This window comes from Mugil cephalus, chromosome 18, assembly GCF_022458985.1.
Source record: "Mugil cephalus isolate CIBA_MC_2020 chromosome 18, CIBA_Mcephalus_1.1, whole genome shotgun sequence".
Taxonomy (NCBI): domain Eukaryota; kingdom Metazoa; phylum Chordata; class Actinopteri; order Mugiliformes; family Mugilidae; genus Mugil; species Mugil cephalus.
The window spans coordinates 16,852,194-16,971,676 of NC_061787.1; the positions used below are offsets into that span (position 1 = coordinate 16,852,194).

The following is a 119,483-nucleotide window of genomic DNA, read 5'->3' on the forward strand; positions in this document are numbered from 1 at the left end:
GCACCGCTTAAACAGCATGGGACACCAAGCCATCTCCTAATTGATGAATTAATCATCCTTTCAAGCTTCTCAACCTTTGTCAGAGGGACCTCATACACTGTCAGTGGCCACATTAGTCGGGGCAATAACCCAAATTGCATGCACCATAATCTCAGCTTTCCTGGGAGCCCTGACCGGTCTATGCTTGAAATGCCTTGGATCATATCTCGTCTCAATCCCTCAAACTGTGCTACATCGCTGAGACTTGCATCATACCACCTTCCCAGACTCTTCACTGGCTTCTCTATCACTGTGGGAATCACCTCCTCATTGAAAACAAAATCCTTATCTCCTACCTTTCCTTTCTTTTCCTATCTGCAAAGTATGCTTTGACTAGGCCTTTGATACTGCCTGGAACTCTAAAAAAAATCAAAAGCTTCCCATAACAAACTGAACCAAACGCATCACCCAGGTCTAGAAATACCGCATGCATCTCTCTTCTCTCGCTTTGCTAACTGGATTTGGTGCCAAATCATACTGGTGTGCTCTAAGCACCCGAAAAGTCGTAGAGTGGGATGGAATGAATAGGTCAAGTGGATGGGATGAAAACTGTCAAAGGGAAGACATGAAGGGGCAGAATTGGTAGATGGACGATGGTAGAGGAACCCACAGAGAGAGACTCAGGGTGGGGACACATCTCAGGAAGCAGGATTAGGATGCACCTCTATTGGTAAGTATCAGAAATAAAAAGATATGGGGCAAGGTCTAATTCACGGACCTCAGTTATAATAACTATAACTAAATAATTAAATAACTTAATTATCTACACACAGCGTTTTGATTAAACTGAGGAGTGATAGTCTTTCCTAATTACTTTACTAATTTTAGTAGGAAAGTGGTGATGCTTAATCTCTCCTCTGCAGAGCTGTCAGTAGTCAGCAGCGTTAGTGATAATGTTGGGGGGCTCTAACTTTTACCTAAACTCCTGTTTAGTATACATGAGTTACATCTCTTCTTTGTAAACTGTTTTGTTGCTGATGAACCAAACTGTTGTTGTGTGTGTCATGTTGTAACAGTTATTATGAAGTGCACCTTTACAGCATGTGTTGCCTGGATACGCCAGCAGATGGCGCCATGTTTTATTATTTTAGTTGAGCAGCACTCTTGCCATAGATAGATTCATGTTATGGAACTCTTGTTTCTTGTCTCCCCAAATTACTGGTTTCCCTCCAAAGTCTTGAGTTAGAGACCTCTAAGTTTTTTGTTTGTTTGTTTTTTGTTTTTTGTTTTTTATCTCAGGGAGGCGAACCTCTGACCCTTTGGCTTCCAAGCTGCGCCTCTCAACACCACTCCAGTGTCTGTTTGTGTTGCTGTATGTATTACATGTGACTTGTCCTCATGCTGAAAATGATATCTGACGTCACTCCCTGTGACACAAGAAGAAAGCAAAACTCTAAATGGGAAAAACTGGAGCGCACAGTAACCTGGATAAGTAACTTTAATCTGATACTGGTTTGGAAATAGTAATGCATTAGATTATTCATTACTGGAAAAAAGTGGCCAGATTTCAGTGAAGTGTGATGCACCAGCTTCACTGATGAGCAGCTACTATAAACAATGCTTCCTCAATCAAGGCGACTTCAAGCCACTGCAGGATGTGTAGTGCACCTACCATATAACACAAACCAATCTAACATGACAATGACCATGAATACATGACATATATAAAACTAATTGACTACAAGTTAACGCTGAATGCTTTCTCTGTATTCTGTATATCTGACATATTAGGAAAGCTATTAATGGGTTAAAATGTTTTGAGATCACCTGATGGTAGACTATATATGACCAGTGGTTGATTAAATTAAAAGACCTAGTCAAACAAGAAGGTCAGAAACTGGGAAAAGGGAAGTGTCTGCAGTAAAGAGGTAAAAACTGAACAATAAATGTCTCTTAAAATCCTCCTCATCATGTTTAGAATAGGGTCAGCTTTAAAGCATACCTTCACAGGGAACTCCTGAGTGTCACCTGTGTCTATGAGCTTGTCAAGGCTCTATGTCTGTCTTTTATTTTGTGATCAAGTTTCTTAGTTTCCTGTTTTATTTTGCCAAGTTTCTTAGTTTCCTGCCTGTAGTGTGTCTTTGTGTTTTATCATGTCTGCCCGTGTCATGTTTTGTGTTTTCCTGTTTTATTTTGTTAAGTTGTGGATTTACTGCCTTGTGCCTCCTTGTCTCTTGATTGGTTATTGGTCTCACCTGTGTTGATTGTCCTCATAAGTCTCATCTGTGTCTTGTCAGTCCTGAGCCCTCTTGTGTATATATAGCCCTGCCTTTCCCTTTGTTCCTGGTTGCGTCGTTTAATGTCTCCACACCATGTTCCATTTCTCCATGTCTTGTTACACGTTCCCATTCCATGTTGATGATTTCTTTTGATTTTTGGATTTTGTATTTTCTTCGTGCAGTGCTTTTTTTTATCAATTATTAAATACCTTTTTTGTTTGAAACCTGGCTTCATCTGTAGTCCTACCTCTGGGTCCTCAACTCAACACCTCCTTGCTACCTGACAAAGCTCTTAGTAACACAACAGTGAGAGGGAGACTGTGATGGTGGCATCATGAGGCTGAAACGCTGCCTATCAAAAGAGGAAGTTCAAAAAGAACTTGTAGAAAATGTCTGTGTGTGAGTCGACACTGACTGAAGGGAAGATGAACTTGATGTATTTTTAGGTTTAATGGTAAGTCCAGTTTATATCTCCACATACAGCTGCACTCAGTCAGCACCTGTTAATATGACCCACTGAGGTCTTATAAGAGTTTATTAACATGTTTAACACAGATGAATTTAAACAACACAAACAGGTAAAGACATTGTTCTTCAAACGATAGTCAGTAAAACAGAGGAAGACGTCCGTTATGAAGACGTCCACTTCTCTGGGCTCATACAAGATGTTACTTCATGTTAAAAGGACAAGAATATGTTGTGTTTACTGCTCTGATCTTCTTATCAGTTGTGGTGTGTTTCATAATGTGCACATCTCCATATGTAGAGCTGGTACAAAGATCCCACAGCTGTAAATGAGGAACTACAGTGTGATGACAGAAATGTGCACCAACCATTAGCTGCATCATACTACATTGTAATGAAATGTGATTTTTTTTTTCAACTCTTTTTAGTATCAAATACGTTTTACTTATGAAACATATTCATTGATTATTTTGATTCTGTGGTGAAGTGACATCATCATGTTCACCAGAACAGATAGTATTGTCTGTGTCTCATCTGTTTATTCTCTCATGTGAAATTTTTTTGCATCTGCTGCCTGAAACTTATTGAGACATGAAAATAATCACCAATAATCAGCTCTAAAGGACTCTATGCAGCTGATTTCCATCCAGCTGGTTTGTGAACAACCTCCTCTACCTACTGAGCCTCATGTGCCTATGGGTGTTGGTGACTATGTGGCAGATTCTATCATCAGTACACAATTGGTGACAACTTATAACCTCAGGCACTGAAGGTACAGGTGTTTTTTGTTGTGTTTTAACAAAGCAAATGACAGTGAGTGATGACATAAATATCATCTTTTAAAATAAATGAATCATTCACACCCTGATGAGCTCAAGATGTCCCTAAAAGGTGACTTCCTCATTCACAGAACTCAAGCAGGAAGGATAAAGACTTCTTGTATTTTTGTCTCGTTTCAGTCATGTGACATCTGCAGTAGAACAAAACCAAGAGAGGTTTGGACATAAGCTTTTACATCACAACACTTAAACAGAGAAGGGAAGTTTGTCTTAGAGCTGCAGATTCATTTGGTATTTGGTAACCTGATATATTTTAATTTCTGTCTTAGACCAATGTGGAGTTATTAAGATTTTAATGTTTTCTGTAGACATTATTTATTTAAATTCATCACAGTGAATTCTGTAAAGACAAAGATGTTAAAAAAAACACAGGTTTTATTCAAATCTGTGAATGTAACTTTGTCTTTATCTTTGTTTCCAGTCTAGGAGATGAGTGTCATGGCAGCCCTGTGTGTGAACGTGGTGACAGTCAACATGTTACTGAGTGTCTTCTTTCTTTCAGGTGAGCTGTTTGTTCAGGCTCTTTTATTTTATACACATCTAGGGTCACTAATCACACACACAGACACGCAATTAACTAATAATTCATTGATGTCATACTATGTTACTTGACATTTGGCTTGTGATAAATTTCATAGTGAGCTTAAAGTTTTCGACATCATTCCTGGAGCAAATGATCTGCTAACTTCAGGCTAAAGTTAGCTTGGTGGCGCTAACGTCAATTTATTACTTTATATGTGTGTTATTGTTATGTGTAGAACATGCAGGTATGTTTGTCTGGGCAGCAAGTGTAATGTGTTGTCATATTGACCCATGTTAGAGTTAGAGTGACTGGAACATTGAGGAAAATGTAGCATTTCAGACCTGTGGCTGTTGAAATTAGTACACAATTTTTCAAATTTAGGTCCAAAATACTAAGAAAAAAAAAAAAAAAAAAGAGGTGTGAATTTTTCAAAAGTCATTTTTTAATATTTACATTCAGATTTAAATGGAAAAAAAAAGTGACTTTGAAAAATTCACACCTTATTTTTTTAGTATTTTGGAGCTTTCCAATATTTCTTTACAATATTTATTTTCACTAAAACTGACTAAAAGTATCACATATAGACATGACAAAAATGTGACAAAAACTAAAAAGCATTTTCGGCCAAAAGACTAAAACTAAATCTAACCCGGCTGCCAAAGACAACACTGTTTTCTCCTGACATTGTTCAAAGAGTCTACATGTAACATGCTGCAGATGAACTGGAGTTTGTGTCTCATCAACTTTCTCTTCAGACAGACTTTGATCCACATGATGTTCATCATTAGTCTGGTTTTACAGGTGTTTGGGCTCAATGTGGTGAGAATACAGCCCTCTTCATTACTGCACCAAAGAAGATGGAAGCACTGAGTGGATCTTGTTTGAAAATCCCATGTAATTATAGAGAGACACCAGGAAATAAGTTTGACAGCAGCAGAGAAATCTTTGGAGTGTGGATTAAAAATGACTTAGATTTTAGAAATCATCCAGAAAATGTAGTCTTCAACAGTAGTGGGTCAGTTAACATCTATCCAATGAATATTACTGGAGACCTGAGTCAGAAAAACTGCACCACAGTGTTTTCTGGTTTAAACACAAGTCATTCAGACACATACTACTTCAGAATTGAGAACGAACCGTTCAAGGCAACAGCTTCTTGTGATCATCTTCAAATAACAGTTAAAGGTAAGACAAGTTTATTTGTTACATATATGACATGTGTTTCGTCTTCAGTCAACAAACTGTGACATTTCTACACATGTTATCAACAGTACAAATAAGTGGACTGATTGAATAAAATAATGCACAATACGGGTACAACTGTAATTGTGGGGCTCAGAAGGTGAGTGAATGTGTAGATGAGTCTGTGACTGTGAAACGTTTTGAGAACCAACAGGTAGAAAGGCTCTATATGAAAACAAGACTATTTATCATTTAATTCATTAATTAATAGTTCAGTAAAATAATGTGTGTTTGATGTGAAACCAGATTCTCCTTGGAGACCCACAATTAACATCTCAGGTGATGTGAAGGACAAGGAGTCTGTCACTATCACCTGCTCAGCTTTCACTCCCTGTCCACACTCCCCTCCTCAACTCACCTGGAATCTACAACAAGACCCTCACAACAAAATAGAGGAAAACACAGATGGGACCTTTACAACTAAAATCCAGGAGACCATCACTCTGTCAGACACACATGATGGAAACAACATCATCTGTTCTGTCAGATATCCTGTGAATGAAGGAAAAGATGTCAAGACAGCAGAGACACAAGAGACTCTCAGTGTTTCATGTAAGACAACCAGAGTTTGTTGTTGGATCCTGTCAGCACATGATGATTGATGGGATGTCAGCTGTTTGGGATGAATAAAGTCAATCTTTGTCACATTTTCCTCAGATGCTCCTAAAGACACCTCAGCATCCATCAGTCCATCAGGTTTGGTGTCAGCAGGTAGCTGGGTGAATCTGACCTGCTCCAGCAGAGCCAAGCCTCCCATCAGACACTTCACCTGGTTCAAGAACAGCAAAGATGGACCCATGAACGTATCTGAAGGACACTTCTACAGCTTCAATGTGACTGATGGAGGAGTTTATTACTGTGTGGCCTCAAATCAACTTGGTAACCAGAGGTCACCATGGATTTATCTGAATGATGGAGGTAAATATCGTTGATGAAAACATTTCAACTGAGTCAGTTTGACTCTAAATGTTCATTTCATTTTGGTTCATAAAGATGTCTTTGATGATCCAGGGTTTAGGGTTGATGTCCATGTTACACTGAAGATCCTGGGAATTGTAATTCTCTGCAGTACAATCATCATCTTTGAGTGGTGAGACAAACTCTTCTCTGATATGATACTTTGCAGCTGGAGATCATTTGGTCTCTTTTAGACGTCAGTGTTTAACATCTGTTAATATTTATTCATCATCTCTTTTTCTTTCAGGTGGTTTAGATCAAGATTCTCCAACAAACCAGAGAAGGTAAGATAGCTGAGTCAGTTGTCTTCATGCCTGTGAAAGACTAATGTTTCAGTCTCAGCTTCCCATCTGTCAGTTTCTTCCATATTTTTGGGCCATCAGGACCAGGAAATCCTTCTCTGCTGTCCTGAACTTCATCAAAATCACTGACTTACATTTTAATATTTTCCCATTAATCTTATTAAATTATTCCCAGTTGCCTATTCTTTTCATTGTATTCCTTTTCTGTCTCTCAGCTGTGATGCCTCTGGCAGTGCAACTTTATATCAGAGCTTTTATCCAGTCATATTTCAGCCATCATGTGTTGCCGGAGTCAGAGAAAGCTGCTTGGGCCTTCACAGTTAAAACTGTAGGTGGCTGAAGCTTGAAATACATTATGATGATGCTGTTACTTTAACCAGTCACATTTAAAGTTCACATTGTTATAAGTTTGTAAGTTTGTATTCTTCACAATAGCATCTATAACTACAATCAATAAATATCGTTTTATTTTATAGCATTAAATTATTGCCATGTCTCACTCAAAGTTTTATAAAGACTGAAACAGTAAATTAGACGAAGCTTCACTGTGGACATCTGCACTTGTTCTCTCACTGCGGTTTGAATGTAAACCACCACCACCAGAGGGCGACATAACTCCTTCAGATTCCATCTTGAATCCACCTGCAGTTCAGACAAGAGTTACTCATGTTTCATGTCTGCTTTCCTTCAGTGTTTCACCTTTATTTCACCTCTCTCACACACATTGCTCGGCTCATTTTCCCTCACCTATTTCAAATGAAATATAAAGAACCACTGCTGGTTTGTATGTGTTTTCATATTTACATGAATAATTATTCATGATGAATGGACGGACCATGGGATTTTAATTCACTGACTGGTTGCTATGAGGACATTTCATTCTACTCTATCTACCGGTGTGACTGAACTCATTCATTCAACCCCTCTTAGAGGAGTCTTCAATTAATCCACTGCAGAACACTAACACCCCTCTGTGTGTCTTGTTTCTTTTCCACAGGAAGACAACATCGACAGAGTGATTGAGACTCAAGCTTCATGAGCCTCAAGGAGAGGAGGAAGATCCATTGTCAGTGGAATTTTTTTTTTCTAAATCCTTGGTTTTTGCTGCACGCGAGTTATTTCTGTCATGAAAGTGATATTTTTGTGCACCACAGCATCACCCACACCTGAACATATGAAATATTATTCTCTTGCAGAAGATTAAGTTTTATATGTAAAATATTTTTATGTAAAATTGAGTTTCTTTTAAAAGTGAAAAGTATCGAGACACTGTGCCCTGCTTCCCTTCATTTAATGTACTCACCATGTGGCGTGGTGAACGTCCTGCACGCAGTTACTATATGTGTTGATGTGTTTCTTGCTGTTCTGGTGGATGTGGTTTTGTGTGCGGTGTTAGAAAGAGGAATAAACTGAGAGATTAGCAACCTCTACTCTGTTTCGGTTTGTTGAGGTTCAAGCACTGAGATTCACTCAGATTTATTGTTATTATTTTCTTTACAATTAATTTAAACAGTTCACATTTCAGTATTAATGCACTACTGAAAAGGCAGCACATGACTGGAAGTCTGTTAAAAATGGTCTTTGAGTTAACATATTATCACACCTTTGAGGTGTGAACTTGAGTTTAAAATACAACAAACTGAGACTTCCTCTTTTAAGTCAAAGCACAAACGATGAAGACTTCTTGAAAGAGAAACTGAACAGAGACGTTCGTCGTTGGACCTGCTGCTGATCAACGTAAATTCACAAATTACTGGATTTTAAACCTCTATTGTTTCTCTGTTTAAGCTACAGGTTAATTTGGTAAGAACAATGTTACTGGTTTTATATTTAAACTTTTAAATCTGACAGCAAACGTATGACATAGTTTTTAGTTGAATGAAATAAGTCACTAAAAGTGAGGTTGTTTCAGCAACATTTTAAACAGTATTTTCATTAAGTCGTGTTCGATTATTTAGATTTTATTTTACTCAAAGTGGTTCCCTGCAGATGTTATTAATGACAGTTTTTTTTTGATTGTTTGTTTATTTATCCAGTAAAATATAATGTATTGCCACAAACAGACGCTATTCAAGTATCCGTTAGTTACTGTCATGGGAGGTGTGGACCCCAAAGGCAGGACAATGGGAAAAGCCGAAGTCGGGGTTCAAACCAAAAGGGGAATTAATTAAACACAAAACTCAAAAGTGCTGCAGAGAAGGCAGGAAATCCAAAACAGAAGGAAAAACAACACACAAAAACACAGAAACATGGCAAAGGGACGAAAAACAGACATGACCACGAAGACGATGAGAGAGAGAGAAAAAAACAACGTGACAGGGAGCAAAGGGAAAGGTAGGGCTGTACACACACACAGAGGGGCAGAGGGATGACGAGACAGATGAAACTAATGAGGGTGGAGCACATAAGGAGAAACTAATCAGCATTAAAATTAAATATAAGGGGAGTAACACAAAACAGGAAACTAAGAAACCTAACAAAATAAAACAGGAAACTCAAAATATATTCACAAATAAAAGACAAGGACACAGAACATGACAGCTTACGGCAAGTATCTGGCTTTAATATATGGATGTGAGGTTTCTCTAAATACTATGTCCAAAATCTGACTTTATTCAAATATGTAAAAGGAACATGTGTCTTTGTTTTCCTGTCTAGGAGATGAGTGTCATGGCAGCCCTGTGTGTGAACGTGGTGACAGTCAACATGTTACTGAGTGTCTTCTTTCTTTCGGGTGAGCTGTTTGTTCAGTCTCTTTTATTTGGAGACATTACTTGAATCATTCTAGTTGGAAATGTTTTCTCCTGACATTGTTCAAAGGGTCTACATGTAACATGCTGCAGATGAACTGGACTTTGTGTCTCATCAACTTTCTCTTCAGACAGATTTTGATCCACATGATGTTCATCATTAGTCTTGTTTTACAGGTGTTTGGGCTGAATGTGATGAGAAAACAGCCCTCATCATTACTGCACCAAAGAAGATGGAAGCACTGAGTGGATCTTGTTTGAAAATCCCCTGTAACTATACAGAGACACCAGGACAAGAGTTTAACAGCAGCAGAAAAACCTTTGGAGTGTGGATTAAAAATGACTCAAGGATTAGACTTTTTCAAAATAATATAGTCTTCAACAGTAGTGGGTCAGTTAACATCTATTCAATGAATATTACTGGAGACCTGAGTCAGAAAAACTGCACCACTCTGTTTTCTTATTTAAACACAAGTCATTCAGACACATACTACTTCAGAATTGAGAACGGACCGTTCATGGCAACAGCTGATTGTGATCATCTTCAAATAACAGTTAAAGGTAAGACAGGTTTATTCGTATTATTCTCTAATATTACCCTCAATTATTATTGTTGAGAATAAAAAGTGAATCAGTTGTAGTTTTGGTCTCAAATAGCAAACTCCTATCCTTCAGTATGAAATGAAATATCTACTGTAGGATTATCATTGCCCCATCTCATCCCCAGTAACAAAGAGGGATTCAGTAGAAGCATATTTAAGAATGCATTAGCATAGCCTCTCAGAAATACGATGGTAAAAAGAAATTAATCTCTCACTGATCTGTTCCCCAGGGGACACATGCAACCAAAGCATCAACAGCATCGTCCAAAACTCAAAAGTTCCATGCAATGCACAACTAATGTGCACTCCATCATTCTTATCTGCTTGACAGGTCATGGTTCTCGGTTTGTTTTTCTTTTTTTGTAAAAGAGCAGTCAGTCCCAAGATTTTCAACTCCCACTGACAACCACAGGCCTCCTATACATTCTCCATCTTCTTGACAATTTCCTCATCGTCACTTCTCTATTCTTGCATCAGCACCTTTCCTACCCAGCTAACTGGAACTGTTCCCATCTGCAGATATACTTTTCCGTCTTGTCCATCTGCAGCTTCATATGCATTTACATTCACCTCCAAAAATGTGGATATCTTTGACCTGACATTTTGCATCCTCTCAAGCCCATGGTCATCAACGACTTGTGAAAACAAGGGCTTGCTGTTTTCTGCTAAATGTCGGCCACTTAAATCTGACCTACTCAGCTTTTGCGACTCCTTCCTCAGGTTACACATTTCCCTCAGATGACTAAACCCCAGAATCTATGTTACTACAGGTCTGCTTTGCCTTGTTGAGGTGTTCCAACTTCACTCCAGCCTTGCTTGAAACAAGGAAAATGGCCACTAGATTCTGTCAGCATTACTCCAGAACACGTTTCCATCTTTCCACGTCAACGCAGCCTCAACAGCTCAAAGATTAAGCATTTCGGAGCAGACAATTCAAGTCCTAGGTCATCGTCTCAGGCATAGCAGTCCGAAATAATAATCCAAACAACCTTCGTCAGGCCCGCGATCATCTCAGCGTTGTCCAATCCTGAAATTTGAGATTCCATAGTTCTATCTCGGGCCACTATTGGCAAGAAGGTCAAACTAGCCTGATAAGAAAACCAACACATCCATCCTTTCACTCATTCCTCTACTGAATTATTTTACTTGTGAACTGTCACTGCTGTGGTCCGTACAAGTAAAGCAGTTTGTGAACACAAGGTGGTCGTTTTAAAAGTGATGACAGTTGAATACTGACAATAAGCATGAAACTGTCTTTATTATCTTTTAGAAAGTATAATAATGTGTGTTTGATGTGAAACCACAGATTCCCCTTGGAGACCCACAATTAACATCTCAGGTGATGTGAAGGAGAAGGAGTCTGTCACTATCACCTGCTCAGCTTTCACTCCCTGTCCACACTCCCCTCCTCAACTCACCTGGAATCTACAACAAGACCCTCACAACAAAATAGAGGAAAACACAGATGGGACCTTTACAACTAAAATCCAGGAGACCATCACTCTGTCAGACACACATGATGGAAACAACATCATCTGTTCTGTCACATATCCTGTGAATGAAGGAGAAGACGTCAAGACAGCAGAGACACAAGAGACTCTCAATGTTTCATGTAAGACAACCAGAGTTTGTTGTTGGATCCTGTCAGCACATGATGATTGATGGGATGTCAGCTGTTTGGGATGAATAAAGTCAATCTCTGTCACATTTTCCTCAGATGCTCCTAAAGACACCTCAGCATCCATCAGTCCATCAGGTTTGGTGTTAGCAGGTAGCTGGGTGAATCTGACCTGCTCCAGCAGAGCCAAGCCTCCCATCAGACACTTCACCTGGTTCAAGAACAGCAAAGATGGACCCATGAACGTATCTGAAGGACACTTCTACAGCTTCAATGTGACTGATGGAGGAGTTTATTACTGTGTGGCCTCAAATCAACTTGGTAACCAGACGTCACCGTGGATTCATCTGAACGATGGAGGTAAATGTAGAACTGAACTGAGTCTGCTCTCGTCTTGCTTCACCTGTTTTCTGGATGTTCTCTGTCTACTTTAGTTTCACTTGGGTTTGTTTTCTATGAACAGACACTTCTCAACTTTGGACTTCCGTTACCATTGTCATCATTGTCATCTGCCTCGTTACCTCTGTTATGCAAGTATCATAAAGCTCTTCATAATGATTACTTTAACCTGAAACATGTATATATACATGTGTATATATTCTAACAGCACTCTACTATCTTTCAGATGGCTTAAGACGAAACATCAAACTACACGACGTACAGAGGTAAGGAAACATTGTTTAATCTGTGTGTGGGCTTATGTGTGTCTCTTTTTAACAACAGGCTTGTTAGAGGTACACTGTGGCAAAGAGCACGCAAGCCATAAACCACACAAAACAAGTGGCCTCTTTTTGACACATTTTTCAGTTCAAATCTGACGTGGCTGAACTTGAAGAGCCACTATCTTCCTGTCAGGCAGGATCGGGGTACAGCATAGCTAACGGATACTCTACTAATGTAGAAGAAACACGTTTTAGGCTTTTACCTGGTTTACAATCTAACAGAAGTTCTTTCAATCTGCACGCAGCAGCGGTTAATCACCATGGTAACTAGCTGAGAATCGTCAGTTATATGTCTCATACATTTGTCCACAGAGTCAAACCGGCATCCATTATGAAGAAGTTCACTTCTCCCAGCAGAGACCTGGACCGTCCTCTGTCTTAGTGCAGGACAGCAGACAGCAGCAGGACATAATGTACGCACAGGTCAAAGTGTCTCAGCCAGAAAACCACTTCACACCGACTGCTGACGCTCCAGAGGATTTCTACGCTCAAGTAAAGCAAAAATGAGTTCACACCTTCACAGTAAACTCACAAGACGTTAGCTGATGTAAAAAGACACAGAGACCTGGACATGAATATGTTCCAGCTCAAGACAGGAAACTGTAAACGTCAGTCACTGGCAGCTTATACGGTTTATCATAGTTCCTCTTCGTGTGCCCTTTGTGGTGTCAAAAACAGACTACCGGTCACACACTGCTAATAAATAATAAACAAAGCTGTAAAGAGGAAATTAGAAATGCACAACTGTGAGTGATTTTCACCTCATTTGCTTCTGAGGTGAAAATTCCATTTTCTACTGTTCTGCTATTTTATTTTAACTGTCTGCACGCATTAAAGCATCATTGTTTGTGGACTTCAAGATGTTCATTAATTGCACTGTAATAAAAATCTTTGGCGTACAACTTAAAAATACTTTGTAATCTCAGTTGCTTTTATTAGTCCATAATTTCACATATTGTGTGTCAATGTCCAAAACAGAAGCCAAAGCAAGTAGAGTTCCCCCTGGTGACTGGCTGCAGTATAGGTAAAAGCTCTAGTATTTGTCATTTTGGATAGTTAATACACTGCCTGGCCAAAATAAAAGGTCACATGCTGTAATACTTCGTCTGACCGCCTATAGTTTTGATAACAGAAGCATTCACTGTGGCATTGTTTTGATAAGAAGCTTCTGCAATGTCACAAGTTTCATTTCCATCCAGTGCTGCATTCATTTTTCACCACAATCTTGTATTAATGATGGGAGAGTCTGACCAATGATCAAAGTCAGCACATCCTAAAGATTCTCAATAGGGTTAAGGTCTGGACTCTGTGGTGGCCAATCCAAGTGTGAAAAGGATGTCTCATGCTCCCTGAAACACTCTTAAACAATTTCTCTATTTCAATATCCCCACACGATCAGGGAAGAAACAATCCACTGGCGGAATAACCCAGTCATTCAGTATATTCAGGTAATCAGCTGACCTCATTCTTTGGGCATAACTTTGCTGAACCTGGACCTGAGCAACACCACGCAAAACATCTCTAGTTTTACTTCCTCAGTCTGACAAGATGGAACTTCCTCAATCTGACGAGATGGATTTAAATAACCTATTGCCAGCTGAAAGGTCAACAGGAATCTCGTATCTATTTGCTTAGTTAAATGCAGGTGGGGACTTTTCTTTTGGCCAGGTAGCGTATGCTGCTCATGCATGTTCATGAGTCATCTGTTTTCTGATAAGTTTCGTTTTACCTAGTTATTTGATGCCATAGAAACAGGATGGGGGCGGAACCACTCGGTGGTTAGCTCTGAAGAGTTTGCATGTGCTCCCTGTGTCTGCGTGGGTTTTCTTCGGGTACTCCGGTTTCCCCCTACCTTCCAAACATGCTCGTTAGGCTAATTGGTGACCCTAAATTGACCCTGGGTATGAGTGTGAGTGTGAATGGTTGTTTGTCTCCGTGTTAACCCTGCGATAGACCGGAGACGTGTCCAGGTGACCAGGTGCACCCCGCCTCTCCCTGATAACAGTTGGGTCTGGGTTAGGCTCCAGCAGCTAGTAATGCGCGGATCAATGCGGAAATATCGATACTTCCGATACCAGGTCTTTATGCTCTAAAATCGATTACAGAAACACCTTCTTTATCGGTGTAATTGAAAAACTAGAAATAAAATAATACTAGAATTAAAATTCCTCACATTATTTTTTTTAACCTTTTTTTCCCGTCTCTCCTGCTTGAAGTGAGACCTGGGATCGGCACAAGGTGTGGAGCTTCCTCTGTGCACCACTTGTTCTAAATTCAGTTTTCTGTCACAGTAATTTGGGACTATACCAGATTTCATAGTCTCTCAACTCATTTTTAAATATAATATTACTTTGATCCACCACTGGATGGTGCTGCGGGCACTGTGAATGTTTGTCTTTACAACACTTTGTTTAAATTCAGATGACCTCCTCAGTTCATCATTTAAGTGCAGACCTTAAATGTTGAGTATCTGTCTTATCTCTTTTTATCTAGACAGATCAGATTTTCATTAAATAAACATTTTAACATTTTTTTTAGCTTTAGCCATATCCTAACATTTTACCTAAAATATAATCCAATAGTCTAGTCCTTTGTTTTACAGAAAATATAATTGTAGTTATTTATGATAAAATGTACTGATCACAATCTACAATGGTAGAAAAGTACTGTATGTAATTCTTGTCTGTATTTATAGACAAACTAATTAGATTTACGTAGAGAAATATCACAAATCTGCCTTAGATGACTTTGAAATTGAACAAATGTTGTTATTACTCACTTTTTGTAAAAAAAAAAAAAAAAAAAAAAGCCCATATCCTTCATTTATTTATCCACTTTTATTTGACATGAAATCAGGCTATAGAGTTAACTGCATCACACTCATCATTGAACAGATCGTCAGTGTTGTCAGACATAATATTACTCAAGTCAAGTTAATCGTATCGTAGTAACAATAATTATCAGTGTATAAGTGTTGAGTGCAAACGAAACAACAACCCCTTCCTCCTGGTCTCTCAAGCGCACTCATACGCACAGGGTTTGAAGCACTGAAACTGAAACATGCTGCGGGAGTTCTCGTTTCCAAAAAAAAAACAAAAAAAAAAAAAAACAAAGGCTCTGAAAAATAAAAATGTGTCAGGAGTCAGGGGTTGATCTGGAGACGGGGTCCTCTTCAGCTCCCTTTCAAACCTCACGGAGCACAATCATCGGACCCCCCGCCCTCTTTTTTTTTGATAAACATTCAGCTAATGTAAGACACAGTCTCCGTGTTTAAGTCCTGACAAAAAAAAACAAAACAAACAAACACCAACAAAGACGTTAATTAGCTTGTTAATTCAAGTCACATCTCGTACCTGTCTATATTCTCTTACAGCTGAGACTGGTCTTCTACAGAGGTAATGATAAGCGTCTGAGGAAATAGAGAAAGATGAGCCCTTCAGTGCTTCCAAACATGCAGATAGGAATGTTGTGACAATAATTAACAGCTTCCCTGTTGTTTGATCAATGACACCAGAAAATTTTAAGATTATTCCACGTTATCTCAGCCCAGTTTAGCTTAATACTTCAAAATGCCCGGCCATAGACTTCCTGAATAAGATAAATGACAACATAAATATGATATAAATATTGCTGGCTCCAGGCCAGTTAAACACTTCTCTGGTTAAAGGCCTTTTCCTTTTTAACCTTTGCTCTAAATGTTGATAACAGTCGGCTCAAAGAAATATCCCTCAACTTAACCAACATTATCTTAACATAAAATAAAAAAAAAAGAGGGTTCAAAAGTGCTTTACACCGCTTCCCAACTGCATAGCATACTGTACTGTTAAGATTTCAGCCACAACGTCTTAACAAAACTCAGATGCCCCAAGAATTTAAAGAAACTAAGTCTAATATAAGTATTTACAAAGAATTTAACGCCAGCCATCCTCTCAAACACCGTCTGGTGGAGTTTTACGACAAATGTCACAGAAAATTATACAAAGCTGACTTTGTTCTGATTTCTTTCTTTTTTTTCTTTTCTTTTTTTTGTTACACTTATTGTGTCGTCATACACAGCAAACATGACAGAAAATGCAGGTTAAGACAAAATGCTAAGAATAGCTAGCCACATCCGGTGTCAGCAGCGAGCAGCGAGCATCTCTACAACAGACACACTGAAGACGGAGGACGGCGTGCAGCAGTGTTTGCTGGTGTGTCTCGTGTGTTCAGGAGGAGATGGTACAACTTTTCGAAATGTGTGTTCAGAGGCACGTTAACACACATCTAAATGGCAGGAAACAGAAAAAAAAAAAGGTGGAGTCAGTGGAATGACTAGAGGATGATATGTTAGGAAGCTTAGATTCTTCTCTACGCTCTTTCCATCATTATCTGTTGCAGCCCTTTCTCTTCCAAGGGTTCTGTATTGCTTTGTCTTTCTTCTCCGCATGAACATGATAATGTGAATGTTCAGGCTGCAGTGGTTTGAGCTCAATCACAGTCCCACTGTTGCAGTTGTGTGTTTTTTTTTTTTTTTTTTTAGGTCTCGGGGTTAGGCGTCGCCAGCAGTGGCACATTGTCCCGCCTCCTCCTGCCCAGCGGGGGGCGCCTGTACTGCTCCCCGTCAGTCAGCGTCTGAGGCAGCGGCTTCCTCTTGCTCTCGGGCAGCAGCAGGATGGACAGCACGGCCAGCAGGGCCAGAGACGAGTAGACCACGTGGTGCAGGAAGTAGCCGTAGTGGTTCCGCAGGTCCATGAGCGGGGAGCTGAGACGGCCCACGCAGCCCAGGGCGAGCACAGCACCTACGCCGCTGCCCCTGTAAATACACAACCCCACACGGTCAGCTCATGTGGACAGAGTCGTTTCAAATATTTTCTTTAAAAGAGACGCATTCGTCGGTTATTGATACGCCAGTCAGGCACAACATTATGACCACCTTCCTAATATTGTGTAGGTCTCCCTTGTGCTAAAGTGTTCTGAGGGTGTCCTGTGGTAACAGGATGTTGTTAGTGGGGGCCTTTGGGTCCTATGGGTTGAGGGGAGGGGCCTCTGTGGATCATCCCACAGACCTGTGATCAGTTTGGGATCTAGTGAATTTGAAGGCCAGGTGAACACCTTGTGCTGTTCTTCACGAATGCCAGGTCCAAAAGTTTCCCAGCAGCACATTGAGTGGTCAATGTTATTTACTTCTCCTGTCAGTGGTCATAATGTTGTGGCTCTTAGGTGTATATTGTTTAATTGGTTACTCTATAGTCTTTCCTGTAAAGCTATAAATTACCTGAAACCTTTTCAACCTCCTCTCTGCTAGAGTAAGTCAGAGTAAGTTCTTACATACTTTTAAGAGGGATCCTCATTAATCAGGATTTTCTTCCATGTCCAACTTCTCCTCATTATTAATAGATACTGATGGAAATGTCCTCGCTCTTGCATTTTTCATGGCGATTTACTCTGGCAGCACTTGGATTCCGTGCAGACTCCTACAAATAGCGTCTGGATCTAAATTTACCACGTTAACTTTTAAATGCGGTTACCTGATGATGGTGGGCATGATCTCGGCGGTGAAGAGGATGCAGAGGGAGGCGGTGGCTTGGGAGGAGAAGAGACCCAGCACGGAGAAAACTGTGATGGCCGTCTCACTGAGATCTAACGGGCAGAAGGAGGAGGAGAAGGAGGAGGAAGGACAAGCATCACTAGTGATGTATCACACTGGTGAGGTGCAGCGTTTCCACCTTTCAGATGATGGATCACCATGTTGGTTCATGTCATTTCAGGAGGTCACATGAAGCATTACCAGTGGCCAGTGCCCCCTCCCCTCCCCCCACGCACCCACCCACCCCAACAACCTTTGATGCATGATTAAAGCCCACAGAGATTTGACTTTGCTGTCACTGCAGTGTCCTACAAAAACTGAGTCATACCACTTTCCAACCACTAGGGGGAGATATACACTCAGGAAACCACATGTGATGTGAGTTTCTAGTCTATACACACTGTTGTGTGAAAACAAAGGCTTCTCAGTTGGATTTTTCCATCAACAGACCAGACCAGTTTGCTTTTAATCTACTCCATGATGCATGAAACAACTTCAACATAACGTATTTGCTGAATGGATCTAACAGGCTCTCAGACTTAAGGTCAGCATCAAATTAAATAGCACTTGCCTTCATTCAAGTTAGGATTTAAGGGAACGAAGGACTTTGATTCTAACAATATCCACGCATAATAACTCTCTAACAACAGGAGGTGATTCCTAGGCTGTAATTAAAAGGCTTTCCACATCTCACTCCTTAGAGAAATTGTTTTTTTTTTTTTGTGCCAACTAAAGCCTGCTTACACTCCATGAGTCCCAGGAGGATCAAAGAGGCCAGCCCCGTCATCGTCATGGAGAGGAGTAGGATGCCACGGCGGCCGCACCTGTCCACGGTCGCCCAGAGCAACAGCCAGGCTCCGCCCCCCGCACACACAGACAGCAGGTATGTCCAATAGAAGCTGGGGGCGGTGCCTCTGACGTCACCCCGGAAAGAGCTGTAACAGTGACTAATGCCGTGAGAGATGAATCTGAGGGAGGAAGGGCAGAGGAGACAAAGAGTGAACAGTCACACATTTTCAAAACAGGTCTGAAATGGGGAATACAACAACCCGTGAGCAGAGGTGAGCGTCAAAACACTTTAAGGATGACACATGAGGCCGCAGCAGCAACAAGGCCGTAAATAAAGTGCAGTGCAAACAGAAAGGGCCGAGTCTGGAAAAAGCATCGCTGCTTTATTAAAAGAGTGTCAGGAGCGCGTGGGATGACTTACGAGGTGAAGCCCAGCACACACATGTTCTTCCAGATGTTCCTGCTGTGGATGAGCTCGGGAAAGGACAGGTGAGGGCGTGAGGACGGAGCCGGCTCTGCATCCAGCTCTGAGAGAAAAAAAAAACACACGTTCTCATTTTAATCCAGTTACAGTTACTGACCTGATTTCTCATTAATCAATAGTTTCGCTGTCAGCTCATTATTAGTGTGGACATGTGCAGGAAGGCACAGTGCAACTAAAAAGAGGTCAATCAATAGACACTAAAACTTTAGCATTTAATAGCAGAATAAAAATAAAAAGAGCATGTTACACACTACAATTCATTTGTAAGACTATTTTAACATTAATTAACTTGTAATTTCTCCTCTTGTGAGATAAAAACAGTAATTGATGGTGTAATATGATGCAGATGTATGCATATCAAATAAAATGACAATTTTCTTTTACTTGCATTTATAAATTAAGTCTTATTTATAAAGGTTTTCCAACAAAAGTCTTTTCGAAAAATGTAAAAAAAACAGACCTTGACTAAATGAATTATTGTTTCAAACTATTATTAATGAGGCTCTTCTTTATTTTTCAGCACATTTATAAAACATTTAGTTGATAAATATTTTTTTATACCAAAATTCGTACATAGTATTACTCCTCAACTAATAACTGCCTGCCTTTGCAGAGATTTCAAGAATCACTGGCGTGATTGTGAATTTGTGTTTGAAGAGTCGACTACAGAGACGTATCATATGTTATTCGGTGCTGACAGTACTGTCATCACTGTGTGTCTCTTTCCGAGTCACAAATCAGTTCCAGATACTTTGGATTTAATTCAGATGGAAATTTAAAAAAAAATAAAAGTTTCAAGAAGAATAAAAAAACAAAAATCAACAAATAAAGCAAATGTCAGCACCTATAACATGGATGGTTACATGATCACATATTAACTGTTGCAGAGCTCAGTTCATCTTGTACCAGCCACTTCCATTATGATTCCATCTAGATGCAGAAACATTGTGCCTTTAAATAAATCATGATCATAAATGAGCATCATTACCTGCTCTTGGTGCTAGTGGTGTCTTATAGTCATACCATAAAGGCACTGCAATATGTAACCCATAAATATTGCAGGCTTCATGAATGGTCATTCAAACCCACAAAATATGCGAAATACGAGGAGACAATCTGAACTGTTCTCTCCAGACGCACCTGTGAAGCTCTCGTCGTCCCTCACGTCTCGGTTGGAGTTTCTTCTTTCGCTGAACGCGTTCATATCTGCAGATCGCTCCGACAGAAGGAGCCAGCGAGGAGACTCCGGAAAAACCCCAGGAACGCTGCAGGAGACGAAACCACAAGTCCACCCTTCATTAACAACCAATATTCTTTAGAAGCTTTAAGATTTTCACGGTCAAATTTCTCTCCTTCAGCGTCGAAAATATTAAGTGTCGCCGCAAAGCAGCACGGCGCTGTGGTAATCCTCTCTGATTAAAACCTGTAAGCTTCCTGTAATCTCTGTTAATTTGAGTGTTTGAAATTGCAGCGAAGGCTTATCGTGTCACAGACATCTTTGTGAGGCCTTAAAAGAAAGTAGATCTAACGTGTTCCGACGTGAGCTGAAAGGCCCGGTGCGACGAGGGGACTGAAATCAATACGATCTCACAAAGCTTTCACTCAGTTTGGCATCGAGACACTTTATCGAACCACAATCGGGTTCCTCCGTTCTCGTGACGTTTTTATTAACTGTAGAGATATTTAGAAGAAAGTAAATACCTAAATAAAATCTTCTTAAAACATTTAATAATTCAAACTCCTACCCGTAGCTGAGGAACAGCGTTAGAGGGGCGGCTCCGGCTCCCAGCAGGCCCCTCCAGGACTGGCAGCCGAGGGCTACGGCCAGCAGCAGCAGCTCCCCGGCCACAGTCATCAGTCCGGCCAGCATGGTCACCACCAGCCGCAGAGACGGCTCGCACAGCTCCAGACCTGACACAACGACACAACGTCAAACGCTTATTTTTACCCCTCTCTTCTGCCCCATTTATCTATTTCTGCTGCAACTCCGGAGGGTTTGACAGCCTGTAACGTATTGTTTTATTTCGGTATGTGCTGCTGTTCGAGGGTTTGAGCCTCTGATTCTCGCGTTTGTTCGATAACTTGCTTTGACAGGGAAAGTATATTTTGTGCGGGGTGTTACAAAAGCACCTGCAGAGAGTTTGTGGATGTTCTTGCGCTTCTTGAATCGTTGCCAAGAACTAGATGCAACGCCGCGTTCGGCGCTGTGTGAACGGGGCCGAGAGCCAAAGGTTTATTTGTTCTACTGACCAGTGAAACGGCTCCACAAACTAAAACATGCACCTGTTCAGTAGCTCAGCGCGCTAAACCCAGTGCTTTAAAGAACAGCCCGACTCTCTGAAGGCCAGAGTGCACACAAATTGCCTGTTTCGTACAGATCACTTGGACAAATTCCTGCAGCGTAACAACTACAACTTTTTAGTTGCCCTCTGGTTTTAGTATTCTACATGCGTTGGGTCATTAGGCCTAATTAGTGGGATAGGGAAGCAAAGAAGAATGAATACATCCAGAGTTAATTCAGCCCTTTGAGATTTTAAAGTCGCTGCAAAAAAAAAAACTCGAATGAAGGTTGGGAGAAGAACAATGATTCATGCAGAAGCTACAACTGTGCATTAAATATTGGGAGCGTGTCTAAGTGCGTCTTCCAAATGCTCAAGTACTCACGGGTGATATACAGAGTCAGATAGACTCCTGCACTAGCAGCTGCCAGACAGAAACGCATCACGATGAAGATAGAGGGGTAAGGAGAGACACACACCAGGACCCCAAACACCACAGACAGAGTCAGAGAGGTCAGGAGGGTCTTCGACCGGCCCAGTCTGGAGGGAAACATTTGGATAAAAACATGAGTTTCAGATTAAATTGAAATTAAAACACATGTACAAGAATGGTTAGTATCAGAGGTCAAACATCAACGACATCAACAGAGAGAGAGATTAGAACAGAAAATAGGACGAGGATTCATTTCATAAAACATATTCCAGTTTCACGCAATTTATACCAAGACCAACAAATGAAGCACATGCTGCAAAATCAAAATCAATCAAAACATTTTAGCTGAAACTTCGGCCACGAGTCGAGAGCATAACTGAGCGCTAATGAATCAATGGGACGATTAGCTCGTTTTCAGCTGCGTGCAGCAGTTTTCCAACCAGCAGATTAGCACGGTTCTCGTTTATTCCCCGTGTGTCGTCCCCAGGAGGCAGCATTAATTCACTGGTCTTTACAAACGAGACACTATGCTCAATTGGTCAGCAAATTAATGGGGCTGTTAGCTGATTAAACTGGCATCTACCTCACGATCCATCCCTACAACCTACAGCATCCCTCTTCCAGCGAATAAATAAAAGCTATTAATTGCTTGCGTTGGATCATAATATTACGCAAAGTGATTAAAAAGAAAATTATGTAATGGCATTTGAGATGTGACAATAAATGCGCTCTTGTTTTTATATTTATTTTATCTGAAGAAAATACAGTCAGAAGAAACTACAGGCAGGAATATGAAGTCCAAAATAAGAAAAATTGAGTTAAACTATGAACTAAACGATTAAACAGCAACAACTTGTGAACACTGAGCAACTTATTAACAGAACCTCCGGGTTGGTAGTGTTTAACTGGTTGTGTGTTACCTGTCGGCTGCGTAGCCCAGGCCCAGACAGCCAGTCAGGACGCCCAGGATGAAACACACCTCCTCCACCGGGACCAGCCAGTACTGGCCACACACCAGATCCCACTGGACAGAACACACACAGGAGGGAGAGCGGCACAGGGTCAGGTGCTGTCTGTTAAAGCTAGTAGGACATTATATGATCCAGGCTTATGAGCATCGAGCACATGTGAAAAGCAAAACTGGTCAGTAAACAGAGAGATGCAGTTTCCAGAACAGACGTTATCTGCTGTTACTTATCAACACCACTATACGCTGATCAGACATAACATTATGACCACCTTCCTAATATTGTGTAGGTTTCCCTTGTGCCTCCAAAACAGTTGGGACTCATCAGAGAATGGACATGGGTCTTCTGAGGGTGTCCTGTGGTGTTTGGTAACAGGATGTTGTTAGTGGGGGCCTTTGGGTCCTATGGGTTGAGGGGAGGGGCCTCTGTGGATCATCCCACAGATTCTTGATCAGTTTGGGATGGAGTGAATTTGGAGGCCAGGTCAACACCTTGTGCTGTTTTTGAGTTGTTTTTTTAGTTGTTTCTAAACCATTTTTATCGTGTCTGGTCTGTCTAAATAGCATCCACAGTAATGTCACGTCCAAAAGTTTCCCAGCAGGACACTGAATTCTCACAAAGTCTCACTTCTCTTGTCAGTGGTTTTAATGTTGTGGCTGACTGGTGTATAATAGCAGTGTGTGTAACAGTTGCAGTATAATGTGACGTGTAATAGTTAGCTTGCATTAAAATGAATAAATAAATATGAATAAATATGATCCACCTGTGCTGATAAGTAATTACTGTGCACACTCCCAGGTTAAACGGGAGAATTAAATTCATAATGTAAACACAGGAAGACGTAACCGCAGGTTATAATTGTACGTGTGGTCGGGATAGTTGGAGGATAGTGGCTGTTACCAGTACACTGTTAGCAGACTCAAGTAAGAGTTTGCTTAATGCTTAAACATTTATTAATGCATAACTAAACTAATGCCTGTTGGACTGCATCAAGCAGAGAAGCTACAAAGAAAGTCTGTGCATGAGTTATAAAAACATATCTCCCCTCAGACCTGAGTATTATTTACTTTAGGCCCAACCACTGATTTGCATTTACAGCTGAGCTCTGCTAATGTTGCCACTGAAAGCAAACTGTTTTTAATGATCCAGAGGGAGAGAGAGCAGAGGGCCGGGGAAATAAACCCTGCACAATTGGAACCTGTGCACAGAAACACAAAAGCCTGCCACGTAATATCAGGTCTCCTACGGCTGTGACGCAGAGTCACAACAATGCACTCTGGCTGGGCAAAGGGCAGCATGACGACGCCGAGGGCTCATGCAGGTGGAATGAGTTGGAAAATGCTCACAAACCCGTTCTTGAACCGCCCCGGCTGGTTTTTATGAAAGAGGCTCGAGCGCCATCAGACTTCCTCTAGGAAGGATTTGCTGGAATTTGTGTTCAGTTATGAAAGTCAAGTCCAGGACCAGTCAAGTTTTAGATCTCAGTAAAAACACAGGTTTTTAAAATTAAAATAATAAACCATGAGGATTTTATATCCCAACAAGTCTGGAGTGTAGTGTGGATACACTTTGAGAGCCACGGAATAGAAGTGTCAAGTGGAGTTTGCCTCAAGAGAAGTGAAGTATTTATTGATCAGTGGATCAGAGGTGAAGCTGATCAGAGATCTTCCTGCTTCCTGCCAGCTCAGCAAAACAACGCAACGCAGCACTGCAAAAGGAACACACCACCCCGACAGTAAATAATAAGCTCTCGCTCTAAACCGGACTCCAGAGCTGAGTCAAGTCTCCACACGGATGCATCCGCGAACTTGCTAAATGTATTCCATGCATGCAGCTGCATTTATGTATCCACCCCAGCTCCACTGCGGTGGTGGTGGTGGTGGTGGTGGTGGTGGTGGGTGGATTAACAGCAAACTGGCCGAACACTGTGTACTGGAGGGCTGGGTGTGGTTCCCCGCCCCAGTATGATTTCACAGAAATGAGAACAGGCATTCAAGTCCAAAGAGCAAAGAACCAGCCAGACTGTGTTAAAGTCAAACTATCTATTCAATCCTTTCTGCACTACGAGAAAAGAAAACGTGAACCTGTTCAAACAGCGTTCAGGGGACGTGATTATATTTAAAGACAAGGTGCATAATCTGTTCCCTCTTCAAGATGCCCGCAGCCTGCTGTTTAAACACGCTGTGATTAAAGAGTAAGTTAGAGTTTAAAAGTCGTGCCCTTGAGCAAATGATTAATGTTACCCAGACCCTGCTTAGTAAATAGAGACAAGTGAGGGGCCCCCAAGGGAGTTTTTTTTTTTTTTAAAGGAACATTTGTGTGCGTTTTTATCCAGTTAGGTTTAAATACTATAATTGAAATATGTTTTCTGTGGTTGCTGACATTCCAGACGTGTTTCTGTTTCTGTCCTTTCATGTGGACACGGTGACGTAGGCAGGTCACATATTTCTTACTGAAGTCACAAGGCATTAACCAAACCGGCTTCACAACCACGAAGTCGAGTCAAATCGACAACAACGCTGTGTGTCGAGCTGTTCTACTTATCAGGGCTGAATAACTTCATCAAACCCACAGTCGGGCCACAGGTGAGCGTCTGTGGTCCTGGTCTTTACAGTGCGTCCTGCACAGTCGACTCTAGTCAAACGCCGCTCTAATAATCTGAAATGTTTTCATGATGAGTGGTAACAGATTTGTGTGAGAGTCTGTGTATCCGAGGTCGTTGGCTGAAGTCTTTGTGACGTGTTCAGGCCCCCGGACACAGTCGACTTCTGTCTCAGCTGGTTGACGTCCTCTGATCTTTTAAAGGACTTGAGATAGAAAGTATTAAAATGCATAAGAATGTCAGATACTGTGGCATTTCTCGGTTCCCTCTGATGTGTGAAACCTGCTCTTTAGGGAAGGTCTGACCTCTCACAGCTCCAGACAGGTCACGTACAACACATCCCTGAAATCACTATCTCCTATCCCCCAGCGCGCATTAATCTTCCTGCCATCACAATCCTCCACGCAGCCACAGCTGAATGAAGGTCTGACGACAACCAATATCTGACCAAAGATACAAACAGAGACAAATATAGACCCAAGGACTGAACCACTAATCATATGAGAGACACTTTAGCTAAACAGCACCTTTTAAGTTGTTCTGGGCTTTGGGAGTAATGTGTATGGAACAACAGCAGACTGGGATTAACCTCCAGTCACTCAGGCTCATGTGACCACCTGTTAACATCAGCACTCGGACGTTTGTGTAGGAAAATGGTATTAAGGCTCTACTAAATCTTTCCTGAAACAGGAGTTTCCACAACAACTTCTCATCCAACAGGACTTCAGCTAAAAACATGGCTGACTAAAATGTTTTGACGGGTTAGCAAACTGACAGGACAAGTAAATGACACTGAACCATCTTGACCATCAGTAGCTGCGTTTCTATCGCAGCTTTTCGCAAAATCAATGTTCGCAAGCAATGTTTCTGAGATTTCGATAAAGTGCAATTGTGCTGGATGGACTTCGAATGAACTGGTCACATGACCCCGTGCATCATCCCCAGTGATGGGAAAATGCGGGGGAGGGGGTGTTTCCATCACAGTTTTTTTTTGCGTAAAAACCTCCTTATGAGAGCGTAAAAGTGTCTCAGTGATATTTAAGAGTTTTTTTCAAGATGTGGGTGTTTCCATCACCAGTTTTTTATTGCGATATTTGTGTTCCGCGCATTTCAAGGGGGAATGAAAACACAGCAAGTGCTCTGCTGGTATTAGTGTGGATACTACTTAGACATGTAGCACCCACCTAGACCAGACCAGACCCCCCTCCCACCCCATAGCAACAACACTCCTTGATAACAGCAGACATCCCCAGCAGGATGCAGCCTCATACAGACACACACACAAAAACTGTTTGGGAATCAAAAAACATGAAGAACCTCTCTGATGAGTCACAAGAGAGACCTGCACGATATTAGGAAGGTGGTCATAATGTTATGCCTCATCGTGTATAAAAAAAAAACACTTGGTTTGTTTGTGTAAAGCTTCAGGGGAGCAGCTCAGTGGCCACCAGGAGTCTATTAGTCAAACCCATGAGTTTAAATATATGCAGCTGTATGAGAGTTTAGCAGGACATTGCAAAAAGTGAAGCTGCGTGCTCAGCGAGACTCGGATGAACACAGGATAAAAAAAGAAATAAAGTTTTCAGCATCTTAAGGCAACTAATCCACATGAAGCTTCGACTATCAGCTAGGCCAGGATCATAATTCTCTACAGCTCGACGGGATTGCAGGCCGGAGTTTTACCTCGGTGACGATGTTATTTTTCAACCCTTCCGTGACGTTGTAGTCCCACCCGTCCTCGCAGTCCACCACAGCTGACTGGCTGCTGTTGACGTACTGCTTACACTGAGACGGGCCCCCGCTGTACCCGGGCCTCAGCCCCTTCTCCCAGGGCAAGGATGCGTTAAGCACCTCGGGCGAAGGCAAGGGGCCCGGGAGGTGGCAGTGGTGGTGTGGAGAGAGGGTGATGAGGGGGTCGGAAGAGAGCAGGAAGGCCAGGAAGAGGTTGGGCAGGATGGAGAGAGCAATCAGCACCCTCTGCTTCTTCCTGCCGAGGGCCAGCACCATCACCTCCCCCGTGGGAGGCAGACAGGGCGGGGCGGGGAGGGAGGAGGAGGACGGGGCTGGCGAGGACGGCACAGGGGAGGAGGGGAGGGACGGAGGGGGAGCGGGGCAAGGGGAAGGGGAGACGAGGGGAGGGGAGTCCGGGGACGTCATCGCTGAGGAGCTGAAGGTGGATGGAGGTGGTTGGTCGCCACAGAGACGGTTCTAGGTGTAGGAGCGCTCTGTGAAATAAAAAGAATAAACCACGTTATTATCCTGCTACTATATATTATATATTTAATAACTCATGATAGTACATTATGATATTACATTTAAACAGTATCTATCTATTACATTTCTGTTATAGCTCAGTGGCCTTGAAATAGAATAGAAAAAATAAGCATAAAGTACGTCTGTTCTGACAGATGCACGCTAATGTCAGGTGTAAATAAGACTTTTCTACCTTTACTGTGGTTTAAATGTCACTACATCCTGCATTTCCCATAATGCACCTGCACAGCAGCTTTCGTCAGCCTTTTCCTGACTATTTCTTTTACTTTTTTTTGTGTTGTTGAGGTCACAATAACAACCTCATCACAGATAAACTGAATTTTATGTGTGAAATCAGGTTAAATGATCAAAATGTTAATTACGTAGTGAAACGTGTGTGGCTGCAGAATTCACACAACACGTGTATTAAACTTTAAAACGTCCAGTTGGCTGATGCTGCTCATCTTGTTCACAGAGCAGCGCTGTACTTCTGCATACCACACGTTGTATGTTATTTGCTAAATTTAACACTGGAGTGAAAGTTCACAGCTGAGAGAGAATTTTCTTTTCCAACCACTCCACACACACACACACACACACACACACACACACACACTGCAGGATAATAGAAGAGAGGGGCTAAAGTATTCACTCTTAACTAAAAATAAAAGTGCCACAGAGCAGATTATTTACACGATCTGACTGAACTGAACTGGACAGTTGTGTTTCAATAAGGCGACTTATAATGTGAGCGATGGCGAAGCAGAAGACTAATTGAACTACAGAAAAATCACGCCACGTTTTCTACATTTTAGCTTTCTCAGTTTGGAGCTGTCAGTAATTAATCAAAAGTGGGGGCCTTAGGTGATGTTTTACTTCAAATCCACGGTTCTCTACTTAGTGTTTATAAAACATTAGCTCTTAGTTATAAGCATGACACATTTTATCCGCTCCCAGTTTACATTATGAGAGAATAAACTCGGTGACTCCTGTCGGAAGAAGGTAGGAAACCTCAAACCTCAAACCGCTATGAGAAAAAAAAAAAAAAAAAAAAAAAAAACATGGAGGCTGAAGATTATTTAAACTACATGAAAACACCACGTTTTCTACAGTTTAGATTGAAAAACTGAGATTTTAGAAATTGTTCAGACATCATCTTGTATGTTTTTTTTGCTATTAATTAATCAATAACATATTAGTACTACTTCAAATCTATTAATATTTGGGCATTAATTCTTAGTTACAGCCCTGACACACTTAGTTTACATTATGAGAGAATATATTTAGTGACTCCAGTCAGAAGAGGGTAAAAAAAAAAAACAAAAACTCAAGAATGTAAATCTTTTCAGACCAGAAGCTCTTAAAATGTCATTACATACATGTGTACATACATATATTACATTATATATTTTCCACTATTAAATTAATCTGTATTGTACGTATCACTTCGAAACATTTAGACTCTAGCTCTTAGTTACAGGCCTGACACCTGGCTCACACTAGGAGAGAATAAACAGTCAGAACAAAAGAAGGCAGGAAAACCTTGAGCCGTGCCCATGTCTGTGCCTGTGTCTGTGTGAACCACAGCCGGCTCTGTGCGTGTGTTCTCGGCTGAGTACTTCCATGTGAACAGCCTCCTCTGTCGGTGCAACACGGGGCCCCCTCCAAGCAGCCAGTGTTTTCCTAACACGGGGCCAGGAAGTCCCACAGGGTTACATAAGAGCTTTTTTTTTTTTTACACGAGGGGAGGTGAATAAAAAGAAAGAAAAGAACAGAAGGAGACGTGGAGGGAATGAAACACGCACGCACGCACGCACACGCGCGCGCGCACACACACGCACACACATACATACACACGGGGGCTGGAGGAGCGGTGATGGAGCTCGGGGGGGCTATGTGGTGGTGGTGGGGGTGGGGGGGCCGGACCGACCAGACACCTGCCTCCCGGGGCAGACTAAACTGAACACCCAGCTGCTTGTTGCCACGTAAAAAACAAACAAACAGGGGAAAAAAAGAAAAGAAAAGAAAAAAAAACAGGCTCTTACTCACCTCTTCAAATGTTGCTAAACGTGAGCTAGGTCCAAGTAGCCCTCTCAAACATCCCAAACATCACCGGGGAGAGTTTCACCGCAGTATCTCCTCTGCGGCTCGATGCCAGGCTGCTTTGTCTGGAGCACGAAGAGACATTTTCCACCCCACAGAAGTGTCTTGTGTTTTTATCCTCTGGTTCAACGCCGCCGCTTCCCCGCGACACAACTAGCAAGGACACCGTACTCCTGTCCTGCTAGCAGCGAGCACGGCTAACCCTCCCTCCGCCACTGGGACATGTGATGATGCCCGCCGGGATGATGATGATGATGATGATGATGGACTCCTCTCCCTCTTCTTCTTCTCCTCCTCCTCCTCTTACCTCCTTTATTGCTTGGTCCCTGGTTTTCCTGCCCTCCGACAAGCCAGTGAATTATTTAATAGCGCACAGCTGCGTCCAACATCACCTTAAAGGGGAGACACGTTGTGAGGGGAGCGAGTCTCGGACAAAGAGCGGCTTGAAGCTGCGGTTTAAAGGGAGAGCAGCTCGGCAGCGGCAGCGGCGAACTTCGACAAACTTCGGCTGACTCCGTCAAAGCGACGTCCCCTCTCGGCTCGCTCGCTACCACAGATCGTTTATATTGAGTTAGACGGACACTTCACAACAAATTCAACAACATTTTTGGAAAAAAAAAAAAAGGCGGGGCTGATGTTATACTACAAACAAGACTTTAAAGTCTTGTAAATTGAATATTACATTATTACATTTTATTACAGTCGGTGAGTGGTTATTTATGATTTCATATTTAATAGAAAGGAGTGTGTAGAGACTACTTGTGTTTTCAGGCTACACATTAGGCTACAGCATTTAATTATTAATAAAGTGTAGCGGTAAAGTATTTTGATAACCAAAGAATGATTTATTTTAAAAACAAAACAAACAAAAAATATTTGGGTGTAGTTTCTAATCATGCTGAATAAATGGGTATCTTTAGAAGATATTATTTCTTGACATTTTGTAAGACATGCGAATGCCTGCCTCAACCAGGAAGTAAATGGCTGTTTGGTTATTGATGTAAATAAATAAATAAATAATATGTGTTTGAGTGAGGCATCTGCTCATTGTGTACTCTGTGCTGCTGAAGACCCACATGCAGATGTCTGCCGCATGGTGGAGCCATAACTCAGAGCGACGCAAGAGGGGTGTTACACCAACTTGATTCCCCCTTAAAAAGTGGGTCATACAATGCTTCTATCCTTCTTATTATGGAGGCAGTTTCCTGTCTGTTATGACAAATTATTATACAAGGGACACGATAACAAAGATAAGATCACAGGTTTCAGTTTGACATTTTGTAAATGACTGTAACCTGTGTAAGTGGGTGACCCTGTGTGACTGAGAGTCACTCGCTCGTATCATTCATTTTAACAGAAATAGGTAATAGCTATACCATTCGGCTTCATTTTCTTTTTGAGTCACAGGCCGAGACGACAATGACTTCCACTTCCTCTCGAAATACTATGACTATGTGCACATATGTATTAAAGATAGTGGACATTACATTAGCAGAAGAATTGAGAAAGAGCAGATAAATCAACCTCTCCTATGCCATCGCTTCACTCTTTCTTTTTGATTATATTTCCATCTACATAGCCATCACGGGACAATGTTTAAAAAGCTTGGTGGGAACATGAAGTTGAGAGAACACACCTCTGACAGTAGAGTTGTTATGGGCGGCCCCCTTGATATTCATTTGTGTAAATGTATGAAACCAAAGTACTAGAGCAAGGCTGAAAATGTTATGCTTCACATGTTTGGACTATAAAAAGAAACAAAAGTCCAAGTGGACGCACAATTTCTGCCATAATAACGGCGTTGGATGAATAGATGAATATAAGCGTGGGCTCATATGGTCTGCTACTGTTGAGTAACTTGCAAGGGATTGGGTGAAATACGCTCTTTCTTCACTCTGTGTAGTTGTTGCAGTCCTGGGACCACAGATTGCCCCACACAACACTGCGGGACATTTCAACAGACACAGTCTCACAAGAAATCTTTATTCTCCTCTGAAGACATGATAGGCTTTCACTCTCCTAAATGTGAAGTTTAATAAGTATCACGAAACGTAAACATCTTATTAATGCTACACTTTCAGTTCAGCATTGCTCATTATAGGAGAGTTTCCGTTACGTGGGTTGTAAAATTGCATATTAACAGAATTTTATGGATAAAACATCGTATTGATATCATTTCCAACTGCTTTTATGTTTCCAAGAGAGTCATCAAGAGCTTCCAGTAAATATCATAATGTTATTGGTGCATGTTTTACTGTGAGTGAGATATTTCAGTTTCCAGTCAGATAATAAAAAACAGGTGGAAATGGAACGGAGTGCGTCTGAGTATCACACAAATGTAAAAGAAATTTAAATTAAGAAAACTCCTGGCTCGTTGCCCCCACCCCCCTCCTCTCTGTCCCCTATCTCTATGTCCCTTCACTACCATCACAGCCACAGGAAGGCCCTGGCAGCTCAAAAACACTGATACTATCTCTGAGCTCCTCATCTCCGTCCTCCGCTGTGTCGAAATCTTGCCCATCCCACAAAGGGAAACCGCTGGTGCACAACGGTCCACGGCATGACGTCCGTTTCTGTGGGTTGACGACTTATGGTAAATAACGTGGTAGGCGTACGCCATGTTCCCTGCCGGAGGACGCAGTGGAGAATCACTGAGAATACACTGTTATCAAAGCTTGGCATTTCCGCAGTTATTTCAGGATCCTATATCTCATGAATGCTCTGAAATTAAAACATTTTTGTATGATACATATATATCTCACAGCAACAAGCACTTTTTATTTAAGAAAATATTCGCCAAACTTTAAAATTCTGAATCACATTTGACGAGCATAACAGCAGCATCTTTACATATTTAAAAATAACCTCCGCGCTTTGGCTAATGACAATTAACTGGTATCAGTATTTGGTATTTGGAGAAGCAGAGACATTTAGATTTCATTGAATCCCCAACAAACCACAGGTTGTTGTGCAACTCTGTTAGGCAACAACACTTAAAATCGGCACATACGAACACAACAAGTGTCAGGTAGATGATAAGACAGTGTTTATTAAACCAAATCTTTAGGCAAATCAGCCGAGGCCACAGCGGACCTCTATCTGAAGTTCTTCTCAGAACTCAGCAGCTGAGATTTTTCAACTGTCCCTCACATAATAGTTGTATTTTTTAATTTCTGCATACACTTTTTACTCATTTTAAGTTTACACACACATTTAAGGACTTACAGTTAGAACAAATACATTCAGACTTACCAGTCACTTTTCTATTGTGACAGCCTTTTAAGCTGCTCCAGTCTGCAGCGGTATGGCCACTATTTCAGAGAACCCTGCCGTCATTTCACCCAGGATGCACATTTTCATTTATTTTTGCACTTTCTTATATGAGCCAACTGTGGAGATGTTAATGTTAATTCTCAGACTTAAAATGCCTCAGCATCCAATTGGTTAAATGGGAGTACTTGACACATTTGAAGTGGCGAGCCCAGAAATATGCATTTAAATGAAGTTAAATCCCTATGAGGTATCAAAATGGCCCGCTGAAGAAATGACAGTGAATGCGTTTACAGGATTCATAGCCGAGCATCTGTGGAGATGTTTCTGCTAAAAAATACGACGCCACAAATGTGACCTTTGTGAGTAAAGTTCCAAAAACACACCTTCAATGGCCTCTTTTGTGCTACTTAGGACTGAGCTGACCAGTCGTTAACCTGGAGGGAAACTCCAAATGACAAATAAACCTGAATCTGAAACTGAATCTAAAAGAAGGGTTTGTATTTGATTTTCAAAAATGGTCTTTTCTGTAGATTTCACAAAACTGAACACAAGAGAAAAAGTGCAAGAAATTATATTTTACTATGAATAACAAGCTTAACCAAAAAAAAAAAAAAAAAAAAAAAAACACTTGTTCAGGACTAGAACATCCACTTATAATAAAAGCTGAAAACTTTTAAAAGTCACCAAGACATTAAATTTAACTAGGTTAATTAGGCTAGCTAGGCTAACTGTTGCATTAGCTTAAACTAAGCTGGTTAGCTACCAGCTCTGAAGATCAATTGTATGAAATTTTGTATGAAGCAGAGTCAAAAACGTTCAGGAAATCGTTAATTACATCATTGCCAATTAAAACCTAAAGCTGGACAGTCACTGTAAAAGTATGTGAAAGAAGGGCTCGTGCAGTATAATCAGGTGTAACTCCCCAGTGCTAACTCTTAAGCTCCTAGAGAAGATGTGGAGGACATGACCTCAGTGTCCTGAATAGTGGCTATGACAATGCCAGCGTGTTATTTTGTCTCCTCACAATTCTAAACATGGCAACACACAATTAACCACACACACACACTGTATGCTGCAATCAAATCAAATCTAATGAGACAAAGTACAGCAGTTTGGTTCTGGGCCGTGTTCAGATGCTGGACTCCCTCGCTGCTCCCTCTTCGCTTCCCTGCAGGTGTCGCTGTGACAGGATGTGTTTCAGAGTGTCCAGCTCCTGTGTCAGCTGTCCTATCCTGAGCTGCAGCTTCTGGTTCTCCTCCTGCAGCTGCATGGCCCTCTGCTGGGTCAGCAGGATCCTCCTGCGGGCCTTGTCCCTGCTCTTCCTCACCGCGATGTTGTTCCTCTCGCGCCTCATGCGGTACTCCACACTGTCCTTGCTGATGCTTCTCTTGGTCACCGGGGCCCTCAGAGTGGGCAGCAGGAAGGAGGAGAAGTCCTGAAGTAGATAGATGTGGTTAATTTACAGGGGAAGATGGATGGTTTAGATTCAAGACAATTTCAGTTAAGACTCGTCTCTCACCTGCTGAGTGTTGCCATGGCTCTGGTGGTGGTGGGTGCTCGCGACGCTGGAGGCGTTGCTGTGGCAGGACGACGTGTACGGCAAGTACGACAGCCCCATCATCTGCTCGGCCACTCTGTCGTCGCCGCCCCCCCTGATCATCCCCTGAGACTGGCTGTACGAGATCATGTCCATCTGGGACATGTGGTTGCTCGGCGCCGCCTGGTTGGACGGGACAGGGTTCAGGGCCTGAGGCGGGTATGAGCTCACCCACTCCTGGATGACGGAGGACACCCTGGAATCAGACATCTTAGGGGACAAGAAGAGGACAAGAAGTTACTAGTTGATTATTAGATACACATTTAACTAAAAAAAAAAAAAAAAAAATGCTGCTTGTTAATGAACTCTTCTTCTACTTCATTATATAAAGGTGTAAGTCGACACCCTGAAGAGGCTTCTGAGGAACTGAATTTGAAGTGAGACGTGACTCTTAAAAAAGTAAGCCTTGATATTTCTTATTCCACTACGCAATAGAAATTTCCTCACTGTGACTAAATATATCGAGGCACATATAAGAGCAGACTTTCCACAATATGCTTTAATTTAATTAAACAAGGTTAAAAAAAATGCTGTTAGAGGTACATTTCCTATTGATATTCTTTCAGTGTAAAGTATGATTAATGGCTTGATCAATTAGCCATATCATTTTGAAACTATTTTGATTTTGAATAGAACACAACAGGAACTAGTAAAAATCTGTAATCAATAAAATGTAAAGACAGATAAGATAACATAACATAATATACAACCATGTATACGCAATTAAAATGAATTAGACAAAATCCAACATTAAGACAGAAAAAGACAAATAAGAAATAAGAATGAATACGTCTTTAAAGACAAAAATATATACATTTATTTATAAAATAAATTAGAAATTACATTGAGGAAAATGTAAATGTCACAACATCGCCTCTTCCCTGAACAACTCCTGTGACTGGATCCGTTATTTTAAACAATTGGCGCATGAACTTTTGCTTTTAAGTCTAGACTTTTAAATCTTCGTGAGTTTTTCTTTATTCTAAAGTGTCGGTGACAGTCGTTACAGCTGTTTAACATCTGCAGGGTTCACTCCACACACTCTAAGAAAGCTACGATGTGACTTACCATGACTTTTCTTTAGTATCCACAGACTGAGAATAATCTTCAGGTTCTCCCCTGACTGAAGGAAAGACAGGAGACAGACAGGTACCCCTCTGATTGTCACACCATCACTTCCTCTCTCTTTCTCTCTCTCTCTCTCTCTCTCTCTCCCTCTCTCTCTCTCTCTCTGTCTTTAACACATAAACCTTTGTTTCTGTCTTTGTGAGGAACCTGGCGGTGACACAATGCAGTCCTAAGTCCCTTAACCTTATAGTAACCTTTACCCTAAAACCCAGTCTTCATGGGTCGAAAATTGTTGGGCCCATGAAATATATAGTATTCAAATATTACATAGAAAATGGGCCCCAACAGCTTAATGCACAAAGAAAGAGGAAAACACAAAAAGGGGCAATTTTTATTTAGTAATTTAAGCAATTATTTATAATTTGACAACCGGAACAACGTGATACCATAAAATCACGTGGTTATTTTTTTATTTATTTATTTTAATATATATGTATATATTATTTTAACGACGCAAATCCTAAACGTATTTATTTGCCTGGGTAAACAAAGGTTACATAAAAATAAAATAAAATATTTTTTTTTCTCGTTCAGCACATCAAATGATACAAAATAATAAATAGTGCACCAATGGATTATAGATGGTATCTTTACGTTATTTATTGCTACTACAAGTAACGTTTGATATTTTAGAGCGCTAAATTCAATGTCCTCCTGCGGCTTCCGTAGACCACTCTGGAATTAAAATGGCCGCTCCTGTAGACAACGTGAGTAGCTAGCTGCTAATTAATACGAAATTTGTTTTATCCTTTCACAGCCTGTACTAACATTTATGTTAATGTTTTACCTTCGTAATCCCTTCGATACTGATAAAACGGAGCGAGAATGGGTTTAAACGCTTCGCTTTAAAACTTCTTATTCACTTTGCAGCGAACTGGAAACCGCAATGTGGACTATTATTTTATCATTGTATTTTTTATTACTTGTATGTTGACATATAATTGTCTTACAGGATTTAATACAAAGTGATTTACCCAAAGCTGTACAACTGCTGAATGATCTCACAGAGCAGGTATTAAAAGTTAATTATATTTGTGTTGATAATCTCATATGTTTCTGTTATGTTTACCAGTGGAGATCTTTTTTTTTTTTTTTTTTTAAAAAAAAGATTTGTTAAGAAGTCATTGCTGTTGCTGTCTTTTTAAAACACATTCAGTACAAACATATGGTTTCAGGTTTTGGACTTTTAGTCTGATCAATGTGAGCACTTTTAACTGTTTAACTGCAAATGTTTCGTTTTTTTGTACCTAAACTTAACAAACGAATGTAGTGGACCACAAAGTACAACATTTACCATTTGGATCTAATGGACGTTTAAGTCACTTGAGCTAGTTTGAACTATGTCAGAGGCCAAATGTTTAGAAATCACCAATAAAATCTTTATGTATTTAGTATCCAAAGTCAAAAGTCAAATTTTTGCTTTAAAATGTAATGGACTGGAAGCATAAAATAAAAGTACAAGTCAAAGTCAGTAACTATTTGTGTTAATATTGCATGTATTTAATCACTTTCTCCCTGTGGAAACATTTTAATAATACCTTTTTAACATGATCTGTTGCATTTACACAGGATCTCCCTTTTTTTTTTTTTTTTTTTTAATAGGTAGCCTCAGTCACTAGTCATGTTCGTGAACTGCTGACGAAAGTCAAAGATGGGGCGTTTAAGACATCCAAGGTAATGCGTTCAACAGGTTTGCCTTTTTGGTAATTATATTGTGGTTATGTGAGAGAAACTGAACCTTTTCATGATCGACTTAGTCAGATCTTGTCTTGGAGAAGGCTCTGTCACAATTTTCCTTCACCTGATTTTTTTTATTTTTATTTTTTACGACGTGCTAACATTATGTGTTTTCTAAAATGACCCAAAGAAAAAACTGAACTGGGCGGTGATGTAGCTTCCTGTGGGTCTCTCTGCTGAGTAGGACAGAGGACTCGATGGAAACGTGACGTTGTGAAAAGAAAACCGAACGGTCCAAATCAGAGTTTGACCCAGGTCTGCTCTCTTCTCTCGCTGCAGGGTTTGTCTTTCTTGGACCTTCGCTACCACCTGCTGCTCTTCTATCTCCAGGACCTCACTCACCTGATCAGCATCAAAACGGATGGAGGCAAAATTAAAGACAGTGAAGCCTTGAACAGAGTGGTCACCATCAGGACGGTAAGAGGTGCTTCAGATAAAGTCATTACTATCTGTACTGTTGACACGTAATTGTGTATTTCTTGTTCTTTTGTTAAGGTCCTGGAGAAAATGCGCCCCCTAGACCACAAACTGAAGTACCAGATTGATAAACTGGTGCGAACAGCTGTTACTGGCAGTTTAGGTGAGACGGGCGTCACTTAACCCTCTGTTGTCTGTGGCACAGAAACAGAGTCTGGTTTTGGTGTATAAACGTGTCTTGTCTTGATTTCAGCTGAAAATGATCCGCTGCAGCTACGACCTAATCCCGAGAATCTCATCAGCAAAGTAAGGCCAGAGTTACGTGATCAAACACTGTGTCAGGCTCTAATACTTAAATATATTTTTCTTTTATGTGATCGTTAGGAAAGGTAAAAAGTGTAACTACTGTTTTATTTGGTGTGCTTCGTTACCAGCTGGATGAATCGGAGGAATCTGAAGACGAAGCAGAGAACAAGGCAGCCTCAGAGAAGAAAGCAGCTCACTCTAGTGGCAGGAAATATGTACCGCCAAAGATTGCCCCAATGCACTATGGTAATGCTCTGTTTGCTTATCACAATAAATACACATACTTCTTAGTATTTGTTTCTTTTCTGCTGCTGCCGTAAAAAAAAAAAAAAAAATCCCCTTTGACTCTTTTGTTCAAGTAATGATGGGAAATCTCGCCTTTTGTCCTGCAGAGGGTGACATGACCGAGGCAGACAGGAAGAAGGCGCAGGTGGAGCGTCAGCGGCGAGCGGCTCTCAGGAGCTCCGTGATCCAGGAGCTGAGGCAGCAGTACAGCGACGCCCCCGATGAGATCCGGGAGCGGCGAGACTTCCAGAGCGAGCGGGACAGCCGCGAGGAGCTGCACAGGTTTCTGCGAATTTCTGAGAAGCGGTGGCGGCGGCGAATCCCAATGTCTGTAGCTTTAAGTGTTGTTTTTTGTTTCCCCCCGCGTCCAGGAAGAATTACGAGGAGTCCATGATGGTGCGTCTGAACATGCCGAAGCATCAGAAGAACAGCAAGAAGAGAGGCATGATGGCCATGTCCGGCCAGCTCAGCGGCATCACACACTTCAGCGACATCACGGCTCTGACTGGCGGCGAGGGCGGCCAGGTCCGTACTCACTGTAACATCATATTGTTTGGGTTCGGCTAGAAATCATTGTGAGATACAATGGATTCTCAACAGGAACAATTTATATTGACTCTAATTCAGCTTGGGCTGCAACTAGAACCTACTTACTATCAGATAGAACACGACACACAGGTCTAGCATGTTTAACTTGAGATATTTAGGTATTTAAGTGGCCCAGTTATGAGGGGGAAGTGTTGGCAGCAGCTACAGGTTTGGCATACCACCCCCCCAGCCCCTTTCAATTCACTGTGAGCCGTCATAAAAGCACTAATGAGTGGGGAGTAGTGACTGCTGCTTGCAGATGTGGAAAAACCCTTCAGTGAAGTGTATTTAATAGGACTTGGAAAATCCAATGCGCTATGTTTAGATTTAGTCCTGGACACAATGAGAAGCCATAAATAGATAGTCGCTAACTGTGTCAGTGCGGTATGAATGGCACCATTGTGGACCGTGATTGAGACGCCTTTCTTTATTGGCGCAGGATGGAGATAACCCGCGACCCAAGAAAAAGAAGAAAGTGATGAAGAAGAAAACCAAAAGGAGAGGTGAGGACTTTCCACTTAGATAAAAATAGAGTCGATTTACTTTCATGCATGTGTTGTGAAAAGCTGCTGTAGCATTTCGGTAGAGCTTCCTGCACCAGAGCCGCACAGCTGGATCACATTTGTCTTTTTTTAAAAACAAAAACTAATTACAACCAGTTTTATATTTTAAATCATGATTCAGGTGAAATGCAGCGATGTCTGTTAATAACACACACCTTTCTCCTCTCTGCAGCTTTCAAGAAGCACAGATAACCCGGAAACACCAAACACCAAGAGGATTTCGTACAAACAGTCATCAGTGTTTGTTGAATTTATCATCTTTGTACCGAGTTGTTTAATCCCTCACAGCCTTTAAACAAGACTTTTTCATTGACTTTTGTGGAATAAACATTTTACTGTTGACCTTCGGTTGTGTGGCATATTTCCTCTTCACATCAAATGGCAGCCACTTTGCCTCGGAGCATCAGATAGGACAAAAATATCAGACAATTTAAGAGGTTTAAATTCTCTTATACGTCTAGTTAACAGCCTGCCAGGAGGGCTGTGATAACGTGGAGGATGAAATGTGAATTTTAGTCGCACCTCCCAGACAAGCAGCCTGATGTTGATCATGTGAGGCCTTCATCAAAAACTGGCACGTGTCAAATTATCCTAGATAATTAAAATACTGATGCTAAATTATTCAGCCGGTTAACGGCCCCTTGCTGATTACACTAGTCAGGACATTTTATGACACATGGTTGCATCAGCAGCCGTCCACGCTGTGGTGCGGTGGAATCAACAATCAGGGACTGGGCTGATAAAAAGGAGGCCGGCTCCATCCTGGGATGTCCTCGGCGGAGCAGGTGGGGGAGAGGAGGATGTTGGCCAAACTGTCAGACATCCTGATCCCGGTCGACCCCTCTCACCCTGCCTTATGAGACTGTTGGGACATTGGGGAGTTCCTCCACTACACCCACAGAGGAAGGAGGAGGCTTTCAGAGGTCGTTTGTCCCGGTAGTAGTCAGGACTCTTCAACCACAGCGAGTTTCTACAACCAAAGGGCAGTTAATTCTTTCCTGGAATACCCATATCTCTGCTACTTTCATTCTTAAGTATATAATTTCTTTACTTCTTTTTCCAACATCAGTCCTATTACAGTTATTCAAGATACCCACAGATGTCAATATCTATATTCAGCCTTTTATATAACAATTTTTTCACCAAACTTACTAGTTATTTACTTGATACAAACTTGTCTGCAAATATTTTTAGTACTGCGTTTCCCTTCAGATGTAAGACCTGAATTTCTCCACATTCACAATGAAGTCTGGTCCCTCATCTCATAAATGGTATTGAAACAGTTTCATCACAGATTTGTTTGTACAAAATAGAAAAAGAAAAAAAAAAAATCAGACAGACTCGGTCTCATTTTTACACAATGTCTTTATTTTTTTTTTCCTAATTACAGACTCATGGGTTAAAAATAAAATTAAAAAAAGCAAAACATTTGTTCAAACCCACTCCCCCTTTTCAAAAAGAACCAAAAAAAAAGAAAAGAAAAAAAGAAGGAAAAAAAAAAAGTCTTCACACAAAACCCACCCCTGACTTTGCCCTGGCCTAAAATGACAGCTCCGGCCCACTCCTTTCATTTAATTAATGATCAATGCGGTGGTTAGCTCGTCAACCTTCCTCAGACCAGCCGTGACTGCACTGCGCGTCGTCAGAGAAAGGGGGGGGGGGGGGGGGGCACCTCGAGGTCGGCACTGTACACCCCCCCCCAAAAAAACACCCTCGTCTCTGGCCCTGCCTTCCTCGCTCTCACACAAACTTGCCTGCCTGCCACTCCGCTAAGTTGGCTTCAGCTCTCTGTATATAAATCATGTGTGTGTTGGGTTGGCTGCCTGTGAAGTGCCATCTGTACTGCAGTGTGCTGTGTGTGTGTGTGTGTGTGTGTGTGTGTGTGTGTGCGTGTTGAACATGTGTGTTTCTCGATGATGTGTGTGTGTGTGTTTGTATGATTTGCAGTGTGAAAAGGAATAAAAGCGTCATCAGCGTTTGCTGTTGTAGTAAATGCCCCCCGCGGCGGGCCTGTGGTCGCCCTGCCCCCCTCCCCCGCCCCCCCACACCGACAGGATGGGGTGAGTGTGCATAGCGGGAGCAGAGAGAGAGAGAGATGCTGCGGAGACAGTGGGGGGGGCCGGCGCCACCTGGGGAGGGGTTGTCAGCCTCCACTGGTCCTGAAACCTGAAACGACAAGAAGTGGTCTAATATACAGAGAGAGGAGGGGGGGAGGGAAAGGGAGGGAGAGACAGGAGACAAGGTGCACAGAGGGAGGGGAGGGAAGTGGGGAGGGGGCGGGGGCGGGGGCTGGGGCGGGGGGACAGGCGGAGGAAGGGAGATGGAGGGCTTGCACGAAAAAATAAAAACATCGGATGCCTGCTGAAATAATAATAATAATAATAATAAAAATAAAGGGGGAGCTGCGGCCATGCCTCGACGGTGACGAGCAGTTGGGGGCGGGGGGCAAACCAATAACCCCCCAACCACAAAAAAAAAAAAAGAAAACAAAACTAGACATTATGCATGTACAATAGTGACGGCCCACCACTGTCCAGAGGTCAGTGGACAGCAAAGACACCCATGGTGTGTGATGAGCCAAAGAGGAGGAGGAGGGGGGAGACAAAAGCACGAGATGTAAAAAATGCAGGGAGGGTTAGAGGGGGGGGAGGAGGGAAGAGCAGCGGACACAAAAGGGGGTGGAGAGGGTGGGGAAGGTAATGATATACTCCAAAGCACAAACTTGACACAACAAATACTTCAATAGCTAGTGGAAGTCTCACACACACGTATGTTACATTAAACAAAATTAATGAACAGTATTTCTCGTTTCCCCCGTTTTTCTTGCTTTTGTTTTTTTTTTTTTTCCTTTCTTTTTGGTGGAGGTGGTGGTGGTGGTGGTGGTGGTGGTGGAGGGTGAGTGGGTGGGCTGTGTTGGTGATGGTGTGAAAGCAGGAGGTCACAGCCAGACCCAAAGGAGACACATCTGCAGCCTGAGATACCATCATCTTCTTTTTTTTTTTTTCTCCCTCCCCCTCAAAACCAAAAAAAATAAAAAAAAAAATAAAAAAATAAAAAAATTATAATAGGAAAATAGGAAACAAAACAAAGGAAAAACTGCCACCGCACCCCCCCCCCTCCCCACCCCGCCCCCGCACAGTGGTCAACGTATACCTTACCAGGTGTGACCGCATCAACCTCTGCACACGCACGCTCACACACAACCTCACACCGCAGGCCAGCCAGTCTCTCTGTCCAGGAGAGGGTTTTTTTTTTTCATTTTTTGTCTTTTTTCTCTCTCTTCTGGGTTACTCCTTCTTTATTGTTGGGAAAGGGGAGGACTTTCTTTCAACGTGTATGTGTGCGTGTGTGTTTTTCTTTTCTTTTTTTTTATATATATATGGGAACAGAGAAGGGGGGGAGAGGGTTGATAGTAAGGGAGTATATTGGGGAGGGGGTGGAGGGTGTTTAGTAAGGGGAATACCACGATGTTGTTCGCCCTCGGCCCCTGGAAAAGAGAGAGAAAAAGAGGGTGAGTTTTTTTCTGTTTGGCTTAAGAAGACGGACACCAATTTCCTGGTGTGATATCAAAAAATGGTGTGTGTGTGTGATTGTGGGCGGAGAAAGGGTCTGAATTTCAGTCCTGGAAGTGAACAAAATGGAAAAAAAAATAAATAAAACAATGGGTTCATGAATCATTAAGTAGACATACCGTCTTAAAGGTATAGTGCCTTTGAGTTTACATGTGGAAGAATAGTCTACAGTGGTGAAAGAAGCTGAAAGCAGCTTCGTCAGGAGAGGAAAAAAGTGTTTAATTTGCAGATATCAGGACAAAATGATCGGTGTGTGGGTGTGAGGGGACGGCAAAGGCACTCCCTCTCCCTCTTTCTCTCTCTCTGTCTCTCTCTGTGTGTTTGAGAGCTGCCTCTGGGGTGGATGGGGAGGGTCACTGTTGGGGAAAGACCTTGGAGGACAAACGGCACCACACATATACCCCCAGCAAGACGCAGTGCGCACACAGAAACACACACGCACACACACACACACACACGTTTTCAGGGGAGAGAGGGGAACGTGACTCCCAACCCCGGACGCACTCACGAAAGCCAGGTAGCATTCAGCCTCTCGCACGCCATTCACCGTTTCTCACGCGACACAAATCAGTGGCAACGAACACAAAAAAAGGTCGCGCTGGGGCTGAACGCCCAGCGGCCGACAGGCTAGATGCTGAGGTCAGGCTGCAGTAATGAACCCTCGTTTCTGGGAGTGAACGCTGTAAAGCTGAAACTGAAGGTGTGCGTGTGTGAGTGGGTTGGGGTGGGGGTCATGTACATGCAGGGACACAAGCACAAAGAACACGTCGTAGATACAGTGTGTCTGTCTTCTGGTCGCGTCAAAATCTTTTTTTTTTCTCGCCACCGTGGCGACTTGAGAAGATACCAGACGGGTTTATTAGACGCGCATTAACGTGAACGGCGTTAATGTTCTGTTAAGGTCCGAGGGGCGAGACAAAAGCCATCGCCCGGCCTCTGCCGTTCACTCCTGCCAGATATGGACACTCGCCACATCCTTGTTAAATCTTAACTTCACATAAAACAGAGCCAATAAAAAAAAAAAAGCTAAAAAAACTAGACAGAACACGAGCGTATCACTTGGACTGCGATTCGACGATCGGAGCCAAGCACTCTGAAATCTTCCCAAGCTCACAATAGGTCAACAGCAAAGATTTTGAACTCATGGATATTTACCCACGGGCAAGACAAGGCACCGCAGAGACGCGTTAATCGGTTCAGACCCGAGCCCGACTCCGTTCCGCTGCAGCACGGCTCAGACTACTGATGAACCCCCCCTGATTTAGCAACCAGACGGCTCTCCCCTGCAAGACGCACTCGAGGCCAGTTCAAGTGGAACAACTCTCTGCAGATCATTACATATTAACCAATCACGTCCGATAATGTGAGGAGACTTTATGCAGTTATCAGGAAATCCAAAGAGGGTGTTTTCTAGAAATACAATCATTGCACACAAGTTGGTAATGGCCACAAGAGTCACGAGGCAGACTGCCTCCGTTTTTTTTTTTGTTTTTTTTTATATAAATGGGACATCTTGCCCACATCACATTGCTCTACTTTAAAATGCGATGTAGCACACATATCCACAAAAACCACTAAGCCTAACTAAAGCCTGTAAAGTCGCATGCAAATAATGCAGATTCGTTTCCCCCCAAATTCCAATACACATTTTGGTACTTTCATTTTCTGTAGAGCTTAAAACCCCCCTCGGCTTCCTCCGCGGTCTTTGTGTGCCTTGTCCTGCAGCAGGGGCCAAATCCCAGTGAGTAAACTGGCAGGGTTAGGGTTTCTTGGTATGTGTGGGAGTGGCTCCATTAAGTACACAGACTGATAAGAAGAGATTCTGACCTTGAGCTTCAGACACTTTCTCCCACAAAGCAACGGACAGAGATGCAACCTTGTCTTACGGGTCTTTAAAGGAAGCTTTGTCGAAATGAGGATTCATTGTACAAATGCGAGTCGACACCAAGGCCAAATACGAAACAGACACATGATAAGATGGATTAAGTATGGGCTTGGCAAACTGATTCATTGTTGCAGCATCTTTTTTTTTTTTTTTCTTCTGGAATATGTTCTCGGTTAAACGTTCAACATTAAGCGAGAGCCAAGGCTCGGAGGCTCCAGATGCTTTGCAGGGGCAATCAAATCAGAATCTCTCAGTCTTAAATCTCTGTGCATGCGTGAGGAAGCTGGCATGCTGATCAACTTGCTTGGCACACAACACACCTCCTTTCTCAGTCTCAACAGACCAAGAAAACAAGATGGATCCTGAGACAGAGCTCCACCATGGGGCCTTTTTCTTTTTTTGAGTGTCTTTATAGGAAATGAGAAAGCAAGGCTACAAAAGACTGGCTGTAACCAGCTTGTTTGTTAAAGTAACGAGCTGCATTTCCAGTTTAAAATGTGTCTCAATCACATGCTCTAGGGGTGTTGCTGTGACAAACTCTTTGTGACCTTGCAATACAAACGGCAACTAAAACCCACAATGCCCCGGTGCAGCTCCCTGCATTGAAGCCTATCAATATTATGAGACCGGCTCCGGTTACACAAACACTGTGTGATTCCCAGTGCACAACACTCTGATCAACACCAGGCTTTTGTTGCTCTTCTACATGGATCCATATGATGGCAGCACACAGAGGATTTAACTGGTCTACCAAAAACACCTCAACCATCAGGGTTTCAACTGTGCCACTGGTAAAATGCAGCAACAAACACAACCCCAACACACTCTGCAGTAAAGTGAAGCAGCCGACTATTCTTATCAGCACACAGCACAAACCCTTCAGCTCTGCATAATGGTTTGCATTCTTAATATGCCATTATAGACCCAAAAGAAATCAAATCCATCCAGCGCAGGTGCTCCAGCTTTGCACCAGCAACTCCAGCTTACACAGAGGGCATGCTCAGCCTGGGGAGAACAGGCTGGTGTGCGCCGAGTCTTGTTTGCCCCCCCCCCCGCCACTGAAATGTAATGTGTGATGTGGCATGCAATGAGGCCCTCAGTCCCAAAACAAACGTGGTATGATTTCTGAAGGCTGATTCATAGTCAACGTAAAAGGCAAGCGTCACAAAACGTGTAGTCAGATTTTTTTGGTGCATGTAATACCATCGGCCACCATGGGTGGCGGTAAGGCACTTACTATTTACCACTTTGATATACAACAGAAGAAGACTGAACCATTACAGGTGAAGAGGAGAAACTATTGTGTGGAAAAATGTGGGGCACATAAAAGTGGGAGATGGCCACCACCTCATCTTATTGCATACTGCGTTTCTGCGTTTTTATCAGCCAGTTGAGCAGAAAACAAAATAATGCACTCCTCTTCCTCAGTGGATATTTTTGCAATGGCTCCGGTGACTCCTGCACCTCGTGGTCAGTGCGTTACTTTGCGCCCATGTGGCTCGCATCCACTGTGTACACAGTATGTCTACTTAATAATTAAATGAAGTGCGTCGCTTGCTTGCGTCAACCATGAACCAGCCCTGACCCGGCTACATGTCATGTTTGTGTACCCCTATTCCTATTCTAACCTGCCAGTGGGGGAAATCAACAAGGAGACCAAATGATTGATTCCACCGAGTTTACGACTATTGATAAACACTTTCATTATTCTGACATATATTGATTGTGTTGGCTATAAACTACGCACAAATGTCTGATGTACAAATGAGTGTTTGTAGCCCTTCGGAAAATCCCTCCATTAAGATGTGTTTCTTGTCCTTCTTGACACTATCAAATTATAAAAAGAGTAATAAAAATGTTCCTTATGTTCGCTCTGAGTTTTCTCATATGACTATTTAGAAAACGCTTTCCCCACGGTACCATCAGAAAGGCAAAACCGTTCTAAACTATTTAAATTAATTTCCAATAATTTGACCAATGTGACCCACTGGATCCCAGCCCAGTGTCATTATTATTTCCATTCCATTAATGAGTCAAAGTCTTGAGTATACTTGTATATTGTGATTGTCCTGTGCTCCCTCTCCATCCAGTGCCAACAGTGAGAGGAATGTACTGCATGCAGGTGGCGTGTTGCCCCCCTGGTGTCACAAGTGAAATGTCGCGGCGTCAGCTCACCTGAAGGCCCGTCCTCTGCCTCTGGGGGGTGTGTAGCCACTGTAGTAGCGTGCACGCGACGAAAAGTTTCCTCCCCGTGATCGGAACCGAGCCCGTGGAAAGCCGCGGTCTGTGGTGCTGATGCCCGGTCTGTTTGTTCTCTTAGCGCCAACCTGACGAGGGACGAGGGACACTCACATCAACAACACAAGCCGAACCGTCCGCACTTTCAGGTTTGTTAACAGACTTGTTCTTTTTACCTTTAGCAGGAATAAAACTTTCCTTTCAGTTTGTATCTGTTCTCGTTTCTAAGGTTGATTTATTTGTGATTGGTTCCTATCATGTGTCACAGGGACAAAACATTCCAGTGTCAATATTAGGAAAACTAAACTTACTAAAGCAAGATACAACAGACCTTATCAGGAATGTGACCAAATATTAAGCCGATCATTAAGTAAGTATGTCAGGCACTCTAACCAGACTGAGCTAAAGTATGCATGTACCCACCCAGACAACCAGGGCGACAAAAACTAAACAACTAGGACAACAAAAAATAATGTGGTTTTAGTGGCGTTAGCTAAACTGAATCAAACGTGCTTCCTCTTTAACTGTTGTATTGTAGTAGGAGCTCAGTGTTTTTATAAATTCTGGCTAATTATGTGTTCTGAGTTAGACAATTCCCACCGATGTGTGAAGCGTGTCACTTTCTGTGCCACGCTGACCCACAACCTCTCATATCTTAACGTAAAAACCAATCAATACATTTATATAGGTTTAATTTGAAAACCGCTTACCTTTATCTGCCTTCCTCTGAAGAGGGACTCGTCCAAAGCCATGGCCGTCCTAACAGACTCTTTGTCTGCAAACTCAATATAGGCAAACCTAAAGAGACAAATAAAATGTGTCATGCACACATAGAGGCACACAGCCCTGACCTCACTGAGCTCATGTGTAGTTTATTTTTGTCGTCGCTTTATCTACTAGTTTTGTCACCGTGTTCTTGTATAGCGGTTATTCTGTTTGTTGTCTCTGTCCTATTTAATGTCTTTTTGGCAGTAGTTTTCTTGACTTGTGCTGCTGTAGCATTTGAATTTCCCCAATTGGGATCAATAAAGTTAGAAATATTCAAATGCAAAAAGAAAACCACACACAGCTATAAATAACAACTTGAAAATATTTAGCTGTACAGATCATTACAGTTAGTTTACAGGTGAAGTCTTTAGTTTCCTTAACAGAAGACTCTCAGCTGGCATGTGTTTGCCAAGACTCACAAAATGAACTGCGGTTTGTACCTGGCACCAACTTCTATAGAGCATTATTTCAACAAATGACATCACAGTGCAGCCAGCTCTAGTAAATCTGTTCATATATCATTTTTATTATATATTTGATAATCACACGCCATCCACCCCACACACCCACTCACACACAGCTTAGAGAAATAGTAAAACGTAACATGTGTTATTACCCCTTGGGATGCCCTGTGTATTTGTCACATAGGATGGTGACTCTGTTTACTGAACCGCAGCCATGAAAGTGAGCCTCGAGCTCTTCTGCCGTGGCACCGTAGTCCACCTGAAGATGTAAGGCACAGGGGTTAAACATCACGAGAGCAGCCTCAGGAATACTTGAAAACCCTAAACAGATGGTAAATGGCTACTGAAAACGATTTCATCCTTAGAGCTTATTTATTTATCTGAGACAGAACATGGTTAAAAGGCTGAACAAAAAATCCTTCTGCAAACTGATTCTAATCCACATATAAACGGAAGGTAGAAACTGGATGAGGAAGGTCAAACCGCTGGTCAGCTTTCACTAAAACTAGAACAAGGGACAACATTTATTCCTACTATAACAGGACAACCTGCAAAAGAGGCAATTGCTGATACCAGAGACAGGGAGTATAAAACGAGCATTGTCTGAATGCTCGACTAACTCGCAGAATTATGGAGTAGAAAAAAGAAAAGCACTGGACCATGGGGTAAACATAATAAGGGTACAGAGTAATTAAATTAGTCATGCAAAGATAGAATATCCCATAACAAAATATATTAAAAGTCCCACAGCAATCAAGACCTTAATCCAAGACACATGTCAAAGCTGGTCCTACTCCAACCTTTTTAACACACACAATATATTATGATTTTCACAATGTTTTCGTCATTTTTCTTTGTCATCCTAAACACTAATAATAACCAAGAAACACTGTGGCTGAAATAGCGCCCGTATGAGACAAAGAGACTTCGAGGTACTCACATTTCCAACATAAATAGATCTGCCATCTGCTTCCATCTTTTCCTCAATGGACATGATGACGGGGCCAACTGCACAGAGGACAGAGGAAATATACATGAGCAACCAAATATATATATATTTTTTTTAGTAAAACAGTGTGTCCACTTCCACATGTAGTTTAATACACCCTGTATCCATGCTTCAAGATCTAAAGGCAATATTACATTTCATTATGCGTTTTGTTAAGCTAGGAATTACACCTGGTGTTTTAGATAACGCTCCTTGTATATTTACAGTATTGTTGTTCAGTTAATAAATGCCTTTATGTTTAAGTTCTCATTTCTAACCCATTGTGACCTTTAAATTCATTGGTCAGTCTGAAACTGTCTTCACACACAAAAAAAAAAAAAATAGTCCCTTGTACTCCCTTTTTATACAAGAGAAAACATATCTGTTCAACATCCACAACATATAGCTAGTGCAAGATTATTCTACTGAAAGCTTTCTGATTTCCATTTGGAATCTGTGTGATATTGATCAGTCATATTTGAGCAGGCTTTGCCCTTTAAAAAGTAGAGCGCTAAAGAGGCCAAACACCTCTATATATCCCTCTGGACATCATGTTGTGTTTGTGAAGCAAATCTATTGGACCAAGCTGTTGTAGTGTTTTCAAACTGCTTGAAAGACAATAATTTACACACAACTCCATTGTTGTATCTGAAATTGCTAACCAACAGTTGTCTATTATATAGATGTCCTCCGACTAAACTAGAAACACCAAAATACAGCTGTCATCACTGCCAGAAAACTGATGGGACTTGTTTCTTTTCTTTAAAAACCTCCCATACCTGGACCAATAATAAGTATCAAAAGAATATTGTTTAAACTATTCTAATGATTAGACTGTTCATTTTCAGTAGCGTTTAAAATGTGATTGTGGCGTTTTTCTTTCACAAGATAATTGGAGTGATTGGGGGATGTGAAGGCGGGGCACTGGTGTACCAAAGGGGAGAAAAAAAGACAAACGCACCTGGTGGGGGGCTGAGATTCATCTGTTTCTCCACCTCGTTCTGTAGCTCCTTCAGCTTCTCTGCCTCTTCCTCCATCTCTCTCACTCTGGCTTTGATTGCCTCCAGCTCCTGCAAGACAGACACGCTTTTCATCAGCAGCCGTCAGCACATCACGTTCACGGAAAGACGCGTTAATCACCAGTGACGTAATCGTACAATGTGAACCGAGATCTAACACCAGGTCCAAGAAAAGCCGTCTAATAATAATAATAATAATAATCATCAACCCCGCGGGTGTCTGGTATGGTAGCACGGATAAGGAGAACATGTCATAATCACACTCAGTCCAAAATATCATAAAACATAATGATGCAAATATAATTTTTGTATTTTAAAATAAATTCAAACATGCGACATCTAAAAATGTACTGACTGATCATGCAGCTTATCTGTAGTAATACACCCCCCTACTCCCCCCCCCCAAATATTTTTACAGCTTCATAAAATCCAGCCTGCGACTTGAAAGCTGACCTTAAAGCCTTTAAAAGGACATTTCTCATTATATATATATATATTTAACATACTTAGCATACATAGCATTAGCATACTTATATTTAGCATTGGTGAGCACAAAGCCAAGGCTACTGCTGAGAGGCCCGCAGTGTCTGAAACCAGATAACCAATTAGCTCAAATATCAAGCAAAGGCAGATATGCGTCTTATTCTTTAAGTCAAAAACTGTTTTTTTTTTAAAGGTCAATCAATTTTGAACTCTATCTTGCAAGCCTGATAACAAACATATTAATATGTGGATGATAGATTAATCACTAAAAAAAATGAATTTGATGCCACATTGAAAGAACTGTAATTCAAGAGCGTTCTTGGAGGCTTTTTAGGTGGCGATTAGTATCGGATCTGACGGATCTAACCCACTAAGCATCCACTGCCTGCAAATTAAAAAGGCACACACACACACACACACACACACACACACACACACACACACCGGGTAGCTGCTGTGCCCTCACGTGAGAACAGACCCTCCTGTCTGACAGTGGTGCACTGCAGCACAGTGGGAGTCACTCCAGCTCCATCCAGGGCCATCGCCTATTCTGACAGGATTTGTGGTATAAAAGCTCTTTGTACGTCTGGGTGCAGTAACACAGATGGACCACATTAAATTCACATCTCCTTGCCACAACGGAATGAACCGACACCGACACACTGCAGGTGATGAAAACCGAACCACAATTTTCAGCATCCTCGCATCCATGTGCTTGATAATCGGTGCACATACCAGCAAGCTTGAGAAATACAGAGATAACAGATCGGAAGGGAGCAATTCACTCGAGTAATTCAGATTCGCCCATCTACGTTTGTGCCTCTTATTTTCCTTTGTCGCATATTCAGTGCAACCTCTTTCAATCCCCTCCTCCCATCTCTCATCCCCATTGCTCCGGCTAAACGGCGAAGGATGCAAACCCAGCCCCTCAAATACCGCAGCCCCCTCTTCTTCTGCGCCGCATGCCGCGCTCTCACTGGCCGACAACCTTAAAAGCCCACCTGGTCTGGACACGCTGCGTGGAGACCATTACCAGGGAATATGTGCAATGCGACGGGGAACGACGTTTGGGCCGACGAACGCACACCGTGCATCTTCATCCGCGATACAGAAGACAGCGAACGTTGTGTCCCACCGATGCACATTACTGCCCGCCGTCGTCCAAAATAGCCGCAAAGATGGACATGATGGACACGTCTGCCACATCCACCATAGCTTTGTTAAAACCTGACAGTCGGTTAGCCTTTCAAGGTCCTGTTATAACACAATAAATATGAACGAATGCGCCAATAATAGCCACTCCCAGCATCTTATGGTGCAAATGCCGCATTTTACCCACTTGCTGGTGATCACAAATAACGGATCCGCTGGTTATTTTAGCTGCAAAGAGCTAACATTAACACTAGCTTGCTGCTGCTGCTGCTGCTATCCTCGCTCATTTACATGTGCACCCACCGGCAAAGAAAAGGCAGCCGCAGCCAGCCTAACCGTGAAGCTGAAGGGAATAAAATATGTCGTTACCGTTAGCAGGTCGCCTTCTCGAGGAGGTAGACTCGCACAGCGGCGGCTAATGGCGGCGGCCTGTCCTACCCTCGCCCCTGACGGTCTCCTGCATCTCCGTCTCGCATTTTTTTGCGACAAGGATTTCCCCCCACCCCAACGGCTCGAGCCGTTCCCTGGCGCAGAGAAACTGGCGTCGCTGTTGCGCCAAGATGGCTGCCGACACCACGCATGTCACCACCCATTTCTACTGCACTGCGTGAACCACAATGGCGGTTCATATCGACCTGGCGATAGCAGTAACGCACACGGCATGTGACCCATGATCTATGGGTAAAAAAAAAAAATTCTACAAATGGGTTACGTGCTTTCACCAACTGATCCGGTTCGGCGATAACGCGTCCCATTATGAATGTGGGTCTAACTGTTGAAACAATGCCCTTCACTTACCGGGTCTTCAATTGCGGCCTCTCCTTCTTCTAACCCCGGTTCTTCGTCAGCGACTCCCGGGTCTTCCAGCTCGGGATGTCCGGGGTCTGAATCTAGTAAGGATTCCTCCGTCAGTCCATTACCGAACTCCGCCATCGCTCTGATCCAACTGTACCGACGCGCCTCGTGGCCAAACCAACGTTGCAGGCCCCTACTCACACACAAGGGGGTAGAGTGAGCGGGGCGGCGGAAAGAAAAAAAACGGCGGAAAACGCCGCTTACTAAAGTTAAAATGGGGAATAAAACGCTAGCTTAAGATCTAGCCACTACTCAGACGGCATACCACGAAGGACAGGGACGACTGTTTCACTCGCTACCTTTAAACAATGGTGCTAATTTACGACAGAAAGCCTAGTTTATTTACTTGAATGTGTATATAAGAAGAGGCGAGGACTCTAGCAGCGGCGTCCCTTCAGTTCAGAAATGGAAGCCAGGGGCGGAGTCATGGATCACTGCGGGCGTAAAACCGCCACTCCCATTGGTCAGTAGAATACTAGAGCCCGCCCCCTTCGCTGTCTACCGCGTTCCTATTGGATACATCAACAGGACTTTCCGGTTACTAAATCGGATGCACGTTTTTGATTGGTTCACCTTCCTGTCAATCATATCTTTATCAGTCTTAAGTAAACTGGAAAAGCCAATTGTTCAGCAAATTAATTCCAAGCACATTTGAGTGTCTTAGAAATTGTCTTTCCCCAGTGTGTTATTTGTTTAAATATGCCACTGATGTTAAATCCCAGCTTACTAGTCAGACATTTAAAGATTAGGGACAAACTAAATAAACAAATGCCCCATTTGAGCTGCAATCAGACACTCGCTTAGTTGTTCAACTGATTTTATTTCTTTTCTGTATATCAAAGAAAGCATAATGGAGACCAAACACAAAAAAGGCAGGTACAAGTGAGGAAGAAAAAAATAAGCTTAATCAAAAATCTAACAATTCATAACCACACTGCCACTATTATTGTTCAATATTCATAGGAATACCATACTCTTGTTTTTTTTTTTTTTTGTTTTGTTTTTTATAGCAGAGGTGGCATTTAAAACCATTATGGAGCAATAATAATTAAAAACAGTGATGAGTAGTAATAATAAATCGTATAAGTAGTAGTACAGTTATAACAATAGTGATAATCAAAGTGACAATGGAACATAAGAATAAAAAGCAGATCTCCATAAAAATGTATCTAGTTTGGACAGTGCAACACCGTGTCTGTGTGTGTGCGCATGTGTGTGTAATCCCAGTCTTGAGCTTCGAGCACTCCAGTCCTTGCTTTACACACAAGATACAGTTTCCAACAGGAGTACAAATTATTACTCGTCAAAGGACATCGTTACCCTCCTTGTTTCAAAACCACACCAAGTGACTTGTTGTAATGGCTGTGTTCGTCCGAAATGTCTGTAGCTTGTGCAAAAAATTGTGGACTAGTGCAAGTGTCAAGCCGTGGGACGTCCTTTACAGTTTGCATTTACGAACACCTCTCCTGCTCTCTGTCGACCTAAAGATTGCTTTTTGGTTTTTGAATGACAGAAAGCAACGGGAGGATTACTTTGGAATATCAGTTATTTTTTTTTAATATATTTCTTTACAAAAGTTTATGTTTTAGTTTTGCATTTTGTTAAAACTATCAATAGCAACATTAATATACAACTTAAATTGAAGGAAAACATCTTTAGTATGTTATGTGTCCTTCAACACAGCACCATCTTATTAGCTCTCAGTCAATACATTTTTGTTTCCTAATTTGCTTCCTAGAATCGAGTATCCACTAGTGCCTTGAAAGCACTAGTAATACCCGACTGTCTCCCTTGTTGTGGTTTCCACGTATTGGATCTCATTTCACAGCACATACACTACCAGAATCACATATTCTGATCCAAAAGAGAGGACAGGAAACCCAATTCAAACCCTGTTCTCTCATCTCTACAGGTTTGAATTTTGACCTAAACATAAATGCCAGTTTGAACAGCTTCTATTGTCCTTTGTATAAATACTGACGCAAATATAACAAGTACTTAAGTTTCCCGACTTGTACATAGTATTTATGGAAAAGAAACTGTAAGTAAATTTAGGAAATCAGTCTGACCCTTTGTGCCAGATGGGGGGTGAATTTAACTCACCAACATTAATCGAGGTTCACCTGGATTTAAATTTATATACCTGGTGGTGTTTCCTCTTAAGGCTGTCATATTTCTAACACATCTACAGTAGGTGTAAAACATTTATCTTCCCCAACAGGTCTGAAGAGCTACCTTCCAAAATGAGACACATTTGGGTGGAAACCGAAATTTACAGAATCAATAAAACTTGATGTAAAAAGCACAACAGTTGGTAGTTATAGTCCTTGGCCAAGAGAATGCAGACGATTTAACAGGCAGGATTTGCTATGTTCTAGATACAGAATAGAGGAAACGGAAACACCCCCCTAAAAAGTTAATGTATTAGCATTTTGGAACGAAGCTCTTCTTCATTTATATACCCAGGTCAGATTTGCACATTATGGTCACTCCTAAAGCAGGTTTCATTTGATTAGCAAAAAAAATCAAATTTATTTCATGTGATTTTATATTAAGGCATCCAACATGCATTAATGTATCTTTCCATAAAAAGACACCTGCATCAGAATGCTTAAAAACATTTCAAACAATGTAAAATGTGTCAAAGTGCGGTATGCCAAAGATTCTGCTTTCCCCAGCCTCTCTTTTTGCGCCGTCTTTTTGGATTGTCGTGAAACTATGAACATGTAAATGGGGGAATATTCAACAGCCCTATGCACTCTAAAGTACCTCTTTTATATCCCAAATGAGAAGACAACACTCTTCAGATCACACTCCTGTAGCAATTAAAAAGGTGTCAGTCAAAGCAAGTTCTTCCTCTCCCAATGGTTCAGTCCAGTCATTTCCAAGCAATCTTTGCCCTTAGTGAAAGTAGACATGAGGACAAAAAAATCCACAGGAGCAAACTGGGAGTTATAAATGTATTTCATGTTATTATCCCAAAAAGCGTTTCCGGGCCCATCGCGGCCACTGCCAAAAAGGAAACTCTTGCATCAGTCTTTAGGGCAGAACAGCTCAAAGCATGGCAAGTTGAGTGCCTTTACAAATTATAGGAAGGTCATAGAAGTATAGCAATACATAACCACAGGGTTAGGACCAAAAATGTATGGATAAAGTGTGTGAAGACTGAGGGGAAACTTGAGAACGTTCATCACTTATCAGAGAGCAACTGATGAAGTGACAAGCAGCATGGAAAGAGTCTGCTATTGTATCCGATTCCAAGGGGAACTCTATAGATTAACGGATATCGAGTCAGTGAAGGTTGAGCGAAGGACAGCGGGTGCAGGGGAAGCCAACGTCAAAAACTAAAGAATATTAGTTTTTGAGGATTAGTGCTCAAATTTGTTTATTAAAATCTGAGGAGCCCAAATGGGTCCAACAATAGTCAGTGTGCAGACCAATCCTGATCTGAGTCTTTAACTGTTGCTGGTGGCCGTCGTTGGAGGCAACTCGATTACAATCTCCTCCCCAGAACCGTCAGCGGAGCTGGTTACAGTAGTGGAAAGAGACACCTGTGAGCCCGGCACGACACTGCCGGGCCCGCCGTTACCGGTTCCGTTCTTGTTCACGAGCGCCGTCGGCTGGCCAAAGTTAGTGGTTCTGAGGGTCGCCAGGTGACGAGGGGAGAAAACGTGGGCCCTCGCCGCAGCCCAGGACTCGAAGGAGACGTTGCAGGCGTCGCAGCGGCCCGTCAGGGTCTCCTTCGGCGCTGGCTGGCCAGCCACCGGGGAAGCTGGGGGTTCAGTAACTGTCAGCTGGACAGGCTTGGGCAGGATGGGTCGATTGGCTTTGAGAGCGTTGTACTGCAGGTAGCTCCCTGAGCTCATGTCCACCTTCCCGCCAGACAGAGGAGACTGAGAATTGGAAAAGAGAGGCAGAACCAGAGTAGAAGATGAAAAGTGAGTGTGTTTTTGACTGAACAAGCCAGCATTCAAACGATCGATAATTGTAATAGGTACATTTTCAAAAGTTGTAGTTTTGATAATGCATTCATTAAGCGTACATTGTACTAATCTAATTCTGTACTGTCAAATATCTTCAGTGGATTACAAAAAAAAAAAAAACATTTCGCTTTATCCATTTTCCAGCTTCTCAGACAATTTTGTAGGTTGTACAAAACATAATTTGAATGATTTGTTCAGCTAAAAAAAAAGTGGCTATTCTCAGTGACCCAACTTGCTGTGCATTTCACTATGTCTTCCTATTTTTATTTATTCATTTATTTTACAGGAAAGACTTGTGCGGTGGCCATCTTACCAGTTTCTCCTGCTGCAGCCTCCAGCGCTTCTCCTTTGCCCTCGTGTTTTGGAACCAGATCTGAACCACCTTAAGCGGCAAGTTGAGCTCGGTGCCGATCGCCTCGCACTCCATGGCGTTGGGGTGGGCGCAGGTCTCGTAACACGACTGCAGAATGGACAGCTGGAGACAGGACAGGTGAGTGCGCGGCCTGCGGCTGGACGAGTGGGACAGAAAGCCGCTTTCCGTTGGGCTCGATTTGATTCCGACCGGGGTGGAGGGGCTGGCCACTTTGGCGGACGCGGGGGTATTCGGGCTGACCGGTGCAATGCTGGGTGTGGGGGGAGGGGGAATGGTGCGGGGGGATGTGTGCGATGGAAGAGCCAGTTGTTCTCTTGATAGGGTGTTGATCTTAATGGGGGCTTTCTGTGTCCAGTAGTTCAGCCCATTCAGTTTTTGTGTCACCACTGTAGTAGCTGAAGGCCTGTTGCTGATGATAGGAGTTGTAGGCAGCTTCGGCACCATGCGGTTAGTGGTCCTTGGTACAGGGCCCATTTCGTTTTCATCGTCTTTCTCCTCGTCAGTCTTTTCTTCCTCACTCTCGTCTTCCAGCTTTCGTTTCTGGGCCGGTCGCGGGGCAATTGGAACTAGATCCTTGGGAGGTGCCAAGAGGACAGGGGTATTGACTTTGGGCGCAACTTTAACCATAGTGACGTTGCTGGTGGTTTCGAGCTTGGTCTTTGGCACTGCCGAAGCACTGCTGCTCACAGGAGATATTGTGATCGAGGAAACTACCTCCTTGGGCTTGATGGGAACGGGGGTTATTTTTTTCACCACCGCAGGTTTGCCCAGCTCCTTCACAGGTTCCCTCTCTGTCTTTATAAGGGTGCGCACAATTGGAGTAGTTGTAATGCACCCAGCATTGTTTGGAGCAGGCTTGTTGGAGAATATGGGTTTAGAAAGAGGCCAAGTAAATTTGATGAGGGGTTTGCCAACTGCTGCCAAAGTCCCATCACTGATGAACCGGACCTCACCTTTCCGTTCCCTCGCCCTCATGTTCTGGAACCAAATCTGAACAACCTTCTTTGGAAGGTGGACCCATTCGGAAATCTGTTCAAACTCGTGTTTACCAGGATTCGGGTCTTTGAAATAGCAGCCATACAGAATGTCAAGTTGTTCAGCTTGAATGATAGTTCTTGAACGTCTCATGTCCCTGTACCTTTTTCCTTTGGATTTCCTCTGCTGCAACTCCTGCTCCCTCTCCTTTTCCTTCTCCCCCTGCTTTTCTCGCTCCCTCTCCAACAGTGTGGCATTCATTTTATCCGTCGCCCTCATGTAAAGGTTAGCCTTTGTCATATTACTGCAGTTGACCAGATTTAAACTACTGTTGGAAGAGGTCACGGCAGTAACGGATTCAGGTTTAACCTGCACAACAACCAGACCTTTGGACGTGGGGCGTAGGCCGAGCCCGTCCAGCAACTGTCCCTTCTGTGCTGCAATTCTGTCAGCCAGTGATGAGGAGGAAGAAGATGATTTTGAGCTGTTTTTCCCCATACTGAGATCCAGAGCAGACTCGCAGTCGTCCCCGTTGGACAGGTAGTGAGAGGTTTGGTTGTGGGAGGAGAGGGGATGTGAGAGAAGAGAGCTGGGAAAGCGTGTGATGGTTGGTGGGTTGGAAAAGATGGGTACTTTGCTCCCATCTCCAACAACTGAAGGAGTAAGAGAGAGAACATACGGGCTAAGGAACTGAGTGGAAAAGGAAGCGAGGGACAAGGGAAGTGAGTGGAGAGCACTGGTTAGAATCTCAGGGTGGTCCATAAAGTGGGCCTGTGAACTCGGAGGATCCCCTTGGGCCTCCAACTGTAGATCCACATCTGGGTCCTGTCTCTCCTGCTTCACCTCCACTTCATCACGCTCAAACTCCCTCTTCTGTTTTTTCCTCTTCGCTCTCTGACTCCCTCCACCTTCCTCATCTTCATACTCATCCTCTGCGTCAGAGAGGAAAACTGTTGTCGAGCGCAAAACCTTCCCTCCAACTGACGCCTTATCACCATGGGCCTCACGCTGCGATTCCACTTTAACGGGGCTTTCAGGACCCTCCCTAAAAGAACCATTCTGACTTTCTTCATCAGAAACAATGACAGAGGTATACACCTCGTTTTCTGAGTCAGATGTGAGACAGGAATCCACCTGACCGTCCCTTCCCGAATCTCTCTGCTTTCGTTTCCCCCTTGTACTCGACAAATCCATTGCCTGGCTTCCTGAAGCTTCAGCGTCATCCTCTCCTTCAGCTATGATCAGTGAGTTTTCCTCATCATCAAAGTCGTTATCAGAACTGTGGCTATGTCTTGTAAAGCCTCCCAGGTGTTCCAGCTCTGTTGCTCTCTTTCTCTGCTTGGCATGCCGTGCTTGGGTCAACCACCTACGAACCTCCCCTTCAGAAAGACCGACTTCTCTGCCCAGCGCCTCACAGTCCTCACGGGGAGGACTTGCAGCATCGGCCTCACTACGTGACTCAAAGAACGCCCAGAGAACCTCTGACTGGAACTCTGACAGCACTGGAAGGTCTGGATAAATGGATTCCATTGTACTGCAATGGAGTCGAGTTTGGTTGTTAGTTAAGGCATTTGTACTTGGGCTGGATTTTGGGGTGCCAAGGGAGCCACAGGGGCTGGTGCCGATTGTGATTTCTGAGGAGTAGAATCAGGGCTAAGTGTAAGGTTTAAATGTACAGGACTGAGGCTGGAGTTGCTGGGCACAGATGCAGAAGGCGAGAGGTTGTTATTGCGGAGGCTCTTCTCTGTGCCCGCTGGGGAGAGATTCAGGCTAGCTGCTTTATCACCTTCCAGGTCCACCTGATTAGTTGAGCAATCTCCATCTGTTGTGCTATCGCCACGTGCCTTCTCAGTGTCCTCGCTATTCTCAACCTTCCCTTTGCTTTCTATAGCAGGACATTGTAAAAAATCTTTACTGTTCTCTTCTTCAGGTTTTTCTGCCCCAATGTTCTCTGTACTCCAGTTATGTTTGTCCTTGATCTGATCTACGATGTTCTCAGCTGTCTCCCCACTGTCTTGCCTTTCTTGCTGTCCTTCACACTTTGCAGGGTGCTTTTGCTCTTCTGGACAGTGCTGTATGTTTGTTGGAACTCCTGCAGAGGGCCACTGGTTTTGTAAGCTGTTAAGTCTTTGGGTTAGGAGGGCTTGCTGGGCTGTGCTGAGACCCACGAATGGCACACACTGGGTAAGGAGCTGGCCTTGCTGGTTCTCTTGATGCTGCTGAGTTTGGGCTTGGAGCCCATTTAAGATCAAGGGCATGACCATTTGAGGCTGAGGCACGAGCTGAGGTGCAGCGGCACCAGAAGCGGCACCGGTTGCAAACAAGGAGGGAAGAAGGGAGTGTGGCAGGGTGTTGGGACTTGAAGTGAGAAGGGTGAGGAAGGCTGAGACCGCCTGAGCTGATGCCACAGGGGAGGTGAGGAGGGAGGGAGCCACCTGTGAAGCTGGGACCTGCTCTCCTTCTTTTGCAGTAGTTACCATCAACGTCCCAGGAGCAGCACAGTTGGTGCCAGATGTGGTCACTACAGTGTTTGAAGAGCTGGTGGTGCTACCTCTCAAACTACCAGAAGCCGCTGCACTGTTTGCAGCAATTCCCGCATTTCTACTGCGCGTCTGGTGCAAGACAGACTTCATATGGCTCTCAAGGGTGATGGCGTGATTGTAAGAGACTCGACACACTGCACACTGGTAAGGTTTGTTTGATATATATGGCCGAGTCAGGACTGGAACTGAGGAGACCTGGGGATTACTTTCCACACCTTGCTTTGCAGTACCTGTTGTCATTCTCTGAATGTGGGATGCAGAATTGTAATGAACACTCAAGGCAGTTCTGCTGGAAAAACTTTCCAGGCAGGCATTGCATCTGAACGACCGGGTGTTACTTTCAGCTGGCGCACCGTTTTTACCAACTGACTTTTCACTAGCGTCTGGGATTTCTGTGTTTTCAGTTGCATTTTGCTGTTTGGCTGCTGTGAGTGGATTTCCCTCTTCTTCTGGCTCGGGCTCTGCTTCACCTCCCTCCTGTTCCATTATTTTCTCTTCCTCCATCTCTCTCTCACCAAGCGTCTGGGTAGTGTCTGCACTCTCACTAGATTGGCAGGGGTCTGAACTGACGTCTTCAGTGGGCCTCAGTTGTGACGATTCAGCTTCTGATGAAATAAACACACCTTCAACATTCGCATACTAACTGATAACAGAAGCACACGTATTGAATATAATTTGTTGGCTGTGTGAATGTTTTTACCAACCAGCAGGGCACATCATCAAGGACAATTGATAGAGTCAATAAAATACACTTCATTGAGTCCACATCATAAAGTATTCAACAAAATAACAAAAAGGCAAAAATTGAGTTAAAACACGTGCCACAGAGGCGCATTATAATTCCTATTGTTAATCCATCAAAAAAGTCACAGACTATGTTCATGTTCAAGATTTAATTACTTTGAAAAGAAATATTCAACCCTCCTACCTGATGGCGTTTGTGCACCTTTGTCCTCTCCTCCGCAGGCAGCCTGTTTCAGAACAGCCTGTTAAAAGGAAGAAAAAAAAAAAAAAAGTTTAATCAGCAACAGTCCCACAGCAAACTAAACTCAGTGATGGCTCCTTTCAGATGAGCTGAATGCTCTAATGTTGCTTTGAAGCGTGTACAACATTTGGGCGTGACTCAATCATGTGCGGTTATATTACACATAGCAAGCTTGGTTAGCCTTTCATTTGTAAATTACCCTAAAGGCATAAATTAAGGCGTCTTTGAAAATTCCCTCTACTTTTTAACACTATACATTCCTAACTGTGATGGTTTGGGTTCTCCATTTCACTAATACTTAGTAACTGGCTACTCCAAACTATTACATGTTCAAACTGTTAAAATAACAGAGTACAGACTGCAAAAAAAAAAGAAAAAAAAAGGGAATTTGCACAAACTGAAAACGACACCCTCAACATTCATAGTCCAAACTTCATATTTTATTAGCAGTTTATGCTCAGAATACTAGTTTTCCCTCTTGACAAATAATTAACTAATTAATACCTCGTTACAGTTCTGTTGATGCGACTTAAGAAAAGAATTATAGGTTTTCGTTCAGACAAATAAACGGCCTGAAACATTCATCTGAAAGGCAACATTCCCATGTACAGAGAATGCAGGAGCTAGTGGTAAAAGATTCATATTTATTGTTCACAGATGAACGAACTAGGGGATAAATAAAAGGTATCTAGCTTTTGGATCCTTTGTTATACACCATCATATCTACTACAGTGAGTAGACAAAGTACCAGCATCAAATTACAGTACAGTAACCTCAGCAGAGAACACTGATTTGGTCAAGCGTGTGTGTGTGTTTACTAGTCTTTGTGAGTGTAGTTCCCTCACTCAAACGTTGGATACCTTGTCACATAATTAAGCAGCTTCCCTTAAACTGAATAAACATCCCAAAAAAGTCTCAAGAAAAACAAATAATTCCAGCAGCAACTGAAATGAATCTATTTTGTGTATTAAACAAGTGTGCTCATTAAACAACATGCAAATATTTGACATGTGAACGGAGCCGAAACCCATGTGAATCCAGACGTAATTTACAGGCACTCGGCATATGGGAGCCATGCTGCAGCGTCACACTTACAATGTCCAGCAGCCGGTCGACACACGATGGAAGTACGCTGTGTTGCTCAGTGAGATGCAGAGACAGGGAAGGTCTGTCCGGTTGCCCTTTTTGACACAGGGGGCACAGCCACTCTGCCACCCCATTCCTTTCACTGCACCCTGTCTCTCCAGACTCCTCCTGAAAAAAATACGAATGCACGTTAGAAAATATACCTGCTACGGGTAACAGAAAAAGCTGAGATGCAAGTAGATTTCATGTGAACAAGATGAGGACATACGCCTGTTGTTATTTAGGTGACCAATCAGAAGCCAGTCCTTACATCAACGCTGCATCAGCATCTCACTCTTATGTGTCTGTGGAGTTTCACATTTGGCTTGTTTTTAGCATTAGCCATGCAATTTAAGTGAGGCTCCCTTTATTTTGTCTGCAATGGCTGTATCAAATTACACAATAATGTAATATAAAAGTTTTTTTTTTTTACATTGCGTGCTATTAGATAAAATGTGTCTTTGATCAAGCTGATCTGTGCACATCACATGTGGACACAAACTGTGCTGAATGCAGACACTGCCATAACAATACGGTACACTGACAGATAACAGGGGGACATGTGGCTAATATACACACACATCCCGAGCCAACACCGCATCAGCTCAACAAGCCCGATCAAAAACAAATAAATAAATAAATAAAAAATAGCCGCCTAAGGAACTCAAGTGAACCACTGGGAATTTTACCGCGCAGCTTTGAGGTATTTTTCTTCTAGCTTTCACAACCCAACATGCGGGCGAGACAACAATCCATGGCCGTGAGGAGAAATACCAACACAGCGACCATCCTCACTTCCTCGTCACGCCAATTAGCAAGCTAGCAGGGTTATATGGGCAGATAATATTTAGACGAGTCTACATCTGCGGCATGTGTCATGTTTAAGGGCTCCTCGTCACGTCTCTTTCGTTAAACATAATTAAAAGCCAATACGGAACTACACAGACGTCTTCTTGTCCGTAGTTGGCTAATTAATGAGCGGTCTAATTAGCTATGCCGAACAGAGACGAATCAATTAGCTAGCAGGCTAGGTCGTGAAGTCCCCCCCCCCACCCCCCACCCCATGTAACGTCGCATTACTGTGGTGTTTCTGAAAATGCTGGTAAGCTGTTCGTTTGCTAAAAATATCAATAATAATAACACTAATAACCCTGCAGTGATAACCTCACTTCTCCGAAAAATGCACACACACACACACTCACGCGCACGCACACACACACAGAGAAAAAGACAAAAAAGGACAAGACAGGCGTCCGCATAATCTCCCTTCTGGCTCTCAGCTAGGGCTGGGCGATCACATTAAATTAATAAACAAAAGGGGGGGTGAGCTATTAACAGTCGTGTCACTTTGCTAGCTAGCCTGTTAGCAGGCAGCAGAGATAATTAACTGTCTCCCCACTGGCTAGTCCCCGCTCCCTTTCCCAAAACTCTGCCCGGGCCAGGTAGGGGACGGCAGCGGCGGAGTTGAGCCCGTGTTCAAAATACACTCACTCGGCTGGTAGAGCAAGAGACCTCGGCCTCGAGTTATTTCCTTACCCCTCTGATTGTGGGTTGCCAATCGGGCATCTAGTGTTGCACCGCCCGCCGCCTGCTGCTCAACAGCTCAAATTGAGGCCTAGCCGGACTAAAGCCATTTAATTAATGAACGTGGGCTCCGCTTACAGATGTGTTAGAAACACTCGCACCCCCTCCTTCCCTCGCCGCCCAGCAAGCAAGACCCCCTTTTTGACGCGTCCTAGGCGCTCGGATCCATACCTTAAACACTCGCGGTGCAACACATGGCCATTTAAACTATCGTTTTAAACAGCTCCGAGCCGTAATTGGCGAAAGAATTAGACGCTAAAACTAGCTACTTGAAGCGGAGTACGTGCGCCGCGGTCTGCCTCGACGATGGGGGGTGGTGTAGGGAGAGCAGACGAGAGGCGAGAGGCAGGGGAGGAAAAAAAGTTTGGGATTTAATGTTAGATTTCTATGAGGCATCGGATTAGTACGGGGCACGATCCGTCGTTTGCTCGATGCCCTGTCAGTCGCAGGCCACTCTCCCCGCTCGAATCGGCACAATTAACCGATCGCGAACGGCGTTTAATTAAGTTCGGAGCAATTAGCTAATGCGTTTTTTTACCTGCATGGTCGCCGCTCCAGCACGCACACACACACACGCTTCCTCTGTGGCTCCTCAGAAGTGAAAAGTTTTCTTGCCTGCCCTCCCTCTCTCTCGCTCTCTCGCTCTCTCTCCTGTTCTCCCCCTCCCTTCATTCGCCCTATCCCTCTCTCCTTCCCCTCTTCCCTCTAGTAAACAGACCACAGCTCCCCCCAAGGCTGATTGCTGACATTCAGGAGGGGACAGACACGGCTATCAAATCCCTTATGTAACCCCGCAGATATTAGACATGATTAATACATGTTGAAACACCGATCATTATTTTATTTTTATTTTTTTATAAAAAATGAAAGAAGCGCCTCTTGGATGAATTTCCTAAAAAAATAAAGCGTATCAATGCTTAGATTACACGGAACCCTTAACGTGAAAGCCTTTCCTCATTTTTACATTAAAGGTGAATAATAAATGAGTCCCCATTCTGCCAACTTAGATTGTCACAAAAGAGTGTGACGAGTTAATTAAAGCTGAATAATGGAGATAATATGGCCGGCTATGTTCGGCGCCTTCCGCGCGGATTCTGACATGTTTTCAATCAAATGTTAGGTGTGGCGCACATCAACAGTCGAGTATGTGGAATAAATATTTATGAAGCGGAGAGGATTAAAACTGCACCATCTGCATGGCCCATGCGTTACTGGGACAGGAAGTGGTGTTCCTGAATACCCTCTGAGGTGCCCCGAGTCGCGCCTGTGCAAAAACACACTTTGCTGACGTGTAGGGAGCTAAACGGATTTATCTGTGGTTCTGTCTTTGATGCCGATTTATTTGGATTTAAGGACTCGACCGGTAAACGTGCGCGAGAGTGCAGTTACGCTGCGTAAATAGCGATTTTTATGCACTCCGTGGTTCAGTCTGTTGATTTCGACGTGTAGTTCATGCACAGATGCATACCTGAAGGACTCGAGTCTGATTTTAAGACAGGTGCGATGGATTATAGGAGTGACTGCCGAGTTGTTTCGTGGAAATAAGGCTGGAACAAAGATACCAGTTCAATTTTAAACATTTGCATATCGTTTAGAATTAAGGAACTGAAACCCTAATGTCAAAATGAATACAGAAGCTAAAAATCTGAGTGTCTTGATTTTATAAATAGTGCTGTGGTGGAAGTAAGCAGATTTTTTACTTAAATAAAATGAGTTATGAAACAAACAAAAATGCATTTATGGCTACTAACAAAGATTAAAAAAAATTGACATATTGTGTATTCATTTTATGTAGCATTATTATAATTGATGCACTAGTGTGTGAGCTGCATTTTAGATAGATAGATAGATAGATAGATAGATAGATAGATAGATAGATAGATAGATAGATGCTTTATTAATCCCAAACTGGGAAATTTCACCGCTGCAGCCGCAATGTACAGGCACTCAACACCATACATACTATATATATATATAACAGAAAAAATACAATCTACTATATACACATTATTTACAGAATTATAAAAATAAGTGAATTGAAAAAAGGAAAAAGAAATAATGTCCAGAGTGTTATCTGTCACATACAGATGATGAATTAAACACGCGTATGGCTTGAGGCAGGAAAGATTTCCTGTAGCATTCCTTGAGACAACGGAGTTGTCTGAGTCTCTTGGGGAACGAGCTCCGTTGTCTCTGTAATATTTGGTGGAGAAGGTGGTCAGGGTTATCCATGATTGATAACAGTTTGTTAAGTGTCCTCCGCTCCACCACCACCTCAAAAGTTTCCCCCAGCAGACCAGAGCAGAGAAAAGGGTGCTGGCCACGACAGACTGGTAGAAGATCTCCAGCATCTTACTGCACACGTGGAAGGTTCTCAGCTTCCTCAGGAAGTAGAGTCTGCTGCAGCCCTTCTTGTACACAGCTGTACTGCTGCTCCTCCAGTTCAGTCTGTTGTCGATGGTCACTCCCAGGCATCTGTACTCCTCCACCACTCCTACATCCTTGCCAAGGATGCCGAGTGGCTGAGAATCTGTTCCCTTCCTCCTGAAGTCAATCACCATCTCTTTGGTCTTGTCCACATTAAGCAGCAGGTGAATCCTTCCAGCCCACCCCACAAATCTGTCCACCACCAGTCTTTTATACTCCTCCTCGCCCCGTCCACCTCTTATACACCCCTCAACTGCAGAGTCGTCAGAAAATTTCTGGATACGACATGACTCAGAGTTGTGCTGTAATTCAGTGGTGTATAAGTGGAGCAAAGCAAGTACAGTCCCCTGTGGGGCTCCCACACCACTCACCACCACATCAGACAGGACGCTCCCCAAACGCACAAACTGTGGCCTGCCTGTCAGGTAGTCAGTGATCCAGGAGACCGCGTATCTGGACAAACTGAAAGTTATTTCAACACTTTAATACCTTTTCATAGTTTAATCTTTAAATGAAAGAACCACTCAAGTGATGTACTGCAAAAAGTATATTTTAGCACAATGTTTCAGCAGCAGAACTTGTTTTTCCACTACTGATCAACACATCAATACAAAAAGTCAATGCTTACATACACACATCAAGAAAGTATTATTTTCATGGTTTTCCCCACTGGAAATTGTCAGTTGACTGAATACACCATTATACTTACACCATCTTGCCGGTTTATTAGGCTAGAAATAAATGCAATCTAATCAGAATAGTGCACTAAATCTTGAGGTGAGGAGCTCAGACGTCCAGAGGGAGTTGGGAAAAGCACCTTTCTGTCAAAGGGGCGTAGTTAAGGTGGTTTAGGCATCTGATGCAGGTGCCTCCTGAGCGGCCCCCAAGGTTTACCGGGCACAGCCAGCTATGAGGCAACCTCAGGGTAGTTCCACAATTCACTGGAGGTATTATATACTCCATCTGGCCTGGGAATGCCTCGAGATCCCCTAGGACGAGTCGGAATGTGTTACCGGGGAGAGGGACGTCTGGAATTCCTTCTGCCAACATGACCAGACCTCAGATGAATGGAGGGAGGATGGATGGATAATTTTAACTGTACATTTTTTTTTTTTTAATAGACATATATTATGTATTACAACAGCTCAATCCCCATTATCTGTGTGCACAAATACTTTTCTGACATCTGTTACATCAGATGAAGCTGGTCATTTTCAGTGTCGGTGATATTGTTTGAGAAGTTTTATTATATTAACCCTTGGGCTTCCCACAACAGGGCCACATCCATGTCATCTCCACCTCATCGTGCTAGAACTCCCTCTTTCGTTTTTTCCTCTTGGCTCTCTGACTCCCTTCACCTTCCTTGTCTTCACACTTGACCTCTGCGTCAGAGAGGAAATCTGTTGTTGAGCGCAAAACCTTTCCTCCAGCCGACACCTTATTATGGGCCTCACGCTGTGATTGGACTTTAACGAGGCTTTCAGGACCCATTCTGACTTCCTTCATCACAAACAATGACAGAGGTATACATCTCGTTTTCTGAGTCAGATGTGAGACAGGAATCCACCTGACCGTCCCTTCCCGAATCTCTCTGCTTTCGCTTCCCTCTTGTACTCGACAAATCCATTGCCTGGCTTCCTGAAGCTTCAGCGTCATCCTCTCCTTCAGCTATGATCAGTGAGTTTTCCTCATCATCAAAGTCATTATCAGAACTGTGGCTATGTCTTGTAAAGCCTCCCAGGTGTTCCAGCTCTGTCGCTCTCTTTCTCTGCTTGGCATGCCGTGCATGGGTCAACCACCTACGAACCTCCCCTTCAGAAAGACCGACTTCTCTGCCCAGCGCCTCACAGTCCTCACAGGGAGGACTTGCAGCATCGGCCTCGCTACGTGACTCAAAGAACGCCCAGAGAACCTCTGACTGGAACTCTGACAGCACTGGAAGGTCTGGATAAACGGATTCCATTGTACTGCAATGGAGTCGAGTTTGGTTGTTAGTTAAGGCATTTGTACTTGGGCTGGATTTTGGGGTGCCAAGGGAGCCACAGGGGCTGGTGCCTGATTGTGATTTCTGAGGAGTAGAATCAGGGCTAAGTGTAAGGTTTAAATGTACAGGACTGAGGCTGGAGTTGCTGGGCACAGATGCAGAAGGCGAGAGGTTGTTATTGCGGAGGCTCTTCTCTGTGCCCGCTGGGGATAGATTCAGGCTAGCTGCTTTATCACCTTCCAGGTCCACCTGATTAGTTGAGCAATCTCCGTAGCCGTAGTCTTCGCTATTCTCAGTCTTTATTTTTCGATCCAACTGATGAGTTGAGCGTCCTCCATCTGTTGTGTTATCGCCATAATCCTCACTATTCTCAACCTTTATTTTGCTTTCTATATCAGGACATTGTACAAATTCTTTCCTGTCCTCGTCCTCGTGTTTTCCTGCACAAATGTTGTTTGTACTCCATTTATATATGTGATCTGAGACATTCTCAGCTGTTTCACCACTGTCTTGACTTCCTTGCTGTCCCTCACATTTTATAACAGGCTTTTGCTCTTCTGGACAGTGCTGTATGTTTGTTGGAACTTCTGCAGAGGGCCACTGGTTTTGTAAGCTGTTAAGTCTTTGGGTTAGGAGGGCTTGCTGGGCTGTGCTGGAGCCCACGAATGGCACACACTGGGCAAGGAACTGGCTTTCCTGTTTCTGTTGATGCTGCTGAGTTTGGGCTTGGAGCCCATTTAAAATCAAGGGCATGACCATTTGAGGCTGAGGCACGAGCTGAGGTGCAGCAGTACTGGTAACAAACAAGGAGGGAAGCAAAGACTGGGACATTGTGATGGGACTTGAAGTGAGAAGGGTGAGGAAGGCTGAGACCGCCTGAGCTGATGCCACAGGGGAGGTGAGGAGGGAGGGAGCCACCTGTGAAGCTGGGATCTGCTCTCCTTCTTTTGCAGTAGTTACCATCAACGTCCCAGGAGCAGCACAGTTGGTGCCAGATGTGGTCACTACAGTGTTTGAAGAGCTGGTGGTGCTACCTCTCAAACTACCAGAAGCCGCTGCACTGTTTGCAGCAATTCCCGCATTTCTACTGCGCGTCTGGTGCAAGACAGACTTCATATGGCTCTCAAGGGTGATGGCGCTACTGTAAAAGACTTGACACAGAACACACTTGTAGGGTCTTTTTCGAACTGAGGAGACCTGGGGATTACCTTCCACACCTTGCTTTGCAGCTCCTAATGTCATTCTCTGAATGTGGGATGCAGAATTGTAATGAACACTCAAGGCAGTTCTGCTGGAAAAACTTTCCAGGCAGGCATTGCATCTGAACGACCGGGTGTTACTTTCAGCAACTGACTTTTCACTACGATCTGGGATTTCTGTGTTTTCAGTTTCATTTTGCTGTTTGGCTGCTGTGAGTGGATTTCCCTCTTCTTCTGGCTCGGGCTCTGCTTCACCTCCCTCCTTTTCCATTATTTTTTCTTCCTCCATCTCTCTCTCACCAAGCGTCTGGGTAGTGTCTGCACTCTCACTAGATTGGCAGGGGTCTGAACGGACGTCTTCAGTGGGCCTCAGTTGTGACGATTCAGCTTCTGATGAAAAAAAAAAACCACCTTCAACATTGCTGAATATAATTTGTTAATGTGGCTGTGTGAATGTTTTTACCAATCAGCAGGGCACATCAAGGACAATTATCCACTGCAAAAGCATTTCATTGAGTCCTTGTTAAAAGGTACTCAACAAATGAATTCACTGTGTTTTAAAATATGTGGAACCATCTGCACGGCCCATGTGTTACTGGGAGAGGAAGTGGTGTCGCAGAGTCGCTAACTATTTTCATGTGCTATTATTGTTTTTGAATTTTTATTTTTCTTCTTTTTGATTTAAATATTTATCAAAGAAATATTCGTCCCTCTCACCCAAAGGCGCCTGAGCATCTTTGTCCTCTTCTCCTCCGCTGGCAGCAGGTTTCAGAACAGCCTGTTAAAAGGAAAGTACATCTCAACTCAAATCAACTTTCCCATCAGAAACTAAACCCAGTCGCTGGCTCCTGTAATGTCGCTTTGGAGCATGAACAACATTTGGGCGTGACTCAATCATGTGCAGTTATATTGCACATAGCAAGCTTGGTTAGCCTTTCATTTGTAAATTATCCTAAAGTCATAAATTAAAGCGTCTTTAAAAATTCCCTCTATTTCTTAACACTATACATTCCTAACTGTGATGGTTTTGATTCTCTTCTTCACTAATACTTATGTCCATGTTATTATAAAAGGAATTGTGACAAAGTAGGTTAATATTAGGAGATTTAAACTTTTGATGACTAAAACTGGATACACCTTCTCTGGCTTTTCATTTTTCCTGAAAGACCAGTCCAGGAGATTAATAAAAGGACACGATTCAGTCAAGCTTGTATGATTAATACTCTACTCTTTACATTAAAATACGTCCAGGGGACTGCGATCACAATTGACCAGTGTAAAGTCCATGGGTGAACACAACCAGGACACACTGAGGGAGCATTTTGAGAGATCTGATGTATGTCCATATTTGGAGGTGGTCGGTGTTACAGTTGATCTGATTCCTTTCATAGTGTGAACACACAATGTCCCGAGTCACAAAGACTGTCTATCCAACCGGGGTGCTCCTGCATCGTTCAAAGGGACGTAACGATGCATCGCGACAAAATCGATACAAACGTGTGACGCTTTAAATCAGCCGAGATGATAAAAATATTCTTTTCAAACAGCAGAGGGCGTCATCTAGTTTTGAGTTCACTTTATACGTCACGACAAAAACGGCAAATCCCAAGCAAGGAACCCATGCAAGCCGCAGTTGGTTTATTTGAAGAGAGTTTGTTTATTTCATTATTCATTTCGTTATTTTGAAGTGGGATTTGTTTTAAAGATCCATTTTTTTAAATTATTTTTTTGTTGTTGTTGTTAAGATGATATATAATTTCAGCCACACTTTTAAGAAGAGGACACATGCGTTATATTGCACAGTTTACGCTACGTCAGAGAAACAAAAAGAGAAAACATAATGCATTCATTGCACAGTTTATGTGTTGAAGTTACATCCTACCTTTTATTACCATTTTATCATTAACCCAGTATCGGAAATTATATCAAATTGTGAGTTGAGCGTATCGTTACAGCCCTTCAGAAAAAAATACACAATCGCTATATAAATGATCACCAGAAAGGGACATTGTCATTGTAGCTGTTAACTAACTAAATAATAAAAATCTAATCTAAGTATTCAATATGACAGTGCACTGGGTGATTTATTAAATAACATATCAGCATGTGGTTAATTATTGATGTGATCATGTTAGTATAATTATATTGTTTCAAAGTCTGAACAGGCCCTTTGTGAATGTCACTTTCTTGTATTTGGCCTTCCACACCCAGACTTTTGATACCTTGTCACACAATTTAGGCAGCATGTCAATGCTCAGCTTTTACCTCTGAGAGTGTGTAACAAGTGGAGACAAATTCCTGTGGATTTACAGTCACTTGACATGTTTGAGTCACACTTACAATGTCCAGCAGCCGCTCGGCAGAAGATGGAAGTACGCTGTGTTGCTCAATGAGATGTCGGGAAAGGGAAGATCTGTCTGACTGCACTTTTTGACACAAAGGGCACAGCCACTCTGCCACCCCATTCCTTTCACTGCACCCCGTCTCTCCAGACTCCCCCTACCAAAGAAAAACTAATGTTAGAATACAGTAGAAACATCCATTTACTCAATGGTCAGGCGACCAAGGGGATTACATTCCATATCTCGCCATTCATGAGCAAATGAGTGATCGTGTAACATAAACAACCATCATTGTAGTACTGAAAGGTTTCCGTGGGAGTGATGTTGGCCATGAAACACATGCAGCTGCGGGCTGTTAACACCCTCGCCATTCCCAATACAAAACCTTTTCACAATAGTAAGTAATCTTATGGACAAAAGAACAATTTCACAGAACTGGCAAGTCACACGTTGCAGAGTATTATATACTAAAATATGTTAACAGGGATTTTTACACAAAGACAAAATACCACAGCAGACAGTGGGTTAAATCAGCTATTTTTTGGTCCATGATAGAACACACACAGCAAACATAAACGTTCTAAAAATAAATATGACAACACAACTGCTTCTAAACACCAGCTGGTTGATATACTAACATGAAGTGGCTTTTAAAAGCTGTTGGAATTTTCTACATTTCTGCAAAATACTTCCAATTTTCACACAGAGACAGAGGACCAAACGAAGTAGAAATATAACGCTTGTTCGTTTGTTTAATCAAGAATATTTTGTGCAAAATTTATGCAAACCTGTTTCTTTGTCTGGTGTGTCTCTCATGTGTAGCTATAACATCATAAACATCATAAACATCTCTGGTAGCATCGGATCAGTCATCTACAGTCATTTGGAGGAATTTTATCTCATTCCTCAATACAAAACCTCTTCAGTTCTGAGATGTTGGTGGGTTTCCTCACACAAACTGTTTGCTTCAGGGTTTCCATAACATTTTTTATTGGATTATAGTCAGGACCAGTCCATCTTTAACTCGTATTTTGTATGCGACTCCCTTCCATTGACTGCATACTAGTTCCCGTCCCTCCTGAGAATGGCCTCGGGTAACCTTGGCCCTGTTTTCCGGGGTTACATGCTTACCCCTGAGACATGAGGAAGTGTTGCCTTGGTAACCGTTCACTGTGTCGGAAAATACAAAATATGGCAGCACGACCTTTTGCATCGTTAGCCTAATAGTCATATTTGAACATTTTCGGAGAACAAGAAAAAATACATTGTGAGCAAGAACATTCGTATTTTTTATTGATATTATAAGAGCTAGTCAAAAAAAAAAAGATGTATACAGTCTATGAGCATGAGGGTGCATCACCTATTTGATTTAAAGTTCAGAAGTTTAAACCATTAAAAAAAAAGTTGTATTTTAGATAATACTTACACCTGCCTGGTGGACTGATGGCTCAGCTCCATCTTTTAAGCACAACTTGGACGCGAGTCCAGCATCGTACTGGCCCCTGTTGGTGAAACAGTCCTGGGGGAAGTGTTTTGAACACACCCGCAAGTTTTTGCTAACTTTCGGCGGGACATTGCCCTGGAAAATAAAATCCAGCCATTTTGCTGTCATTTCTCCCGAGGCTGGGACTCGGTGTAAAGACGCTTTTGAGCCTTTGCAGCCAGGCACAGAGCAGCTAATATGCCAGTTCCGCTTCATAGTAGATGTGTCTACAATGCTTGCTGAGATCAATGCGTCATCGCCAGACAGTGTTGCTTGTTGCTGTGTACATAGGAGGGAGGGGGCGGTCCGAAGCGGCCTATGCACATGGCTCAGGGGCGGTCTTATGCTCAGAACAAATGATTCACGTCACAAATGGTTCACGCACAGCCACAAACCTGGCAACACGTTTGAAGTGTCTTGACTTGAAAGTTCTTCACAACGAGCAGCGAGTGCAGCCGTGAGCCCCTCCCCCGCCCCAAAGCACTCACAGACGGTACAGTACGGTCCTTTCACAGCCGTCCCTCCAGGCTGCGCTCTAAAGAGCAGATGTTTATCCTTCCGCATCCAGACTGCAAATGAAGCGCACATGCGCGAAGCTGTCGCTGATCCCGCCCCTGCAGTCAGGGTTGGAAGTAAATGTTAACTTTTATTTATCGGAAAAAAAAATCACTGCACAAATAAATAATTTAAATAACTTCGATTGTTAATATAGAATTGATTCAAATCTTAAGTGGGCCATGGGGTAACTTACAAAAAAGTAAACTAAAAAGACACACATACATACACATACTATTTTTTTTTGTCTCTCCCACAACATTATTCTCATCTCCTATATCATCCATTACAGTTACATGCACATGGTCAATCAAGCAAATTAGGAGATAATAATTTAGCGACTTCTAGGACAGTCAAAAACTTCTTGCTGACTTGCAGCACTTGTTGAATGACCCATTTCTCAGGCCACTCTTAAAAGACTGACACCTCTTCTGAGCTTGCAGATATGCCACAGTAGAGAGAACTGCATGGCATGTCCTCTTTAAAACAAAACAACTGAATGACAACTCAGTCTCATTACAGTGACTGGAAACTCTTCTGAACAAATGGACTCTAATTTGCCCTTGAATTAACTGTGCAGTAAATCCACAGGTATGATATTTCATTGTCTTTAGTATGGCTTAGTTATCTATATCTGCTTTCAGGACATCAGCTGATGTTTTGAGTAGTTCTTATGCAGAAATGTGGAAAATTCTGTGGGACACTTTTACTTTTTAGCTAAACTGTTGATAGAGACACACTGTTACCTACAAAATTCATGACTCTAAACTATTCACAAGGATTAGCATTAGCCACTCCGGTTATAATCTAACACCTGAGCTGTTGGTGTTTGCTTGATTTAACCAAAATAAATACAAAATTGGAGTTATTTTAAATATCTGTGAGACAGATTAATGGCACTGCTCCATACTTTAAGAGCAACTCTGACGCCAGGCCAGCGTCGAGGTCAAGGTTCTTTATTGTCATTTATTTGTTTGTAGTTTGACAGAGTAGTCATATGTGAGCAGGGGGTAGAGCAGGGCGCTGAGGACGCAGACCTGGGGAGAACTGGTGTTGAGGATGATGCTGGAAGATCATGCTTTATGCCAGTTCTCCAGTTACAGAGGGACAGTGATAATCCAAGCTGCAGCAGTTTGTTGAGTAAAGTCCGTGGCTCAATTGGCACCAGTTTGTAAAGCTGTCCAAGGGAAATAGTTTGGAACACACAAGAAAGTATTTTACTCTTTTCAAGACATTTCCACTGCTTTAAAAATCTGCTGGACATGTTCAACCAGACTGTTCTATGCTGTGGTGTGTTGGGGAGGCAGCGCTAAAAAGGCGAGAACCTTGAGGCTGAATAAACTGCTACAGAAGGCGGACTCTTTGGCAGAGCTGGAGTCCCTGACGGTCCCCGACATCAGCGGAGATGCAAGGACCTTGAACAAAATCTGGTCCATCATGAAAAATGTCCACCACCTTCTACACGACCCCATAGTCAGGCAGGGAAGCTTGTTCAGGGACAAGCTGCTGTCCCTGTCCTGCTCCATGGACAGGTTGAGGAAATAGATTGTCCCTCAGACCATAAGACTCTACAGCACCTCCCTGGGAGGAATCAATTGGACTGAGGTCATATTTTTTACACAGTATAATATCTGTATATAATATCTCTTTCTATGTGATAAAGCTATTGGACAGTGAATTTGCCTTGAGATAAATAAAGTATCACTCTATTTATCTCATTTTTTCCAAGGCTGGGAGTTGGTGTAACAATTTCGTTGAACCTTTACAGCCAGACCCAGAGCAGCTTGAATGACCAATTAATTGGTGTACATCTAACGATTGCTATAATGAAATGTAGCCACGTTCTGTACATGCCTCCTAGGCGATTTTATGCAACAAATATGTAAAAGCCGGCGGCAAATTAAATCGACTGGTTGAATGACAATTTCACTCTCAGATGACCTATAACAAACTTTTTGCATGGATTTTCCCCCCAGCTTTTCTGGGCTGGCACAAACCCAACTGAATGCAAAATAAATATCAATCAAATATCATGCGTGGCACACATAAAACGTCCAGGATGTGAAATAAACAACTATAAAACTGAGAGGATTAAAACTGCACCCGCTGCATGGCCCATGCGTTACTGGGACAGGAAGTGGTGTTCCTGAATATCCTCTGAGGTGCCCCGAGTCGCGCCTGCGCAAAAACACACTTTGCTGACGTGCAGAGAGCTAAACGGATTTATCTGTGATTCCGTCTTTGATGCCGATTTATTTGGATTTAAGGACTTGACTTGTGAAGGTGTGTGAGAGTGCAGTTACGTTACGTTAATCGTGTTATTTAAACACTCCGTTGTTCACTTTTGTAATTTCGATGTGTACTTCATGCATGCATGTTGAATGACTGGAGTCTGAGTAGTTAGGCTATACGGCAGGTGCGATAGTTTACAGAAGCGACTGCTGGTATTTTATAATAATAATTTAAAAAAAAGATAGAAAAATGCTGGAACAACAATAACAGTTCGGTTTTAAACATTCACACACTTTACAATGAAGGAGCTGGGACTCAAATGATACACGAAAGCAAAACCAAACACAGGCATCGAGGAAGTGAAAACATACATAACATAATTATTGTATTGTAATTATTTTGTGTTACTGGATTATTTGTAAAGATGCATTACGGTGTATGTTGCATTAAATGGTCTGGTATGTCAAACTGAAGGTTATTTAAAAACTAAATTTTAGTTTTTGGTAGTTTAAGCTATAAATGGTTAGAGGACTCACACAATGCACAAATAGTACATACGTTTTTTTTTCAGCAGCAGAACGTTTTTTTTTCTTTCATCTAAAAGAGTTTGTATAAGTGAACCACATCAGGAATGAACTGGGTTGTAAACTGGTGCAGGGAGTGAACTGTGAGTTTCTAAAGATTCACTCTTAAAAATAGTGATATGTAAAATGGCAAGAAAGTGTCAGCTTCTTATTTTCCCCACTGAAAATACCGTTTGATTGTATATATATTATATATATTTATATTTACATTCACTTACCAGTTCATTTGGCACTGAAAATAAATGAGTCCTAATACAACAGTTCTACACTAAATCTTCTACGTCATCATCACGGCTATGGTATTCAACATTTGTGGTTTGTGGTACTTTTGAAATGTACTGTGTTCTACCAACACATGTTTCTGTTATTTTGACAACCCCATTGTTTGCACTAATGCACCTAATGTTTTGGCAAGTGAGTCTGAATCACCCTTCCATTTGACTGAAGTGAACTCAGGTGTATTAGTAATCAGAGCACGCTGTGACCATTGATCTTGTGTCATTCCAGATGAGTGTGGAAGTGGAGAGAAAATTCTTGTGCAGTGCTGACACCTTGAAAACACTGGAGGAGATCGGAGGTACGTGTTTAATTTGTCTTCCACGCATTCCGAACGGAGGCATTTAGCCGATACTGTGATCAACAACAACGCATAAGCAGTCACTTAAAAAGGCTTTTTCAACATTTAATGACACTAATTGCTGTGGTTGTTGTGTAACGGCAGTGACACTGACCATCTGTCTCTTGTTAATAATTAAGTTTAATTATCCGTATCAGCCTTGTTAGTGTTTTATTTATTTATATATATATATTTTTTAATTGATCTATCTTCATCCCACCGCTTTTCTTTTGCAGTTTGTGTCGGCCAGCGTGAGTTTCAGGACCAGTATTACGACACCCCCAAGTTTGACCTGACTCTGAGAGACATGTGGCTGCGTAAACGCAAAGGGTGCTGGGAGCTCAAGTGTCCGACATCCTCTGTCAGTGTGACAGAAGAACTGAGCGGAGAACAGTCTCAAGCAGCAGCGCTGTGTACTCGTTACAAGGAGATAACCAAGCTGCCAGAAATTCACCTTAGAGTGGAAGAGGTCATAAAAGACGCTTGTGAGCACGTAGAGAGAAAGAGCGACTCCTCACAGGAAGATGAGTCTTGGCTCAGCAAACTGAATCTGGTGTGCTTTGCAGAGTATACAACAGTGCGGCGGTCATTCACTTTAGAGGAGGAGGGGGTGCAGATAGATCTGGACCAAGCTGACTTTGGCTACCACGTGGGAGAGATAGAGGTCCTCATACCAGAGGAAGGAGATGTACAGTCTGCACTGGAAAAGATCACAAAAGCAGCTCAAAAGCTGGGTGAGTGCATAGCTTTCAAGCTGCCCAACCACTTAACACTTTCACTACCGTGTCCACCAGTATCATTTTGTTTATCTGTGACATAATATTATCTACTAAAGATTCTTTTTTCTTTTTCTTCACAGGCCTTGCTGGAGATCAGCGGGTTGAAGGAAAAATGAATGTTTACCTTAAACGATATCACCCAGATCACTATGCAATACTACTGAGTGCACACATTTTATAGCAGATGATATTTTCTGGGTGCTAACTTTATCTGTACATAGTCATATATGTAATATTAAGATATTATTTATCATACAAGCTTAATGTACGTTATTGAAGACGTGGCTCTGGATTACATGACACACGTCATGTCACATTAAGTGTAATTTGGCAACTTATGTCTTTTTCAAAGCAAAGTTGGCATTTTTAGAGTTGTGGTAAAGGATTATCTTATCATATGTCAAGAGTATCACTTGTTAAAATTATACCACTTTAGTTGAAGTCTAGCCAAATATGCACATTTAATGATCTATCAATGTCAAAAGCGACCACATATGAGAGCTTAACGTATTGTAACACATGAAGCTTGGTTTATTTAAGTTTGATAATAAACATGATGGATTCATTTCAACGATGTCAACACATTAAAAATTGCAATAGTCAATCCTTAATGTTATGAAGGTTATAACAGTGTCATGTCAGTCTTATGCAGACCCCTTCCAGTAAAGTGCTGAGAAGCTAAATACATTTTAATTGAAGCAGAGTTGTGCCAGCAACCACAAATATAAACCTGAAGAACCTGTTATCCTGACCCTCTTGAAATATTAAAACCTGACCTCGTTGCCCCTTGAATTTTTTTGTATATATTTTTTATCTGACTGGAATATGAACAGTACAGTGTATGAAGAAAATAAATGGGATGTCACTTTGTCAGTTAACCACTAATAGTTATTGTTTCTTACAGAAACACTGAATAAATGCATGTAGTCACAAAGACACACAAAGATAAAGTGGTGGTTTCAATGAGCAAATGTGATGACCCACATGGTCATTTTTTTTTAGTGGTTTCTCATTTCCATTAAACACATATATTCATCAAGGTTTTTAAATCTGAAATTCGTAATAATTAATAAGTTATTTCTATTGACTTGAACAAAAGGCTTCTATTTTACACTTCCCATGGTTTCTCAATACACGTCATCGTATTTTGCAGACACGTGCTCACCACTGTTACATGGCATCCTGCTTCACAAATACCACCTCAGTCAATTAGTTATTGGAGGTGTAATGTTAGTAGTATTTATTAGCTAATTCGTTTATACTGAGTACAAGTATTTCATGTTTTTACTGCAAATGTCAAACAGAAACAGACAAGCATAGGCATTCAATATACTTAATATAACAATATAATGTACATAATACCATAATTATTATGTAGACACTGTAGCTAGTTTCAGTCGTCTCTGCAGCTGTGTAACAGTGTAAATTCAGTGTAAACAAAACAGTAATTATAAGGAAAATAACATCAATTTAAAAATAATAAAATAATAAAAATCTACATTGAAATATGTGTATTTATTTTATTTTGCCCAGCCTACTGACGAAAGCGCTGGCGATCACGTGACAGCGAAAGGGCAGGAGGGGCACGCGCAGGGTTTTTTCACACTTTTGTAAACAACATGGCGACCCACGGACTGGCCCCGAGAGCCGTCTGATTAAAACACTACGCTGCGGACAGAAACTCACTGTTTGACGCGTCGCCAGCGTTGCGGGCTCGGAGTTGTTGGTTTGGGAAACTGCCAAGTTCGCAGCGAGAGGACAAAGAGCTGGAGGGACGAGCTGTCAAGAACACTGTTACACGGTAGCTAATGTTGTCGCCCGCTCGTTAGCATCATTAGCTCAACATAAACCAGCGTTTATATCTGAATTGCGCTGTGCTAACGTGCAGTAACTGTGTGTCTGCTTCGTTGGTAGCTTACATTGTGTATGTCTGCGAAGTTGTAGCACAGAGGCTAGTGAAACAACTTGAACTGATGTCAGTTTAGCGTTATGTCCTGCAGACTGTATTACCTAACCTGTCTCATTTCCTCCACCACACACTTCACATGTGTTGACCTGACTCCCCCCCACAGGTAAATCTTAAAACAGTTTGTTGTTGCTCGTCCCTGCCAGGCGCTCCTCAGTCTATGGGCTCTCAGTCCAGTTCTGGGATGTCTGGTGGAAGGGGATCTTCCAGTGGCAACCCAGCAGATCAGTCTGAAACAACAGAACCAAACCAGAGCAGCAGCAGCAGCAGCAGCAGCCGAGGCCGCAGGACGGCTGACAGGCAGCAGGGAGACAGGCAGTCAGCATCAGAGGAGGACGTCGACTTGGCAGAAGTGCTGGCTTACCTACTGAGGAGGTACCCTGGCACAATAACACTACGAACAAACACACTCTGCGCAACGGAGCTCAGCTTGTGTTGTTTTGGGCGTATTGTCTTTCGCCCACAATGCCACACTGATACAACTTTCAACACGGTGCAGATGTCGGGAGAAAAATAAATGTATCAGTGTCGCTGTCAGTCCCCTGCACAGACGGCTGAGACGCTGCGCTTGTTTTGGTGAGCGGGTGTAAATCGCTAACAGAGGCAAAACTGTACAGAGTGGTCGGAGAAATGGAAACACCCGTGTGATGTGATGTGATGTGATGTGATGTGGTGTGGTGCAGTGCAGCACAAACAGGCCTGCAATGTGCCCTGTATTATCTTACATAAGGGCATTTTTTTTCCTGCTTACTTAGCATATATAAGCAGCTTCAGTCAGGGTGTCAGTGCACCGAAAAAACACACAACATCAGTTCACCATTGCGCTCTCTAGAGATCAGTTGATTATATTCTACGGTGACTGGTCTGTTTCATTAGACACTCTTCAAATGTCTGAAAACACAGGAAAAGCTCCTACATCACTGCCAATTTAAGCATCCATTATAGTGCTGCTAAAGCGGGGGATTAGAGATGTTCTAGTTTGACTTAGTTGGAGGCTGATACATTTAAATATTTCTCTTAGTGTCTGTGCTGTAATAACGCAGCAGAGGCACCAGTATCTGAAAGAGTCGAAATGAAGAAGAGGCACTCACAATTTTCACTTATGTTAGCATTCAGCTGTCCTCAGACGAGCTAGAAACTCCCCACATCTGTTACAGTGGAATGAGGCTTGTTGTACAGAAGCATCCGTCGTGCAGGCTGGTTTTGGTTTTAGTTTTGTTTTCGTGTGGTTGTGGGTTTGCAGAAATGAAATAAATGTTTAGGTACACCTGTGCAGTAGATGCATAGATGCCATGTGCTGTGGCTTTTATTTGAGCTGTTGTTGAAGGGTTTGGTGTTTACATGTGCAGGGGCCAGGTCAGACTGGTCCATGGCAGTGGAGCCACGGGGCTGCAGCTGGTCCAGTCATACTCTGACTCTGATGAGGACAGCGATGGAGCCTGGGAGGGACGGCTGGGTGACCGCTACAATCCACCAGGTATCGTTCAAGTGTGTCGATATCGGTGCAGATCCAGGCATTTTTAGAATGATAGAATCGGGATCACCAGGTCTTCTGTAGCTACTTAACAGTTAGTAAATAGTTTAATGTGGTTGTTTGGTGAGGTGGTGGGAGATTGTTAATCAATACTACAAACTTGATTCACTACCAAAAAAATCCCAAAACAGAATAATAAGTCCACTCAGGCAAAGGCTGCACTGAAACAACAACAAACACTGAACACTGCATTTATAAGAAGAGAAAAGTTTCCCCAAGCTCAGGACAATACAAAAAAAGAAGAAAAAAAAAAGAGAGAGGGTTACAGATTTATTTTGTGTGGAGGACCCACCCATTACTGGAGAAGAGATTTGGGGATCCAAGGTGTGATCTGCCTTCTTCTCGCTAAACCAGTTTGATAGCCCTTTTCATTGGACTTGGTACAGTCGCACGGTGCACATGCGATCTAGGAGAATCTGAGTAAGATAAGAAAAGCCTTTATGAACCTCCCGGTGTAGGACAGTAAAAGGTCTGTATCGGATCAAGATACAGGAAAAATCTACAGGACATCAAAGGTAGTAAAAAAACCAAACGGAATAAAATAATTCTAGTAAGATTTAATATAAACATGTAGATTGACTTGGAGTAGTTTTACGTACGTAATCCTATTGATGGAAGCAGAGATTGAGTAAATCTGTTCCAATCTGTGGACTCAGGGAGGATGGAAACAAACTGTTCTTTAGTTTCTTTATTCTTCTGTGGTTGTCACTGACTTTATTTTAAAGAACAATAAATGTAAATTGTCTTACGTAACATTAATAGGTAATTCTAATATATCAAAAGGCATTAAACCTCTTCTCTGATCTACAATTATCAGTACACTGTTATTGAATGCAATAAAAGAATCCAAAGATAATGAGCCCAGTGGTATGAATAACATATTAAACAAGTTTGTATCACATATCTACTGCATATTTCAAGTTCTGAGAGTCTGTTGTTGCATATTTGAGGCTCTTCTGTGTGGTATGTTTATAGTGGATTCCCAGCCAGACACACACGAAGTGGACCGAAGTGAGATCCGAACTCAGATCCTGTTGGCCACCGCCTCCTCCGCCTTGAAGAGCCGCCACAGTTTCACCCACATGCTGAGAGAGGTCCGACCACATGGATAGCAACTAAAAAAAAATAAATAAATTGTATTGCATACGAGACCGCAGTGTAATTATTGGCAAATTTCAACCACTAGTAAAGAAAGCAAGAAGCATGCATCTTTTATTTTCCATAGTTTTTCCGTGATGTAATAAAAGGACCATCAATTCTGGCCATTTTGTCTAAACATTTAAGAGTCACTCATTTGTGTCAGCCGGATTTATTGCCAATAAATATCGTCTGATCTATTTATGTGCAGAGGGAACAAGGCAGATGTAGAGGCTCCAGTTTTTCCCATGGAGAGTGCAGTCGTATCCGCACACAGTAAGTACAAGTATTTTATTATAAATGTATTATTATTATTATGTGAAAATTATATTTATGGATGGAGTCATAATCAATTAATTTTGGTATAAACAACAACAAAAAAATCTGTATTACACTTCAGGGCTCTGGGCTAGAATATGACTAAGATATTAACCCTTGTGTTTCTCTGCAGTTTCCTGCCAAACTATGTATCCCACAAGGATACATACCAGCAGAAAGCCTTCTGTGGAGTGTACAGCGAGGATGGCAACATGTTCCTCTCAGCCTGCCAAGGTAAATAATATGATGTCCAACATGAGAACCCTCAGGAATTGAATCATATCTGATAATAAGTCTCGGTGTTAGTTTAAAACGGCTTAGACCACTAAATCACCACAGCCATTCATGGCAGTGTGACGAACAGAATAGGGACGAAAAAGCCAAGAATTAATGGACTTTCTTTTCAACAGTTTTGTCAAAATAGTGTAATGCTAACTGAAAAAAAAAACTAAAAGAAAATATTCTCAGACTATTTTCTTCGGTTTTAATTGACCAAACCATACGGGCAAAAGAGAACAGATGCCACCTCCCTCTTTGATTATGAATTATGAGCCAGCTGCTGGTCAAACAAATGGGTCCCGAATTGAGTTCAAAAGCTCACACACAAACTTTTTAGCCCCTTTAAAATAATGTATGTCTTTCCGTTGCTTCCTCTAGACCAGAACATCCGCTTGTACGACACCACCAGAGGACGCTTCCACCTGCGGCGAACGGTAAAAGCCCGCGACGTGGGCTGGAGCGTTCTGGACGTCTGCTTCACCCCTGACACCCAACACGTGCTCTACTCCAGCTGGTCTGACTACAGTAAGGCTAGGGTACCTGTACGAGACCCCAATTAGCCAGTCGCTGTAGTATTTACAATTCTTGGTTCTTGGGTAAATTCAGAAAACGTGCTCAGCATTCAATCCAGTTTAACAGCACCACAAACTGCATCCTCAGAAATGATCATACAGTTAAATTACCACCTTTCCTCAACATAAACTGAACGTTTATGACTAAGACTGAGAGCAGGACTGTTATATTAGTTTTCACTAGTGTACCTAATGCATCGGCAAGTGAGTGTATGTACTGCGCATTGACTCACAAACTTCCCGACTGTGACGCAACGACACAAAAACTTGTTGCTGCTAACAGCCTCAGTGTTTTGCATTCTGCTGCAGACATAAACAGTTTTATGTTGGCAAGTCCTCTGCAAGTGATGACATGACTTTATGATGATTCATAATCGCTCCATACTGCAATTTTCTGCTCATTTTAACAAGAAGAAATAAGTGATTAGCAAAGAATGACTCACGGGAGAAGAATCCACTGAAAGCCTATTAAATAGGGAGAAGTGAGCTAATGAATGAGGGAGGGATTTCTGACATGGTCTAAAGGGTGGCTGCTTGGCAAGCCTTTGCCAAGTCTGGCAGGAGTTATACGTTTTTGCAGAGCGGCTTCTCGGGCCGAGTTTCACGTGTTTCAAAGCACACTTTTCAGCCGCGCGTCGTGATGAATGCCACAGTTGGGTTTTTGTTCCATGTGCTGTTTCATTCATACGCTCTCTCTCTTTTTTTTTTTCTGTGTGTGTGTCCTCCCCACAGTTCATTTGTGCAGTGTAGATGGAGACAGTGAAAACCACACCGCCCTGGACCTCAAGTTAGTGTTTCCCTCATAGTAACTTATAACATTGCGAAGCAGGTAATCTATCACTCCTTACCAGCCGGCCCTCCTCTCCCTTCACTGCCACCTGGATGAATGATGCTGTCAGAGCTTGTCACCGCACCATCCACCCTCTCGCCTTCTCTATGTGTGTGTGTTTCCTCGTTAAACAGGGAGATCATTACTCCCACCCAAGCACCGCCATTAAACTCATAGCGCTCCCACCAGTAACATTGTTTAAGAGGTGATGTGTGCCTTCATGAAGCTTTTCGGTGTGGGATGACATACAGTAGACGGTGTATTTGTGGTTCTGTAATCGTGCCATGCTGCACTGTCAAACTTGCTCTCGTGTCTTTGTGCGTGTGCTCTGTAGTCCAGATGAGAGGAGGTTTTGTGTGTTCTCCCTGGCTGCGTCCACGGATGGCAAAGAGATCCTGGGAGGGTGAGTACAGTTTGCTTTTATGTTTCAAGGAAGTAGCTGACGTTGAAACCAAAACCGAAGACATATTCCTGCAGCTTCTGTTTCTTGTCCTCAGGTTAAATTATATAATCTTATTACAGCCAATGTAGTGAATGCTCGAATCTTGAGTAACGCTATGACTAATGTAAATGTTAAAGCAGACTGTGCTCAGCAGGATCAGTCGCTTAAATGAGAATTCCTTTCTTCACTTCTCCATTCAGAGCAAACGATGGCTGCCTGTACGTTTTTGATCTGGAGCAGAATAAGCGAACGTTGAAGGTTAGTGTTTGCCTCCTCTGTGGTTTTCGTCTGCTTCTTTGTCTCGTGGCTGCCGCCGCATCCACGCCCGCCCCTCTCTGCTCGTGCTTCATCCCGCGGTCAAGGCGAAGCCAGTCGTAGCAGAGCTGAAAGTGTGCCTGCTCGCATTAAGTTTTACACCGTCCGGCTATCTGGTGTAGCAGCAAAGAGCCGCCCTCCACCCTGCAGCGGGACGGTGGGGGTTAAACCCACCTCCCTCCTCCTCCCACAACCACCCTGTGTGTAGAAGTCAGTGGTTGACCGCTACCATCTGCTTCATCACTATCTCACACTCCGTCTGTCCCTTCCATTAACTCAGTGTGTGTTTATGTTCTTTATACTTATTATGCTCCATTTGCTGTTCCTCCTCTTCTACACACAGTTTCTTTGGTGACTGTACTTTGCTTCAAGCTAAATGCTAATGCTAGCATGCTTTCAGGATCTTGATGACAGTACTAGAAAGCCGATGTTTCACAGGTATAATGTTTATCATTCTTATCGTCTTAAGTGGGTTAGCATGCTCATATTTCCTAATTAGCCCCAAATTCCTGTTCCCTTAGCCCCGAGGCTGTTGGGGAATGTCATTAGTTTTGCAGGTATTCAATCATAAACCAGACGTAATTTAAAACTTGACCTAATAAATGTGCTGGAAGAGGTAGGTTTAATTCTCATTTCAAATCTAGGGTTTTAAAGAGTCAACCCTAGTGATCCAGACCCTGTCTCTTTTATTTTTCAGCTATTAGGCTCACACACACACACACACACTCATGTTACCACAAAAAGTAGCTCAGTCAATCCCGTGAAGAACGCATCCGCAGCTTGTTTGAAACAAAGCTCTTTTGTTGCGTGTGCATGGAGAACTGTACTGATGAATAAAATTGTCTTAAATGAGTGTGAGTCTTGCAGAAGAATGCGTATGTCTTTAAGCAGAACAGGAAGTATACGGTGTCACTTCTCGGGACACGGGCCGAGCTTAGCTTTCTATTTGCTTTCCCCCCCTTAAACGACATGCACAAGCACACAAAGGCATTTTTCACATGCTCCGTCTCACAAAGGAGATCGCACACACACACTGTCTTACAGACAGCGCACAGAAACACTGACTCTCTTTCTTTTGCTTCTGCCCCTCATCAGATTGATGCCCACGAGGACGATGTGAATGCGGTGGCGTTCGCCGACGGCTCGTCCCAGCTGCTCTTCTCTGGCAGCGACGACGCACTGTGCAAGGTGTGGGACAGACGGACGCTGCGGGAGGACAGACCGCAGCCTGTCGGACAGCTGGCCGGCCACCGAGACGGCATCACCTTCATCCACAGCAAGGTGGGGGGGGGGGTCGGAGAGAGGATCGCAGCTGCTGTTTTATCAGTCTATCAGGAATAAAATCAAAATCTGAAAACGCTCGCGTATAATTAGAGGATTGGTTTTGAGTAGTTTAAGTGACAATAAATCTTGTGTAGTGGTGTAACTTTCACTTTTTTTTGAAAGGGCGATGCGCGCTATCTGATCAGCAACTCAAAGGACCAGTCCATCAAGCTCTGGGACGTGAGGAAGTTCTCACCCAAAGAGGGACTGGCAGCTTCCCGCCAGGCCGTCACCCAACAAAACTGGGATTACCGCTGGCAGCAGGTTCCCCAGAGAGGTGAGGAGGGGAGGAGTCAGAGCGAGGAGACGGGGAGAGAAGTTGGAGGATAGGAAGGGGGGGGGAAGGTCGCAAAAGGGAGGACAGTGGAGGAGGAAAAGATGGAATGACGCTGGAGAAGATGAGCGAGGGAGAAGGCCAATGACAGGAAGGTGAAGCGCGTGTGTGTATGTTGTGATGGTGAAAGGATATGACAGTAAAAACACGCACAGGGGGATGAGTGATTACCAAGTCAGGGAGCAGGGAAGGAGTAGTGGAGAGGTGAAGGATAGGAGCTCGGTTAATGAGGTGGAGAAGGGGTGGGCTGGGGTAGGGGGGTTAAAGCCCAAATGAGAAAAATTTCAGTCCGGTTACACACAACTTTTGTATGTCAGGTATAAGATAACTTGTACAGGTGGAAAAGGAAATATTTTTTTAGTTTATATTTGCTCTTGTCGTCCCTTGAAGCCCTGAAGAGACACAAGCTGACAGGCGACACCTCGGTCATGACCTACCGGGGTCACGGCGTCCTACACACCCTCATCCGCTGCCGCTTCTCCCCGGAGTTCAGCACCGGGCAGAGATTCATCTACTCTGGCTGTTCTACTGGCAAAATCATCAGTGAGTGTCACCTTTGATGCATCAACACCAGATAATCAAGAAGCGCAGCGCACGCGAGAAGCTAAACCGGTTGACCTGTGTGTCGTTCTTGTTGCAGCCTATGACGTACTGACGGGCACGGTGGTGTCCAGGCTGTCGGGCCACGACGCATGTGTGAGGGACGTCAGCTGGCACCCGTACGAGGACAACATCATCAGCAGCTCTGTGAGTGCTGTGAATGCAAACCTGTCCTGCTGGAATCGATGTGTAAAAGCACAACGTCATAAATATTGCATTAAATTCTAAGACAGGCCAATTTTTAAAAAAAGTTGTAAAAGGTTTTAATTGAGCGGTGTCAAACCAGACGGCGTTTTCTCTAGTAATGGAACAGAATGGAACACAGAAAAGACAGAACATTAGATTTTCCGGTAATATTGAGGAATAAAACGGACCATTTACATAAATAAATAAATGTTTTCTCCGCATATTTCAGCAGTTTTTCTAGTAGTTGTAGAGGAAGCTAGACTTCTAAAGCTTCTAAAGCTAAAGCTGCTTCTCTTTGCTTACAGCGGCAAAAATAACTGAAAGGAGGCACAGAAGCCCTACATCTGCTCCTGACATACACTGATCAGCCACAACATTAAAACCACTAACAGGGGAAATAAATAGATCATCTTGTGCCAACACAATATTCTGCTGGGAAACTTTTGGGACCTGGCATTCGTGTGATTGTTAATTAGACACGCACCCTCCACCTAGACCAGACCAGGCACCCCCACCCCAGAGCAATGACACTCCTTGATGCAGGCTGACACAGGGACACACAAAAACGCTTTAGGAGCAACTCAAAAAACATGAACAACAGCACAAGGTGTTGACCTGACCTCCACTGGATCCCAAACTGATCGAGTATCTGTGGGATGATCCACAGAGGCCCCTCCCCTTAACCCATAGGACTCAAAGAGGTGGTCATAATGTTATGCCTGATTGGTGCATTATCAAAATTACTTACCTAATTTAAGGTTACCTAGAGCTAAATGATAAAACTTTGGGTCAGGGTTGTATTGTAGAGAGTCAACAATGTTTTACAAAATCAGTTAATTGAAAGGCCAATAAAACTGGGGGGATATTATTATTATTATATATTTTTTCCTCATTTATTTCTCAACAGTGGGATGGAGCGGTGCGCATGTGGGAACACAGACAGACCCATCCTCTAGAGGAGGAGAGAGACTGACAAAAGCTGAAACGCAGTAAGAGAAGAAGGGAGACAAAGCAAAAGAAGAGGAGGAAGTGATGTCACCACAGACGGGGCGAGGACGATGACCGTTGCCAGAGGAAGCCAGTAAGCTCAGAGGGACTCGGAGACACTTAAATATCTTTTAAATTCAATGCTGGATGTTAATGATTACAATTATAGCGTGGCTGTGAGGTGTTCACTTGGAAGCAGATTAGAACACACTGGGACAGCCACGGCCTGCTTCTGTTTTTGTTTTATTTTTTTCCTCACTGTCTTGCGCCGAATAAACAGGCCAAGGCTTTTGAATCTGGCCTTAAACCCAAAATGTGCTGAGGCTCAAAGCGCTAAGCACTGCACTTTGTGAGCTATAGAAAATTTAATAAGTCTGTTATATGGAAAAAAAAAAACAAAAAAAAAACAATGTTGGACGCTTCGTTGGGAGCGGGATGATGATCATTTTTGTATAAATGTATAGTATTTTAAATGGTATGTGCGTTCAGGGAGTGTTTAGGTAGTTGTCAGTGTGTTGACATGGCATCAGTCTGCTGTTTCAAACAACTGAGCTCTTTGTCCCACATTTAAAGGACCAGTGTGTAGGACTTAGTGACATCTAGTGGTGAGCTGGCAGATTACGACCAACTGAATGCCCCTCCCTCATTCCTCCTTTTTTCAAAGAATGTAGCAGAAACAAGGTCCCCATCTCTCTCTAGAGCCAAAAACCTGGCGACCACTTCTCATGTTGATAATATAAGCTAACGAAAACGCAACAAATCGTAGTCACAGGTGATTATGCACAAAATTTAAAGCTCTTATAATAGATTCATCTATGTCTTACACACTGTGCCCGTAATAAAGAATAGTCCACCACTTAATTAAATCATTCAGTTAAGTGGTGGAAAACTAATTTGACCATGTCTGTTCAAACATGCTGTAAGTTTTAAACTTAATGTTTCCGGTAAGGCAGTAGTCTGAGTTCTCATAATTGATCTTGGATCAGCACTAATTTCTGTACACACAAGCCCCTAGTTAATTAAAAAAAAGAAAAAAAAGAAAAGAAAGGCCGATAGAAACTTGTGATTTCTTTAAAAAATATTTGAATGTGTTTGTTTTACGTTAAAGCAAAAGGAATTTGGTGAAAGGCTCGGCTAAAATAAACAAAATGAACATATAAATAAAACTTCCACATTGATCTGTATATGCAATTTTCAGGTGTTTATATCAAATCCAATGTTTCACTCTCCGACCGTTGTTTTGCAGTCACAATAAAAAAAAAAAAAGAAAATCTTGTAATCGAAACATGTTGTTCTGTTATGTGTTTAAAAAGGCTCTTTAAACGTGCACGCTGAACGTTTTCATGCCCCGTCCCCAGTGAGACTTGCAATTTGACCATTTCACGTAGTAGTTAACTACAGCTGCCATTAACGCGCACACACAGGCACACGCGCATCAACATGCAGACAACTGGTAATTAGCTGCAGCGGGAGCCACAGGACAGTTGTCTGAAGGTCACCGTAATGACAGCGATGCAGTAAGTGCTCTAAAATTAGACTCTGAGATTCTTTGGCATGTCTGCTTTCATCTGGTTTCATTTACACCTACTGTTCCTGCATAATACACATTTGATTCTTATAAGAACCGTCTGTGCTGATGAAAAGTATCTCTCAGCTACAGTCTAAATGAGTGAAACAGCATACATCATTATTTATTTGGTTGGGTTACACAGCTTAACATTTCTAAATCAAGCAAACATGCTCATCCTGTTATTACGTTAAGTGGCTTTAATTTATTTTGAATAACTGAGACGGTAAATAGAAAACTAGCCGTGATAGTTTGGATAAGGTTTGGTAGCAGGACTGGACGCTTTTTGCACGAAGGCGCCGACACGCTTTATGTCGAACATGAATTAAACGGGAAAGTTTCAGGTGAATTCGCTCCGAAGGTTGAAGAGGTTTTACGATCCTCTGGCCCGTGGACTCGCCCTGGGAGTAGGAGAGACCGCGAGAAACGCAGCTGCTCGCGTTTGCCAAATGCAGTCTGGCAACGGTTTATAACTTAAATTAGTTTTAGCTCCGGCAGCTGATTCCAAGACCGGGGAGACTAAAGGGGAACTAAAAGACGGAGCCAAATGCATCCATTTAATGTCAGAACGTTTCTTTCTGCAGGAAATGCAAATGAGAGGGGGTGGGGCGATGTTGCATCACACCACAATGAGTTGAGTTGATTTTCCAGCCTCAGATTCAGCTTCATTAATGAACGTGTTTACGACCAGTGCTGGAACATTACTTTGAGAATAATGGGGTCAGTAACAGCAGCAGGCATTACTATATGTGTCCTCCTTCAGCCTGTGTTCTGGAGGGGGAGGGGTTACCGGGGTAAAGGGGACAGAGGGGTTGTATTTTTATAAACCATGTGTTCTCCCGCGCGCCTGACAGTGATAGAGTAGAAAGGTCCCGGAGTGGAACTGGTGTGCCTTTCACCCACCGACAAAAGGAAGTGAGGCCGACTCCACCGGGGCTCCACTTGGAAGCACACATAAAAGAAAAAAAAAAGAAAAAAAAGACGACTTTGTCAAAGTTAAATAACAACAAAAAGTGTCCGTAAGAAGACGAACGAGGCGGGGCAGCATGGATCTAAAGAACCCGTCCAATGGCTTCGCTTCAGAAATCATCTTGGACAAGTTGCAGAAGATCGCCGCAGAGGCCATCCTGCCGGGACGCTTCATCCTCAGACTCCTGAACGCTGCTCTGGAGTTTGTTACAGACTTGCTTGCGGGACTTTTAAGAAGCGGCCTGGTCAGGAGACATTTCCACCTCATGCTGTCTGCCTTGGTTCTCTTCGGGCCCGTGCTCAGTTTCTGGGTATCCAAGTACAACATTTTTGCAAACAGCCACCACTACCTGTACAGGTGAGAGGGGAACAACTAAAAAAAAAAAGTTTTAAATCTGCTTTAGATCATTTAAAACCAACACTTCGTATTTTAGTCTCACACGCATGCTGTTCTCCACACTCCGGCTAAACTCACATGTTGCATTAAAGATTAGAAAAAAATAAATAAAATACACAGACACAAAATCTGTTGTTTATAAAAGATTAACTGTCATTAAAGCAGAAAGATTTATGACGTAGTTACTCTTATAAGTGAACCAAAGCTTCTTCTGATGACTAAAGGTGACTAAAGGTTTCTCAGCTTGTTACATTATAATGAAATCATTTGAAGCTACACTTAAATATGTATTATACGAACCATTTTTCAGTTCTAATGCTATTAAATTGTCAATTGCCATTTATTGTTATTTGATCTGCTCTAAGTCGGATATAGAACCCAACTACTCTCCTCTCCCACTTTAGAAACTGGTCATATATTTACCCTCTACTATAACAAATGTATATACACCGATCAGGCTTAATATTATGACTACCTTCCTAATACTTTGTGTCTTTGCTATTAGGTAGGTGTGAGTAACACTAATACCAGCTCTAAAAGTTTCCCTGCAGAACATTTAATTGTCACAAGATGGTTTTAATGTTGTGGCTGATCGGTGTATGTAGTTGACTGGGAGAGAGAAACTATTTATTTTATATTTTGCGTTAAAACAGTGCGTCTCCACCCGTAACAGTGGGTTCCTAATTCACCATCTTTTAACAGGAAGTTCCTTAAATCCACTTGGGGCTGGACCTGCATCTTCGCAGGCTCCTTCAACCTCCTCCTCTCCCTCTACGCCCGCCGCCCCCCCTCCCTCTCCCTCCGCCACCTCTCTCGGATAGCCCTGGTGGGCTTCCTGTGGTGGGGCTGCCGGCGCCTCCTGACCCTGCTGGAGGACGCTGCCGGGACCTGCTACGAGCCAATGCCCGTCGCCCAGGACGCGCAGAGCTCCGCCTCCCCGGCGCAGCCCCTGCTGCTCCTGCACGAGGACCAGACCAAGGCCTCCTGCCTCAGAGCCAACATGCTGTGGAGGGGTTACGAAGTGTCCCAGGACGTCCTCATCCTCTGCCTGTGCTGCCTGCTGCTTGTCGAGGAGGCGTCCGTGTTCGGCGTCCATTTGGCCCGGGGGAGGCCCCTGAAGAGGACGCCCGGCGCGCCGCTGAGGTTCGTCTTCCTCCTGTGTGTCGTCCTGCTCGCCGTGTGGATTTTCCTGCTGCTGTGTTTGCTTGCGCACTTCCCCAAGTTCCCCGCGCAGCAGCTGGGAGGAGCTCTGGGCTACCTGGCGTGGAGAGGACTCTACCAGGGGTGGTACCGGCTCGGGCCGAGCTGGGGGTCTCCCGGTTTGCCGGGAGAGGGAGATTTAACCACCACAGACGCGCAGAAACAACAACACCAGTAACCTGGTTAAACATTGTGTGTGCAGGGTCAACGCAGTGAGGTTGTAAAGAGAACACAGGTGTATTATATTTCCTATAAAAGCCCTTGGTAACATTTTTATAGGTCAGTCTAAAATTCACACTCAGACAAAGGAAGCGGAGGGAGACTTGTAGGAATCGAGTTGCTTTATTTCTGTAATCTGAACCAAAATTCATGCACGAGAAGAAAATGAAGCCATCTTTGTCGGGGCGGGTGTATCGTTACTAGATGAGAGTGTCATACTACACGAGTTGTCGCTTGTTGAAAAGCAGAGGAGGGAGCCTGGACCTGGGGTCGGCCTCAGTAGATGAGAGCTTTCCCGTCTCCTCTGGGCTTCTTAATCTTGTCGTAGTTCTTGTTAATGATGTCGAACAGCACCGCCTGGAGAGAGACATGAAAAGACAACTGAGTGCGACACAGAAAGAGGCAAATGCGAAGAGAAAAAAAAGACGAAAGCGGAAAGACAGGCGGTGAAGTGAAAGGTTAAAAGAGAGAGGCGTCCAGATGCGGAGCGTCGAACGGCTCCTTTCATCAGCGGCTCGTTCATTAACGGCATCAAACACAGGAGGACAATGACCAAAGGAAAGAGACAAACTGATTAATGGACAGGAGACGGAGTGCCAATCAATTTAACACAAGCACAGCAATTAGTTTAATTACCCTCCTATTAAGAAGGAATGGATTCCATTTAGCCACCGTCCCTGCTGCTTGGACACGGCTGGAATATTTTACATTCAAGCCACTTGATGCGAAACCCAGTGCACGATCACAGCAGATGTTAAACCGAGCGATCTACAACGTTCACATGACATGTCTTCAACAGAGGGGTCTTACATATGTGTTGCGGATGTCCAAGACCACGAGGCGGAGCTCGCAGTACTGATACTGGTCCAGCTCATGAACCAGCTGTCTGTAGTCTCCCTGCAGCACGAAGCACAGACACACGTCACGGTCGGTCATACGTAAGAGCACGGACATCTAGTACAAGTCAATAAATCTGTTTGAGTGTATTTCAAGACACTGACCACGTGGGTTTGTTTGGAGGCTTTGGCCACAGCGTCACCTCTCTCGCTGTAATATCTGACAAAACAAAAAGGAGACAGAGGTCATTTGTGATAGTCAATCTAACATTTAAAATCAATATCAGTGTCTCTCTACGTGGATCTGAATGTAAAGTCTAAGTAGTGATGTCCCAACTGGTATCGGCCCCAATTTTTTAAATGTCTGAATCGGACTGATCTCGTATCCAAACCTGTTTTTTAAAATGTATTTTAAGGCAATAAACCAAATCTCACATGCAAAAAATATACTTTTTTTTTTAACTTTAAGGACTCAAGATAAGAACTTGGATCGGCCAACATTAATAATAGTACATGTTAAATTATTGGGATCAGATCAGTAGCAAAAAAAAAAAACTTGATTGTGACATCCGTTCGTCAAATGAACTACAACATTTGAGGAGTATTGCGCTACTTTTATGTTGCATTTTCTCACGTTAAATTGTAGAGTTGTTTGGATTTTGCACTGATTGTGTAGATATTTTTACTGTTGGCAGCTTATAGACAATAGTCTCACACTTTTAAAGCCTCCAAAGCTTTGTGGATCTATGCAGTTTTTCAATTATTGTGCCTAATTAATCAACTAACAACAAAGCAGAGTTTGATGTTTTGACTTTGGACTAATTCTCAGAGACATACTATATATGCAAATGTGATTATGCAGTATCAGTATTTAAATAAATAAATGTATTTATACAAGTTCTTCTTATCTGGTAAAATGAAAACAGCAGCAGGTGTTTCCACTGGCTAACATCTTGAATAAAATTGTGAACAGAAATTCACTGTTAGTGAATAATTTTCTTCATTAATGATGTAGGCATCTGCAACCTATGAACAAGTGGTGAACCTAAATTCAGTCTGTGCATCAATGACTTGAATTGATCCAGTGTAGATTCAGATGGAGCTGCTCCTCCTGTTGCTCTGCTAGCGCTAGCTCACACAGACCTAAGATCACTAGCATATCCTGAAGAAAACTAGCTAACTAGCTACAACATCTGGAAATGCGAGTGGACCTAAAGGAACCTGAAGATCCACAAACCAGAGAGTTAGGAGTTTAACCACCGGTACATGTGCTTGAATGAATGATGTCACTGTGTCATATAAACTGAAAACCGTCCTTTCTCAGTAAAATAAACATCAAAATCTGCTCTTCAACCCCTGCACTGGTGCGGCCTCTTACTTTGAAATCTGAGTCTGGAATCCTTCGATCTTGGTGCGTGTGTTGGTCAGCAGCTCAAACACTTTCTCCTGTTGGACAAACAGAACGGAGTCAGCCGGACACGTTTCACCTGAATTCACGCTTCGGTCGTCTAAACGTGAATTCACTCTTCGCTGGTTTATTTGGACAAGTTACCAACCTGTACGGCCACTCCGAAGTTGTTACCATCTTCAATCCTAGGAATTTGGAGTTGCACCCACATTGACACCTGCAAGAGGCAAGAAGCACAAAGATGAAATATACAATTCTGTCATAGTAATCCTGCAATAAAAATTAAAAATTTAAAACATCTTAATCATCATATATGTAAACAACGTTGACATGTAAACTCGGCTCTGTTACTTTAACTTTCATGCATACACAGAGTTCCTTTTTGTGCGTTTTGCACTAGATAAGTGTTCTGACCGTGTTGAGCTTCTCCTTCAGTGTCTGGATCTCGGGTTTGACCTGCTGCAGGAGACTCTCCACCCGCTCGTTGCTGGAGATGGGACCACACGGAGGCCCTGGAGGACAGAACAAGACCATGTTCACTGCACCTTCACCTGAGCTACTCTCTGAGTAGATTTCCTTTTTAACTAGAGACAATGTTTATGCAGAGGGATCACAAGCTCTCTGTTAACTATCAGTTAGCTAGTCAGTGTGAAAATGATGCCTCTGCTGATTTTGACTTCACATTAACCAAAGTTACAAGTTATATTTATATTAAGGAATATCTAGTAAAGTGATAACGTGCTGCAATTTCTCAAACCGTCACTAACACTGATTATAGCGCGTGTTGAAACGAATTAAACGGTTGTATTTGACAACCACTGCATGGCCACCTCCAGCCAGCAGTTTGCTCCATCACTTTATCCACTTCATAAACCCATTTACCTGATTCTTCCTCCTCTTTATCGCTCTCCTTGTCTTTCTTCCCCTCCTTCGCCTCCTTCTGCAACATAAGAACACATCGGGTCAAATTGTTTTTCACCGCCTATTCATCTCCGAGACAGGCTCACCCACGTCCTGTCAACTCTCACGGGCTGAATGCAGATGTCAGATGTTGGATTATTATTCTTTTGCATAAAACATGTACAGTAACCCAGTTGAAGCAGCCCCTGCTCGTTGAACAGGGCGTCTGAAGTGACTCCAAATCATAAATATTCTTCCAACTCCAATTTTTCCCACTCGGAAAATCCTCAAGACTGGCAACGCTACTCTCTAAATCCCCCTGCGCCATGTGCCAGCCACTGGTGAAATAAAATTAAAAGCATTATACTTAGGAATTAAGTTTATCGTGGATTCGGCAGTGACTTAATGCTGCATAAAGCGCAGTGTAATTCTTCCACTTGCATGTGTTCCCTGAGCACCCTTCATGTGATTTATAAAACATGAACCGCATCACTTCAGATGTTTTAACAGATCACCCTACATAAAAGGCCCACTCGCTGCCGGTTTTGTAAAGCAAAGCCTTGATTGGTTGCCGTGGCAACTGGGGACTCAGCGCTTTCGGTCTTGTGTCTTCACATAATGAAACACTAAATATAAACCGCGAGCTGAGGACCCCGAGTCGAGTCGAGAAGCTCCGTGGAAGCAATCCTGGAGAAACTCGAAAGGTTAAGAAAATAAAGGAGTGTAAGCTTCTCGTCATGGAGACAATTACATTTACGTGCTCTGAATCCTCTCAGCCTCTTAAATGCTCCTCTTACCTCCTGACTAATTACAGCAACGGACACAAGCCAACTTGAATCCACCACAATCGTGCTGAATTAATTAACTGCGCGCTCCGTTCAATATCACACGAGGGCGAGTCGAGGGAAGCACCCACCTCCTCCTTCTTCTTGCGTTTGGCCTCCTCCTTAACGGGGTCCGGTATTGGGATGTCCAGCGGAGCCTTCAAGGACTCCAGGTCATCGCAGCTGAAAGATGTCTGACAGCAAACACACACGTCGCAGAGTGAGAGGTGTAGCTTAAAGTACGAGCTACAGGTACAGACACCAAGTGACCCTAAGAACGTCACACACTCACACTTTGAACTACTGCGGGTTTTTTGTGATGTAAAAAAAAAAATCAAACACAGGTAAATGTTATCAGAGCTGTGAGAATTACAATCACAACTAAACACATTTTTTCAGCTCAACTCAATATTGATTTATCTTCTAAAATGCAACTTTTATATACACCTTTCTGCCTGTTATAATTATTTATAATCCATACTCCCTCTGCATAAAATGTAAATATCTACCGTATTTTCCGGACTATAAGCCGCTACTTTTTTCCCACGCTTTGAATCATGCGGCTTATGCAAAGATGCGGCTTTTCTGTGGATTTTTTTTTTTTTTTTCCTTCACATTTTCAGCCAACTTTACCCCGGGATGACAGCGACACGGAGAGCAGCACTACCATAGACACAGAAAAGGTATGTGACGAAGCTCTTCTGAGGCTGTTCAACGCCGACACTGAAGAAGATGACTTCAGTGGTTTCAGTGCGCAGGAGGAGGATGAATAAACCAATCAATAACTTTTATGTTTTGTTTGATCAGCACTTATACTTTTATGTTACAGGCACCGTTCGGAAACTGATCAGTTCAGTTACGTCCAGTTAAACTAATCAGTTCAGTAGATATCAGTGGCTTATAGCCCGGTGCTGCTTATATATGTACATGTGGGTGCGGCTTATATTGAGGTGCGCTCTATAGTCCGGAAAATACGGTAATCTCTTTAACACTTGCCTTGTCTGCACTGTATCCACTGTAGCCATCTTTACATCCTCTATGGACGGTTTCAAACATTTATAGCACAGCTTTTGTTCATATTGTGCATCGTTCTTTGTAATTTCTTTAAAAGTGTCTCGTTTTGCTCGGCACCACATCTTCTCGGACCGTGAGGGCATCTCCTTTTTACGGCCCTCTTAAGGTCCCCGTACATATTTCCTGAGATCCTCGATGAGAATTTGTTTCTGAATACAGCCACATGCCCAGTTATAAAACTTTAAATAACTTTTTAGGTACTTTTTAAGTTTTTGATTTATTTATTTATTTTTAAATTTTGTCACTCTGGTTTCCAGTTGCATTACATAGGTTATTTTTTAACATTGTAATAAACAGGCGTGCAGACTTTCCATATCCACTGTAATTACCTTCAGCAGCATCTGCAGCTCTTCAATCTTCTGAGGGAAAAATTTAGAAAGCAGCTCTTCTGCCTGTTTATAAATATAAAAAAAGGGAAGTTTCACACTTTAACATCAAAACTCATACATTTAAAGGACAGCTTGTAATCGTTTGAAATAATTTATTAAATTACCTCCTTGGTGAGATTTTGGCAGAAGTCATCCACCTGGAAGAAAGAAGGCTCCATTTTTAGTAAAAAGCTATTTCCTCATTTTCAATTGTTAACAGCATGAAAGATATTCAACTTGATGATAATTACACAGGATGGGTAGCAGCAAACTGTCTGATAAGTGCCCACCTCATTTCCTGAAGAGTTATCTAAAGCAGCACTAGCTCACTGTAACGTCTGAAGGCAAAGCTAACATGCTGCTACGAGACATTTCATGCTAGCACACAGACGCTCTCACCTGTTTCTTCGACCCGAGGTGAATATCCAGAGAAGCCATGACGCCTCTGTGGAGGAAAACGAGTTCAAATAAGTTTACAACAGCGTTTAAACGTCAACGAAATGGCCTAAAAAACGAGAATTAGCTCTTTACTTGTGTAATTCAACGCCGCGGACGACACGGACAAGTACTCACAATTACTCAGCAACAAAAGCGAAAACGAAAGTACAGCGTATTCTTCAGACAGTTCCGTACTTTCCCAGTTTAATATCGCACACACACTGTTGCACCACGGGACTTGCAGTTTTAATGAGGCTGTCGTTTTTCATTTCCCACAGGAGCCGCCACTGAAGGGAAAGGAAACATGAGAAAGAGAAACAGGTCGATGTGTGAAAAGTATTTTGTAACAGATTTACATACATATTACATTTGTATTTATAAATGATTGATGGCACAAAGGGGCACAATAATCCCTACAAAAAAATAAAAAAAATAAAAATAAATAAATGAATGAGAATAACAATAAAAAGAAGACAACACTTTATCCTATATAAATGGATTTAGAGGCTATATATGTTATTAAAGAAAACATATCTCATCTTCTATAACTGCTACTCTACTAACTAACTACTCTAATATATATATATATATGTTAAATCCAATTTAGTAATCACATTATTCTTGTAAATGGGGTTATCTGAATTTAACTCAGATTCTAATGTTACATTAGTGCCACTGTCTTTAAATGAAGTGATATGACTGTGTGTGGTGGGATATGAATGTATGTACCTTTAGTCTTCCTCCAGCATAGAGCTGCCTGGTTAAACAAAAAACATATAAATCTGTTACAAAATAGCTGATAACCAGCAGATGTGCTGCATAACTCCATATTGCGCACACGCATCAATTAAAGATCTTCTCTAAACTTCTGATTGCTTCCACTGGGTGGTGCTGTTGTTTCAGCTGGAGAAAAAAAAAAATCTTGGTCATGGAATGATTAACAGCACATAAAGATGCAGATTGTTTTTAGATTTTTTTTTTTATCTATTTATTTTTTTTGTTGAGATTTTCACTATATGCAAAATACAGACATAATACAAACCGTAACTAATCCCTGGTCACCACCCCCCACCCACCCACTCACCAGACCTGTACCACTAAATCAAAGATAGTCATTTCATGTACTTGTTGATAAGGTGAGTCACGTAAACAAACATAGCAGAGACAGAAAAAACATATGTGACAATACGAGTGAGGGGTTCACATGTATTACAGGGTTACATTTTCTGCTTCCATTTGATCCACAAAAACCAGGAAAGGTTGCCAGGTCGCGTAGAATTTCAAAACAGACCTTTGGAGAGAGTATCTTATTTTTTCTAGCTTCAGATGTTGCATAGTCTCTCTGATCCAGTGAGGATTTGAAGGGGGAAGAGGGTCTTCCATCTGAACAGGATCAGACGTGTGGCCAGTAGTTTACAAAAAGCCTGTGTGCACCAAATAAAGCGGTAAGAGGGGATGGATCTATCGGCTCCCTTAATATTTTAGAGAGAGTATTGAAAATTGACTGCCAGAAGTGATGTAGTTTTGGGACATGTCCAAACATGTGTAATAGAGTTGCATGAGGTTGCATGCATCTATCACAGGTGGGGTTTAACTCCGGCCTAAGTTTGTACAGCCTAACCTTTGACCAGTGAAGCCGGTGCAACGCATCTTGAATTGTACAACTGTATGCCTTTGACAAACAGATGATGTGTGAATCCTCCTAATAACTTTCTGCCACACTGCATCTGGGATCTGTTCACTTAAATCCTCTTCCCATTTGTGTTTGAGATAATCTAAAGTTGACAAGTTAAATAGACTGAGTAGGCCATATATCTTACCTATAATCTGCTTTTAGTTTTTCCCCAGCTTGAAGACGAGTCAAACGAAGGTTCCCGGGGATATAAGGGGAAGCAGTTGGAATGTGAGGCAATAAAGTTTTGCAATTGTGGATATCTAAAGAAGTGGTACTTTTTAGATTCTTTTTAATCCAAATCATTGGCTTTTATTATATGTCAGCCTTGATAATGCAAATGTACTTTTGACGAGTATACATAAAGTAAAGACATCTGAAAAAGGACGTGGGGTAACTGTGAAAAGACAAAAGGCCAAAATAGTCCTTCTTAAAGACAGTGGTGAGACAAGTACTCAGACCTTCTACTGTTTATTTATTTATTTATTTTTTTAAATATACTCAGTTACAAGCAAAAGACATATTGTGCAAACAATATTAACATAAACGGATAAGGTAATCCTTTATTTATACCCACAGTGGGGACATTTGCAGTGTGCAGCATCGGGCAGGTTAAGGACGGTGCACAGTTCAACAAGTAAAACATTAAATCATCAGAAAAAAATTAAAATGAAACACAATAGAGGCTGATGTGTCTTGCACGTAAATATTATCAGGAAAACATAGTATAAAGTTATTAACTATCATTGTCCTATTGTTATATGTCAGGATATCAGATTATCAACATGGGATCAGCATTTCAATGTTGCAGCTGACTGAGGTGGAGCCCATCTACTCATCGTTTTATAAGATTCATAAAATGTCTTAAAAGTCATAATATGCTGTAAAGTATTTACAGTTGTGGGATGTAATGGCATATAGTGGAAGTAGACGATAGTGCAGCATTTAAATATTCAGTTAAATAAAAACCACATTATAACAGTAGATATTTGAGTAAACGTGCTTAGTTACTGTACACCACTTCTCAAATATGTATGAATGTCAACTGGCATCGGACTCAAACAGCCCCAGCAGCACCGCTCGCTATCGATCGCTTCTATTCTGAGGACCTGCTGTCGTACGTCTGCCGTCACAGGGCCTCTTTCATCAGCAGTCGTGTGGACAGAGCTGGAGCTTGACCCAGTCAGGTTACAGCGCAAGACAAATACAGGGTCCTGAGTGGACAGAAGGGAGAGCCTCCCATTGTAAACAGAAAGCAGCCGTGTGTCTGCGTCCGCTCTTTGCCAGGTAAATCCATCAGGTCTAATCACAACAGGAGATGTAATCACATGGCTGATGAGCAGATGATCCCTCTGCTGTCACCCTGCACCAGTCTTCGAGCGGTTTTCCCTTCATCATCACCACATAAATCTTTTTTAATTGCCTATTCCCCCTATAGTTTGTATTGTGTCATATTTTGCAGAGCAACCTGATATTAATCACTCATTAAACATGATGTTTGATGCAAGGTTGGATCTAAAGGGTAAAGGTCGCATTTGTTTACAGCGTGAATGCCATTAGGTATTGACTTTTTGATTTGATTGGGTGAGTGATTAAACTCTCAGTTTTTACAGCGTGTTATTCAGCCGAGGAAGGCTGTTGAGAAATAGTCTGGACAAAGGTCACGTATGTGAACAAAAGTGAACGAGGCATAAAGAGAGACGGAGACAGAGGCAGAGACAGAAGTAACACTGTGGGGCCATGTCTGTAAATGATCCTATAGTTTTAATACATGACAGGGTTAAGCCACAATCCTTTACAGATATACACGTATTAAACGAATGTGCAGAATGGACTCGCATGAACATGAGTGATACATTATGAGTGATACATTATGTGTAGTTCTATTCCTACATCCCTTGTTTTAAATGCAAAGTCCAGCTGTATGCATGTGCGCCTTCAGTCACTTCCTTCAAAGGACACAACGAACAGTGACTTTTTTAGGCCAAACCTATTTGCTGGAATAAGTTGAAGTTTGAAATAAGTTGGTTGTTTCAGTGCAACGAGAATTTGTTTATTTTCCAGCTCTAAACCAACACTAGAAAGATGCTTAGTATAAACAGTGCATATATACAGTTGTGTAGCTCACACCATCTTATATATATTATCTTATTATTGTACCAAAAGGGGATGAGAGTTAATAACTAGGAAAAGAAAAAACTTTTAACATATTTTACATTTTATGCATAGATCTCATCTTGCTTGCTGGAGCCTGTCCCAGCTGGCATCAGGCGAGAGGCTGGGTACACTCTGGACAGGTCTCCAGTCCGTCGCAGGGCTAACACAGAGACAAACAACCATTCACACTCTCACCTATGGGCAATTTAGAGTGACCGATCAACCTAACCAGGTTGTCTTTGGATGGTGGGAAGAAGCTCGAGTGGAAACCCACGCTAACACAAGGAGAACATGCAAACTCCACCCAGACAGACCCGAGACTTGAACCCAGACCTTGTCGCTGGGAGGCTTCAGTGCTAAAGTGTGAGGATGGTCAGCAGTGTCATAAGTTTAAAAATCACAAAATATTCAGAAAGTAGCACAGTATTTTCTTGCTGAAGTACAGTATAGTTAAAGTATAATGAAACAGTACAGCAGTGAGTTAAGAGAAGTAAATGTACTTAGTTATATGTCACATATTCCGATAATCTGATGAAGATGGATAGATGGATGGAAAAGTTAACACACATTTTTTCCTGTTTCTTTTTTTTCCCGTAAACAACCAGATCCAGTACAAGGAGTTATTTTTCTCTCACCATTTATTTTTCATACATTATAATCACAAAATAATCAGCTTTCATTACTATTATTTTCTGTCTGCACAGAGCTCAGAGAGAAATGCAGCTTTATCCCGTCTGCATTACAGTTGTATGTCCAAATACCTACAAAGCTGGAGTTGATGTCATTTGAGTTGATAAAGACTTGTGTAAAGTTAAAGAGTTTTCTTGGTGGCTCCATAAAAAGAAGGAAAACACATCAACTCAGGCCAAATCACACGTGTGCACAGTAAAGATAAAATGCAACAGACACGTTTAAAATAATGAAGCAGCCTGTAACGGCTGCTTGGAAGTGTTTCCCATCACTGTGTTTCTGAATGTTCCCTTTCATAACCCCGGGCTGCCGTTGTTGACTTATAGCATGCGCGCATTCATTCACAGTGAATGTGTGTGCGTTACCCCGGTGCTGTGGGAGCCTCTGTGGTTCGCTTCGCTGCTGACTCTGCAGGCGCTATCAGAGAACATGAGACAAGAGGGCAGAAGTTTAACCAGAGATGGTGTTTCACTCTTTATCTGCTATCTACAGTATGTACAGTAAGTTCTCCTCCTCAGCTCCCCCGCCCCTTTTGCTTCCCCTCTCTCACAGCTATGAGTGTAAAAACCCCTCCCCCAGCTGCCAGAGAGAGAAACATTAACAGGAAATTTGTTTAAACCAGATGCAAACACACACACACTTGGTCGGTAATGTTAGAATAAAGTTTGAGTCTCCTGCCGGGTCTGAAAGTCGTGCCACAGTCTTATCTGTGTTGTAAAAGCGATAATGACAACAATATCCTCCTGGAAGACTGACTATAAAGACCCAGTCTGCAGCTATAGCCTCAAGCCACAGCTGGAGAGAAATGCTGGAAATCTCAGCCAGCACTCACACATTATGTAACACGACGACTACAATTGTAAAAACCAACACTGACATTTCTTTAAAAGGAGGGAGACGAGATGATTTCCAGTTCTTTGTTTGAGTGAAAAGTCACCTTGCATCTTGTGTCTAGAAAGCAGAAAATCTAAGTTGGGGCTCCGGGGACTCAATTATTATGTCAGTAATCAAGAGAATAACCAGCAGATGTAGGTGTATGGGAAAATATTCTTGTATTTTACCATTCAAAACCATCAGACCTGTCAAAATATTCACAAAATATAGCTTGTAACGTCAGACTAGCTGGAGTTGTTCTGACCCTAAATTGTCGCGGCTACGCAAACACAAAAACTAAAGTGAGCGAGGAGACAGGATTACCATGCTTATAGCTTGTTGCCATGGTTATCTGACTTCAGAGAAGTGGATGCAACAGAGGTTCATTCTCAGGGCGTTAATTTCTTTTGGTAATTGCAAGAAGATACGTAGATGAATATTGAAAGAAGAAATTAACCGTTTTGTAGAAAAATCTAAAACTGCACAAATGAGCATTTAGTATAGAGCTGATACAGGAAACTTTATATTACAAAACATCAAGAGGAAATAAAAGGAAAAAGGAAGGGGCCCCTGTGGATCCTGAAGTCACAGCTTTACACAAATATAGATTGGATAATGCACTAAAACACTAAAAGCACTAAAAACAACAACAACAAACACATAGAAGTGAGGGATTCTTAAAGGATCGCGATATTTAAGGAAAAAACGTTTGTGTTCAACAGATGTTTTATAGATGAGCATTAGGTATTTATGGGAAAAAAGCTTATCTGAGAAGTAATTTTAACTTTCCACCTAAAACCGTTTCCACATAACAAGATAAGCTAGTTTTCCTGCCGTTTTAAAAGTTGAAGGCTTTTAGTTTTTTTTTTCTCCCTCATTAGAGGGGAGTTTTTGTCTCCAGCCCTCGGCGACGAGAATCTATTTCCGCGCTCACATTTCCGGTTTGCTCCTCCACGCTGGTTTTCCGCGGACACTGGGAAAAGTTCCCCCATCGACCCGCAGGAGCCCGGCCCCAGGAGGAAACAAGTATGGCCACGAGCTGCAAAGAGGTGGCCCACGGGATATTTAAATTTTAAAGCGCCTCCTCCTGCTGCCTCTTAACGCCGGGCCGCGCCGTGGACGTCTCCACTCGGAGGACAGCGTCCGGTTTTAGTGGCTGCACAGTGTTTTCTGTGTGAACGCTGAGCAAAGTGCAAGGTCCCCCCCAGAGCACAGATATGAGCCGTAACCACCAGTAGCCCCCGCTCCTCGACTTACCTCCTCAGCTAACTTATATGTGACTTTTTATTTTATTTTATTTTTAGTTTTTTTTTTCTTTCTTATAAGCTAGTTTTACGTTTTGCACCGAAGATGTCGAACCTCTTATTTGGAGTCATACGAAGGTGAGTATTTGTGATTTTTTTTTCTTTTTTTTTTTTTTTGGTAATTTATATCACCGGATCCTTTTAAGTAAAGCTAATGCTAATAGGGTGTTTATGCTTCACCGTAAAACATTACGTCCTGCCTGCAGTGTACGTGACGTTTCATTTCGACTGTTTTATAGTTTTGCGCGCATACTCGTTTACTTTGAAAAACAGTTTCCTCTTTTACCACTTTTATACTGAAAGGGAAACTTTTTTTTTTTTTTTTTTTTTTAAATGCAACTCAAACTTGTATCAGTTTTGTGCGCTAAGGAAGCTCCACAAAACATGCTCCACTCACTGGCCAGTTCTTTAGGTACACCGGTGAAATAAAAATGTGGTGTTCACTTCATGCAGGAGCATCAACTAAAATGAGGAGATTTAATTCAATACGGTCTCACAGCATGTCAAACTACATCCTCCTTAAAGACCACGCAGTTCGGTTGCCACCATTCTGGAGCTGTTTGGACGTAAACTGAACATCAAAACACTCATGAAGGGGGATTTAGTGCCGGACTGTTAGGTTGGGTAGTGTACCCAATGACCTGGCAAGTGAGAGTAGGCTACATTAATCATTTTGAGATGAGACCGGTTATGTAATTCATCCTGTGTGCATTGACCGTAAGGGACACACATTTTAAAGTTCTTTGGACGAGCTACATTGGTATCTCATTGTGAAATCATCACTTTCAGCTGAAGCCAGGAACAAGTCAGACTTGATCCGTGACATGCATTGCACATCACACATCAGTCATGTTTCTTTGTACACGTAGCACATCGGAGTAGTGTGTAATCTTTACCACGTCTACCTCTCCAGGCTTTGTGATAAGGCCGCATCACACTGGAAGTCTGGATTCAAGAGTGAGCGGCCGCTGGTTTTATTTGCGTGCTCTCATTTTGGCCTTTTGTTTTTTTTTTTCTGAATGATGCACTTGGAAGAGTGAGCCACAGCAAAGACAAGAGAGGCCTGTGCTCCTGTGCTTTTTGTTTGTATTTCTGCCTGAGAGATTGTCCTGCCCTGTGTGTTTTTCCTGTATACTCACTGTAGTATGAGGGAGGCTAATGAATGCAGCACGTGTGCGTGTTCTCTGGAGTTCAGAGTAGACTCTGCCCTAAGGAGGCTGTCGACCAGGATCTGCCGCAGTGTTGAACAGGGAGTGTAGGCGTGTCCGACTCTGGTGTGTGAGGATTGGCCGGCTGACTGCGAGGTGTGTTTGGAGTTGAAATTGTTCAGATGTGTGACACCAGTGACAGAATTCCTACCACATCGTGCTCTCTAGTTTAAAACTAGTAAGCTATTCTGCTCACCGTTAAAGCCATAATTACACATTTTCTACTTAAATCTGATGCATAAGTAGTCAAGTAGGGGCCCTCACGTCCCTGCCAGGTGCGGGGGGATGGGTGGGGAATGGTAAACCAGAGACAAAAGCTTGGCTGCAAGGAGAATTGGGATCAAAGGTCAGCAGACTCGGCTCTGAATTCCTAAAAAGATGCAGCTCTTCTCTGATGCAAATGAGGAAAAACAAAGCCGCCGATCCCACCCTGCTGTTTTTAACTTCACATGGCCGACCAACCCTGCACGTGGCTCCGCAGGAAATTGAACAATTAACACACTCCGAAACGCGCTGAAATTCAATCATGCCCATATTCTTTCCTAATGCATGTCACACTGGAGATAATAATGAGCAGCACCCTGGCAGTTACAGCAATTAGTGGTTTAGCAGGGATGGATATTTGGGAAAGTAAGCATTCAATTTACTGTCTGTAGAGCTAACCGATTCAGCTGAGGTCACGAACTGCGGTAACAACGTTACTTCAGTTTTTTGGTGTCTGAGGACTGAAGAGTTGTATTTTAACACGGTGTCGTTCAGTCCAGCGTTTCTACACACACTAAAATATCTCAACCATGTTTGCAGGAGCTGAATCCAACGTTAAACGGCTCAGAACAGACATTTCCATCCTTTGCCTCCCCTGTGTGTAATCCTGATACAAATCACTTAGAAACAGATCCTACACTAAGGTCGTGATTATGCATGCTAAATATTAGCCTGACAGCTAAGTTAGCGTTCTGCTCACAGAGCTGTTAATGTGGTCGTAGATTTATTGTCCTGTTGTTTCATAAAGTAACATCTTCCAGAATATGCAACAGCAAAAATTGCCAAAACTATTATTCTTCTTACTTTGAGTAGTCCAGTATCTTGCTCAATGATCTGGGGCCTTGGTGGCTCTTAGCTAAGAAAGTATTTTTTGCTTACGACCATCTGAGCGACACACTGTGGCCGTGAAATCAAGTTTGCAAAATGAAAGACCGCTCATCGGCTGCCAAAGATGCATTTTCAGCACAAACTGGTCCGTGTTGATGATTTATTTCTCTCAGAAATGGTTGAAGTGACATGGAACAGGTAATCTGTTTGAAGGGAGTTTGAACTCTGAAGGCTCGCATTAAACTGTTGTCAGCTCTTTGCCCCTCACACTGTCCGTGTTATCTCCTCTAACGCCGTGAACTCCTCAGCATGCCTCCTGTCCGTGCCCTTTGTACGTTCACGCCAGATTTACGTGTCTACCTGCGTGAATTGGTAAATGTGTGTTTGTGTGTGTGCGTGACATTCCTGCAATTCGAATTAACAGCCAGGGAGATTGTGCGGTTTGTATTCTCAGTCAAATTAGCCATTGCAAAAATATTACATCACTTTTTTCCCCCAAATAGGTCACCAGGGTTCATCCACGGTAGCTACTGACAGAAAACAAAGCACATACATACTTTGTATGTTCCTTTGTTCGACCACTGCTATGGAAGGACGGGAGACACAAACGGACAACCGCAAGCTTGTGTTCTAACAGCACACACAGCATCCGCCCTGTCACTTTATTGTGTTGTGAATATCATGCTCTTAACAAACAATGGGCTGGCCCCCTGCAGGCCTCTCTTTGGTCAGTTTGAGGCTCTCGGGTTGCACTAATAACACTTCATCAATTGTAACTGCTGTCACATGAAATGCACAAGACGACACTTTGGGTTCTACAGAATGTATTGAGTAAGTAAGTGACCATTAATGAAAACCAATGGTAAAATCCGTAGGGCCTCTTTTATTTACAATATCTCAATATTTCAAAGGGATCAATAAAGCTGACAAACGCCTCTGCACAGGACAGTCACCCTCCTGCCTCATGCCAATCCATAAAACGTCTTTATTGACAAAGGCGCTATTATTAGTTCACTGTGTTGTTGGAACTGAGGTTGTGTGAATCCTGGTCCTCTTTCAGGCAGGGCGGCATTGGGGCAGGTGCCGGGGTGCGGTCCCTGGCCTCCATCCCCTCGCTGCCACCAGCTGTGGCTGATTTTGTGAAGGGAGCCGTGGATGAGTGCAAGCCCGCCGGTGTGCATGTAGTGTCGGGGACGCCGGAGGAAACGGCCAACATCCTGGCAGGTCTGGAGAGGGAAGGCATGGTTAAGAAGCTTCCCAAATATGAGAACTGGTAAGGACCTGGATTTGCATCTTAACTGTAAGCCACTGAACATGTGCATTTCATTCTTCTCTAGAGGAATGTTTCAATTCTCTGTTTTGCAGTTGGTTGGCGCGTACAGACCCAAAGGACGTGGCTCGGGTAGAAAGTAAGACAGTCATAGTTACCAAGAGCCAGAGAGATACCATTCCTATCCCTGCTGGAGGGGCTAAGAGCCAGCTAGGTAACTGGATGAGCGAGTCCGATTGGCAGACGGCAAGACGGGAACGTTTCCCAGGCAGCATGGCAGGTTTGTTGTTGACAGTTGTATGTATTTTTAACAGCTGTCAATTTCAATATTTTGGATAGGAATAGTTTATACTCATGAACTATTTTAAAGACTGACTGGAATAAACAGATTTATTTTTCTGTCTTTAAAGGACCAGATAGCACCTGGCCGAAAATAATGAAAGTTTTAAGACCTGTGTACTTCTTCAAGTCAAGTTGTTTTTGTTTCAGTTTAGTTTTTTTAGCTTATTGGGGGTGGATATACTATGACCTGGAAGACTGGGACTGTCGGTGTACAGCTATACTTTTTAACTGTGTTGAGCAGTGGTTTAGAAACTGGAGCATCTTTTACGTCATTTGTGTCCTTGTTCATCTCGCAAACAAACCGTGTATCTTGTGAAAACACTACTTTTGTGGTGGTACTGATGGTTCAAAGTCCAGACTGTCAATGCTTGTCAGTGTTGAAACAGTGTTTACTGTCGTGTCAGAATAACCTGCGTTCATGTATCGATTGTGCTTCCTCTCTGTAGGTCGGACCATGTATGTGATTCCCTTCAGTATGGGTCCTGTGGGCTCATCTCTCTCCAAATATGGTGTTCAGGTAACGACTGTAGTTTCTTCAAATAAACACTTGACACTCAGCATGATGATTTATAAGAGTGATTTATTAGTATTACATTTACTATTTATTATAGTAGTGAGCAGCTGTTAAATTGTTTATGGTTATTACTCGTTGAAGGGTTGTAAGTTGTAGATCAGGATGATAAACCTTTTATTTTTCTTGAAGGTGACGGACTCTCCGTATGTAGTTGCCAGCATGGGGATCATGACGCGAATGGGCACTCCTGTTCTGAATAAACTGTCTGAAGGAGTAGAGTTTGTCCGCTGTCAACACACTCTGGGGCGACCTTTGCCTCTCAAAGGTACAGATTCAGTTGTGTGGTACAATTGTGTTATTTGCATCACTTGTATTTCACCTTCCTCGTCTCCCTGCTCTCCCCCTCCAGCTCCTCTGGTCAACTCTTGGCCCTGTAACCCAGAAAAGGTGCTGATTTCTCACCTGCCGGACATCAGGCAGATCATGTCCTTTGGTAGCGGCTATGGAGGAAACTCTCTTCTTGGGAAGAAGTGCTTCGCCCTCCGCATCGCCTCCCGCATTGCGAAGGACGAGGGATGGTTGGCTGAGCACATGCTGGTGAGAAAAAATGCTGAAAACCTGCTAAAACTTGTCCTCAGCGAAATGTTGTTAATGCTTAATGTCACCATCAATTATGTATGCACAAACACGACAACATGACCACATTTCTTCTCCTCAGATTCTGGGTATCACCAACCCTCAGGGGGTGAAGCGATACATAGCGGCAGCTTTCCCCAGTGCCTGTGGCAAAACCAATTTGGCCATGATGAAACCCTCTCTACCAGGCTGGAAAGTTGAGTGTGTTGGTGACGACATCGCGTGGATGAAGTTTGACAGTCAAGGTGAGAGCGGAGTTCACACTCACCCTTGATTCCCCCTGCATGCAGACATCTAAATTAAATCTGTTATCTGTCTTGTAGGTAAACTCAGGGCCATCAACCCCGAGAACGGGTTCTTTGGTGTGGCGCCAGGCACCTCGGACAAGACCAACCCCTACGCCATGGCCACCATTGCCAAAAACACGGTGTTCACCAATGTTGGCGAGACCAGCGATGGAGGAGTGTGGTGGGAGGGGCTTCAACCCCCCGCTGCCGGCGTCACACTCACAGACTGGCACGGAAAACCCTGGAAGCAAGGTAACATCAGCCTGGGTTCAAACTTGGTTCACTCCCACAGTGGGTCTACGCAGGGCTTTAATTGTTCTGCAGTTGTGCCTCTAAAAAGTGGAGTTGAAGATAATAAATGTGACTTTGACTTGAGTCACAGGACATCGAAGATGGAGGATATGGTGGAGGTTTAAACAAGGGGAGAAGTCTCTGCGCTTGTCTGTCCGCTGAGACATGCACTGTGGACCATTCTTCCAGTCTGTAGTGTCCTATTCAGCAGGTTTAGATGATGATTTGACTTAGTTTAAGATTAGGATCAGTGAATGATTGACAGTTTTAGTCTTACCTAAGTGTGTGAAGCATCAGAGATGTTCAACAGCACCACCTAGTGGTACACTAAAGCAACGCTACATTTAAAAGGAACTTGACTAAAGATCAGACACAGTGTGACATAAAAAGACATCGAGGAAGCTGAAGTAAGGACTAACCTTTTCTTCTCCGTACACAGGAAGCTCGACGCCTTGCGCCCATCCCAACTCTCGTTTCTGTGCCCCCGCTGCCCAGTGTCCCATTATTGACCCCAAGTGGGAGAGCGAGGAGGGTGTCCCCATTGACGCCATCATTTTCGGAGGGAGGAGGCCAGAAGGTTGGTGCGGCTTTATTTACAACACACATGAACAGACTTTTCTGCAAGTAGAAAAAAAGCCCTACTTGCACCGGATTAGTTTTATCTTGGGAAGTCATTTCCCAAGACATGTCGCAAAAATGACTCCCCTATGTCTGTGTTTGGTGCCGCATTCGCACGGGAAAATGAAACTCTTCTGTTAGTTTTTACTCCCATGGTTATGTTTCTGTTATTTTGTACTTCGCTCCACTAAATGTCAGAGGAAATATTCTTCCCTTTTTGAGGTGTAATTACTTTTATACAAATTCAGATTAATAATAAAATAGATTGTTTTTCAAAACTGAAACATGATGTCATGAGTAGATCCTGAGGGAGAAATTACAAATGACCTGGTAGTATTTATATCAGCTCCACCGTTACTGATGAACACGTTAATGCTTACATGATTTTGTCCGTTTAATGGGTCAGCAGCATCTCGACTATGCACCCAAACATCTGTACAAACTTTTTGGATTTTTTATATATAGTGACAAAAGGCAAAAAAAAAAAAAAAAGAAGCTATGAATCAAACAAAAGTCTTGGAAAAAATAAAACCACGGCCACAAATCACAGAGATGCCGATTACAAACTGTATTTGTTTTATCTCAGGACCTCTGTGTTATGAGAACCCTGGTAGGTAATTTGTGGTGTGTTTTACTTTACTAATTTCGGACATAGCTGGTTTACATGGGATCAAGATAACAGACGACTTCCACAATTGTTACAAGTTACTAGAGTTACTAGAGCTCCCCAGGTAAAACTAGTCCTGTGTTAATAGGCCTAAAGACATTATTAGAAAGAGCTTCTATGATGGGCCTGACAGAGTGGAGTAAAGTAAAATTACACTGACCATACATTAGTATGAAAACCAGAAGTTAAAAGATGTAACTAAAGACTTTTATACACATAGGTTACTTTGTACTTGACAGTAGGTAGATACTTGTTCGCTGATGTAAAAGATGCAACGTATTTGGATGAAGTACTAAAATTGTGCATTAGCAGATGTAAAGGCTGGATACAAAGTACAGCAGCTGCCTGGTGCGACATAGTGATTTCACATTTAAAAGGATTTAATATCAGCAGAAAGTAGCTGTACAGTAAACGTGATGTAATGTTGATGTTGTCAGGAGTCCCTCTGGTCTATGAGTCCTTCAACTGGCAACATGGAGTATTTGTTGGAGCAGCTATGAGGTCTGAGGCCACAGCAGCTGCTGAACATAAAGGTAAAAACACACTCATGTGATATTCTGAGGTAAATCTAAGCTATATATAATAAAACAAATACATTAAAAACGGTTTGATTACAGGTTGTCTTTTTTTAATGACTAATCTTTATATTCTGGTCTGTGACGTGATACGTCAGAGTTACTCACATGGAGGCTGCTCCCATTTACAGAGTACTTCATTTTTCCCTGCAGGCAAAGTGATCATGCACGACCCCTTTGCCATGCGTCCGTTCTTTGGCTATAACTTCGGCGACTACCTCGCTCACTGGCTGAGCATGCAGAGCCGTAAGGCCCCCACTCATCTACCCAAGATCTTCCACGTCAACTGGTTCAGAAAGGACCCAGCATCTGGCGCCTTCCTTTGGCCCGGCTTCGGTGAAAACGCCCGCGTGCTGGAGTGGATCTTCAAGCGCTGCAGCAGAGAGAGGGAGGACGAGGCGGCGAAGAAGAGCATGATCGGCTGGCTGCCAGCAGATGGCGCCATTGACACTAAAGGTCTGGGCGGCAAGGTGGATATGGGTGCCCTCTTCGATGTGCCCAAGCCTTTCTGGCAGAATGAGACCAAGGAGTTGAGGGCCTACTTCACTCAGCAGGTTGGAGCTGACCTGCCAGCTCAGGTGGAGGCTGAGCTGAAGGCTCTGGAGGAGAGAGTGCACCAATAAAACCTTACCAGGAAGTCCATTCAGAGGCAGGGAGAGAGACACAGATGTCCCAGGGTTCAGTTTATTCAGGTGTAATCAGAGCCACTGACTGGGTTTACATCCACTGAGGAACTTCTCTGCTGTGTGGATGAAAATGCAGTCGGTGAGCTCTGCTGTTTTTTTGTTTTGCTTTTTTTTTTTGTATGAAGAGGAATCTATTAGGAAAGACATCTACAATACATGACCTACCTGTTGGACAGTCTTTCACAATAACGTTGCAACACTTGAATCACAGCTGCTGGTTGGGTGGAAGGAGGGAGGTTTGAATCTCGACATGAAGGTTAGATTTCTGAGAGAGCAGCTAACATCACTGCCTCCAGCACGGCCATGTTGTGCCTTTGAGACTTTTACCAAGATAGTGTCCAGACTGTGAGTGTTTACAGGATGAAGACCAACTACCTTTTTAGTCAAACTTTTAAAAGATCCGATAAATTTGGAACATTTTTACCCATAAAAATTGTGAATTAAACTCCAACTCTTTAAACACACTCATTGACTGAGTGAGCTGAGCTCCAAATGACTTATTTTAACAGTCCTCACACTACTCAGAGCATTGTCGCAGTTTTCCCTCGGGGCCAAGGAATACTATGCATTATTGTTTTAGACCCTTTTGTAATGTGATTAAAATGTATGATTTCATCTGATGTTTACACACAATATGTGAAATGTTGGACAAATAAATGCGACTGAGATTACAAAGTATTTTTACAAGTTGTACGCCAAAGTTTTTATTACAGTGCAATGAATAAACATCTTTGAATCCATGAACAAGGGTTCTTTCATATTTTTTTTTACATTTTTTCCCATAATTTAAAATAACCAACAAACTCATCTTACATGAAACACTGAGTCTCTCGTGTCTTGACGTCTTTTCTGTTATTCACAGCATACTTCCGCATATTGTAGATAACGTGTTTTACAGTAATGGTTAGGGTTGCAGAGTTCCTCAACTCAAGCTGATGTAGATTCACATCATTAATCAGCAATTGCTCAGACGTGATATGCTGACAGGATTACGTGACACATGACTCGGCTGATGTTTTTCACACATGAAGTATAACAGGAAAAAAAGTGAATACAGTCTGAAAGCTATTTTGATGAACCCTGACATGGTGGTTAACACATTAACAGACTGGGCTCAACCATGGGCAGAAATAAACTAGATGGACAAGAGGACATTCAGAGGAAACTGAAGATACAGTGGTCTCCATTTTATGTTTCCTAGGAGCCCAGAGCAACAAGTTTTTATTTACTTTTTTTATATTAATACTTGTTACTAAAAACTTCACACAACTACAAAATTTCACACTGAAAAAAAATATTCAACCAACACAACATTGAAGGCTGAAAAAGGCAACAATTAAGAGGTGTTACAATGAGACTCAGCTGAATAACAAAAATAAACACTGTTTTCTTCCTCACATTTTGGTATGAAATTATGAAGGTAACACATGCAGAGTATACGTAACAAAATTAATTCCTTATCAACATAATGACACTAAAATATTTAAAATTAAATATTACCCATTATGCTTGTACAACTATTTCGGTGTCAGGTCACCTACACACATTCAAACCAAATCACTAGTACAATACTACACATAGAAGATACACAAAAACTCTTCTCGCAGAGTTTGCAGCTCCTACTTTTTCTCAGCAGGTTGCTTCATTCAACTGTTACAAAAAAACTAGCATTTCTTAATGTTTTTCTCTGTAACTGATTTTGTCAAATTGAATCTCTACACAAGCAAAACACAATTCTCATTTTTTCTTGACTTCAGCATAGAGATAATCTGTGTCGTCAACAGTCTGTGTTAATCTCTTTGCTGGTTTCTTGATCTTGACCTGTGCGTACACCGTGTCCTGCTGCTGTCCACTGTCCTGCACTGAGTCAGAGGACGGGTCACGTCTCTGCTTGGAGAAGTTGATCTCTCCATAATGGATGTTTTCTACTTCTGTTTCACCTGCAGCTTCTTCAACAACCAGATCTTCACCTCTTTGACTCTAGAAGAAATGAACCACATATGATGTTTAGTGAGGAAGATCTTCACCTGAATCCTTCCTTATTACATGACTACTTTTACTTTTACTGAATACGTTGAGTGGGCTGCTCTGATAGAGGTAATATATAAAGTAACTAAACACTGAGTCAGGTAGACTACAGAGAAGTTTAGTCATTACTAACCTGAGTCTGTTGTTGACTTTGATGCCTTGACTTTAACCACCTGGAAAACATAAGACGCTGTTAGTTTAACTATACTGTGTTTTAGAGTCAATATGTTTGACAGTAAAATGTTGAGACTGATGGGAAACAGATGTTTTTGGATGTGCAGCTAAAATGTCAGCGACAGTAACTGAGTCATGTTTGTTTCTTTGATATGTGATACTTACCAAACAAAGATGATCAAGCAGATGAGGACAATGATCCCAATGATTCCTCCAACAACTGGTTCCCAAGGTAACGAGACTAAAACAAGACATGATTTAATGTGGACGTATTGACAAAATGAAACCACGTATAAGACTGACTGTGTTTGAGAGAAGATACAAAAATAAATACTGGATGATATTTACATCCAACATTCAGATGGATCCACGGTGACTTCTGGTTACCAAGTTGATTTGAGGCCACACAGTAATAACCTCCTCTATCAGTCACAGTGAAGCTGTAGAAGTGTCCTTCAGATACGATCATGGGTCCATCTTTGCTGTTCTTGAACCAGGTGAAGTGTCTGATGGGAGGCTTGGCTCTGCTGGAGCAGGTCAGATTCACCCAGCTACCTGCTGACACCAAACCTGATGGACTGATGGATGCTGAGGTGTCTTTAGGAGCATCTGAGGAAAATGTGACAGAGATTGACTTTATTCATCCCAAACAGCTGACATCCCATCAATCATCATGTGCTGACAGGATCCAACAACAAACTCTGGTTGTCTTACATGAAACACTGAGAGTCTCTTGTGTCTCTGCTGTCTTGACGTCTTTTCCTTCATTCACAGGATATCTGACAGAACAGATGATGTTGTTTCCATCATGTGTGTCTGACAGAGTGATGGTCTCCTGGATTTTAGTTGTAAAGGTCCCATCTGTGTTTTCCTCTATTTTGTTGGGAGGGTCTTGTTGTAGATTCCAGGTGAGTTTAGGAGGGGAGTGTGGACAGGGAGTGAAAGCTGAGCAGGTGATAGTGACAGACTCCTTCTCCTTCACACCACCTGAGATGTTAATTGTGGGTCTCCAAGGAGAATCTGTGGTTTCACATCAAACACACATTATTTTACTCAACTATTAATTAATGAATTAAATGGTAAATATTCTTGTTTTTATATAGAACCTTTCTACCTATTGGTTCTCAAAGTGTTTCACAGTCACAGACTCATCTACACATTCACTCACCTTCTGAGTCCCACAATTACAGTTGTACCAGTATTGAATGTCCATAAATGTCATTATTTTATTCAATCAGTCCACTTATTTGTACTGTTGATAACATGTGTAGAAAGGTAACAGTTTGTTGACTGAAGATGAAACACATTTCACATATGTAACAAATAAACCTGTCTTACCTTTAACTGTTATTTGAAGAGGATCACAATCAGCTGTTGCCTTGAACGGTTCGTTCTCAATTCTGAAGTAGTATGTGTCTGAATGACTTGTTTTTAAATCAGAAAACAGAGTGGTGCAGTATTTCTGACTCAGGTCTCCAGTAATATTCATTGGATAGATGTTAACTGACCCACTACTGTTGAAGACTATATTTTTTGGATGATTTCCGAACCTTGAGTCATTTTTAATCCACACTCCAAAGGTTTCTCTGCTGCTGTCAAACCCTTTTCCTGGTTTCTCTCTATAGTTACATGGGATTTTCAAACAAGATCCACTCAGTGCTTCCATCTTCTTTGGTGCAGTAATGATGAGGGCTGTATTGTCACCACATTGAGCCCAAACACCTGTAAAACCAGACTAATGATGAACATCATGTGGATCAAAATCTGTCTGTAGAGAAAGTTGATAAGACAAAAAGTCCAGTTCATCTGCAGCATGTTAAATGTAGACCCTTTGAACAATGTCAGGAGAAAACATTTCCAACTAGAAATGATTCAAGTAATGTCTCCAAATAAAAGACACTGAACAAACAGCTCACCTGAAAGAAAGAAGACACTCAGTAACATGTTGACTGTCACCACGTTCACACACAGGGCTGCCATCACACTCATCTCCTAGTCTGGAAACAAAGATAAAAATTAAAATATTACTTGTTTTCTCTGAGGCTGTTGTATTTTTCTTTCCAAATATATCAGCAGCTAAACAGAAAGAAACAATATACTTTTAATATCTAGTAATTTGTGAATTTCAGTTTATCACAAGCAGATCAAATAACCAACTTCTCTGTGTAGTTGCTCTGGTCTAAATGGAAACACTTCACTTATTTCTTTGTACTTCTGCTAGTTATCACTGAAAAAACTGAAAAAAATACAAGACGTCTTCGTCCTTCCTGCTTCTTCTCTGTGAATGAGGAAATCACCTTTTATGGGCATTTTGAGCTGATCATGGTGTGAATAGTTTATTAATTTCCACTTGTGTCACTGTGTGGTATTACACGTCTGTTGTCCTGATGCTTGCTGTCTATTTATTTATTGAAACATATTTTAGAATATAGAAATACATGTACATGGATTCGTCTGTTCAGTTAACATTGGCTTGGAGGCCAGGTCAACACCTTTTACTGTTCTTCATGTTTTTTATTTGTTTCTGATTGGTCT

The 119,483-nt window shown here is 42.5% G+C and overlaps 14 protein-coding genes across 21 annotated transcripts; 7 read left to right on the plus strand and 7 right to left on the minus strand.

The window, feature by feature from the left end:
• The first annotated feature begins 3,761 nt into the window (after positions 1 to 3,761).
• LOC125024435 (B-cell receptor CD22-like) lies at positions 3,762 to 8,010 on the plus strand. 3 transcript variants are annotated; one of them, XM_047612206.1, is made up of 8 exons: positions 3,762 to 3,793; positions 3,984 to 4,064; positions 4,887 to 5,270; positions 5,574 to 5,879; positions 5,985 to 6,245; positions 6,339 to 6,417; positions 6,532 to 6,568; positions 7,584 to 8,010. In XM_047612206.1, the coding sequence occupies exons 2-8, from the start codon at positions 3,992 to 3,994 to the stop codon at positions 7,623 to 7,625; spliced, it is 1,182 nt and encodes a 393-aa protein (XP_047468162.1). In that variant the 5' UTR covers positions 3,762 to 3,793; positions 3,984 to 3,991; the 3' UTR covers positions 7,626 to 8,010. The 3 variants fall into 3 exon arrangements, with proteins under 3 accessions (XP_047468162.1, XP_047468164.1, XP_047468163.1); XM_047612208.1 differs by having other exon boundaries at positions 3,772 to 3,793; positions 3,989 to 4,064; XM_047612207.1 differs by having other exon boundaries at positions 3,783 to 3,800.
• Positions 8,011 to 8,276: 266 nt separating this feature from the next.
• Positions 8,277 to 13,161, plus strand: LOC125024436 (sialic acid-binding Ig-like lectin 7). 2 transcript variants are annotated; one of them, XM_047612210.1, is made up of 6 exons: positions 8,277 to 8,389; positions 9,245 to 9,320; positions 9,514 to 9,897; positions 11,245 to 11,550; positions 11,656 to 11,916; positions 12,591 to 13,161. In XM_047612210.1, exons 2-6 carry the CDS (start codon positions 9,248 to 9,250, stop codon positions 12,611 to 12,613), a joined length of 1,047 nt encoding a protein of 348 aa, XP_047468166.1. In that variant the 5' UTR covers positions 8,277 to 8,389; positions 9,245 to 9,247; the 3' UTR covers positions 12,614 to 13,161. The 2 variants fall into 2 exon arrangements, with proteins under 2 accessions (XP_047468166.1, XP_047468165.1); XM_047612209.1 differs by lacking the exon at positions 12,591 to 13,161 and adding an exon at positions 12,020 to 12,114.
• A 1,934-nt stretch (positions 13,162 to 15,095) lies between these two features.
• Positions 15,096 to 30,718, minus strand: slc22a17 (solute carrier family 22 member 17). The gene is made up of 10 exons (XM_047568618.1): positions 29,702 to 30,718; positions 27,083 to 27,624; positions 22,750 to 22,853; positions 21,782 to 21,936; positions 20,863 to 21,028; positions 20,258 to 20,382; positions 19,055 to 19,160; positions 18,589 to 18,812; positions 17,786 to 17,897; positions 15,096 to 17,070 (listed from the first exon to the last, which is right to left on the minus strand). Exons 2-10 carry the CDS (start codon positions 27,554 to 27,556, stop codon positions 16,794 to 16,796), a joined length of 1,743 nt encoding a protein of 580 aa, XP_047424574.1. The 5' UTR covers positions 27,557 to 27,624; positions 29,702 to 30,718; the 3' UTR covers positions 15,096 to 16,793.
• Positions 30,719 to 32,784: 2,066 nt separating this feature from the next.
• cebp1 (CCAAT/enhancer binding protein (C/EBP) 1) lies at positions 32,785 to 35,853 on the minus strand. The gene is made up of 3 exons (XM_047612073.1): positions 35,694 to 35,853; positions 34,548 to 34,835; positions 32,785 to 34,463 (listed from the first exon to the last, which is right to left on the minus strand). Exons 1-3 carry the CDS (start codon positions 35,694 to 35,696, stop codon positions 34,158 to 34,160), a joined length of 597 nt encoding a protein of 198 aa, XP_047468029.1. The 5' UTR covers positions 35,697 to 35,853; the 3' UTR covers positions 32,785 to 34,157.
• Positions 35,854 to 36,383: 530 nt separating this feature from the next.
• ngdn (neuroguidin, EIF4E binding protein) lies at positions 36,384 to 39,996 on the plus strand. The gene is made up of 11 exons (XM_047612072.1): positions 36,384 to 36,460; positions 36,706 to 36,765; positions 37,356 to 37,427; positions 37,770 to 37,907; positions 37,986 to 38,070; positions 38,161 to 38,213; positions 38,342 to 38,459; positions 38,606 to 38,780; positions 38,870 to 39,023; positions 39,526 to 39,589; positions 39,822 to 39,996. Exons 1-11 carry the CDS (start codon positions 36,440 to 36,442, stop codon positions 39,839 to 39,841), a joined length of 960 nt encoding a protein of 319 aa, XP_047468028.1. The 5' UTR covers positions 36,384 to 36,439; the 3' UTR covers positions 39,842 to 39,996.
• Positions 39,997 to 40,996: 1,000 nt separating this feature from the next.
• pabpn1 (poly(A) binding protein, nuclear 1) lies at positions 40,997 to 53,485 on the minus strand. 3 transcript variants are annotated; one of them, XM_047568097.1, is made up of 7 exons: positions 53,017 to 53,485; positions 50,526 to 50,634; positions 49,517 to 49,584; positions 48,729 to 48,835; positions 48,055 to 48,142; positions 47,282 to 47,433; positions 40,997 to 41,815 (listed from the first exon to the last, which is right to left on the minus strand). In XM_047568097.1, exons 1-7 carry the CDS (start codon positions 53,149 to 53,151, stop codon positions 41,620 to 41,622), a joined length of 855 nt encoding a protein of 284 aa, XP_047424053.1. In that variant the 5' UTR covers positions 53,152 to 53,485; the 3' UTR covers positions 40,997 to 41,619. The 3 variants fall into 3 exon arrangements, with proteins under 3 accessions (XP_047424053.1, XP_047424055.1, XP_047424054.1); XM_047568099.1 differs by lacking the exon at positions 53,017 to 53,485 and adding an exon at positions 52,588 to 52,754; XM_047568098.1 differs by lacking the exon at positions 40,997 to 41,815 and adding an exon at positions 42,513 to 43,136 and having other exon boundaries at positions 53,017 to 53,484.
• Positions 53,486 to 53,873: 388 nt separating this feature from the next.
• Positions 53,874 to 59,934, minus strand: zfhx2 (zinc finger homeobox 2). Its single transcript, XM_047567704.1, has 2 exons — positions 57,370 to 59,934; positions 53,874 to 56,966 (listed from the first exon to the last, which is right to left on the minus strand). Exons 1-2 carry the CDS (start codon positions 59,932 to 59,934, stop codon positions 56,529 to 56,531), a joined length of 3,003 nt encoding a protein of 1,000 aa, XP_047423660.1. The 3' UTR covers positions 53,874 to 56,528.
• A 32-nt stretch (positions 59,935 to 59,966) lies between these two features.
• LOC124995402 (zinc finger homeobox protein 3-like) lies at positions 59,967 to 65,320 on the minus strand. 2 transcript variants are annotated; one of them, XM_047567706.1, is made up of 4 exons: positions 65,180 to 65,320; positions 63,028 to 63,186; positions 61,876 to 61,933; positions 59,967 to 61,552 (listed from the first exon to the last, which is right to left on the minus strand). In XM_047567706.1, the coding sequence occupies exons 1-4, from the start codon at positions 65,183 to 65,185 to the stop codon at positions 59,967 to 59,969; spliced, it is 1,809 nt and encodes a 602-aa protein (XP_047423662.1). In that variant the 5' UTR covers positions 65,186 to 65,320. The 2 variants fall into 2 exon arrangements, with proteins under 2 accessions (XP_047423662.1, XP_047423661.1); XM_047567705.1 differs by lacking the exon at positions 65,180 to 65,320 and adding an exon at positions 64,594 to 64,758.
• An 11,466-nt stretch (positions 65,321 to 76,786) lies between these two features.
• thtpa (thiamine triphosphatase) lies at positions 76,787 to 79,634 on the plus strand. Its single transcript, XM_047567708.1, has 4 exons — positions 76,787 to 76,914; positions 77,955 to 78,024; positions 78,300 to 78,797; positions 78,923 to 79,634. Exons 2-4 carry the CDS (start codon positions 77,955 to 77,957, stop codon positions 79,021 to 79,023), a joined length of 669 nt encoding a protein of 222 aa, XP_047423664.1. The 5' UTR covers positions 76,787 to 76,914; the 3' UTR covers positions 79,024 to 79,634.
• Positions 79,635 to 80,432: 798 nt separating this feature from the next.
• dcaf11 (ddb1 and cul4 associated factor 11) lies at positions 80,433 to 90,949 on the plus strand. Its single transcript, XM_047568314.1, has 15 exons — positions 80,433 to 80,643; positions 80,955 to 81,183; positions 82,158 to 82,285; positions 83,318 to 83,436; positions 83,691 to 83,755; positions 83,931 to 84,031; positions 84,455 to 84,601; positions 85,381 to 85,435; positions 85,812 to 85,880; positions 86,120 to 86,177; positions 87,330 to 87,515; positions 87,681 to 87,834; positions 88,282 to 88,434; positions 88,532 to 88,638; positions 89,585 to 90,949. The coding sequence occupies exons 2-15, from the start codon at positions 80,969 to 80,971 to the stop codon at positions 89,648 to 89,650; spliced, it is 1,623 nt and encodes a 540-aa protein (XP_047424270.1). The 5' UTR covers positions 80,433 to 80,643; positions 80,955 to 80,968; the 3' UTR covers positions 89,651 to 90,949.
• A 1,070-nt stretch (positions 90,950 to 92,019) lies between these two features.
• LOC124995704 (fat storage-inducing transmembrane protein 1-like) lies at positions 92,020 to 93,982 on the plus strand. Its single transcript, XM_047568316.1, has 2 exons — positions 92,020 to 92,558; positions 93,300 to 93,982. The coding sequence occupies exons 1-2, from the start codon at positions 92,278 to 92,280 to the stop codon at positions 93,973 to 93,975; spliced, it is 957 nt and encodes a 318-aa protein (XP_047424272.1). The 5' UTR covers positions 92,020 to 92,277; the 3' UTR covers positions 93,976 to 93,982.
• A 141-nt stretch (positions 93,983 to 94,123) lies between these two features.
• On the minus strand, positions 94,124 to 100,090 carry psme1 (proteasome activator subunit 1). 2 transcript variants are annotated; one of them, XM_047568318.1, is made up of 12 exons: positions 100,000 to 100,090; positions 99,826 to 99,871; positions 99,552 to 99,584; positions 99,388 to 99,450; positions 98,077 to 98,178; positions 97,143 to 97,200; positions 96,675 to 96,772; positions 96,409 to 96,477; positions 96,231 to 96,298; positions 95,018 to 95,072; positions 94,827 to 94,913; positions 94,124 to 94,373 (listed from the first exon to the last, which is right to left on the minus strand). In XM_047568318.1, exons 2-12 carry the CDS (start codon positions 99,862 to 99,864, stop codon positions 94,293 to 94,295), a joined length of 753 nt encoding a protein of 250 aa, XP_047424274.1. In that variant the 5' UTR covers positions 99,865 to 99,871; positions 100,000 to 100,090; the 3' UTR covers positions 94,124 to 94,292. The 2 variants fall into 2 exon arrangements, with proteins under 2 accessions (XP_047424274.1, XP_047424273.1); XM_047568317.1 differs by having other exon boundaries at positions 99,958 to 100,048.
• A 6,304-nt stretch (positions 100,091 to 106,394) lies between these two features.
• Positions 106,395 to 115,490, plus strand: pck2 (phosphoenolpyruvate carboxykinase 2 (mitochondrial)). The gene is made up of 11 exons (XM_047568313.1): positions 106,395 to 106,638; positions 109,921 to 110,133; positions 110,226 to 110,410; positions 110,919 to 110,989; positions 111,176 to 111,311; positions 111,396 to 111,583; positions 111,705 to 111,867; positions 111,946 to 112,161; positions 112,640 to 112,777; positions 113,923 to 114,018; positions 114,214 to 115,490. The coding sequence occupies exons 1-11, from the start codon at positions 106,607 to 106,609 to the stop codon at positions 114,681 to 114,683; spliced, it is 1,908 nt and encodes a 635-aa protein (XP_047424269.1). The 5' UTR covers positions 106,395 to 106,606; the 3' UTR covers positions 114,684 to 115,490.
• A 512-nt stretch (positions 115,491 to 116,002) lies between these two features.
• Positions 116,003 to 118,945, minus strand: LOC124995981 (cell adhesion molecule 3-like). The gene is made up of 7 exons (XM_047568763.1): positions 118,865 to 118,945; positions 118,287 to 118,670; positions 117,663 to 117,968; positions 117,297 to 117,557; positions 117,114 to 117,189; positions 116,908 to 116,947; positions 116,003 to 116,726 (listed from the first exon to the last, which is right to left on the minus strand). Exons 1-7 carry the CDS (start codon positions 118,935 to 118,937, stop codon positions 116,484 to 116,486), a joined length of 1,383 nt encoding a protein of 460 aa, XP_047424719.1. The 5' UTR covers positions 118,938 to 118,945; the 3' UTR covers positions 116,003 to 116,483.
• Positions 118,946 to 119,483: the final 538 nt, after the last annotated feature.

What these genes read in the sequence shown, in the direction of transcription:
- LOC125024435 (XM_047612206.1), top strand. Translation starts at nt 3,992, where the DNA reads ATGAGTGTCATGGCAGCCCTGTGTGTGAACGTGGTGACAGTCAACATG. An exon ending in TCTTCAAATAACAGTTAAAG is followed by an intron (nt 5,271 to 5,573) that starts GTAAGACAAGTT and finishes ATGTGAAACCAG; the next exon opens with ATTCTCCTTGGAGACCCACA. An exon ending in AGAGACTCTCAGTGTTTCAT is followed by an intron (nt 5,880 to 5,984) that starts GTAAGACAACCA and finishes CATTTTCCTCAG; the next exon opens with ATGCTCCTAAAGACACCTCA.
- LOC125024436 (XM_047612209.1), top strand. Translation starts at nt 9,248, where the DNA reads ATGAGTGTCATGGCAGCCCTGTGTGTGAACGTGGTGACAGTCAACATG. An exon ending in TCTTCAAATAACAGTTAAAG is followed by an intron (nt 9,898 to 11,244) that starts GTAAGACAGGTT and finishes GTGAAACCACAG; the next exon opens with ATTCCCCTTGGAGACCCACA. An exon ending in GATTCATCTGAACGATGGAG is followed by an intron (nt 11,917 to 12,019) that starts GTAAATGTAGAA and finishes TTCTATGAACAG; the next exon opens with ACACTTCTCAACTTTGGACT.
- slc22a17 (XM_047568618.1), bottom strand. Translation starts at nt 27,556, where the DNA reads ATGACGTCCCCGGACTCCCCTCCCCTCGTCTCCCCTTCCCCTTGCCCC. An exon ending in CTGGGCTACGCAGCCGACAG is followed by an intron (nt 21,937 to 22,749) that starts GTAACACACAAC and finishes GTTTCCCTCCAG; the next exon opens with ACTGGGCCGGTCGAAGACCC. An exon ending in CCTCCTGGGACTCATGGAGT is followed by an intron (nt 17,898 to 18,588) that starts GTAAGCAGGCTT and finishes TCTGCCCGTTAG; the next exon opens with ATCTCAGTGAGACGGCCATC.
- cebp1 (XM_047612073.1), bottom strand. An exon ending in GCCATGGCAACACTCAGCAG is followed by an intron (nt 34,464 to 34,547) that starts GTGAGAGACGAG and finishes TATCTACTTCAG; the next exon opens with GACTTCTCCTCCTTCCTGCT.
- ngdn (XM_047612072.1), top strand. Translation starts at nt 36,440, where the DNA reads ATGGCCGCTCCTGTAGACAAC. An exon ending in CCGAGAATCTCATCAGCAAA is followed by an intron (nt 38,214 to 38,341) that starts GTAAGGCCAGAG and finishes CTTCGTTACCAG; the next exon opens with CTGGATGAATCGGAGGAATC. An exon ending in AGCCGCGAGGAGCTGCACAG is followed by an intron (nt 38,781 to 38,869) that starts GTTTCTGCGAAT and finishes CCCCGCGTCCAG; the next exon opens with GAAGAATTACGAGGAGTCCA.
- pabpn1 (XM_047568097.1), bottom strand. Translation starts at nt 53,151, where the DNA reads ATGGCGGAGTTCGGTAATGGACTGACGGAGGAATCCTTACTAGATTCA. An exon ending in AGGCCGCAATTGAAGACCCG is followed by an intron (nt 50,635 to 53,016) that starts GTAAGTGAAGGG and finishes TCTGTCTTGCAG; the next exon opens with GAGCTGGAGGCAATCAAAGC. An exon ending in GATCTATTTATGTTGGAAAT is followed by an intron (nt 48,836 to 49,516) that starts GTGAGTACCTCG and finishes TTACATCTTCAG; the next exon opens with GTGGACTACGGTGCCACGGC.
- zfhx2 (XM_047567704.1), bottom strand. Translation starts at nt 59,934, where the DNA reads ATGGAATCCATTTATCCAGACCTTCCAGTGCTGTCAGAGTTCCAGTCA. An exon ending in GGCTGCAGCAGGAGAAACTG is followed by an intron (nt 56,967 to 57,369) that starts GTAAGATGGCCA and finishes TCCAATTCTCAG; the next exon opens with TCTCCTCTGTCTGGCGGGAA.
- LOC124995402 (XM_047567705.1), bottom strand. Translation starts at nt 64,623, where the DNA reads ATGCCCGATTGGCAACCCACAATCAGAGGG. An exon ending in TCGACCGGCTGCTGGACATT is followed by an intron (nt 61,934 to 63,027) that starts GTAAGTGTGACG and finishes TCCTTTTAACAG; the next exon opens with GCTGTTCTGAAACAGGCTGC. An exon ending in AGGTGCACAAACGCCATCAG is followed by an intron (nt 61,553 to 61,875) that starts GTAGGAGGGTTG and finishes TTATTTCATCAG; the next exon opens with AAGCTGAATCGTCACAACTG.
- thtpa (XM_047567708.1), top strand. Translation starts at nt 77,955, where the DNA reads ATGAGTGTGGAAGTGGAGAGAAAATTCTTGTGCAGTGCTGACACCTTG. An exon ending in AACACTGGAGGAGATCGGAG is followed by an intron (nt 78,025 to 78,299) that starts GTACGTGTTTAA and finishes TTTCTTTTGCAG; the next exon opens with TTTGTGTCGGCCAGCGTGAG. An exon ending in AAAAGCAGCTCAAAAGCTGG is followed by an intron (nt 78,798 to 78,922) that starts GTGAGTGCATAG and finishes TTTTCTTCACAG; the next exon opens with GCCTTGCTGGAGATCAGCGG.
- dcaf11 (XM_047568314.1), top strand. Translation starts at nt 80,969, where the DNA reads ATGGGCTCTCAGTCCAGTTCTGGGATGTCTGGTGGAAGGGGATCTTCC. An exon ending in TGCAGTCGTATCCGCACACA is followed by an intron (nt 83,756 to 83,930) that starts GTAAGTACAAGT and finishes GTTTCTCTGCAG; the next exon opens with TTTCCTGCCAAACTATGTAT. An exon ending in AGAATAAGCGAACGTTGAAG is followed by an intron (nt 86,178 to 87,329) that starts GTTAGTGTTTGC and finishes GCCCCTCATCAG; the next exon opens with ATTGATGCCCACGAGGACGA.
- LOC124995704 (XM_047568316.1), top strand. Translation starts at nt 92,278, where the DNA reads ATGGATCTAAAGAACCCGTCCAATGGCTTCGCTTCAGAAATCATCTTG. An exon ending in AGCCACCACTACCTGTACAG is followed by an intron (nt 92,559 to 93,299) that starts GTGAGAGGGGAA and finishes ATCTTTTAACAG; the next exon opens with GAAGTTCCTTAAATCCACTT.
- psme1 (XM_047568318.1), bottom strand. Translation starts at nt 99,864, where the DNA reads ATGGCTTCTCTGGATATTCACCTCGGGTCGAAGAAACAG. An exon ending in TAAAGAGGAGGAAGAATCAG is followed by an intron (nt 96,773 to 97,142) that starts GTAAATGGGTTT and finishes TCTGTCCTCCAG; the next exon opens with GGCCTCCGTGTGGTCCCATC. An exon ending in TGGACATCCGCAACACATAT is followed by an intron (nt 94,374 to 94,826) that starts GTAAGACCCCTC and finishes GTCTCTCTCCAG; the next exon opens with GCGGTGCTGTTCGACATCAT.
- pck2 (XM_047568313.1), top strand. Translation starts at nt 106,607, where the DNA reads ATGTCGAACCTCTTATTTGGAGTCATACGAAG. An exon ending in CTTCCCAAATATGAGAACTG is followed by an intron (nt 110,134 to 110,225) that starts GTAAGGACCTGG and finishes TCTGTTTTGCAG; the next exon opens with TTGGTTGGCGCGTACAGACC. An exon ending in GATGAAGTTTGACAGTCAAG is followed by an intron (nt 111,868 to 111,945) that starts GTGAGAGCGGAG and finishes TCTGTCTTGTAG; the next exon opens with GTAAACTCAGGGCCATCAAC.
- LOC124995981 (XM_047568763.1), bottom strand. Translation starts at nt 118,937, where the DNA reads ATGAGTGTGATGGCAGCCCTGTGTGTGAACGTGGTGACAGTCAACATG. An exon ending in TCTTCAAATAACAGTTAAAG is followed by an intron (nt 117,969 to 118,286) that starts GTAAGACAGGTT and finishes GTGAAACCACAG; the next exon opens with ATTCTCCTTGGAGACCCACA. An exon ending in AAAGTCAACAACAGACTCAG is followed by an intron (nt 116,727 to 116,907) that starts GTTAGTAATGAC and finishes CATTTCTTCTAG; the next exon opens with AGTCAAAGAGGTGAAGATCT.